Source organism: Pholcus phalangioides, unplaced genomic scaffold (genome assembly GCF_987345545.1).
Source record: "Pholcus phalangioides strain wild (caught in Gottingen) unplaced genomic scaffold, Ppha-v1.0 ptg000015l_1, whole genome shotgun sequence".
In the NCBI taxonomy this organism is placed as follows: domain Eukaryota; kingdom Metazoa; phylum Arthropoda; class Arachnida; order Araneae; family Pholcidae; genus Pholcus; species Pholcus phalangioides.
In genome coordinates, this window is record NW_028301608.1 from 51357368 (window position 1) to 51488066 (window position 130699).

Below are 130699 nucleotides of genomic sequence, written 5' to 3' on the forward strand. Positions count from 1 at the left end.
GTTGCTTCGTCTCCACTCAGCGCTTTACGATACTAAAATGCGTGTTATAAGGAATTGAAATGTGTCTCTGGTGTATTGGTTAGGGCACTTGCCCGGTATTCAAGGGTTTGATTCCCGGAGGAGACAAATCACTTTTCTTTCCAAATATTAGTTTCAGTATAACATCCATAAAATTCAATTTCTCAGTTCCTAAAATTTTTAATGCGCAATCAAAATTAAACCAATGAACAGAGCAGGGAATATCTACTAAAGATATGCGATGGAACTATGTTAAAGTATAAAAAAATATAAATGTTCAAAACAATGTCAAAACAAACTTTTATTCTTTGTCCTCACCGTCATTGTTGGCCAGTCAGATATCCCATCATAAAACTGCAAGTACTCATCTGGAATATATCGTTGAAGCTGTTTGATGTCCTCAATTTTTTTGGAGTTTATTGGGCACTTATCCGCGTAGGCCTTTTCAGTAGGAAGCTGAATAAAGTCAGGTTTGTTTTTTTAGCAAGTCTGAAAGTATGGGTTTTTACTTCGTCTATATATTCACAGACCTTTAACACACCTTTGCTGTTCTTGTCGCATTCAAGCATGTGGTACTTGGAAATATTGAGCTCTACTTTATTCCGTTTAGGAACTTTATTCCTCAAAGATTCTGCAGATAAAACTTGCATCAGACATTTAATGACAGTGTTGTTGCGATTTTGGCTACCACATGCATCCGAAAACAAACAAAGAGTTTTTGTTTTTTTCATTAAGAGATACGCATGTCGTGAATGCAGAAATTGTACACCCATAGTTGTCAACCACTTTACGATCCAGGACTTAATATTGCGTCCAAATGCCAATGGAATAAAGTCAAACAAAAGCTCTCTGTTTTCTTTCCTCTCTTCTCAACACCGAAAGGCTTCGTTGTAACCCTACGAAGTTGTTCTTACAACTTGTTGTACAGGTATATGAGGTAAAGGAAGGATTTGCATTTAGTCAAAGCAAATACAGGCAACATTGTTCTTTTGTTTTGCACATCTCGCTAAATTCCTTCATTTTGTTGTAAAACTTTTTCGCTTTGTGTTGATGCGCTAACAACTCCGCAGCAGCCCTGTGTTTTGTATTATCATTCAAAAAATAACTTTTCAGTTTTTGGCCGAGGTCCTCACATGTTGTACACACATCCTTTTTAGGCCTACCAAACGCATAGCCAAATTTTTCAGTAAAATACTTGAGGTGAAATCCATAACTATAACCTTAATATCTTGGTGTTTATGAGTTATATATTACATTATTTTTGTAGTTAGATCAGCATTTAGGTATTTAATGTTCCCATTTGTATAGCGAGCTTGCTTCACAGGATAAGATTCAATATGTTCCTGGATTTTTCCATAAATTTTTCCTGGAATAGATTTAATTTTAGAGCATTCGCTCTTATCTCTGTTTTCCGTAGAGGATTCACCTGCAGCCAACAACGATGAAAGACGTCTTACTCTTCACAAAGGTACTCCATATAAACTCAGGAATGCCTTTTTACAGACAGAATATTTGGTTTAATCAATCAAAACGCTATACAAAAAATTGAAACAACATGGAATTCTGGGATTGCCAGTATTTCACTGAATCACCACGTGTAGCGCTAGCGCGGATGTTTTGAAAAAGGAATGAGTCCGGGACTGATGCTCCTTTCAAAGCAAACACCAAATTCAGTTGCCTACTGAAGCCATGCTGAACATTGGATTAGTACCCTTTCATACAAAACGGTGTACCTAAACCTACAGAACGTAAGAATACTCATAACTCATTTTCGAAAAAAATGTGACTGTGATGCCCTTTTCAAAACAACTGATTCATTTTTATTCTCGGGGTTTAAAATCGTTTTGCCTATATCTTATGAATTAAATATGGTGATATGACTACGGTCCGGAAGTTTAGGCAAAAATACCGCGTATACGCTTTTCTTTTTTTTGCCTGTTTTGCAAACTTTTCTTTTAATTTTTCCCACCGTATAAGCCTATTTCGACATTGTTGTTTTTTTGCTTTTTTTTTTTGTGTATATCCGTAAATTTTAGGGGCCATATTTTGTAGAACTTGGATACATTTTGAGCATTCAGAACTTCAAAAGAATTTACTTTTTTGGAAACCTTCAACTCTTAGTATTATTTCTTATGATGAAATCCCAAAACCCCATCTCAAAAATTCTCTTTCTTGACGTAGATTGATGGGTGATAAGAAACTCACCTTATACCACGTGTTCTGAGGTTTCATGATTTCAAACCTCAGTACTTTGTGTGAATATTGCGCGTGACTCACGCATGTCGGTAGCGATAATCTCGCGATCTTTTCTCGCGAAAGAGTAAAGGTAATCATTTTGGAAAAACCGAAAGATAATAATTTTTTAAAGATATACATGTATTACCTACACGCAAATGATAATAAAAATCTCGCATTTGTCAGTAGATATCGTTATTTTCTGTTCGTACTACGAACGGAACGGAAAAAACTTATGGAACGCATTTTCTGATAAAAATAATCCAAACCAAGAGTTTCAAGTTCGATAATTCTTGCTGTGATTAATCAACTGTAGATAACGTCACATTGTTTCTATGCTATTAAATATACTAGTATATTCATATGTATTAACAATACAAGAGAGAGAAAGAAGTGGTGTTGTGGGACATAAATCTATTTCTCTCCAACATTATTTTTCAATGATTTTTTTTTTTTTGATCGATGAACCCACATATAAGAGTAAGTTTGGAAAAAATCATTAGTTAATTATTTTTCTCCTTTCGTTTCATCAATGCATAAAGTAAAAAGTTCAAATAAGAATACCGATTAGATTTAATAATTTATATTTTCATCCACCGAAAATAAGTTTTAAATTTATTGCGTTTGGATCATAAAGTGGCACTCGTATTGAAATTTCTAGGATTTATTAAATTTGGTCTAACAAATACAACATACTATAATCGTGAAGTGCATTGGTCTATCCAGTAATCCGGTGTTTTGTGAGACTGGTTCTGGAAAACATGTTACTGCGTGTTGAGGACCCAATTTCGATATGGGGGTACATCTAAAATCAAAGATGTTTTGTTAGTGAATGAATAAATGTTCAAAATTTGGGGCCCACAAAAACATGGGACCTGGGCAAATCCCTTATTGGCCATGAGGAGATCGAGCAGTGTACGCATCCCAGTACAGAAATTTGCGTAATTCAAATGCATTTTTTTTCCAACTGCCTTCTAATAATCGGGCGATTTCGGTAGTCCGGCATAACCCTAGTCTGATATGTGCTAATTTACTAAGAGTCTACTGTAATTAAATTTGATAATAGTATAAATTTTTATTTAAAAATTCCGTACCGTAATTTTTTTTCTTTTGTATTATAAAATTTTTTCGTCTCAGATTTTTTTTGACAAATATTTATTCTCTGAAATTGTCCTGGATATTTTTTTCAATGCCAAGTACAGTTTCAATTTTCTTTCATGAAGAAAGTTCGCTTGAAAAGTTTTCGAATTATTTAAATTCGTTTAAAAAACACTCATACTATGCTAAGTTTTGCTTGATTTTAAAACGTACGAAAAATGTGTTTTTTCTCTTTTCATAAAACCACCACCAGTTTTTACTGTATTCAGTGGAATGATCAAAAAATGATGTGATTTTTCTCATTCCAGTGTTCTATCAATAGGGATGTCAGTCAACGAAAATAATTTGAATACACCCGCAACCACCATGCAAGAATCCATTATAGACGAATCTCTTCTGATTAATGGAGAACCGTCTCTATCCAACGATGAATGCAATGTCGCAAGCATGGCCACTGATTTATCAACGAATCCACAGGCTCAAATAATTGGTTATACGTCAATGAATGAAAATAGCGTGAATTCATATTCCAAAATTTCCAACGAAACCGAAACCAACATAAAGGTACTGGAAGATGTCGAACAAGCCTCTTTATCGAGAATGCAGTGTCTTCCCCAAACATCTTTGGTATACAAAACTAGTATGTAATCATTTTTGCGCATTTTTATGTGAAAGTAATGACTTTATCATTTTCGTTACACCGTATTGTTTATATACTATACTGTGCATACTCACACGCAATATACCGAATTCTTAACAGATCAACGAATTCTTTTTGATCATGACGGAACAAAATCCTACAGCAGAGAATTTCTACTGCGATTGCAAACAGCTCCCTTGTCATTGATAAAGCCACGGAATTTACCAAATATTGATTTAATCAAAAATGAGGTGAAACATAAATTAACAGCACTTATGTATGTCCTTTATTTGTTTAAAAAGTACTGGAATTTTTTTGACAAATAAATAAATGTCTTTCTTTTTATTCTTTTGGCTTTCACTCTCTAGTATATCGCATGTTACTCACCCCGTAACATGAATGAAAGGTCGTTGATGATTGAACCTTCGTAAAACTTCTTCACTTTTTTCCCAAATAGCCTTAGAAGTAATACGGAGATGTAGTAGTAAGTGTCAAAAACCCAGAATTTCAACTGTCACTATGTCGACGAGTTATTTAATTGTTACAGAGCAAGTTTCTTACTTGGTTTTTAGCGTCAATTTCATTAATCGAAAAATTTCGATTCATTTTTCTTATAGAAAGTTTAGATATAATTATACACATCAATCGTTCTTAATATTTATCTCAAATTTTATGATAATTTTTGCTCTTAATTTTTTTCCCAATGTTTGAGCTAAAATTTGTTGCAATCAAATGAGACTTTTAATGTATTAATAGAACAGTAGTAAGTATTTAATGAGATCCACTCAGAAATATATGAAAAAAAAAAGAATTGCAACGATTTATTTCCCTAATGATTCTTGCCAGTCTTACTCAAGAAAAAAGTTAGAATTATGTCTTTTAAAATTGTCCGAAATTCGTTTTTTTTTTCTTTTAATATGGACTAAATTATATATTGAATAGTAAAGAAAGCGCAGTGCTCACTATAATTATATGTGCTGCAATTGTATTATACACTGTGCTCATATACAGAGTCTTGACACACACATGCGCGCGCGCGAGGGTGCAAAGTTCTGGGCAAAGCAGGAATTAGGGTCTCTGTGACTTGGGTCAGAAATTTTCTGATTAGCCAGTGAATACATGGTTTTTCAAATTTTGGGGCTCCCAAAAAGAGGGGGGGGGGGGTGGTTATGGTAAAATATCCACCTACCCATGTGGAAATCAAACCCTGCAGACAACGTGTCCCCGCTTAGTATCTCGTACATTTCTAGAATGTTTCTTACAACACTTGCATACTTTCTTACAGAACGTCGATGAGTCCTGATCATCAAATTATCATCCTGAAATATCCTCGCGAACAATATTTAAACGCTGAAATATATATTTAATTATAAAAATAATTCTTCTCGTTTTCCTCCCCCCGTTTTCTGTTTTCTCCATAAGAAAAGGGAAAACAAAATCACGCATAAACAATTCTGATTTCACGAAAATGTACTTTAGGGATAAACTTTTCTTCCCTTTGTTGCATACGCTCGAAAAAGGTATGCTTTCGTGCTACTCATTCAAAAAGTCATTCAAAAAAAACTATCCTTATCGTTCGGATGGGATGAGGATAGGAATGGATAGACAGTATTTCCCAACCTTTTCGATATCGCGGACTCACCCCCCTCCCATAAAATCCAAAATGTATTGTTGTTTTTTATTTGCATATCATAAAACATTGAAAAATCCTAATTTTACTGTACTCGAAAAGGTCGAAAACCCCACTGCTATAGATAATCTTTATAACTGTTTTCGACTTGACATTCTATGAACCAACAGTTCTTCACATAATAGAGTATCATTACAGAAAGTGTATTATTAAGAAACACAATGAGATCACAATATGTATATCAAATACCATTACCTAAAAAAACAATTTTCAAAAAATCAATGTTTTCTTGCTCCAAGAATATGTAGAGAATTTGATGATATTATTAGACAAGCAGCAATCATTTTATATGTTTAAAAAAACTATAAAAGATCGTATACTGGAAATAACAGATATTGAGCGGTTCGTATCATTCGATAGTTATTGAAATTGTAAATTTTAAGGTGTAAAATTTGCTTATATGTTTGTTTTAGGAAAATATATCTGTAATGTAACACGTCAGACTATAGTATAACATTTGAAAGTAATACATTTGGTGTGATTTGCCTGCAGCAATTGTAGTAAAATATACCTTTGTATGTTGCCCAGAAATTTTCTATGTAATTTATTAATACGACCCATGGAAGGTCATTTATATCCCTTTGGGCCGAAAAGTATTCGTTTATAATTTTTTTTTTGGACTGTTTTATTCATTGTGCTGTTTGTAAATTTTTTTTTGTTCAATTGTAGATTTGTATATATATATAAAACACACACACACACACACACACACAGTTTTTGAATAAAACTACTCAGAGTATGGGAACTTTAATTATAATCAACTTGTATGACGTGACGTTCACGTCAGCGGAATTAAAGGCCCAATAACGAAAGGACGTGAATGTCACATCATACGTGTTGATTGGGTAAAATATGACTGCAGTTCATATGTTCGACTGCAGTTCATTCACGTTGACAAATACTGTATACTACCATAAATGAATTTTCATTAAATTATGATGAAAAAAGATAAATTTATCATTTCGATAATTTTAAGCTGCAGTCAAATCGATTCTGGTCAATCCTATAATCCAGGGAATTCTCAAACTCTGCACCGCGGCTCTCTGTCAGGGGTGCCACGGAGTAGTGACTCTGACACAGTTTTTTAAAAGAGCTTCTTTGTTAAACAGAACTAGGGAGCTCCCCTGGCTCTCTGGCAGAGCTCGAGGATAAGCATTGAATAGGGAAAAGGGGCGCCGCGGGAGGAAAATGTTTGAGAACCCCTGCTATATCATAAGTCATATAATAAACTTTTTGTGCGCTTTCCAGATTTTCTGAAAAAAGAAATAGAATTACTTGTGGAAGAATTATTACGGAATGCTAATCTCCTGGTAAGTAATTTAATTAAATAGAATAAATTTACATAAACGTAAGCCGGTCAAAATTAAAAGTTCATTTCATTCATGATTATTTTACAGTTTTTTCTTCAAATCTTGCCAAATATTTTTTATAGAAACTGGGAATTTTCCATGATGTGGACTTTGTATTTGTACTTACATAATACTTTTATTATAGGAAGCACAATTACACATTGACAAATTAGCTCATGGGTCACCCATTCCAATAATTATTTCTGAATTGCTGGACCATCTGCTCGAAAACTCTAGATATGCTAGGACCAAGTTCGGCCAATTTCTTAGTTGGCTGATCGCTTGTAAAATGTTGACCATCGGTCAGTTGAATGAAAGGTATGTGCTTTTTAACCAAAAGTAATCGTTGTACATAGGCTTTACTTAGTTCCATTGAAGTATGGTTAGAAACCGTTGTTTTAGATAAGTGGTTCTAAACCTTTTCCACCATCCCGCACCTTCAGTGCAATATACGACTTACTTTCCCATACCCCCTTAAATAATCAGTTTTATATTCATTTTTTTCTGTAATCAATTACATTAATCATCAGTATTAATTTTTTGGCTTCTTTTTCATTAAATAAATTCAAAAATTAAACTTAAAAAAGTTTCTTTTTTTTTACATTTTTTGAAATTTAGAAGAAAGTTTGGATAAATTGTTCTTCACTCATTAATTCCAGACGTCACAACAATATACAGGGTGTCCTGTAATCCTAACTCGACTTTTATTTCATCAAGCTTTCTTCGAAGAGAAATGGTCCCAATTCAAAAAATGTTCAAGATATGTTTCATGTTATAAACATATAAGTATGTTTATATATAAAAGTTCAAAAATCACCTTATACAAGTTTTGAGATAGAAAATACAGTTTGTTATAAAATTAAACACATAAAACTTTTTATATGGACACTTTTTCTGAAAAACCAAGTTAAAAAGTTGCTGCCCTGTCTCTACCGAGGCCGAAAGTTTTCAAAAACGGCCCATATTTTTCGAGAATTTTTCGAATTTTTCCCAATTTTTCGAGAAAAATTCAAATGGAAAGTATGACGTCATATGTATATATCCGAGGATGACGGCACTCTCCGCTATCCATACAAAGGTTTTTAACAGTTGACTGATCCGAAGATATATTTTGGAAAGAGAAAATGCAACTGCCCTTGCGGGAAATCGAACCTACGTCCTTTCACTTTCTGGGTGAACGCACTAGACTACAGAGGCAACGAAAGGAAAGATTGAGGTATTCGTTGGCTCTGTAGTTTAGTGGTCTAGGGCGTTCACCCGGAAAGTGAAAGGACGTGGGTTCGATTCCGCAGGGGCAGTTGAAAATTTTCTCTTTCCAAAATATATCTTCGCATCAGCCAGCTGTTAAAAACCTTTGTATATGTATATGTGACGGCGCTGTATCAAACTACAGCTTGACGTCACTCCACGGCGCGCACGCGTCGATATGCGCGGTGGACATTTTGAACATCTTCTTATGTAAACATATGCAAATACCAATGTTCATGTTTCCAATAAAGCTTTTTTTCCTTGCACCGGATATGACGTCCTACGTTTCTTTTGCATTTTTCTCGAAAACTATGGGTCGTACAAGAACAGTTCTTTGGCTATTTTTTATGTATTCCAAGCGAGGAATCTGGCTGTACAAAGTTTTGGCGGTCTTGATAGGACACCCTGTATATTTTATCATTTAGAACGTCTTTCCTGTAAATTTTGTTTAGAAAAATTCTGTTGTTTTTTTCCTAATCTTTTCCATTTAGTTTCCGGTATGTATTGATATGCATTGAAGAGTCCAGTTCGATTGTCACCAACGTTCCAGAATACATAGGTGAAGTAATTGGGGAAATCATAAGAATTCCACCTGATATCAAGTGTTTGAAAGATCTTCTACGACCGTGTACTCCATCTCTTGCTGCTGGACGAATAATTGCCTCTGCTCTGACAGTTGTGGCTGAAAGAAGCGTAAGAATTTAAGTTACGGAAATTTTTCATCTGTCCCGGAATATTGTAACATATTTTCTTTCCATATGCGTTCTTTCTTGATGGACATTCGAAAAAAATATGTGAAAAATAGTCTGAATATAGTTAACTTTGGGAAAAAATTTGCGCTGTGTCATCGACACTACTACTAAACCGCACATTCATTGCATAAGTATTCCTTTGAAGAATTTCTAATGAAGCGGTGCATTTCGGAATGGGACGTGAATGTGTTAGGTATTTAATATGAAGTTCATTTATGAGGGATGTGTCTGTTATGTGTTTAAAAAATCCTGCCATTTGTCTTTCGAGTTTGGAAGCATAAAATGCTTCGCTTGGCCTCCTAGACATATCGCTTTAAGTATACACTGGAGAGCCAACGAGAATAGCTTACAATATAATCACATATAGTTACATAGACACCTCAACCAGAGCGTTCGACATCTCTCTCTCGTGCAACAGTCAACAACCTTGTCTCTCTTCGGCTCCATGGCCCTATCACCCGATCCGATTATTATACATCACTTCATTTCACTTCCGACACATAAAACTCGGAAGGTCATTTTGCCTGATTTCGTATTATGTGTGAATTTCAAACGTTAATGAATCATATTTGAATTTTGATCGTGATTGCTCTCGGCGGAGAGACTTTTAAATGAGAGATTGGCTCGCATTTGTGCAACAGTTGGAAAACTCCCAGTCCCATCGACTCTTCCGCAAATTTGAGCGTAAACACGTCCTTCAAACCACGTTGCGGTGCGCTACGACCTGTTTGATATGCTCGACTGAAACTAAGAAATCTTCATGCAAATGTGATATTTGTGGGGTTTGTCTCAACGTGATATATCCGTACTATACATACTTATTTTTTGAAGGTATAGCGTAAAAGGATTTCGTTGGGAAGTTTTACCGCACGTCTTGTACAAAAACCAGAAGACATGCTAACTCCAGTGAGATATTATTGCAGTTGTCTCATCAAGTTACCTTCGCAGATACTATTTTTCTAGGTGCGTCTTGCACTTTCTGAGGTATAGCGTGAAAGAATTTTGTTATGAAAGTATACTGCGACCCCGGTACGCAACCAGAACATGTAACGTACATGTTACGGTAGATGTGATAAATGCAGTTATTATACATAAAACTGGTTATTATGCATTCTTACTAAGCATTTCGGAAGTTTGATAAATTTCCTTATATTCATCACCTATGCCGGTAATTATGCATAGTACCCAAGCGTCGTTGGTAGATTAAATAAGTGCGAAAAAATTATCACTTTTACCGATGATTATGTATATTACGCAAGCGCAGGAGTGCATCTCTATGAAAGAGGGGTGCCCCCCCCCCCAAGCGAAATGCGATAATTCATGATCACAAAATTTGTTGTATTGGAGTCCGACTATATATATATTCATCACACTAATTCATTTGGAACTTTTTTCATATTCATAAATTCTCCAATTACACTTGGGTATTATGCATAATCACAGATAAAAGCAACAAATTTCAAGTATTTATGAAATTTACCAACGGTTCTTGTATTATGCATAATCACAGATAAAAGCGACAAATTTCAACTATTTATGAAATTTACCAACGGTTCTTGTATTATGCATGATCTCCGGTAAAAGTGATAACTTTTTTATTATTTAACAAACTTACCAACGACGTTTGGGTGCGATTATAGAGCACGCGGGTTTCCAGAATCGGAGACACGCGTGCACTATAATCGCACCCTTATGCATATTCACCGGTAAAAGTGATAAATTTATCAAACTTACCAAGACGATTGGTAAATATGCATAATAACCTGCTGTTATGTATGATAACCGATTTATCACATTTATCGTAACATATATACTGCAAAGTACCACTAAATTTGTCTTAACAATCTTTCCAATCTGTCTAATAACAGGTACCGTTATCTTCCTCTACCTCACAACAAAATCGTGGGCACATCAGTACCTCAACTAATTCTCAGTATATCATGACTGTTTTGCTTTCGTAAACGTTCGAGTTCGATTCCCGGGAGGCCAGAATGCTAGTCTGCTGTATAGTTATTTTTCCAAAATTTGACGTTCAACAAGAGCCGAATTTCCCCTTCAAAGATGTTACCACAACGCGACCGAATGCACAGTCTGTGACCAGACTTGGACAACTACAGCACGCGACAACGGGAAAAAAATCATCGACGCATTTGTCAGTTGCACTCTTTCGATTTGGAAGGTAGAAATATAGCAGCATCTACAGTACATCTACAATTAGACACACAAGCATGTGGTCGGTATACATCAACAAAATTTTTCGTCCATGCTTGAACTTGGTTGTAAATCCTTCAATGAAGTGCAATCCATGGACGATCCTCAGTGTTGACAACGAAGGGGTGCAAGTGCATGGGCAGAGATGCGGGTTGGGGGGCATGCCCGAAGCGTCAATGACTCAGCCGATTGATCTAATGTATTAACATATATACATGAGCTGGCATGATCATCATCCAATATTCCCCCAATATATATTACCTTCATAGTAATGTTTATGTACATTCCCAATAGTATAAAAAGAGGAATTTTTGTAATGTAAAATAATGTATGCGCGTAATTTTCAAATGTGAATGTCCAGTACTGTCAACGAAGCCTGTTTGATTATTCCGTCTCAGTGGAGGTTCTGCGTATTTTCTGCGTGTGTATATTGCATATCCTGTAAAAGGAAAAGGAAACAAAACTGCCGAACACTGTGGACGGAGGCTTTGTTTCTTCGTTTCCCGTCACAGTGGAGGTGCTGTATATATATTTTGTATACATTGTGATTAGGCCATTCTCAAATCTCTCCTACTTCAACATGCCAGCTTCTTCTTTCTTGCCCACCACAAGTCTTTTCCACATTTCTTCCAAAATCCCAGGCTGCGATCTTCGGTTCTTATGTGCCACTGAGCGCACGTGCACTTTTCCCCCCTAGTCATTGGGTTCAGCTGTTCAGCTGTCCATTTCAATCATATGTCTTCTAAGCTGCATCGAGTTGATGGCTGTTTTCATGGAGAGAACGACGCGAGTGATTCGATACTGGCGAAGCACGGGGCAAGGGGAGCCGCCACTATAAATCTTTGCTAATTTTTCCGACACAACTCTGCCTCTTTTAGGTAAGGCTAACTTTACCAAAAAAAATTACGGCATGTGCCAATTCGTTAATTCATAGAAATGTTTACGGGGTGCATGTATATATACGAGATTTGGTAGTGGTATTTATTAATTGAGCACATCAGAATTTGAATGCGTGTATTGAAAGAGGAACAAATATTCTAGGGTTTACTAACTGTTCTAATTGAGAATACTTGAATTATTCATTTATAATGACAAATATTCGATATTTTTTACAGGGTTTCTGCTTCACAGGCGATATTTGGAGGAGGTCTGGATACACTTGGGAAGATTTTTTACCAAGTGATGAAGTATCGAATTTCATAGCATCCCAGGTGAATCACCAAAGTTATTAACATATAATTTACAGCACACACTTTAATCTTTAAATTCCTATGAAAAAGCTTTCGTAACGAAAATACGAAGAAAGCCTAACTAGAAAAAAAACAAAACTGAATTTCCACTTCATTCAAATAAGGTATAACTAGGCTGACCATATTTCCTCGAGAGAAATACGGGACATTGCATTTCCAAATACGGGAAAATACGGGACATCGCCAATTTTCACCAAAAACAACGCCAAATTCAAACAAAGTTGCCAAATATTGTTGAAATTACGGAAAAATCACAATGGCGGGAAATGATGCAAATTGCAGTGAATTACAATGTATTCCACGAAAGACAAACGTTCAAGGCAAATGTGGGAGATTAATATTCTTATATATAGTTGTAATTATCGTAAAATAATTTATGAGTTGAAAAATAATGTCAATCTTTGACTTCAATAAAGAATAAAAATTCAAGTTGGCTTCGTGTAAAATACGGGAAAAACCGGGACACTTTTGCCAAAAAGTCGGGACGGCCAAAAAAATAGAAAATACCGGGACTGTCCCGGGAAATACGGGACGTATGGTCACCCTAGGTATAACGCAAACATTTATGCTTAAAAAGGGGTTCATTCATAGCTCTCATGGGCAACTTTAAGTAGTTGTAGAACATCTAAACAAATGATTTTCACTATGCAATGCATGGTCCTTAACGCTAGTGGCGAACCACTTGACAGCGTTGTCATTGAACGCATAAACGATGGTTTCGTCACTTATCGTCATTTCTATTGATATGCAATATTTATTTGCAATCAAGTTGAAAAAATATTAATAAAAAAATATTTATTTGCTGTTAAGTGAATTTCCCAATTCATTTACACATTTGATGACTTGTGTGTTCAAATTAATTCCCATGGCTATTGTTCACCAAGAACGTAGACCATTCTGAGTGATTCTCGCCTTGATACATTAAATTTTACGAACCATTTAACAATCTGTCTCATCCATTTGTACTTTCCTAACTTTTAAACCGGTTCAATGCTCAGATTAACGTTATTCGGAATTTCGTTACGTTTAGCCATTTTCACTACAAAAACTATTTTAATGGATTTATTAACAATCAGCTATTACTAGAAAATTTTCTTTTTACATGTCATATCAACCAAAATTTTTCTGCACAATTTTTTTTTTTTTGTAGTATTGCATACTTTTTCCATGTGAATTCTGTATTAAATACTGCTTTAACTCTGGCCATATCGCGATTTACTGACATTAATGTGTGTGTTAATAAATGCCAGGAGCTTGGGTAATAAGAAAGATTTTTTAGAAACTATGATAGTTGTGGAGGGCTTAGATCTTATAGCCATTACAGAATCTTGGGCAAACGATGGGGATGAATATTTCTTACACATCTCAGGACACGATACTTTTTTGAGAAATAGATCTGATAGGAAAGGGGGTGGAGTGTTGATATACGTGAAACCCTGTTTGAAGGCTAGAGAGTGTAACGTGCAGAGAAGTGATATTGAAACCATATGGGTTGAACTTGAGAACAAAAGACGTCATAAACTTATTTTTGGGGTTTGTTACAATCCACCGAATAGGGATCAAAACTACATGGCCAAAATGCATGATGAAATTTCCTACATGTGTAAGCGAAAGAGGGTTCTCATACTAGGGGATTTCAATTACCCGGGTATTGATTGGGAGAAGCTTTCATCTGGAAATCAGTATGAAAGAGACTTTCTTAAGTTGGTGCTCGAAAATTTTTTGTATCAGCATGTATCAGAAGCCACTAGGGGTACGCTACTTTGGATTTACTTCTTACTAGTTCTGAGGATCTAGTTGAACATGTTTCGGTGGGGGAAGAGTTTTCTTCCAGTGATCATCTTATCGTCAGATTTCACTGTAACTTTTCCTCGGGTAAGGTTGATAACAAAAGACTGGTTCCTTGTTTTCGGAGAACTAACTTTGATGTTTTGAGAAGAAGGTTAGCGGAAGTTTTCAAAGACCGGTTGGAATCAGTAGGGGTGGTAAGTCAATGGGAAGAATTTAGTACGAAGCTGTCCTCTGTTTTGCACGACGTCATACCCTTTGTTCGAAAAAAGCGTGTTTGTACATCGCACCCTCTATGGTTCACGGATAACGTGCGGAACCTTTATCTTGAAAAGAAAAGAGCATTCAGAGAGTATAAGAGTGGACGAGGTGACCTATCATTGTTTACTGATAAAAGAAGACTGTTGAAGAAAGCGATAAGGGATAGTAAAAAGGAAGTTGAATCTAGGTTGGCAGATAACATTGGCTCTGACCCAAAATAATTTTTTCGATACGTCAATAAGGGATGTAAGGGGACAGTTGTCCCCCTCTCGATAGGAGGCTCTAGGGTAGAGAGCAATGTAGGCATGTGTAGTGCTTTCAATCACTTTTTCGCGTCGGTTTTTAATGGAGATAATGATATTCGATATACGGGTGTTGCATGGGTAATAAAACCCTCAACGATATTCAAGTAGAAGACGTGGAGGTCCTAAATCTTCTAAGAAATGTATGTGCAAGCAAAGCACCAGGACCAGATGATATCTATCCCAGGGTCCTCAGGGAATGTACCAATGAATTGTTGGGGCCAGTCACACAGATATACAGGAGTAGTGTTGCTGAGGGTATCGTCCCAAGAGATTGGAAACTTGCTAACGTTGTTCCGATATTTAAGAAGGGTAGTAGAGAAGCGGTGTCAAATTATCGTCCAGTGAGTTTGACGAGCTCCCTCTTGAAAATTTTGGAAATTATCATCAAAAGGCAGTTTGTGAAGTGGATAGACGAGAATAATGTATTGTCGGATAATCAGCATGGGTTCAGGAAGGGGAAGTCATGTGTAACTAACCTCCTTTGCTTCTATGATCACGTGACTAAGGCTTTGGGTAAGAGCAAAAATGTCGACGTAGTTTACCTTGATTTCCAGAAGGCATTCGATCGGGTCCAACATGGCAGACTCTTGAAGCGTTTACACGAGATTGGAATAGGGGGAAACTTGGTGAATTGGATAGAATCGTGGTTAAGAGATAGGTCGCAACGAGTTATGGTGAACGGGGAATTCTCTGGTTGGACAGACGTCACAAGTAGAGTTCCTCAGGGAAGTGTCCTTGGCCCCATACTTTTTTATCGATAAACTCGATCAGGGTATCGATGGGATTACTAGCAAATTCGCAGATGATGTGAAGCTAATGGGGATAATTGGGAATGAAAGCGATAGGGAGTTGCTCCAGACCAACTTAAACAGGATTGCAGCATGGGCAAATGAATGGAGCATGATGTTTAGCGTAGATAAGTGCATGGTCGCTCATTTTGGTTCGAACAACCCACGGTTCTCTTACGAGTTGAATGGTGTCACTATCCCGGATGCAACTAGGGTCACCGATTTGGGAATTCTCATTGACGAGCGACTTAAGTTTTCTGAACATTGTTCAGCGGTGGTCAAAAAATCGAATAGAATGCTTGGTCTCATTTTCAAAAAGGTCTCTTCGCGTTCTCCTAAAGTCCTTCTTCCGCTTTTTCGAGGCTTAGTTCGTCCTGGACTGGAGTATGCTGTAAGGTTTTGGAGACCATACCTACAGAGGGACATAGACTTGGTTGAAGGGGTGCAGAGAAGAGCTACGCGTGTCCTTATTGGCACACAGGGCTTGAGTTATGAAGAGAGACTTCAATTTTTGAATATGTTTACATTGGATGAACGCAGGTGTCGAGGAGATATGATCGAAGTGTTCAAAATTTTCAATGAGATGGATAGGATGGACCATGAACTTTTAGTACACCGCCAATCGACTGCTTTTACAAGGGGACACCAGTATCGATTGGTGAGGGACAATGCAAGGTTATGGTGTGGCAGGGAATTTTTCTCTAATGGGGTTGTTAACAAATGGAATAGCTTACCTCCCGGAGGTGGTAAATTGTAACACAATTGACACGTTTAAAAAGAAATACGATAAACATGTTGGGGTAAATCGAGAAGCTATCCATGCTTAAAATAAGACAACCATAAGTATTCTTTATGGGCATTGTATAATATTTTATCATGTATATATATTGTTTATCATTTTTATTAATTATATTTTTAATTGGGTTGCTGTATTTTTGAAATATATGACATCCATATTTTTATGGGCATCTTTTTATCAGCCACCTCGTTGGGCATTTTGTCTGTTGTGGCGTTGTATTTGTATTTGTATTAATGAGATGGGTTGGAAATAGAAGGCGCTGTCTATTGGTGGTATCCTCAAGTTCGTCAGGGAAAACATCTTATTTATATCCCCCCCCCCGGGTTCGAACCCAGGACCGTGACAGCAACTTTCACGATGGTAGACGAGTATCTTACCACTCCGTCACTCGGGAAGTCAGCATTAAGTATTTTTTTCCAATGTAAAAACTTTTGTTTTTCGTCATCATTTTAAACAAGCGATATACAGGACGCATAAGTAAAATAGGGCGTATGGCATTTTACTGGCGAACCGTTGATCCTCGTTGATCCTAGAGGCATACTTCCTATTAGGAAAGTATCCAAATAACATGTAGTACTCAGATGCGCCATTCATGTTGCAAGGGGTTGTACAGTTATTAAAATAATAAAATAAACTTTTTATATACCGTCTCTTGTGTGCTCAAAAATCCAATTGGGAAGTTGGTGCTCTGTCTCTCCTGATGCCAATCAAAAAAGTTCCACGTTTTTAAGTGCAATATTCACTGAGATATTCGAATCCAAAAAACGGAGGAAACTTCGCAAAAAACAGCAATAAATGTGAGTACTAAGTGAAAGGTAAGAGTGAGATTATACAATAAAATGCAAGAAAGTATCTTGTTATTTTATTACTTACCTAATTGATTTGTAGTGTGTTCTTATCTGTATAGATGGCGCACCCTCCTCACGCTCCTGGTGATTGTAAAAAAAAGAAAAAATGTCAGTTGGAGTTGTACCACCGATTTGTATACACGTGTCATCCTTCTCGTTATGTTTCTTTCGTATATTAAATCGTTAAGTTTTCATTACGTTTTATGTCGTCACTACAAGCATCGGATCACTGGTGACCTATAGGACGCATCTGATTTTGGACATTGAAATTAATTTCTCCATCGTTTAAATTTCGTTTTCGCGCCTTGTGCTTTCCGTTCGTACGCTCTTCAAAGATGAAACTTTTCTAATCTCCTAGTCTTTTGCATATATATATATTTTTTTCAAGCCAAGTCTACTCGTTTCTACCCAATATAGAGACGTTCCTGGAAATTCAAGGTGAGGAATAAACTTTCTACTCTCGATTTGCTCGTCTTCATACTTGCATTTGTCATGGCTCAGCCTATTGCATCAGCTGAAGTTTCACGTGTTGCTTTTCGAGCCCCTCCGTTCTGGGAAGCAAATCCAGAGATTTGGTTTCTTCAAATTGAGTCACAATTCAAAACGGCAGGCATAACCGCCGATGAAACTACATTTCACGCCGTTGTAGGAGCTCTTGATTGCAAAGTTTTGAACTATGTTTCTAATATCGTTCGCGATCCTCCCCAACAGCACATGTACGAGACTCTCAAAACTCGCGTGCTGGAGCAGTTTCAACAATCAGAATCTTCCAAATTTCGAATGTTACTCCAGGAGCTTCAACTAGGCGACAAACGCCCGTCCCAGCTTTTGCCCGAAATGCAAACGTTAGCTGAGGGTAAAATGGAAAGTGACATTTTGAGAAATCTCTGGATGCAGAGATTACCTTTGCACTCCCAACAAATATTACAAGCTTCTAGTGAACCGTTAATTGGGTTAGCGAAAATAGCCGACAAAATCTGTGAAGGTTTCTCATGTGTCATCTAATACTTCAGCTGTGTCTCACACTTCAGAGTTTGATGATTTGAAAAACGAAATTGCTTCGCTACGGCAATCATTTGAAAGGCTTTCGCGATCTCCTAGACCATCTCGCGGTTATCGTAAACGATCTCAATCTCGTAGCCAAAATAAATTCGGCGATGCTTTGAAAAACGGAAGGCTTTGCTGGTACCATGAGCAGTTTGGAGAAAAAGCTCATAAATGTATTCCTCCATGTCAGTTTCAGGAAAACTAGTGGGCTCGTCTGTTTCGGCGACAGCTGACGAAAGCCTTCTCTATAGTCGCCTATTTGTCATCGACGTTAATACGGTTTTCCGATTTCTAATTTACACTGGCGCATCAATCCGTTGTTTTCCGAGTTTTCACTGCAGCAGATGTTTCACATCCCATTATTGGAGCCTTGTTGGAAAGATTTGGTTTGCTTATAGATGTTAAAAATTCTCGTTTGATCGATAACGAAACATCGCTATCAGTGAATGGTTTAGAATCCCAAAACGGCTCTTTCGATTTAACGCCGATCTCTGGTGATTCTCCATACCACCGCATATTACATATTAGCCAAATTTCCTCAGCTTACCAGCTCAGTTTTAAATGCAGTTCCAAAGAAACACTCTGTCATGCACTTCATCGAAACTACGGGACCACCGGTTTTCGCAAAAGCTAGAAGATTGTCTTCTGAAAAATTTGCAGCTGTTAAAAAACAATTCAATGAACTGTTGCAACAAGGTATAATTCGGCCCTCAAAAAGCCCTTGGTCGAGTCCCATACATCTTGTACCCAAAAAAAGCAACGAATGGAGAATTTGTGGAGACTTCCGCGGACTCAATGCAATAACCATCCCAGATAGATAGATAGATACTCGCTTCCAAATATACAGGATTTTTTACATCAACTTGTGTGTGAGTGGTAAAAAGATTTTTTTCAAAAATCGATTTAATAAAAGCATATCACCAAATACCAATTAATCCTAAAGACATTCCCAAAACCGCCATAATTACGCCCATTGGGCTATACGAATATGTTTATACGTGCTTCGGCCTGAAAAATGCAGCTCAAACGTTTCAGCGTTTTATTGACGAAGCATTTCGTGACTTAGATTGTTGTTACGCATATCTCGATGATTTGTTAATCGCTTCCATTGACGAAAAATCTCATGAAGCTGACTTAAAACGTGTTTTTCAAAGACTAAATGACTATGATATCGTGATCAATCCATCTAAATGTGTATTCGGTCAACGTCAAATTAATTTTCTGGGTTTTCTTGTTTCTCCCGATGGGATTGCACCTTTACCAGATCGAGTACAAACATTGCTCGATTATCCATTGCCATCAACAGTGACTGAATTGAAGCGTTTTTTGGCAATTGTAAATTTCTATCACAGATTCCTTAAAGGTGCCGCCAGGGTGATAGCTCCTTTGCATGAATTAGCAAAAAGCAAGATAAAAAAAGATAAAACTGAAATAGTTTGGTCTGAGGAGGCCAAATCCGCTTTTTTGTCATGCAAGCAATCAATTGAAACGCCACACTTCTGGCCCATCCTGTTCCGAATGCAAAATTGTTTTTGACTGCCGATGCTTCCGACACTTCATTGGGTGCAGTCCTTCAACAGCAAATAGGAAACAAAACCCAACCATTGCCATTTTTTTCTCGCAAGCTCAGTTCCACTGAAAAAAAGTACAGTACATATGACAGAGAGCTCTTAGCAATATATTCAGCTGTTAAGCATTTCAAGCACATTTTGGAGTGACGCAACTTCATAATTTTCAGTGATCATCGTCCTCTCACGTACGCCTTCAAACAACGTAACGATAAATGTTCTCCCTGGCAACTTAGACATCTTGAATATATTAGTCAGTTTTCGACAGATTTACGATATTTGCCTAGAGATAGTAACGTCATAGCTGATGCTTTCTCAAGAATTTGTGAAATCCACACTCCTTGTGCAATCGATTATGCAGAATTGGCACGGGCGCAGGCAGATGATGACGAATTGCATACTTTGCTTCAAAGTGAAACTGGGCTTCAGCTAAAACGCCTCGATATCTCAGGTGTCAATATCTACTGCGATGTGTCTACTGACGATATACGCCCGTATGTACCCGTTTCAATGCGACGTCTAGCGTTCGACTCTGTGCATAATCTGTCCCATCCTGGGATAAAAGCCACTCTAGGTATGGTACGCAAACGATTTATTTGGAAATCGATTGCGAGAGACTGCAAAGATTGGTGTCGTACTTGCATCGCTTGCCAGAAGTCGAAGGTTATCAAACATACCAAGTCTCCTTTAGGCTCTTTCCAGGTTCCTGATTCCCGCTTTGCACACGTTCATCTGGACATTGTCGGACCCTTGCCTCCCTCTAAAGGATACACGTATCTCTTGACATGCGTTGATCGGTACACACGATGGCCCGAAGCGGTACCAATGTCTAACCAAACCGCTGAAACTACAGCTGAGACATTCTTTTCTACCTGGGTGCGTCGGTTTGGCGTTCCTGAAAAGTTGACCACAGATCAAGGTCGTCAGTTTGAGAGTGATCTATTTCGCTGTCTTGCACGGCTGTGCGGTATCGAAAAATCCCGCACCACTGCCTACAATCCAAAGTGTAACGGCCAGGTTGAGAGATTCCACCGTGATCTCAAAGCCTCTCTGATGTGTGTCCTCAAAGGTAACGAGCACTGGACAGAGGTTCTACCTACAGTCCTGTTGGGGTTACGTTCCAGCATCAAAGAAGACCTCCAAGTATCAACCGCTGAGTTGGTATGCGGCACAGCCCTACGCCTTCCTGGTCAACTCTTCCGGCACTCGGATGAGCGAGACGTCCTACCTCGATATGACTTCTTGCAGAGACTGAGAGACCATTTCTCCCGTGTGAGACTGGTACCAACCTCTCATCACAATTCGTCTAAGCCCTTCGTCTCGACAGACTTGCTAACTTCTCCATCGGTATTCGTCCGACAAGACTGTGTACGCAAACCTCTACAACAACCATACACCGGACCATTTGAAGTTATTTCAAGAACTGATAAGTATTTTATGTTGAACATTAATGGCAACCATAAAAATGTATCCATAGATCGCCTTAAGCCATGTTTTATGTTAAATAATAATTTATGTGACACGTTCAAAAATCAGTATATTTCCAGGTCTGGCCGAAGAGTGCGATTTCGTATTGACCCTTCGAAATTAGCTATATGATTCGTAATTAAGTATGGTATATATATTGCAATTTTTTTTAATTATTTGTATGATTATTATTCAAATTTTCTTCTCTTAAATGTTTCGTCTTTGACTGGAGGGGGAGTGCTGTAGTGCGTTCTTATCTATAGATGGCGCACCCTCCTCACGCTCCTGGTGATTGTAAAAAAAAATTTATATACACGTGTTATCCTTCTAGTTATGTTTCTTTCGTATATTAAATCGTTAAGTTTTCATTACGTTTTATGTCGTCACTACAAGCATCGGATCAGATTTTACTAATGTATTCGTTTCAATGAACCACACGTGAAACGTGGGTGTTATTATTATTATTTTCCATTGAAAAATTATTATGGCTTTTTCGTCTCCAATCATCTTTTCTAATTTCTTTTCTTAGAAACTTGAATTCACACTGCCAATTTCTTATTTTCATCTCCTAAATACTCCTAAGGGGAAAAAAGTTAAAGAAGAAATGGAATGTCTCATATTATCTGCAGAAAGTCCGTGGTATATTTTTTATTTGATAAGAGTGAGTAACAAACCATTTATTATGATGAGTTTTCGTATACTTAGTGGTATACGGTTGTCAATTAATAAATTGCTTTTCATTCTTAACCTCTTTATTAATCTTTTTATGTAACAAGAAAATCCTAATTGTGAAGATCATATAAAATACTTTATATCTCTATTACACTTTTTTCCCCCAAATTAGAGAAGCATTCTCGACTATCTGAAAAACCATGATTTATTTTTCCTCTTGGTTTGCTGTTTTCTGGAGCGTATAATTTTAGGTATGTTTTCATACACACTAAGTAGAAAATTTGGCAACGAGTTTTATTGTATACAAATTCATCAGCTTTCTTTTAGGTTTAGAATAAATAGTATGTCTTATCCATCTCTTAAATAGCCTTATAAAATAATGTCAGAGTTTTTTTGGTAGACTGAATACGTTTAATCGAATAAAAAATAATTGCAGCTTCGTCGGATAGTTTGTTGCAGGGTAAATAAGGATTACCGAAAAAAAGAGCCACTGAGTAAGATAAAAATTCTGCAATAAAGAGGATGTATAGTATTGTTTATGGGATAAATGTATTCGAGATTTAGAATCATTGTATATACATTTTCTATACACTATACATACACTGTATATACACCTCTTCAGCTAGTCGATAATTTAGGCACTGGTAATTTTTTCACTTCAAAATATGGAAGGTAGATGTACCATCGGAAGAACACGAATCAATCATTATTCTGACAACATAAGTATGTTAGGGCCAAACACACACTCACAATATACGTTTCTGCATGTACCAATTCGGAAGAACGTCGTCTGCAGAGGAATGTGTGCGAGGTACATGTATAACTAAGTAGACGTAGCTAATTATTGAGGAAAACTGTATACTTGCCTGCCTGTCCTTTAATACCTGCTGGAACGTTCGTCCTTTTACTGTAGCAGGACATGATATATACAGCCTAAAACATTCATGTCGATAAATAGTTATATATTTTTTAATTATGTGGAATATAATGGTAATAATGCACATTGAATGAAACAGTTTTTTAATATAAAAGTAAGTGTAAATAGATGCTCGTTTATTATTGCTCTCCACAGTTGCGAGTGATTTTTCTCCTGAGCCTGATTATTCCCGAATGAGACCGCAACTCCTGCTATTAAAGAATTACGTAAGAAAAAATGTGTACTTGGGAGCACTAACGATTCATGCTTGTGAATTTATCGTGAAGCGATTGGATGATCCGGAAGGTAATAAATGTCGTAAGTCATGTAACATCTCTATTTAAGTCTTGGAGATGTTACACGTGTTCATTTTTCGATGATTGTTTATTTAATACTTGAAATATTTTTAGTTTTTTTTTAAATTTTGTGTTGTATTTCTCTGGACGTTCATTTACACTTTTAGAAAAATTACTTTTATGAAAACTTTAGGAAATTAATTTTTCAATCGCTATTGTGCCTCTATTGTTTCAGGACTGTTTCTAGAAATCCTTCGACTTTTTCATCGTGAAAATATTATAGATGTAGATGCTTTCAGAAGATGGAAAGGAGTATACGAACATCTAATAAATGTGCAAGGTGAACTAATAAAATATACCAGGGGTGCACAACCTCCTTCCCTCGTGTCAAACGCGATCAGCGAAAGATGTTTCTGAAAAATAGTATTAGTATACATACAAAACGTAGGTGCACCAATTTTTGGTCCACGAGAAGTATTCATATCACATTTCTAGCCCGCGGACTGAAAAAGTTGGGCACCCCTGATATATACAGTATATTTTATACATGTACATGAATAAAAATTGCCTATAAATGAAAAAAATTACTAAATAACGTAAACTATACCTTCTACTTGGTGTATATTTTCAAAAGTAAAATGTTTTGGAACATGTCAAAATTTGTTTTCTGTCCATTATTTCTTTAACAAATGAACTGCCGAGTAATTTCGTAATTTTCGAGAAATTCTACTTTAAAAAATAATTGCTAAAATTCTTTCGAAAAAGTTAATGGTCTAGAACAGGGGTGGCCAACAGCTGGTCCCCGAGTTGAACTTGTTCGCCCCCCCCCTCAAAAAAAACCATTCTGTATGTAAATCAAATTTGTGATCATTATTTGAGCCGTCATCTCCAACAGCAGACTTCCTAATTAAAAAATTACTTGCAATCATTATTTCTAGAAATGAAAATATTTTACCATTTATATGTTCTCATCATGCTACTTTTTAAAACACACAAATTGCTCATTGTTGTGGGTATTTTTTGGAAGAAACTTCTTTAGTGAGACATAGCGTTAAAATTTTGTGAGGGAAAGAACGCCGTCACACAAAAATTGTTTGATTGATCAGAACAGTATTGGTGTTGCATCTGCCATTTTTACAGACTGGTCACGATTTCATACTCCAAGTCCATATTGCCAGCCTTAAAAAATTGCTTAATATGATGCTCATAAATGATAGTTCACCGAGTCTCAAACTCTCAATTAATTTCAATTTAGCTATTGTTTCTTGCCAAAGTTTCATGGAAACATTTGAAACGTACTCTACCCATGACGTTCGTTTGCATAGATTTCATGAACTATATGAACTTTTCTAAGAACTTGATTGAGCCACGAGGCAACTTGAATTTCACTAAGCCATCATTACAGACATAAACGTTTACTTTTCATTTAGCACATTGTACAGGTTGTGTAAAGATCTGCTTCCACATGCCATTCAGGTTTACAGGGGTGCTGAAAAATATCTAAACAAAAAGTTAATAAAACTTCAAATTAATTTAAGTAACTAATGATTTGACTGAACTGATTTGAACTAATGATAATTTTGACTTATTTGAAGTGATAATTCGACAATTCTAAAATTCATAAATGATGGAATATATAAAGCAAAATTAGGGAATGAAATAATTGGAAATTAATAAAACAAGCAATTAACAAAAACAATGAGAGGAAATATTTGCAGAATTGATTGATTAAAGTTCATAATTTATGAAAATCTATAACTTCAGATCTTGTGAAACCTTATAATTTTTAGAGCCCTTTCTTTGATTTAGGACTCTGAGCTATAGAAATACAGGTGTTGTAACAATGGTGTCATATCCGGAGTTGCAGTTGGTGTGTGCTTACGCACTAGCAGTAAGCCCGAAATGTATACGTTTTCAAGCGTATTTCGGGCTTTTACCAACTCGACTTGGTAAAACCTAAGTTTTACCACTCTTCGGGCTCTTACCGTAACATATATACTTCCGACATCTCTTAATCCCAATTTGATTCGGTCTAGTTTCGATTTATAGTTGTTATGATTGTAATGTATATTTTGTAATGTATGCTTTTTTATGAATAAATTGCCAGAGGTATCCAGTCCGTGTGGACAATGAGCCGATATTGCCATATGGCGATGTGGCCTGGGTATCTTTCGGTTTGACGGTCTAGATCAGTGTCATCAAAATCATGGTTTGACTGGCATCATTTCACAATCTTGTGTTCATGAGATTTCCAGTGCAATCAAACGCTCGTTCAACCCGTATTAACGCGATGTTAGGAAACAAAAGTTTTATATTTCATTCCAGCTAGCACAAACCAACTAGTTCAATAGTTAGTTGTTATATTTAACAAACTAGAAGTTTTTCACTCTGTCGTACGAGATTTTCACGCATTTTTTCCCCTATTTTTTTGGGCAAGTTACCTGCTGTGGCTTCTACATATGTAGCTCAAAGCATGTTTGGTGTTCTGCTTACGGTGACGAAACTTTCTCGAAGTAGATACCAACTCACTATGGTGCCTCAAAACCGATTCTTTCTCTTGGCTACGCAGACCATAACAATTCCAAAGAACAAAAAATTGTCATATTTGATAGTGGGGTCGATATTGTGCCTTTGCTCAAGAGAGTCCTATACCCTGGCACGATGATTACTAGTAGCATTCTCACCGCTAAATCTCGACATGGCAGGTTGACGGACATTCAGATTTAAGAAGATAGCTAACGTAATAAGAATACTTGCATGACAAATCTGGTTACTTATAATTTTATGGAAGTGTAGAAGTATCAGATAATGTTATGCGTGTATCCTTTAACATCTATAGGTAGTCTTCTTAATCCATGAGAGGCTGGTTTTTTTCATCTGGGTATCATCACGTGTCCACCCATCTCAGACACCTTCATACCGGATGATCAATGCGATCTACGCAACTGACTTTTTCACGCCTTTTTATCATCGAAATCTATCGTATGCGAAACGGTGCTGATGTAGGAGAGGTGTCAAATCAGGGGCAAGGAAAAATATAATGGGAACAGAAACAAAATGGTTTATCTGTAAAAAAAAATATAAAAAAAATCAAACTATGAATGTATTAAACGGAATAATCAGCACAGGAAATTGTAATTTTTGATCTAGGTGAGAACGCAACTGTAGGGTTCGTTTTCAATGAATAATTGCCACACACAATCATAAGCACTCTCTGCCACTTTTATATATAATATTTGGTTTAATCATACTTTGTCATAATAAACGTTATACTATTAACACGTCCTCCTCGCTTACAGCGAGCCTTTGAAATTACCTCCTGAGTCCACAGGAGCCACTCTCTAACTAACCGAAAACACACCAAGCTTCTTTTCTCTTCGTCGAGGGCCTTTCTCCCCCACCCACGCTTTCCACTCCCATCATGCTCCTTCCCAATGGGGGAAAACCTTACATTACCCCCTTCCTAAGCGTGAAATATGCATAACATATTTTACAAGACAATCTGATTACATGCATTGATACTGATAATAGAAACAAGGATATGATCAAATAACACGATACTGATAACAATAAATATTTACATAATTTGCAATAAAACGCAAGTAAACATTAATGTTCATTATTTCAGTTCACACAATTCATTCTGTTCGTAAACGTGATATCACGTCTGCGCGTACGTTGTCTGTCCCTGGCGTGTCCGCTTCCAGGTGTTGTGATGATGGTCGGACAGTATGAGTTTTTGTTCTGCCCCTACTGATGGAGTAATTGAAGCTCTGCCTGAGACTTCGTTCTTTCCTCTCAACTGGCAAGCCTCACATGCACACACAAAATTCCTTCGTATCCTTGACAATCCCCTCCCAATAAAATGAGTACTAGATTCTGTCATTTGTTTCTTAGCACTCTTGTACATACATGTCCCTCAAAAGGAGCGGGCCCTTCGCAAAAAAAACTTTTTTTTTCTTTGGTAAAACCAACCCCTTTGTTGAAGGGCACAGCCCGCCGTATCCTCACTTACCCTTCGCTGCTGACTCCCATTATTCAGCAACCAGTGGGTCGCTTTTTCGAAATTCTTCTTGTGGGGTGAGGGTGTGCTCTGTTTATGTTTTTTCCTCTCATCCACTCCATCTCTCCCACCCTGCTTTGCCTGCATTTCGTTGTTCGTTATATCCTTCTTGTTCACAGCTGCGATCTTTTGATCCTTCACTTCCCCTTTGAGTAAGTTGATAATTTGTGGATGTAATATGGCCTCCTCACTTATGTGGGGTGTAATAGCGCACAAGATGGCTCTGTGGTGGACTACACTTGTTTTGTCCGTTACGGGAATGGCCAGATTGATGTGTCTCAAACCTGCCAAAATAGGCTTTCCGAATGCAGGTTTCAAATATGTCTTTGCTTTAGACTCTGTCTTGTGGCGAGGGACCAAATCTTCTCTTAAGACAGAAATTTGGCAACCTGAATCAATCAATGCATTCACAATTTTTCCCTCAATGCTAACTTTCATTCTCTTCAATGCGGTGATAGATTGGATATATCCGGAATCCTGTCTGATATCGTCACTGATACCGATTCCTGTTACTGAAAACGCTTCTGTATCTTGTGGTACACTTTCCGTTTCTATCTGGTTGACTCTAGTATCCAAATTACCTGCTCTTCTATTACTCATGCTGACTCTGTTCTTATTTTCAGGACAGTTTCTTTTTACATGGAATCTTGACGAACAAATGAAACAACCTTCCTCTCGAAGTGGCTTCTGATCAGAATATTTCTTTCCATGGTCACGAAAATATCTATTCTGTTGGTTATCATAACATCCCATGTCAGAAAAATTTTCTGAATGTGAACCGCTATTATTTGTCGCACTCGTGTAATTATCTACTTCTTTCGCGAGTTTGACTGCATCTAACCAACCGTCTGTTTCTTTCAACTGTATATAGGTTCTGATGTTTGGGGACAGGCTTTCTTTAATTTTATCAACGATGACCAATTGTTTCAAATCCTCAAATGTGCTAACTTCCCTCGACTTGAGGTATAAATCTACAGTTGTTTCCACCCTGACCGCATATTGACAACACGTTTCTTCCGCTTTCCTTTTCATCGTATCTAGATTCTTTTTATGTTCAATGGGAGTGATTTGAAATTCCTTCAAAATCATCTCTTTGATTCTGTTGTAATCATCAAAATCGGGTTCTGCCTGCCTCATACTTATGCATCCAGCCTTCCCCTTCAAAATGCATAGTATAATTTTCCCATGGTATTCCTCCGGGACCTCATACAACTTGAATATAGTCTCTGCTTGATGAAAGAAAAAAGGCCAATCCTCTATGTTTTCCGTCACCTCTGGTATTACACCTTTCATTAAATTCAAATACCCAATAAAATCATTATTGCCACGTGTTCCCCGTCTTTCATTATGTTTTATTCTCTCTACCTCTAATTCGTGGTTTCTTGCTTCTCGCTCTGTTCTTTCATCGATAATACTATTTACTAATTCTTTCACAAATTCTGGTTCATAATGAGGGCTTTTCATGATTAGCTCTTTCAAATCCACAACCTTTGCGTCTTTGGGGACTTCCACCCGTAACTCATCTGCTAAAATCAGCAGGTCCTCTTTTCGTCCCCTGGCAAAGACGGCCATTTTTAATATTTTTTCTTCTTTTTTTAAAAAAAAAATCAATATCGAATGAAATTACTGTACGAAATAGTTCGGTTTCGCCTAATGACAAAAAAATGTGACCGCTAACCTCGGTATAGGCGAAAGTCTTGATGCTCGTTCGTTTCTGCCGATGGTCGAGCTTTCACATGAATATTCCGATGTCTTGAGACACTGGTGACCACCCAATGTGTGATCAGCTACGCCAAGTGATCAGTCCTGATCCTTCTATTTTGTCAACCGCTTAACGATGATTTATTCCTGCGATCACCTTCGCACAAAATAGCCAGTTTCCATTCAGTATAGTTCTACTGACCGCACTGCTGACACCACTATGTAGGGTTCGTTTTCAATGAATAATTGCCACACACAATCATAAGCACTCTCTGCCACTTTTATATATAATATTTGGTTTAATCATACTTTGTCATAATAAACGTTATACTATTAACACGTCCTCCTCGCTTACAGCGAGCCTTTGAAATTACCTCCTGAGTCCACAGGAGCCACTCTCTAACTAACCGAAAACACACCAAGCTTCTTTTCTCTTCGTCGAGGGCCTTTCTCCCCCACCCACGCTTTCCACTCCCATCATGCTCCTTCCCAATGGGGGAAAACCTTACAGCAACCATCTGAAAAAGCAATAAGTGCCAGTTTATGAGAATTGGAGAAATACAAAGCCCAGAATAAGTTTAGCGACTAAAATGCCACCACAATACTTACGGCGTATCTACATCTGCGAGTTTTCTTGGGAATTTTAATGCTGCGGTTTATACACAGCAGTGGCAACCATAATGCTGCCCGCAAAGCTACAGCTGACCATTATAATACCCCTCGAACAGGAAAAAGTTGACCATACCCTTGGTTTAGACCATAGTTTCCCAACCTTTCTTGTCCCATCGCCCCCCCTTCTTCAGAAATTTTTTTCTCCCATCGCCCCCCAACGCAATCCAACCCATAGGATCCTATGCTATACCAGCAGCTTCTGCCGCCCCCTTGGAACATTCCATCTCCCCACAGGGGGCGTTAACGCCCACGTTGGGAATCACTGGTCTAGACTCTAGAATGTAAATGGGAGAAATCCTATAGTATATAGAAAATACGGTAGGATTTTTCTGCAATTCATTTTTTTGCCAATCTCATCGCTTCGTTCTGGTTGTCATGCCTCCTCTTACCTACTTTTCCTATAAATATTTGGATTGCTTCAATATGCTAGATCTTGAAAGACTTAAAATGTAGAACGAAACTAGATCTGTGAAAATTTCATAATTCTTTTATGTTGATGTGACATTTGAAGCAAATGCAGAGCGATTTTTTCATCCAATTGCAGACGTAACGGAAGCTGAAATATTTACCAACGATGTTCAGGAATGTCATGAAATTCATGTAGATGCAACTTTGCTGAATGAAATTTTGAAAGTAAGTTCTAAATCTAGCTCTCACATATTACTTTAAAAATGAAAAAAAAACATATTTACGGGACAGTAGAGCATAGTAGTCATACCTATGGAATTCCAAATTTTATGAGCTTAATTTCCAGTGAAAATTTAATATTTGGCGAGAAGAAAAGTGCTTTTCGGTTTGTATCGATTTATATATATATATATATTCATAGACTAGCTATAATACTCGGTGTTGTTCGGGTTTCTCCATGTAATGGGACCATACGAGAAGTGACAAACTATTATAAAGAAATAAACATGCCTGAAACATATTGTTTAGGAACAACGGTAGCCAAAATAAAAATTCCAAAAGCCATTATTGAGATCTATGAACCGACAGTTTTTTGTTCCAATTCAGGCATTTGTCTGGCTCTGTCAAACTTTTAAAGTATCCTATCGTTCAAGTCGGAGCCTATTTGGTATTTATGCAAAATGAAATAACGTTTCCCCATATAAACTTTGAACCCCCATATGACCCTTTTAGGGGGTAAATTAAAAAAAAAAACCCTTTTTTTAGAGCGAGTCTCTACGTATGAAATTCAACTGACCAAATTTCATATTTATAGGTTCAGGGGGTTGGTAGACGATGATGATGAATCGTCAGGCAGTTAGGATGTGTTATTTTATATATGTATACAGATAAAAAGTCATATGATTTATTTAGTAATTGATAAGCATGGTATTTCATAAATTCGATTAAATTAAGTACGATTTATCAGGTTGTCATTGATCAATAAGCATGGTACGTCTCGGAAGATGCAGGACGTCATCCTGTCTTAAGATGCTATGGTTGTGGGGAACCTGATGTTAATAAGTCCCGATGCCAAACGCGTAATCCTCCAACCGATAGACCTGGACCCAGTGTCAACGCTTTGGACTTATACAGTTTATCAACCCATCCTAATACGGAATGGAAAGATGCTGCAGAAGCAGTTATGTCCCAAGATGTTACGGGTGCGGAGAACCTGGTATCGACAAGTCCCGATGTCGAATATGCAATCCTGCCACGAATACCCTAGAAGTTAGAGTCGACGCCTTGGACTATTACAGTTTCTCAACCGAGAGACGTCAAAGAAATGCTATCGAAGTCATTCATGATTTGTCATAGGCGTGGAGCAGTGTGTGCTGACACGGGTGCCACACATTCGGTGGCAGGGGAGAAGCTGTACTGTCTCTTACAAGAACATGGTTTTCCCTTTTCCCGCAAGACTATCGTTACGAGACTAGCCGATGGATATGCTCGTAGAGCCGAAGTCCTAACAACGACTGTGGACATCAACGTCCAATGTAAAGTGATTCCCACAGAGATGATGGTGCTACCACAGGCCAGAGAAAACCGAACCCTTCTCGGTACCGACTTTCTCAGAGATGCTGGAATCGTCTTGGATGTTCAGCAAGAAAAGTGATACTTCTCTATACGTCTCTGTAGCTCCTGAGAAGCAACATCCGTTCGTTGAAAGCACATCTAAAAGCAGTGCCCTCCTGGCACTACCTGCTGGGTCATCATCGTGCCGACTTCATGAAGGTACCCACCTTATTTCTCAGCAACGAGAACTTGATTCCTTCTCAGAAGAATCCCATAGATACTCCAAGTCAGAGGGAGGAAAACCTTTCCTCGAACATCAGATCAACATGAGCGGTGGTAACAGGGTATACCGCTGTAGAGGTGGCTCTGGAGGAGGCTACGAAGCGTCGCGCATCAAATTCTTGCTCGACCTTGCGAGGAAGGAATGCTATAACTGCGGTCAATGCAGGGCCGTCTTAAGAGCATAATGGGGCCCCCGGGACAAGTGATTTTTCTGATGCCCTACTAGGCAAAGTCTTGAAAATTTCAACCAGATCTCATTTTAGCGAGGCCCTTCTCTCTTGAAGCCCTCGGGCCGTGCCCGGGTGGGCCCCATGCCTTAAGGCACTGGGTCGATGTGGACGCGTTACCCGAAGATGTTTGGATAGGATAGTGTTACCAGTGTAGAAATCGTGGTCATATTGTCCGTAACTGTCCAAACAGCCACGCTGATAAGCTATCCCGCTCGATTCAAAAAAGAGCCCAGCGGTGTGAGCTGTTGAACTTCATTGTATTAGAGAAGAATTCACGGACTTTCTCCGAGAGTCCCAACGTGGGAATGATGTTTTGGATAAGATCATCGAAAACGTTGAATCTACTCAGGAAGCTGAAGCTTTCCTAAACGGGAGAAAACTAGAACTCGTCTTGAATCCCGTAAAGCAGTACTGATTCCATAGGGAGTTGACTCCATTACGAGATGCTGAGACCACAACCGTGGTTGCCCGGACCCCAAGAAAGCGGCGTTCTTCAAAAGTGCATCCGAACCTTAGAGGGCGTCCTGAAAACCGGTGTGATTCAAGAACTGAACTTCGACCTGACACAACAGTGTCGGCAGTTGCCCGCAGCTTCCAGTTATGTCCGTCAGGAATTACTCCCAAAGGAAAGATGGCTGTTACTGGCTCCTCGCCGAGACGTCGTCGGAGCCAGAGGGGAACATTGTAACGAATCTATTTTTCCAGTATGTACATTTTTACTAACTCTCTGTGGCTTTATATCACATAATGTGTTTTTGTTTGTTTATACGTTGTTAAAATAAGGTGAGAAGAGAAATCTATCTTCTCCAAGAGAAGAGAGTGTTAGTGTGTAGTAGTGAGTGTAGTTAGAGGCTTTTGGAGCGTGCTTCGAAATAAAGGCTTCTTTAAGTTCTGTAGTTTCGCGCATTTACTGGAAACCCCCCCCCCCCTAATATCAAGTATCTAGGAATATTCCCCACCTCAAGGAAAAGCGATGCACCTCCGACACGACGTCCCTTATAAGTACGATTTATCAGGTTTGTCATTGATCAATAAGCATGGTACGTGTCACTAATTCCTAATACAGAAAAAATGGAGGAAAAATAATAAAATTCATGATGATTGATGACCATCCAAAGAGATAAATTAATTTCACCATAACATACATTACTTTTACTACGGAGGGAATGGACGCTAAGGCATAATCATGATTATGACCTTGACACATGTTTCACCTGTTTAATGAAAAAATTTTAATAATTTTCAAAAACTTTGAGAGAAAATTTTCTTCTTGATGTAATATTCGCAAATTTTCAAATTGCTACATAGATAGATAACAACTCTATGAATACGCACAAATATTCGATTCAAAAACTGAAATTTTTTTTTATTCGTGGCTCATGTTGGAAAAGACTTGGAAATAAATTTGAAGTAAAACTGCTTATTGCTCCAATTTTTTTTTTTTTTTTTTTTTTTGCTGCTAACTAGCGTCATGGTGATGGTGTGAGTAATGAAGGTCAACGTAAAGACGATAACCGACATTGAAGTCATATCATTTCCAATTTCCTTGACTCAGCCTATCAAACTACGTGAAGCGGATGATGCTTGGGAACCCACATACAAATGAGAATTGAATGAATTCTCGTGTTAAAATATTTATTTCATTAAAATTTTATGAAACCCGAATTATCCATTAATACAATAGCCATCGCTTGTATGAATTACCAATCATATGGAATCAATCCCTTATAAAAATCACTGATTGTAAGCATCAACCGCTGATAACGAAATCGGAAAAACCAAAACAAAACGATGGAAAAATCTTGGTTATAAGAATCATATTGCCACTTATGAGCATAAATTTTTCCCCAAAAGAGAAAGAAAGGACCTCGACTGGATATTTTCTGACTTAGAAAAATATGTAAACAAACTTATTCCAGAATTTTCAATCCAAGTGAATTTGAAAAAATAATTCATTAATCGTGGATAAGTGACAATGTTCTGTATCAAAAAATAAATTATGAATGTTTGAACTGATTTGATATCTCAAAAATTAAACTACTGAAAAACGAAAAAATATATAATCATATTTTAAGCAGGCTCCTCAAATTTTTGAAGAGGAAAAATGATGCAAAACATTTGAGTTATAACGGGCTCATCTCTGATCATCACACCTGGTATACGAGCAACACAGAGACAAATTTCCGGACATATCAATATAATGAACCACTTATGAGAATCTAGACCGTTGCCAGTATCATCGTGCTAATAATCCGCAAATTATGTGTTTTAAAACAATTCTTATTCCAATGTCAGAGAAAAAAAGCTGTAGGTAATTTGTAAAACAGCATATAAACCACACTAAGGAATTCACGTGCTTTTCAACAACTATCCACAGGTCATCAGCCACAAATTTCTGGTACTTTTCACACTTCTCCTCTTGATAGTCCAATATTTGGTATAAAATCCTCACGGAAAGAAAGTGGGGCCATGTGAATTGTAATGAACTGTAGAGATCTTAAGTAGTAATAATATATAAGCAGTAAGCTCTATATACAGTCGAATCTTGTCATTACGAACTTCTAGAGACCGGAGAAATCACTTCATAATGACAAAATTTCATTTTAAAGGAATTTCAGGTCTTTACATTGTTCTTATGTAAACTTATCTGGGGGATTGGAAAAGTGTTCGTTAGAATGAGAGATTTTCACTGTATTCAGTATTCGTTAAAACAGGATTCGACTGTGTATAATTTAAAATGGAACTTAGATGGGTGCTCTGAATGATTGGCATATGCATGAAATTGATATTATACCTGTTTGGCGTTTGACAATTTTTCAGCTCGTAATTGAGTTTTCTTTGATTCCTATGACTTTAGAGGCAAAAGTAACATAGCTTTATGTAAGTCATGCGACAGTGTATTTAACTGAAACATGATTGAATTTTTTTTATTGCTTTTTAATGGATTAAAAACCTGTTGATGTTACTAGGAATAATTAAGAGGGAAAGTAGAAAATAATCTGCACATTTTTTTGTCAGTTTATTTCAGGGGAAAAAAAATGTAAGAAAATGTTTGTTGTTCACATAAAATGCAGGATGCGCGCGGGATCACTGGAAAGAATTTACTTCCAACAAATCTTCTACTGATCTATGCTTGGCATTTGTGCCCGAATGCTGGCAGAGCTGTGATATTTACAATTAAACAGAAGGAAGAAAAATGATAATTTCATATTTTGATAACATGACCAAGCAGTATGCATGCATAGAAGGCAATGACAAACTTTAAAATATGTTATGCCAAAAGTACACACAATGTTTTACTTTCTTGTATAGTATGTGTTACCATCACCAATATCATTTTTTAATTTTAAAATAATCTAATGATTTGATCCTTTATCTTTAGCATGAAAATAATATTAAAATTCTAGTTGGTTAGCTTTTAAATTTTCATTTTGACAGTGCCTTGAGAGAGAGATGAACAATTTTTCCATGATAATCTTAATATTTTAAAACCTAAATTTAACAGAACCTACCTTCTGTATCCTTTTAAAAAGTTTGAAATTGCATTACCATGAAAATAGAAAATGATGAGGTGTAAAATCGAAGGTTAATTTTGTTGTGCTATTAATTTGTCTTTGTTTTTCATTTTGTTTTATTTAGCCTCATGGTAACATAAACAGGAGGAGTCAACCTGGAAAAGATAAACAAAAAAAAGTCATATCATTTTCTAGCTCCTTGACTCAGGCTGTTAAACTACATGAAGCAGATAATGCTTGGAGGCCACAATATAAACAAGACTCTGACATAGGGGAAACTACCAGGACTGAGGTAGATGGTCAATTTTGTATGCTGAAATACAGTTGCACTTGTACGTCTTGAAATTGTCTATATCAAACACCTATCATCAAACATATTTTCCTGTACTTTTCCTCTTGAGGCATTGTCTATATTCACCTTTATAATTTCCCCCTCCAAACTTTTTTTTAATCTGAATTTTTTAAGTACAAATGTTCAGTTGTGGCCATATCTTGAAAGTGATGAAATATTTTGTACACCATTAATGTTCTTGATGTCCTAAACTAGTTTTGGCCAGAACACGCGGTTTTTTAACATAGTGTCCAAAACCTTGTCAGCTTCAATTTTGACTAGGGGTCTTCAACCCGTGGTCCGCCGTCGCTATTTTGCTAGCCTGCCAAAACATTTTGATCGATTGACGCAGTATCATTCAAAAATAGGGTAAAACGAAGATTTCGACACGAAAAAGTCACCCAGCTTCATATAGACTTATAACGAAGACAAGTTGATCAGCATACAGTATTTAGCTTCTTAATAAGGCCTTTGAAGCCTTTTATCAGAAATATTTTAGTCTTTAAATGAGTGCATGATGGTGAACTGTGATAGCAAAAAAAGGAAAATTGAAAAAAAGTGAGATTTTTTTCAAAATAAAAGTGGTCATCCTTTTTTTCCGTCGAACACAAGGCTAAAGCAGTTTATCTCATTTGCAATGAGAGCGTAGCCATGATGAAAGAGTACAATATTAAGAGATACCAAGCATAGTGCGAAGTATTCTGGTTTGGAGGGACATTTTCGAAGTGAAAAAGTCAATGAACTGAAATCGAAGCTGAACTGTCAGCAGTCATTATTCCTCGGAAGAAATTAACAGTCTGAAAATTGTGTTCATGTTAGTTATATAATAGCAGAAAAAATTGCGAAACGTGGGAAGCCCTTCGTTGATGGAGAATTCGTTAAAGAATGCCTTCAGTCTGCAGTTGATGTGCTTTGCCCATCACAGACTCAAGCTGTTTCGAACATTAGTTTGTCGGATGTGACAGTAGCAAGACGCGTGGAGAATCTGTCAGCAGATGTATTCAAGACGTTCAAATCCAAATGCGAGTAATTTTTGTTTTACTTAGTAGCTATGGTGAATCGACGTATGCAACAGATACTGCACAAGCAGCCATTTTCATTCGTGGTATTGACAAAAACTTCAAAATTGTTGAGGGGTTAGCTAATGTCGTTGCACTTAAGGATATCACACGAAGTTTCGACTTATATTCAAGTTTGGCAGAAACATTGGTCGAATGCGAGTTGGACTTAAGGCTCAATTACATTGGGCGAGTTTACTAACTATTTTCCGGCGAGTAAAGTAGCTGGGGAACGAACCGGTTTGAACTAGCGCAGCGAATTTCAATACACAGGACTAGTAAAATCGCTCACTAGATGAGCGAGCAACTCTTTTTATATCCCTTCCTTTTTGCGTATTGTCATCTATTGTCGTCTTTCTCTTTTGTTGCGAGCCAAAGCGAGAGGAGGAAAAAGTATCCACGCCCATATTGCACCCGAGAGATAACAAAAACGCGCTGGCGAGTAGCGAGAAAAGTAGCCTACCCTTCCACTTTTCTCGCACTAGCAGAGCGAGCGACGATTTTACTTGCTAACGTTATTACACAGAGCGAGTAAAACCGCAAGCAAGTAGCTAGTAAACTCGCCCAATGTAATTGAGTCTTTAGGCAACATATCTGCCATAACTACAGAAACTACAGATGGTGCTCCCTCTATGACCGGTCAGAAGACAGTGGGTAATCACATTGATAAAGTTAGATGCCTAAATAAGAAGATGTCTTTCCACTGCATCATACACCAAGAAAACTTGTGCAAAAAGTTTTTCTCCACCTTTGAACATGTAATGTCTGTTGTAGTGAAAGCGGTTAACTTCATTCGATCCAAAGGATTTAACCATAAACAGTTTAAAAAATTCTTAGAGGATTTGGAATTTGGAAGCTGAGCATGGTGACGTTATTTATTGTACAGAAGTACGCTGGTTGAGGTGCTGAAGCATCTTTCCCCGGCTGTTTTCCTTGAAGGAGGAAGTTGATGAATTCATGAAATCCAAAGGAAAACTTATTGGAGAGTTACAAGATAAAAAGGGGGGGGGGGTGAGAGATTTCGCATTTCTTGTCGATATCACTAATCATCCGAATGATCTAAACTACCGCTTACTAGGAAGAGACCTACTTGTCCTTAATCTTTATGACAACGTGAAAGCATTCGAAACTAAATTAGTCCTTTGGGAATGTCAACTGCAAAACAAAAACTGCATACATTTTCCTACATTATTGGAGTTGTAAATAGATCTAGAACTTGAAAACCGGACGATTATGTAGAGTGCATTTCAAATCTGAGAATGAAATTCAGAAGCAGATTTTCCGACTTCCACGAGAACGAAATTTCTATGAAAACGATCACCATTCTCGGTCAATATCGAAAGTGTTCCACCAGAGATGCAATTAGAATTTGCAGATTTGTAATGTGACTCTACACGGTGAGACTCAGCAAGCATATGCAAAACAGTCTATTTTAGGAGCTTATCTAATCCATTTGCATGCATTAATTCAAAGAAATGAGTTGATCAAATGGTGTATGGGGATACCTATGAACCCAAGGTTATAAACATAGTGTGAAATGAAAAGATCAGCAGCTTCTTATAATCGTTTAAATTCGTTCATCTAATAGTGAAACTTTTCATTTCAGCCTTTGGTCAGTTTTTGTCTTTTTTATAGTTTTTCTTATTGTTTTATTGAAACTTTAAATTTTTTGGGCGACATCTGGAACGAATTAAACAATTTCCCATAGAAGCCTATCAAGAATTATATGTTTCGACTAACAAAGATTTAGGGTCATAAAAAATTATTCTGGTACGAATTAATAATCCTTAGCCAATATATCACTGTTATCTTTTTATTGTTCCGGGATTTTTACCCTGTTCAGTGTTAATATAAACACAGAGAGAGAGGGGGGTACAAGTCCCGAAAATTTTGTATTGCCCTCAGACTCCAATCTAGTAGCAGAAATACACATAGCATAGGTGCTAATGTTTCTGATTTACCTGGAAGCCTTCCGATTTTTCAGCCTTTTTAAAATCTTCCGGTCAGAAATCCAATTCTTCTGATTTTTTGTATCTTCATCGAAAAATCCCTAAAAGTCTTCGAATTGAGCTTTGTTTGAATGGAAAATTACTAAAGAAAATATTCTTTCAGTTCTTTTAATTTCAGGCTGACCCCGTTTCCTCATGAAAAATATGGAGAATAAGAATTTCAAGTACGAAAAATCGGTATTTGTCGCCCAATAAGATACCAAAAGCAAGAGAAGTGGCTAATTGTAGGTAAAAAAAAAATCGGGACAGCGAAAAATGTGTCCCGGAAAAATGGGAAATATTTTAAGGTACTAGCACCAATTTTTCAGTTACCATGGTAACCAGGCTCATGGGATTTGTCAAGCCTTTGAATTAAAGACCATGGCTATCGTAGGTTAGAAGTTACTCCAAAAATGTATAATAGTAGTAAGTAATACTGTAGCGTAAAAATTGCTTCAGCTACGTCCTGTGATTCTTGCATCCATTACATAAGTCACAGGCAAACTCAAAGAAACATTGGCAATTTCCAGATCAAGTCGTTTTTGTTAATGTATAAATCACAATTAAATTACGTTACAATTTGTTAATTCAATTTTTATCGTTGAGCAAGAATAGCCATGATCTCAATGTATAAGATATGAATGGACCTCACCCATTTATGTTCACGACAATCCCCACAAACTAAGAAGATCAAGATGACGTCTCTGGGGAATCAGACAGTAAATGGTGGGCAATTCAATGTGAACGATGGAAGTTCATGATCACAGTTCGGGAATCAATCAGCACATCGATGACGAAGCACACGCTGTAAGTGGAAAGATCAAGATTCCCGAGTCATCGATGACGTGGCACACATATTAGCGGGAAGATCACGATTCGAGAATCGGCACATCGACGTAGTTCACCAAGGTATCAGAAGTAAGTACAGGGGAAGACGATACACAGAAGATGATTTAATTACGCGAGGGAAGATGACGGCCATTATACTTTTCGTTGTAAGCTCCTTTGAGGATCCTGGAACGCCGTATTGCGAACATAAATCACATTACGACGATCATCGCTCACATCGAACACTTTGTCCGATTAGAAATATACGAACTCCTCGAAGAACTAGACGAGAAAAATCATCATTAGAAGATAACTACTACCCGGTAGAGTAGTTTTAATCACAGAGTAGGATTAGTCACACATCATAAGATGTTAGCAAATTATCGTGAAGAGCCTCCCTGCTCGACAATCGAAGCCGCTCCTAGCACAGCTGGATGTCTTGCCGGACTATTTATAGTGAAGGTGAACAGGTTTATTTTTGGATGAATCATCGTAAGGCAGGCATTCGGCGTAGGAAGAAATTGGTGATGTCATTCAGACGATTTGCATGTGGACATGTAACGTTATGTTCAACATTACTACGTTTTGGTGGCAACAGTCACAAGGTGGAGGACGTTGATCAAGCTCTCCCCTAATTGTTTACATAGCTATTCTATTATGAGATCATGGAACTATTAAGACGAACGGAAGTCCGCGGTTACCTCCGTCTGTGAAGAAAGGTATTTAATACTACTACATATTTTCACTATATATATTTATATGTATCTACACAATAAAATATGACATGCGTAAATAAGAAATATAAGAAAACTAATCTTGTGACTTGACCGGATCCTCTCCCGGGAGACCACTTAGTGTTAATGGAACACGCGAGCCTTTATGGTGATACAATACATGGCTGGCAGTTTTAGAATTTCAGCTCAAATAAATTACACAGCTTACATCACATTTCGTATGTTTTTTATTCTCATGTAATTTTCCAGGAACTTTACAAAAAGGTTCGGGAAATTCTGAATAAACTGACTCCTCAGAGATTTGACACGCTTGTCAAGCAAATGAAAGATTTGGATATCAACAACGAAGAAAGGCTGAGAGGTGTTACTGATTTGATTTTCGAAAAAGCTTTAGATGAACCCAATTTTAGTGCTCCTTATGCACTCATGTGTAAACAGTTGTCAATGGTAAGATATTTTATTTAAATAAATGTGAAGTCTCTGATGTGTACTTTTTCGTTATAATGCACTGTCGATCGACTGCTTTTACAAGGGGACACTAGTATCAATTGGTAAGGGACAATTGTAGATTATGGTGGTGCAGGGAACTTTTCTGTCATAGGATTGTTAATAAATGGAACGGCTTACCCCCGGGGGTAGTAAATTCTAACACGATTGGACACGTTTAAAAAGACATAAGACAACCATAAATATATTTTATGGGCATTGTATATACACACACATATATATATATACACATGTATATACACATATATACATACACACATATATACATACACACATATACACATATATACATACACACATATACACATATATACATATACACATATATATATAAATAATTGTATTTTTAAATGGGGGGGTTGCTGTATTTTAAAAATATATGACATATATATTTGTTATGAGTATCTTTTTCTCAGCCACCTCGTTGGGCATTTTGCCTGTTGTGGCGTTGTATTTGTATTACAGTGCTTGCATGTTTAGGATGTAGAGAAACGCGTTTTAAAAACATTTCTTATAGAATTTCTTAGAGAAACTTGGAATTTACAAATTGTAAAAAAAATTGAATAGTTTCAAATTAAAATAATGAATGTCGGAGAAATCTTCAATGCAAAAGCTTGCATGAACTAGAAAGCTGCCTTCTAGAAACAACAAATAAACTCTATTTAATATTTAGCAAAAAAATAACAAAAAAATCACACACAATCCAAACATGAATTCGACCGGTAAAAGATTAATCGTGATTTTCATTCATCTTTCAGTGATGATAAACAAGCTGGAATTCATCCCGGAAATTCATTTGGTTTTGTTTCAGTTCAGTAGTCATGTATGTACGGTTCGGGTCTTTCTTGGTGAATGTGGTGACGTGAGGAAATAAAAGGACTTACAAGGTGCTAAAACACCCTTTAAAAAGGTAGAGGAAGAACAAAACGGGAGACACTCGTAGGTGGATGCAGTGTTATCTGAAAAAATAATTTTAACGAGTAATTTCCCTCCTCTCTAGAACTTTAAGGGGTAATTTTGTGAAAAGAGGGGTACTTGGTTTTAATAAAAAACAGAAATATAACTCCATAAAAAAAAAATTTGAAGGAGAACAAAACTTGGAAGAGTAAAATTGAATTTTGATGCGTGCCTCACGCGCGCATCTAGATGCGTATTAGCGAACACTGGGGTGATGTAAGGTAAACTTGAAAGGTAAACTCTCAATGCAGCTTTGCTTCTCGCAGAACCCTTGATAGTTATAAGATTATTTTGCTGAATATGTGATGATAATGAGGCTGCCGTCTCAAAAGCATCGCAGTCCTATTGGCAAAATGAAAAATTGCTTAGGCATCATCTCTTGATTTACATATTTATTGTAGTAAATCATTGTGTCAGATCTTATCGTGGCAGCCCCTATTTAAATTAGGTCCCCGTGCAGTACCCGGTTGGGCTCGTGTGTCAACATGGTGCTTGGTGTTCCGTAAACTATACGTAAATTATGCAATTCAAGAATCCTCACTTCGAAAAGACATCGTTTTTACAACTGAGTAAGAAAATGACATTTATGAACTTTAGGAGCAGCTTCTTCGAAAATTCGATGTGAAAAAATGAAATGTTTTTGTTTCTAAGTTATTCAATCATCAAAGTCATCTGAATTTTCTTCCATTCAACACAACCCCGTGAAAATTCAAAATAAATAACATTTTTACGAGTATAAGTAATAAGAAAGTTTTCTTCTTTGAAAGCTCTCTAGGTTACGGGACTTTTTAAGGTTTCGTAGCGGTTGACTATGCTGAACCCCAAAATAGTTGTCACGGAATCACAGGTTTTCGTGGAACACCTGTTGGAAACCCATGATATAGTGAGACGATCTTTTCTTATACATATATTTCCATGGTTACTCCTTCGTGTATTCGTTTATTTTTATATTATAGCTACCGAAAGTAAAATTTGCATATAGTGTAAATGAAAAGTCACTGACACACTGAATTTAATCCCTTTAAGTACAAACTTTTCGCAAAAAAATTGGACAATGTACAATTGAGCTAGCATAGATAAATCTCTAAAAGCGGTGTTATTGTATAGGAAATGAAAGGAAAAAACATGAAAGGAAAACGTTTTTCCCACACAGCCACCCTTTCCCAATGTATGTAATACATTTTTTTCGTTCGTCAAACCGTAGAGAGGGACAAAAAAAGTTAATGCTCAAAAGAAAAAAAACAATTTATGTTTACCCGTGAAGAGGTTCAAGAGAAGAGATAGCGCGGATGTATTTCTTCCATATACACAGCTAATCCCCTGAATGTTAAGGGATTGATAACGAAGTTTATTTTATTTTGTTATTATTTTTTTGTACTGGCACCAAGAAAAATTTTTTGATGCCAATACAAACTTCTGTCATCCTTTTGACTTGACGCGTAGGATTTTAGAATTTGCCAAGCCCTGCGAATAGTAGTTCGACTTGTCGAGATTAACATGTTTTATTTTATTCCTATTAAGTAATATTAATCAAATGGAATATTGATCTACAATGAGTTGTTCCGCAAATTAGTTTTTGAATGAATCTTTAAGTGTGAATACAATGTTAAACAGTTCACTTTCACACCATGGTGAATGTTTTAATTTCTTTGTGAAAGCTGCTTATGCGAGGTTGCTGTTCGTTCAAAAACTTTTTCTTTGTATATCTTTCTATGTGCAGCTATTGTCATGAATTAAGAATATGTATGCTACTACTAAAGCGTCCCTTCCCCGAAATCGGCCAGTTCACGAACTGATTCGTTTCGTTAAATACAGTCGATTCCCGTTATAAGAGGCCAGAAAAATAATTTCTTTGTAACGAAATTTCGTTGTAAAGCAATTCCAGATTTTTTTCATAGTTCCTTTGTAAATTGGCGATTAGAAAAGTTTCGTTAAAACGAGATTTTCGCTATAACAGATTCGACTGTACTGTCCCGGCTAATGTCCGAATTTCGAGCTTTGACCAGCCAGTTCATGAAGTGGTGGGAAATCCTTGGCCAAAGACCGATAAAAAAGACATGATTCGGAGTCATCGCCAGGTTGTTCTAGCGCAGGCATCTTCAACCCTTTGCTCGCGAGCACCGCGGTGCTCCCGGAACCACCCAGAGTGCTCGCGACAATTCTAATAAAGCCAGTTGTACAGTGTACAACTTGGCGTGCTTTCACCTGACGTCCTTTCACCCGAAAAGTGAAAGGACGTGGGTTCGATTATCCGCAGGGGCAGTTGAATTTGCTCTCTTTCCAAAATATATCTTCGCATCAGCCATCTGTAAAAACCTTTGTATATATATATACACACGCATTTTGCAGAACATATATATATATATATAAAAGACATGGTCAAAATCATTGTGTATTTGTAGATTTGAAGTAAACGTATCCTTTTAGATAAAGGCATCTTTGACTGAAGGAAAAGATTGCGTTAATTTTAGAAAGCTGTTCCATCCTATATTTTTAAGATTTAAGTGAAATTGTGATGAACGAAATAAAACTCGCAAGTAACGAAGGATTTAATACAACATAAACAATTGTTAAGTTAAAACTACATAGTATAGACTGATCGGCCCTGCCGATGGAATGTGTCGACACATCAATAGCTTTTCGTATTTATACAAGATGATCGAGACATGCGCAATAACATATATAATTTACATACGGAATACAGTCCTGGCGTCACGGATCACAAAAATATACTATACTAGGGGGGCTCTGCCCCCCTGCCGCCTTTGGCGGCCAACCCAACCCCCCCACTTCTCTCCCGGACATATCTTGTTTATTTCGTCCCACTTCATCAGCGTGCTAAGGAAAAGGGGAAAGGGACGTGTGAAAGCACCAGCCTACTGAAGAAGCGAATTTTAATGAAAATAATAATAAAGCAACAAAAAACAAATGAGATTCATCAAGTATCCCCAGAAAACTTCCCCATGGGGGTCCCCAGATTCAATTCGCTGAATTTCAGTGGGGCCCCACACTGGATATATCTTGGGCTACCGATGTGTTGCAAATTTTACAATGTTAAACCACAAAAATCAATGAGATACATTCAGGGGCACCGAATTACAACCTGCCAACATTTCCATGAAGCCCTGACCTGCAAGCTTGTCGGACACTCCCCTGTGAGAATTTTTCATTTTTATCAATTTTACAACGAATAAAATCCAGGGCCCCACATCCAGTAGCGGGGACACAACACGCAGATTTTTAGTGGGGCCCCAGACTGGCTATATCTCGGGTTTCGGCTGTGGCAAATTCTACAACAGAAAAGAATGAGATTCATCCAGGGCCCCCAAAATCAAACCTGTAAACATGGGGCCCCCGACTTGGAAGCTTGTCGGTCATCCCCCGGTGCGAGTGCCATGAAAAATTTGCATTTGTATTCGTTTTACCAACGAATAAAATCCAGGGCCCCAAAATGAAACCTGTAAACATGGGGGCCCCCGACTTGGAAGCTTGTCGGTCATCCCCCGGTGCGAGTGCCATGAAAAATTTGCATTTGTATTCGTTTTACGAACGAATAAAATCCAGGGCCCCCAAACAATTACCCGGGACACCAATTCGCATACTTTTGGTGGGGCCCCAGACTGGCTTTATCTCGGGCTTCGGCTGTTGCAAAATCTACAACAGAAAAGAATGAGATTCATCCAGGGCCCCCAAAATGAAACCTGTAAACATAGGGCCCCCGACTTGGAAGCTTGTCGGTCATCCCCCGGAGCGAGTGCCATGAAAAATTTTCATTTGTATTCGTTTTACCAACGAATAAAATCCAGGGCCCCCAAAATGAAACCTGTTAACATGGGGGCCCCGACTTGGAAGCTTGTCGGTCATCCCCCGGAGCGAGTGCCATGAAAAATTTCCATTTGTATTCGTTTTACCAACGAATAAAATCCAGGGCCCCCAAAATGAAACCTGTAAACATGGGGCCCCCGACTTGGAAGCTTGTCGGTCATCCCCCGGAGCGAGTGCCATGAAAAATTTTCATTTGTATTCGCTTTACCAACGAATAAAATCCAGGGCCCCCAAAATGAAACCTGTAAACATGGGGCCCCCGACTTGGAAGCTTGTCGGTCATCCCCCGGAGCGAGTGCCATGAAAAATTTGCATTTGTATTCGTTTTACCAACGAATAAAATCCAGGGCCCCAAAATGAAACCTGTAAACATGGGGCCCCCGACTTGGAAGCTTGTCGGTCATCCCCCGGAGCGAGTGCCATGAAAAATTTTCATTTGTATTCGCTTTACCAACGAATAAAATCCAGGGCCCCCAAAATGAAACCTGTAAACATGGGGCCCCCGACTTGGAAGCTTGTCGGTCATTCCCCGGAGCGAGTGCCATGAAAAATTTTCATTTGTATTCGTTTTACCAACGAATAAAATCCAGGGCCCCCAAAATGAAACCTGTAAACATGGGGCCCCCGACTTGGAAGCTTGTCGGTCATCCCCCGGAGCGAGTGCCATGAAAAATTTCCATTTGTATTCGTTTTACCAACGAATAAAATCCAGGGCCCCCAACCAATTACCCGGGACACCAATTCGCATACTTTTGGTGGGGCCCCAGACTGGCTTTATCTCGGGCTTCCGCTGTTGCGAATTCTACAACAGAAAAGAATGAGATTCATCCAGGGCCCCCAAAATGAAACCTATAAACATGGGGCCCCCGACTTGGAAGCTTGTCGGCCATCCCACGGAGCGAGTACCATGAAAAATTTTCATTTGTATTCGTTTTACCAACGAATAAAATCCAGGACCCCCCAACCAATTATCCGGGACACCAATTCGCATACTTTTGGTGGGGCCCCAGACTGGATATATCTTTTGCTTCCGCTATCGAAATTTTTCAACGTTGAAGCAGCAAGAAAACAATGAGATCCATCAAGGGCCCCTGGAAATGAAAACTTTTTACTTATACGTGAAATCTTCCCCGGGTACCCCGACCCTGTGTTGGGAGCACTGCTGTTGTGTGTGTATATTATACATATATATACCTCTCGGCATGGACCTCCCCCCCCCCCCCCCACAAAGGAAGGGCTGACAGGGGCCACAACGATTCTTATCACTTTTTGATTTTTCACACTATAAATTAATCACAGAGGGGCCCCTGAAAAGCTGGTTTGGGGACTCGAAATCTAAATTCCAGCCTAAGGGCTCTGCTGTAGGATGTAGGAGCCTCTTGGTACATGCACATAACATGGTCCCGATGGGTCAAATGGGTCCCGATATGTGAATATCGACCCAATATCGATATATGATATCATATCGATATATGAATGTGAATATCGATATATGAATCGAACCCACTTCCGTAACAGAGTTTCCGTCACTCAAAAATTTCACCCACTTCCGTCACTCGGTTGCTTAGCAACAGGCCCTTTTCGAGTTTGTTTGTGATTTTATATTATAGAATAGATATAGTGCAATATATTTCCATCTATATAGCAATAACTCCTTTATCGAGTATTGTAATGTATGCATTTCAACTGTATATAAAAATGATATGCAACAGAGTCTTGTAAATTTGCAGCTTGAAAGCTTTTCAATGTTTTTTCTCTTAGGTTGAGGTTCCTTTGACTGAAGGAGAAGGTTATGTTAACTTTAGGAAGCTGTTACTTTCCAAATGTCAGAGGGAGTTTGAACAAGACAAAAGCGAAGAATTTAACAGATTTGAAAGAAAAAAACTGATTGAAGACTGCCAGACGGTATGTAATAAAACATGATATTTCTAAATGCTTCTTGTGGTGTTGTCTCTTGAACAGAGTTCTTAGCCGAATGTGTTTGTGCATACCTAACATAATTCAACTGCAAAATGCTCAGCGTAGGATTTCATAAAAAATAACGTTTTGTTGTCGAAATAAGTTATCGAGATTGGCCCAAATTCTTTTAAATTTTCTGTACCACAGTAATAGAGAAAATTTTTGGATGATGCTTACGTCATCAACCACCCTTTATGAAGATATGAAATATTCTTAGTGGCATCTTATTCGGTGCGCCAAAAACGGAAAAAAAAAACCTTTCGATAGTTATTGAGCACCTGAACTAACATTCTACCTATTGATAAGTCCCCTACAGAGCCACTTTAATGATCGCTAAATGTTTCACGGATCCTTCAAGTGTGTGTAGAAATGTTTCCGGGCCGCTTATGTGCTCTAGAACTATGCCACGCATCACTCAAGTGATCCGTAATTATGCCACGAATCACTTAAGTAATCTGGGGATACAAGATATACAGAAGACTGGATGTTGTGAAGATATTTATTATTTGAGATGTTAATTTTTTAAGGAAGGAAAAAACTCATCTCTGCCTCTACCGGGAGTCGAACCCGGATCCCTCGATTGCCGAACGAGTGCTCTCTATCTCCTCTGTAGCTTAGTGTTCAGAGCACTCGTCCGGCAATCGAGGGACCCGGGTTCGACTCCCGGTAGAGGCAGAGATGAGTTTTTTCCTTCCTTAAAAAATTAACATCTCAAATAATAAATATCTTCACAACATCCAGTCTTCTGTATATCTTGTATTAACAAGTGGAGAGCGACATTCATGTCATAATCTGGGAATGTTCCGCGGGTAACTTGAGTGTATATGAAGACATTAATTTTCATGCTTGAGAGGATATAAATAAAAAGTTGAAATATATATATATATATATATATATATATATATATATATATATATATATATATATATATATATATATATATATATATATATATATATCAATGTTATTGCATGGATATCCAACTCAAAAGAAGGTCCGGCTAATTACCTCATATTTGATTTTCTGGTCTTCGTATATCTGTAAGCGAACTCAATATTTCAAGAATCGAAAATTCAATAGAATGTTTTAAATTATTGATGCGGCAGAAATCGCCACTAAATTTCCGCATTTCTACAGTAGAATCGGCAATTTTAACACTGATTTCTATGGGGGATCATCCTTTGCCTGGCCCTCAAAGTGATGCCGATGATGATTATGGCGTCTAGTCAAAAAGCCTCATAATTACTGGGAGGAATGAAAAAGTGACAAACCGTTATAAAGGCATAAACTATTATAAATATACTGACAGCGTTAAAGGAGTGACAAACCATTGTAAAGGCATATACATGTCTGAAACTCATTGCTGGGGGAACCACGGTAACTAAAATAAACATTCCGAAAGTGATTGTTGAGGCAAAAAAACCCCCACTGTTGTCCGACAGTTTTTCGTCCATTTGGGGCATTTGCCCTGCTCTGAGAAACTTTTATAGTAGCCTATCGTTCAAGTTGGGTCCCATTTGGTATATATGCAAAATTTGCCCGCTGTATGACTCTAGGGGCGGGACAGCAATATATATATATGATTGATTGATATATGCAAAATTTGCGACGATAGATCTAAAATTGTAGATTTGTATAGAGAACATACACACAGATAGAAAATCAATTTTATATATGCAGATAGCATTTCATATAATTAATAGGGCTGGTCCGATTAATCGGTCGATTGTAAACCGCATTCAAAAAATTTAGATGTGTTAATTCACTCGCGATCTATCCAATCAAAAATAAATTAAAATTTTAGTAAAATGTTTATAATTTAACTTGATGTATATGTGTGTGACCAATCCGATTTGATATTTTAAATTATTTTAAAATATATTCCTATACATGGCATTTCAGATAAGTGACCATATTTGAAAGTATTTGGATCAATATTTTGATGAAATTTTTCGATGTGGGGAAATAAAAAGTCGAAAATTAATGATGATTTTAATTTCAAATCGTGTTTTGTGAAAGTTTTTGAAAAAGACCAAAGTTTGTCGTCTACACCATGAAGAGAATTTATCTTCTTCGCTTTCCAATTATACTGACAGGGAATGTCAGTATAATTTGAGAGCGGTTTCAAGGCAAAAAAGTAAAAGTATGAAAATTGGAATTAGTTTCGACATCCACGACTAATATTAAATAACCAATTTACAAAATAAAACCAACAAGATACAGGTTAAGAAATTCTAGGATATGACAAGCATATGTTCAGACAACCATAATACAACCTTATAAGACAACCATGAATACATTTTATGGACATTGTATAATATTTTATCATGTATATATATATATTGTTTAGAATATTTTTGATTGTGCAATTTTAATTGAGTTGCTGTATTTTAGTAATATATATGATATCCATACTTATTATTAGCATCTTTTTCTCTGCCACCTCTTTGGGTATTTTGCCTATTGTGGCCTTGTATTTGTATATATTTAATAGATTCAAGCAAGCGGTCTTGATTTCTCACATTTTTAATTCTATATTTGTTTACATCCATTCAGTAGAGAGATGCGTGAAATGAATGGAGTATATTTTTACGGCACCAATGAATATTATATAGTTACCAATAATGATACTCGATTAAAATTTTCTGATTAGCCAGTTAAAAATTTTAATCGATTCCCAGCCCTAATAATTGACTGACTTTGATTTGAGGAAAAATGAAATTGTGTGCAAAAGCTATACTACAATCTAACAGAAAATGTATAATGTCAGGAAGAAAGAAAAAAACTGCTTCAAGAAGAGTACTTGGAAGAGGAAACCAAATACAGAAGGCGGCAACTTGGCAACATTCGGTAAATAAAAGTTTCAGATTCTATGTGGATGTAAAATAAAAGAAGTAATCGCTGTGTATCAGCATGATTATATTGGATATGGGAAAAAAAAATTCAAAATGGTGCTTGCTACAAAGTACATTCACGCATTTTTCTCATATCAAAATCTGTGTTTCAGGTTTGTTGGAGAGTTGTTCAAGTTGGGAATGCTGATAGAACCTATCATGCATGAATGGGTGAAAAAGCTTTTAAGTCAAGGTGATGAAAATTCTTTGGAGTGCCTTTGTCAACTGCTTACAACCATTGGCAAAGAATTGGTTATAAAGAAGGATCGAGAAAGCAATGATGATTATGAAACAAAGAAAGAAGTTGTAAGTCATGACTCTACTTGAGAAATACCAGTATTGTCGTAATAATTTTTAAATGAAGCTGAGTTTTTTCTCCGATTGTTGTACTTTGTCATTTTAAGCGACTCAACTTAAAATCCTAATCAAATTTTTTTGTTCACTTTTGATCTTCATCCCAGAATATGTGAGACATAACTGGCATTTTAAAGTGGTAAAAGGGGGGGGGGAACTAAGGGGGTTTTAATTTCACTGGGTTCATCAGTTTATAAAAATAAACAAATATTTCCAATTGAAATGTGAATTTTTTTTCTATTTTCTTAAATAATAGATGAATAGTTACATGGCAGAGATGCAAAGGATAGTAGATAAAAGACAAACTAGCTCAAGGGTACGATTCATGCTTCAAGATGTAATAGAGTTGAAAAGGGTAAATATAAGTGTTATCCTATTTCATTTCACTGTTTTTGTTCATGGTTTGGAAGTTCTTATTTTATATTTGAGTTGGTGTTCATGATGTATATTTTAATATCTAATAACTAGCGAAACTGGGTGCCAAGAAGGGATGAGAATTATCCGAAAACAATTGATCAAATACATAAAGAGGCTGAGAAGGAAGCACAAGAGCAACAGCAGCTGCTTCAAAATATGTCTTTCCCTAAAAGAATGCCTGATGACAGGCGTAAAAGTTCCTCTACTGGTCCATATCCAGGTGAAGTATTTGATAAATTATTTGATAAATTACTTGATAAGTTATTTGATAAATTATTTGATAAATTATTTGATAAGTTATTTGATAAATTATTTGATAAATTATTTGATAAATTATTTGATAAATTATTTGATAAATTATTTGATAAATTATTTCCATATCATTTACACATTAGGTGAAAACTACTACTAAACTACTCATGCCTTCGTCCACATTCCCCTGCCAAATTTCAAACTAATTGGTAAATGTTTGAATGTCTGTGCATGTGTTGTAAACCAAATGTGACGTTTGTTAGTGTATAGTGTTTGTTATGTGTAGTGCTCCCATCTGCTATCAAATTTTCTAACTCATTGGTGAAATGCTACTGCAGACACTGCTCAATTCTCAATCAAAATAACCTCAAGTACTTAGATAATATGTATTGGTTAGTAGTGAAACAAATGTGTAGTTTTTGATGCTCCATAATATTCATTATAGAAATTTTTGCCATGTTAAATGGTTTATGCAAAAAATTTTGCTGTTCATTACATTGGTGAGGATAGCTGATGGAGGATGGTTTTCTGAATTGCAACTGGTTATGACCAATTGATGATTGATGTAGGGATGCGATGAATATTCAATGGGTGTTTCATATCCTGTCTATTCTGCCATTTTTTTGAGTATTTGGTTCTGCCAAAATTTGGTGGATATTCGGCCGAATATCGGTGTTTTAATAAATCCCTCGCATCCTGACTATAAAGTTTTTATTGTTGCTTAAAATTTTCTATGTACAATTTCTAAATTGGAAACCAAGAAGTATATAAAATTTTCTGAATTCATGTCTACCAAAGTACCAAAGGGGTCAATAAATTCCAGAAAAATAAATGTGGATATTTCTTTCCCAGGAAAAAGAAGAAATTCGTGGGGCTTTTTTTCTGATTTGTCAAGTCCTGGTTTGAGAAATAAATTACTTCTTTGTAGTCCAAATGTAGTACACTGTCCAAATGTAGTTTTTACACTGTTGTTTAAACATATCTAATTGGTCACAAGGTACTTTCTGCATAACTTAGGCCCCTTTCACATGGAGCGGACGCGGGTCCGGATCCGCATGCCCTTTCACACGAGCCCTAAAGATGCGGGCGAGTGCTTGTGACTGATTTTATATAGTTTAAAATATACTGATTTTGTTTTCACCCAGTAAGTGACATACTTGGATAGCACATTGTTTAATAAAAGTATTTAATTTTAAGTTTTATTCACGGTTTTCTCTCTCTGCGAGTCACCCAGTCCAGTGCGCTCTTAGTTTGAAATTTGTGCATAAAAACTTTTTTTTTTTGCAATTTTTGTAATTATTATTCTCCTTGACCCCCTGATTCAGTGCTCGTAGGCAACCTAGATCCATTATTTGGTGGTTTAATCTAGAGCCCAGTGGAATATGGGTATAAAGATGCCTTCATTCCGATCCTCACAAGTAGCCGATGGGAGAAAATACCTTAAAATATTTTCAGAAGATTTTGAAAAAAAAAATTCTAAGATCTATCTTTTTGAAAAATATGAAAGAAAAATTCCAAACACATACAATGATGTTCCAAAAAAAAAATTCAGGAGATATCAAAGGCTTTGCAAAGTAGAAAAAAGGGGAGGGGTGGAGACTTTCAAAATGTCTGTGCTTAGAAATATTCACGTCACAATTCTGTCTTAAGCCCGGATTTAACATTGTAGAAATGTCATAATAATTATTTTACAAATGCAACCAATTACCTGATCGGTTGCATTTGCTCGAATGCATCTCGATTATCTCGATGTGCACCCCCGACGCCCCTCGCTGCGAGAAATGGAAATCTCTACAGAAAGCGGGAAGCGCGGCCTATACGATGGAAATTGAATTTTAAAAATTTATTTGATCTCAATTTATGATTTTAGTGAGCTCCCCAACGCCCCTCACTTCGAGAAATGGAAATCCCGACAAAAAGCGGGAAGTGTGGCTTATATGGTGAAAATTAAATTTTAAAAATTTATTTATTATCTTGGTGTACGTTCCAATGTCCCTCGATGACTTCAATGAATACCTTCCTTCATTTGCTAAAAATTAAAACAGAGATGGGAAGGGGAAACATTTCTCCAGCAAATGAGAAAAATCAATTAGTTCCATCGTTTACGCCTAAAGCAACTACCCCATTTATAAAATCATAACAAACATTTGAATTTTAAAGCAATTCAAATTTGTCGCGACGAAATGAGACTGCGACAAATTTGTACCGCGATGAAATGAGTCTGTGACAAATTTGTACTGCGACGAGTTTGTAGCACGACGAATTGACGATGCCTCAAATTGAACGCGACGAATTGACCTAGACCCGATCGAAGCAGTCAAAAATGACCCTTATAAAGCGTGGTGTCAGCTTTGCGGCAAAATTCAGATAAGTTATTCAGAGCCATGTCAAGCATGTGAAATCAGAGGAGTTCAGTGAACAACCCCCAATTGCTAAACTTCTGTTCTAGCGCTTACGCAAGTGCAAGCCAACTGTAAAGAATGCAGTGGAACCAACAACGTCTTCGACTAATTGTCACAAAGAAAGCAACAACAAAGGCTTAAATCTCGTGGGCAGTGCCGTCTTAACGCATGGGCCCATCTGGACATGGGCCTCACGAAAAGAGGGGCTTCACAAAAATGGGAACTAATTGAAATTTGCGAGAAATTTTGAGAATTTTCCAGCTAGGGCCTCAGAAAAATCAATTGAGCCGGAGCCCATGATGCTCTTAAGATGGCCCTTCTTGTGGGCATTGAAATTGCAGAAAAGGGAAATCTTTCATTCCTTAATTGTGCTTCATTTTTTCATCAGGTGTATTTGAAAAGCACAAACGAGTGTGAAAAAAAAAATTACGATTATGATGTCATTATGATTTGTAATTAATTAACATTATTAATTTTATAATGTAATTATATTTTTGGGAATTTTTATTAATTTATATCAATATTTTGATTTTAAAAAAACCTGGATTTTTTGAAAATTTGGCTGGAAAACCTGGAAAAAGTCGGGGAAATTTTTTTACAAAAATGAGTATAAACCCTGAAAATATAAAAAAATCTAAATTTTTTTATGGTCCCCGTGTTCCCTAACTTCAGATTGGGAAATAGTTGCTCAGCCTTCCCTGGGGCCAACGAAAAAACATCCCTGTTTCCAAGTGTAATATTCACAGATATTTGAATTTGGAAAACAGAGGGAAGGGGGGGGGGTGAAAATGTTCTAAATGCAGAAAAACCGTTTCATCTACATCTAATGCTGTTTTTTCCCAAAAAATTTCATGTTTTTCTAATTCGAATATCTGTGTGGATATTGCACGTGGAAACATGTTTTATTTTTGTTGGCATCGGGAAAGACAGTGCAGCAACGTTCTTATCAGTTAAGTTACAGCGGGGGGGGGGGCAGTATAAAAATTTAATTGATTTTGTTACACACTGTATTTTCACCCTCAAAACTGATGCAGGGTAATTTTTGAACACCTGTTCAGCATTTTTTAAATTGGAGTCATATCTACGCTGGACGGTAGATGAGATAAATTCATTTTAACATTTACAAGACACCCTGTATATTGTGTTCACAATTCCATACAAAACAGTATTATTGCAATGTAAAATTTGAATCTTGGTGTATTGTTTAAAGGTTTTGGTTCTGATCACGATGGTGGCGGTTGGAACACAGTGAGCAAATCGAGCAAACCAAATGTCAGTGTAGATACAACTAGGCTTCAGCTCACAAGGGTGAGTAATACATTTTTAATTCATTTATATTTACCATTACAGTGGGAAACTGATTTTTTGAATTTTTTTTTACTGCACCAACAGTTAGTCTTTCTGACCAGCTTTCACAAATTTTATTTGAAAAATATTCAAAAATTATGGATAATTTACTCTTATAGAGAGCACTGAACATTGGTTTTATAATTGCTTAATGTATGAGGGGATTTTGTGTTGATATTTTGAGTAGTTGTATCCTATCCACTTTAGGATTCCAAAATTCAGTAGTGCATAATTATCTGGTTACTCTTTTTCCCCTTCGATCAGAAATTAAGGGTGAAAACCATTTTAAAATCAAATTTGGTATGTGTAGTTCTCTGACTGTGGGGTTGGGGGGGGGAAGAGTCAAACCATAGTCCATTCATGATTTCGTTTGCAGTAAAGGAAGAGGTAAAGAACATAAAATTATCGGCAGAATATATTGTCTGATATGTACTGGTGTAAAAGTAGAGCGATTTTGTTCAAAAATTTGTTCTTAAAAATTCAACTATAATTTATGGGCAGTCATATCTACAGCAAAACCGTTATTTTCGGAAGTTTTAAAGACCAGACCCATTTTAGATAGGAGTAAATATTCTCGAAGGAAAAGATTGTGAAAAGACTAAAATCATTGTAGGAGTTGGCTAATTTTATTTATACAGTAAAATTTTCTACACAAACTATTTTTTTTTTATTTGGTGATTATTTGCTCTAGTAACACTGACCATTGAGCTCCACTAAATGTTTTGTAGTTTTTTTTCTAATACGATTGGATTTTATAATTTTTTATTTTTGTTTTGTGCATTTTGTAGCCAACCGAAGTAGATAATATTCAATTGGGTCCTGGTTCTGGGAGAGGATTTTCAAATTGGGGCCGAGGCAGTGGAGGAGGTAATGTTTTACCTCCTGCAGAAAACAATCCGTCAACTGCTCATGTGAACAGGTTAGTAATATTTATTCTCGACAGCAAAGTTTTTCTTGAACGTTGATTTTCTTTTCTTTTTTTTCAGATTTCGGAATGTATCATAAATGTGAATGTTATTAATCAGAAGTCACATTTAAGTTCTTTTTATTGAAACCATTTCTTTTTCCATCTAGATTTTCTGCATTAGAGGCACTATCATATCCTTCTTATGAAGCAAGAAGAAGCTCTCAAAGGTAAGATTTTAAATGGTATTTCTATTAATAAAAGTTTTAATGAATGTGTCTAATACGGCAAACATCCTGTATAATAATAAAAACATCCTGTATAATAATAAAAACATCCTGTATAATAATAAAAACATCCTGTATAATAATAAAAACATCCTGTATAATAATAAAAACATCCTGTATAATAATAATCACCCATATAACAATATCAGTCTTCAGTTATGATAAATGTCACGTAAAGGGGATATATTGCATTTATCAAGATAAATCCTGGATATTGAAACTTTCTCCCTCAAAAGCATTGTTATGTGAAATTTTCATTTTATATAATTTCTTCTGAGGATTGAATGTTAGATTTTCACACTCGAAGAAATGCAATAGAATGTTCTTTATATGAAATAAGAGGCTGATCCCCCCCTCTTTTGGATATTCAAGATATTCAATTATTACAGACATTGTTAAAACTTCCTTGGAAATGCTTTGAAAAAAAAAAGTTCGCAAAAGTTTCTTGTGTAAATTATTTTTTGTTTAACCATTTCTTTAATGTTACTGTGTAGTCATGGTGTAACAACAAATTTTAAAGCTGTGCAACAGATTAAGACAGAACGGGAATTGAAATATTGAACTGTAAAGATAAGCGGTTGAATCGCTATATTGTTTGTCATTATGAGTGTCGTAGTGCAACTGTTTGGCCGGGAGGGAGTATTGTAATCATTACAGTATTTATTGTGAAAATATTTTTCCTTGTTATTTCTAAGAATCTAGAGCCGACTTGTTGCTAAAATCTAATCGGCCAAGTTTGGTGTTGAAAAGGCGATTCACTTTGAACTGCATGTGCGGCATGAATGCTGTGATACCTTTAAAAAATGGTGAGAGTAATTCACAGACTTCAAGTTACATTTGCTTGATCCCCAATGTTGACAGCAAATGAACAGAATTTAGATTAGTGGAGCGAAGACAAATTTTGTGTTCAACTGCAGCAGTCAAGTAGTGGGTTGGGTTTCAACTCGGCATTGATCCAAATTCTTTTTATCTGTTCTAGGTCCGCAGCATCAAGTAGAGAGTCCAGTAGAGGCCGTAGCAATCAGGAACCGCCTCCGATAAGAAAAACACCCTCAGTTTCTAAAGAAAGGGAGAACCTCCTAGAGACTGTTAATAAGTTAAGTCGTGTAGCTCAGCAAGAACTAAAATCCCTCGAACAAAAAGTTCCTGACGTACAGAATATTAATGGCAAAGATATCTCGGGTAATTGTTGAAACTTTTTTGTTTTAATTGCAAGAATTTAAAACTCAACAAAAAGTAAAATTCTACTGAGATAACCTTAATACTTCCATGTAATGATATCACCTGTGAAGATTATGGTGTAAATAACATTACTGTTTGGTCTGGGAGATAGATATCCAAAAGTAATAATGTGAGTTATGTTGGATTCATTCTACAACAATCAATCCCTTATAGCAATTTTCTCAGGTCCCTTGAAAATCCTTGTACACTATCTACCAATAAGTATTTGGACACCTGTGATAGAAAAGAAAAACTAACTTTATTCAAAATCAATAGTTGGTAGAGCCTCCACGAGAGGCAATTACAGCGTGAACCCTCCAGGGCATACTTTCCACAAGTCCTTGTGTGACGGCTAGTGGTATTTTCTTCCACTCGGCTTGGAGAAGACATGTCAGTTCCTTCACCGATGTTGGACGGGTAGGGCACCCCTTAATTCGGCGATCCAACTCGTCCCAGAGGTTCTCGATAGGGTTCAGGTCTGGGCTCTGGGCAGGCCAGTCCATTCGATGAACCCCATTGGCACCATACTAAGCCTTGGTTAACCTCGCAGTATGACAGCTGGCATTGTCGTCCTGGAAGTAACAGGGGTCCACCCCGTAAAACTGACACAACGTAGGAAGCATATTGTCATCCAAAATAGTGCAGTAGGCATCGGCGTTGAGCTTACCATGAATGGGGACCAAGGGTTCCAGTCCATACCAGGAGAAACACCCCCAGACCATAATTCCACCTCCGCCGAACTTGACTGTTGGCACAATGCATTCTGGCAGGAGACGTTCTCCAGGCAGACGCCAGACCCAGACCCTGCCATCCGAACGGTAGAGGGTGAACCTTGATTCGTCGTTCCAAAGAACCCGTTTCCACTGATCTACAGTCCAATTTCGATGTGCTTTGCACCACATTAACCGAGCAACGCGGTTGGACTTTGTGATCAAAGGCATATGGGCAGCAGCACGACCATGAAAACCAATCAGACGTGCTTCCTTACGGATGGTATTCATTGAAACAATACTCCCGGATGCCTGTTGAAACTCCTCGCGGATGAGGGCCATCGGTTGCGTGCGGTTCTTCCGAATTTCTCTGGACAGCATCCGTCGGTCTCTATCTCCCAGTTTCGTTGGTCTGCCGACTCGAGGCAAATTCCGACAATCACAGCTCACCTTCCACTTCTTAATCACATAGGCCACTGTCGATTTTGGGTACTTCAGCTCGCTAGATATGTCCCTTAAGGATCGGTCATTTTTGTGATACCCGATAATTATACCTTTCTCGAAATCAGAGAGCTCCGAACTGCGCGGCATCTTGCATGCGACTAATGCCGATGTTGTTTCCTACACGATATATACCGGCGGAGGGCGTGACGTATCTCAGGACCGCAGATATCGTCATTTGCATAGGTGTCCAAATACTTATTGGTAGATAGTGTATAAAGACTTAACTGTAAAGACTTATTTTTTGTCTTGTCAGTATTTCTGTTCTGAATATTGAGGACATAAAACTTTAGTGTCTTTTTTTCCGAATTCTACCCTCAATACTCTGCCAAGAAGGATTGCAATATTAGTATTTATTGAACACATTAAATGTATAATAAATATTCTTCAATTTTCAAACTTCGATTAGGCTTTTAGAGTATTCTTGATGGATCTATTTTGAAATATGTGGCTTATGGTTTTATGAAAAGAGATGAATTAATTTAATAGTGTCAAAAATTTCTTTCGAATGCATGGTGGCCAGCGAAAATGAAATTGCAATTCACTGTTTGCTGCTAATAAACAATGAATTGTTGTTGAATCCAAGTGATAATTGATAATATTACTAATTATCACTTGGTGACTAGCTTAAAATCTTATTTGATTTATAATTAAAAAGGCACACTTTCAAGTCTCGTTTGATTTGATAAATATCTTCCTGTTCAGAGGTGGTTTGACACTCTCCTCAGAATCTGGTGACATTTTTTTTTAAAATGAAACAGCAACAAGAGATGACGGTAGAGCTATGGCAGTAAGCCTTCCCACAACTAATCCCCATCTAATTAACCCAGACTGTTAAACAATGACGGTTAAGCAACAAAAGTTATAGTTTTCTTTTTTTTTAAATTAAGACTAAATCAAGGACATCCTGTGCTATTGAAAGTGGGGTCGTTAGAAGGTGTTTCTTCCCTTGAATTTAATATCAAGAAATTATTTTGATATTAAAATTCTGATATGTTAAAATCTATCTATCTATCTATCTATCTATATATATAAAATTATTTTCTGTGTGTGTGTCTGTGTGTGTGTATGTTCTCTATACGAATCTACAATTTTAGATCGATCGTCTCCAAATTTTGCATATATACCAAATGGGACCCGACTTGAACGATAGGCTACTTTAAAATTTCGTCAGCTCAGGGCAAATGCCCCAAATGGGCAAAAAACTGTCCGGCAACAATGGTTTTTGGGCCTCAACAATCACTTTCCGAACGTTTACTTTGGTTACCGTGGTTCCCTAGCGATGAGTTTCAGACGTGTTTATGCCTTTATAATGGTTTGCCACATTTTCAATACTCTCAGTAATGAGGCTTTTTGAATAGACGTCATAATCATTATCAGCATCGCTTTGAGGGTCAGGAAAAGGGTGATCCCCCATAGAAATCAGGGTTAAAATTGCCGATTTTACTGTAGAAATGCGGAAATTTAGTGGGGCTTTCTACTACATCAATAATTTTAAAAAAGTGTATTGAATTCTCAATTTTTGAAATATTGAGTTCGCTTAGAGATACGAAGCCCAGAAAATTAAATACGAAGTGAATAGACGGACCTACTTTTGAGTTGGATATTCATGCAATAACATTGATTTTAACTTCCCATTTATATCTTCTCAAGCATATACACAATACAATGATGCATGAAAATTAATGTTTCAATATTCAACTGCATAAATTCATATAGTTTATAGGCTGTTTTAAAATTAATTATGGGCCCGTAAAGTGCATCGAAGAAATTCCACAGCTTTAACTAATCATTTTTGGAAGCTTAAGCAGGCAGAGATGGATAACTTGAAGTTCAAAAAGGGAGGGGGGGGGGGAAATCGAACTAACTACCTAGCGCCCTTTAAAAAAGGAAAAAAATGTTTACTTCTACGTTTCTTTAAATCTAGATTTGTTTATTTCATGAGTCGCGCGGGAAGTTGCCATATTGGTTAACTTGGACACAGTTTGTATGTCCCTCAAAGAAAGAGGGTGATCCAAAAAGCCTCATTGAAGAAAACCCAGGCAACGCCGGGTAATATAGCTAGTGGTATATATTTCTTTACTTTCATGCTTTTATTTTTCTATACCTTGCAGCAACAGTTCTGAAAGGTGAAACATTATCTAGGGATGATATTGAGAAAAAGATCAAACCTATCATAGACGAATTCATTCACAATAGTGATTTTGAAGTAAGTAATGATTAATTTTTATGAGATATTTTTATTCGTGCAGTCTTACATTTTTTACAGCAGGATCCTAATTTCATGTTTTGCACACATGCTGTCCTGTTTTTATGTAATTTATTAATCACTTAGTTTGTAATTATTTTTCGTAAATATTACAGCAAAGTGTCTATTTTGGTTTATTCAATATTTCGACTCCCCCCCCCCCCCCCAAAACCCATAGCCAGTCAACCATTTTTAAAAAATAGCTACTTAGAAAAACAATTAGATTACAAAAAAAAGAAAGAAAGCAAGCTCTGACCCCTGAAATCTGAACTGCTGTATTTAGAACTCTGGGAGATATTTTCCAGATTCATTAGTAATGCTGCTGTGCATTGGATACATTAAGGGGACACAGGACTCGTGAAAGTCGAGAAATGCAGAACAATGTAGCATATGTTTAACAATTCATAAAATATTCCTTATTAAGCCAATTTTTGCTCATTTTTGAGGGTCACATATAATGCGTGTGCAATTTGATGTGCATGCGTCAAATTTGCAAAATATTTTTTTTGTTTGTTTTTGTTTTCAAGCAAAAGTTTAAATGCGTTTACACACCACCACTGCGTGCAATTTCATCTGCCCAAACTTGAATTTCTGCATAAAGAAAATTGTTTTGTGTCCCAAAATCTTTGTGGGTGGCATGCAGTTTAGACCCCTTCAGAAAGTCGTCAACTGTGGCACCTCGGAAACGTTTGTTTATTTTCGCTGTGGTTGCGTGCTTCAACTGGATTATTCTCCTTTCTCTGTCTGCTAGGGCTTCAATCCTGCTTAGTGAAATAGTATTGCCGTTTCCGGTTGTGGTGAAAACAGAGTTGATATTTTCAGTCCGCGCCGAACGAAGTTCGGCCTACAGGTGTAGTCACTGATAAAGTATTCGGAAAAGTTTTTTTTTTTGCGTACATATTACATATATACTCGAAAATATATATTTGCAATGTACATTCTATTGTGGTATTCATTAAAAAAAAAACGGAGTTGAGGCGTCATAACAAAAGCAAAATCACATCTGTGGTTTAGCTGTCGGAATTTTACTACGTTCCCTCTTACATCTTATTTGCATATTCTCATGCACCTATGTTAGCGATTGGACGAAACATTTTCTTCACTAACGCATTGTTGAACTACGTGTCATTTCACTTCCATCGTGCGTTGTTGCAGGATATTCTGCTCACAGTCGCATTTCAGCACTGATTTTTCTAAATTCTTGACGGTGTTTACATAAAGCTTCTGTTGGGCCGAGGCCTAGTAATATCAAACCCCGTGGAATTTATTTTACTGGTGATTTTAATTTCGTATTTTCCTGACTTCTTTTTTAAATTCGGGAATATGAGTTTACCACTCATTCAATTCCATGTGGGGGTTTTTTTTTTTTAAATTTATAACGTGCATTTTGGATTATTTCACTTGTATGTGCCCTAAAGATTATTTCACGTGTATGTGCCCCCAGGATTATTTCTATTATGGATTATTGCTGAGCGGTGGTGGATGGGAAAAAAAACAGGTGAGCGGTGAAAAAAAAGTTTTTTAATTTCCCTTTCTCCTTCGCGGGGTTACAGTAGACTCGGCACTGCTTGGCGTCTTAACTGCTTTTTCACCTTATTAATTTAACGACTTGATTCAGCATGGACCGAAACAACAAAGCTCAGGTCTCTTCAACCAGAACCTCCTAGAGATAGAAGGCTTCCGCACTCAGCTTGTGACATCAGTAAGCAGTCCATTTTCCCTCAGAATATTCAGGGGGGAAAAATTTCCTGCTCGTGCCAGTACCATCGTTGTGAGGAAAAGAAATGATCGGGTTCAGAATTGACGATTTCTGTGCCCCACATCCAATCACTACGCGGTATTTGTGAGCCAATCAGGAAGATTCTACGCCAAAATAAGAAGAAACGAAATAGGATGCTGTGTTTCAAAATGTGGCAAACTTGCTATCAAATCGATTCGTATTTCGGATTTGATTAAGGATGCTGAATGACGATTTGTCCATACACCATATCTGCTCATGTATAACCCTTATTAGCCTTGTTCCGACCATATTCATTGTATATAACCTTTTTTACCAACCATATATTCATTATTTATCTCATTTAATAAATGTTTTCTTATTTTCAATTGGTCGTGTTTCATTTGCGTATTGTTTTTTAAATAACCAACAAGACAATTTTTTAGACTAAACGCTTTATTTCTTGAATATTAATCGCACAGCAAAATTTTTCTTTACATATTGATAAACACCAAAATCATTCTCTTTTCTGTTTAGTTTCTCAACAATATTTTCTAAAGTTACATTTCTACTTCTCTGTATAACGAAGAACACAGCGTATTGTCCACAAACATTGGATGTAGGTGACTGTAAAGGAGTCGAATTCCATAAAATTTATTTATTTACAATAACCCCAGAAGGCATGAAATGCACTTATACTTTAGAGTAAAAATGTGTTTTTATATCTTCTTGTAAATGATTCAATTTCTTTTCCGTAAGTCTCTGGTTTCTGTTCATAAGAATCGAAAAATTCCAAGGTGTCCTTGTCAGGAATTTTGACAGCCATCCAGTGAGAACCAGGTTCCGTATGCTTATCCGTGTTCACAACTAAAGACGCTGGATAGGATTTTATATGAGCAGGTAGCTTGTCACATGGAAACAGACCTATGAAAACTACGGCGCTTCCCGCTCTAAAATTGTTTTTATTTGAGACGAATACATCTTTAGCTGCTGAAATCGTGAAGGATGTTTCGCGCCTGGTTTATCTCTATGACGTTTTCGAACTCTAGATAGGCAATGACTGAAACTGGCTGGGCAAGAGAAGCTTTAAACTTTGTTTCTAGTCGTAGATTACCATGTCCGATCAAATTGAAATAATCACCTTGGCAGAGATCAGCACTCAGATCAAAGGCATAGATCAATAGCCTTGTACCATATACCTTTGGGATACGTTACGAAGGATTCACTTCTAGAGATAACAGTCTATGTTACGGTAAAAGCCCGAAGAGTGGTAAAACCTAGGTTTTATACCAAGTCGAGTTGGTAAAAGCCCGAAATACGCTTGAAAACGTATACATTTCGGGCTTCTGACATTTAGTAACTTTCATAAAAATTTGAAATCTTGTCATTTATCAATTACAATGATCCTGATGCTAATTAGGATCATAATTAACTAATTAGGCATTCAAAAATTCATGAAAATTACTAAAAATTCCAATTTTTATAATTTTCATAAATTTGAAAGTTTTTCATTTAGAATCTCAACGGTCCTGCTGCTAATTGGTCATTCAAATTCGTGAAAATTACTAGAAATGGCAATTTCATAATTTCCGTAAATTTCATGATGCACACAATTGAAAGCTCTCTTAATGTCGAGGGAGATAACGGCTGTGAGTAAATGTTCCTTCCTCCTATTCTCAATCTGTTCCATTAGATGATGAAGAGCATTGAGCGACCCATACGAAAATCAAATTGAAGAGGATGAAGGAGGCCGTCCCGCTCAACATAGTAGGAGAATCTTTGTATAAGAAGTTTTTCGAGCACCTTTCCCAAATTGGAGGTCAGCGTAATGGGACGAAGTATTTAAATCAGCGACTGAAATCTTTAAAGTGCATTCCATAAGAACTGAGAGTAAAATTATTTATTTTTTTTGCCTATAACTGTTTGTGAACCTCTTAAAGCTTTTCCCATCTTTTCTGAATTACCCTGTATTATTCGTAAGATCTCATGTTCCTCAAATAGTGGTTATGCAAGAGGGCTGTCCAGATGGTCGTTTTGGATTGGTATGGATGTACACACTTCTGGAAAAGGGCTTGCTAGATGTTGCTCTGCTATATCTTTTGGCATGGAGCTGGACTGCACTGGAAGTTGCATCTGCGTTCACCTGGGCCGAAGTACTGCCTTATAGTGCATGCATATGCCGTAGTAGCTTGCGTGCAGAGCCTATTCCAGGAGCTTGATTTTGTTTGCGTTACTGCTCGTTTGAAAAGTGCTCGAGCCCTTCGAAAGGAGACCATAGTGTCCCGGATATCCTGTCCAGTCCTCTTCAAACGGTTTAGTTTTCTCCCGATGGCCCGTACTTGTTTGAGTACTTGCCCGTACTTTTTTGTCGTTTGAGCTCCTCCGTCCACCATTTGATACCCTTAGGGTGTGAGTGGGTTGTTTTTACAATCTAAAATAGTCTTGCACGGTTAATGTTTATTACTTCCATCAGTCTTGTAACATGCTGCTGTAGCTGGTTTTGATCGGTAATCTGTATCAGCTGCTCCTGAAATCTTTGAAGTACCGTTTGCATACTCCGTATAAAACGAATTAATCTTCTTTGTGTACTGTGAAAACTTCTATGGTGTGGTTGGTAGAGAGTAAAGCCTTTTTAATATTGAGACATATCCTTCCTAATATTCAGACGATCCTTTCTAATATTCAGACGATCCTTTCTAATATTCAGACGATCCTTTCTAATATTCAGACGATCCTTTCTAATATTCAGACGATCCTTTCTAATATTCAGACGATCCTTTCTAATATTCAGACGATCCTTTCTAATATTCAGACGATCCTTTCTAATGTTCAGACAAATACTTGTGCGTGCTCAAGACTTTTTAAAACCTTGACACTTAGACTTTTTTAAACCGAGCACACAACTCAGGTCTATCGCCATGGGCAATTTACTACCTAGCGAGTTGTGCTGGAAGCCGATCGCCGCCAAATTTTGCACATATACCAAACAGGACCGGAATTGAACCGTAGGCTACTTTAAACTTCGTTAGAGCTGGGCAGGTGCCCGAAATGGGCAAAAAAATCGTCGGGCGACAATGGTTCCTGGGCCCCAACAGTCACTTCTGGAATGTTTACGCTCACTTATGCTGTCTACTCGTTCATTTTTTCTTTCATGAGTTCTTCGGAGGCTTTAGCCAAGGAGTTTTCAACACATTGCCCACTGGCCACATGTGGCCTTCGAAGCTTTTTGCTGAGGTCCATCAGCAAAAAATATAGTTACAGAATTTATGGAGTTCCTGGAGTTCCTCAGGGAAGTGTCCTTGGCCCCATACTTTTTTCACTTTTTATCGATAAACTCGATCAGGGTATCGATGGAATTACTAGCAAATTCGCAGATGATGTGAAGCTAATGGGGGTAATCGGGAATGAAAGCGATAGGGAGTTGCTCCAGACCAACTTAAACAAGATTGCAGCATGGGCAATTGAATGGAGCATGACGTTTAGCGTAGATAAGTGCATGGTCGCTCATTTTGGTTCGAACAACCCACGGTTCTCTTACGAGTTGAATGGTGTCACTATCCCGGATGCAACTAGAGTCACCGATTTGGGAATTCTCATTGACGAGCGACTTAAGTTTCCTGAACATTGTTCAGCGGTTGTCAAAAAAGCGAATAGAATGCTTGGTCTCATTTTCAAAAAGGTCTCTTCGCGTTCTCCTAAAGTCATTCTTCCGCTTTTTCGAGGCTTAGTTCGTCCTGGACTGGAGTATGCTGTAAGGTTTTGGAGACCATACCTACAGAGGGACATAGACTTGGTTGAAGGGGTGCAGAGAAGAGCTACGCGTGTCCTTATTGGCACACAGGGCTTGAGTTATGAAGAAAGACTTCATTTTTTGAATATGTTTACATTGGATGAACGCAGGTGTCGAGGAGATATGATCGAAGTGTTCAAAATTTTCAATGGGATGGATAGGATGGACCATGAACTTTTAGTACACCGCCAATCGACTGCTTTTACAAGGGGACACCAGTATCGATTGGTGAGGGACAATGCAAGGTTATGGTGTCGCAGGGAATTTTTCTCCAATAGGGTTGTTAATAAATGGAATAGCTTACCCCCGGAGGTAGTAAATTGTAACGCAATTGACACGTTTAAAAAGAAATACGATAAACATGTTGGGGTACATCGAGAAGCTATCCATACTTAGAATAAGACAACCATAAGTATTCTTTATGGGCATTGTATAATATTTTATCATGTGTATATATTGTTTGTAATTTGTGTTAATTGCATTTTTAATTGGGTTGCTGTATTTTTGAAACATATGACAACCATATTTTTATGGGCATCTTTTTATCAGCCACCTCGTTGGGCATTTTGCCTGTTGTGGCGTTGTATTTGTATTTGTATTTGTATAAATGGTTGGGAAAAACCCTTTATGAAGGAGAGAGAGTATTCGAGAGTATTCATCGAGGGAATTCCACCCATTCCCCAATTTTATTATGACGCCTAAACTATGAATATTAATTTTTAAAAAAATGAATACTACAGTTCAATGTACATTGCAAGAGAAGACAGTATAATCCAGTAGAAGCAGGCAAGCACAGCGAAAATATGAGAATCTAACTATAACGATGTGATGATTTGTGAGTGATAGTCAGATAGCTTATGTTAAAGGTACAAAAAATATTCTGCTATAGAGAGCTAAAAATAAACTTACGTTATCACATCAACAAAATTCTTTAAAGAAAGTCAGTGATTCTTTTCCTGGAAGAACTGAACTATCACTTACCTTCGCACATGCTTTTCATAAATATTACTATGAGGTTGTGGAAACATATATATTTTCTGGATATTATGCCAAGGTGAACCGAGAAAGAAAGTTGCCTGGTATCCACTGGAAATCAAACCAAAGTCCCCATGCAAACTGAGCAAATGTGCTACCATATACACCTCTGGAGAAATGACCCTATTTTCCTTGCCCAGTTTGCCAGAGAACTTATGTTCGATTCCCAGTTTAGACTAGGTGACTTTTCTCTCTAGGATCACCTAGAAATAATATCCAGAAAATATCTATTTCCTTTTTTGTAAGGCTGGGAAAAGCAGTCTTGCTCTTATTACTGTGAGTGTGAGGTACTTCTAATATAAAAGACACTCAAGAAAAGAAAGTCACATCCCTCCCCCTCATATTTTTTTGGCTTTTCTAATATACACATGGTATATGTGACAATTTTATTCCAGTTGAGTCTCACCAAATGACTGAGAGACCATAGTCACTGCCAGGGTTTGTTTGACTTGTGCCTGCAGTTTAAAGTAATTTCAGAACAGCTGAATAAATCCTGCTAAAATGTATAAATTATTCAAGAAGATAAAACTGGCAGTGAGAATTTTATTTGTTCATGCCTTTTGAGATTATGAAATTCTATGCAAAAACTTCTTGAAGAATAAATTGTTACAAGACCAGAATTCATTCGTTAATATTAGAATTTGATCTAAAAAACTATTATATAATGCAGATATAGAAGAGATTTTCAATTTACAATAAATTTATAATTTGACAGGGGCAAAAAAATTAAATTTGCTTATTGCGAGAAGTGTTATAACAATTTTTCCCATGATTGTGAGCTCTTATAACGTACTCTTATTGAAAATAAAATTTCCTTTATTCTTTTGACATGAAAACAAAGGTTTTTATGAAAATGATAGAAAAAAAAGATTGTGTTTAATTTTTCTTGAATGTTGATTGTGTTTTTGGGAAATCTTTATGATTGCAAACCATTTCAGTCATGTCTCTGTTTCTGTGTTTTCTTTAATCTTTTCTAACAGAAATTGGATTTCACCATAATACCAGTGAAGTCTCAGCCACCGAATGAATTGTCCAGTCCTGAAGTAAAGAAGCAGATAGATTTTATGTTAAATTCAAATGAATCCAATGAAGCTCTGTATGATTGGATTGAGGTTAGTATCACTTCTGAAGCGTTTGTAATTTAATGCTGATCTGCATATGTTTAAATCTTTTTTACCTTGAAAGTGAAAAGTTTTGCTGTATCATTTATATAGGGTGATAGCCCCTTGCAGCAAATTACTGGCAACTGTTGATCCTAAAGGCATGCTTCAATTAGATAAAAGTATCCTAATGACGTGTAGACTTCATGTATGTTATTCATATTGCAGGAGGTTGTATAGTTATTAAAATAAAGAAATTAACTTATTATACAGAGACATCCAGTCTTTTAACTTCCAATTAGAAAGTTGTTGCCTTGTCTCTCCTGAGGCTACACTTATAAAAAGGCTTGAAGAGGCTTGAAATATAAAAATTCATTCTCTCTAGATTACAGAGCTTAAACATAATTATCCGCTAAAACAAATGCATGATTTAAAATGTTATATACATTGGTGTAAGAAATTAAGAGAATTTGCAGATTTGGTCGATTATCTCTAGAACTACTGTACCAATTTTAATGAAATTTGATATGTACATACATTGATACAATACAAAACAAATAACCATTCAATAATTGTGTAATACACATGCATGATCGTGCGTAACACTCGTTGGAGTCGGAAGGTATGAAACAGCGGTTGCAGAATAAACAAAAAAATGGGTTAATAGAGGGTATGGTCCCCTCTTACAGATATACAGGTCTCGCAGCGTGATTTCGTACTTGAAATAAGGCAGTTTATCATTTCCTGTGGCAATTGGTCCCACTCGTTCAGCAACGCTGTTTTCATTCCCTGGATGGTTCCCGGAGGGGGGTTGTGAATTGCAATTGCCCTCCCCAGAGCGTCCCAGACATGCTCTATAGGGTTGAGGTCTGGAGATCTGGCTGGCCAATCCATCCGGCGATTATCCTCACTTTCTAGAAAATCGTCGCGCAGAAGAGCTCTATGTGGCCTCGCGTTATCGTCCATTAAAATGAACTCAGGGCCAACTGCACTCCTGAAAAGGCGAACATAAGGCTCCAAGACCTCATCCCTATACCTCACACCAGTCACAGTGCCTCTTTCAAAGACATGGAGAGGTGTGCGGCCATCCAACATGATGCCTGCCCCCCAGACCATTAAACCTCCTCCGCCATAATGGTCGATTTCGCGGACGTTGGAGGGTAGGTAGTGGGTCCCTGGTTCTCTCCATATGAACGTACGGCGAGAATCGGTGCTTAGGCTGAACCGGGACTCATCAGTGAAGAGAACGGTCGCCCATTGATCTATCAATCTCTATTATCTCTGCGCCATGATAAACGGATTCTCCTGTCCGTAGAAGTGAGCGGGACGCAAACAGCAGGTCTTCTTGCAAACAACCCTCTCTCATGAAGTCTTTTGGAAACAGTCACCCTTGATACACGGGTTCCTGTGGCTGCATACAAGTCACGAGAGAGCTGAGAAGCTGTAGCACTCCTGTTACGCCTCGCTATAATCGACAAATGACGATCTTCTCTGGCCGTCGTGGCTCTTGGACGACCTTGCCCAGGCTTTCTCTCGATGGATCCAGTATCCTGGAACTGTCTCCATAAGTTACCATAAGTTACATACGACGCTGGGCGTTAAATTGAACTCTCTACAAATCTGGACTTGAGATTGGCCTGCTTCTAGCCTCCCCACAATTCGCCACCTCATTCCATCATCTAAACGTTGGTGGTTACTCATTTTTACTGTTACAATTTGAAATTAACCGATTGCTGCAAAATAACACCAAGAAATTTGCCAAGGTGTGCCAGCAAACGAAATGCATCTTAACTTATGCGCGCTTATAAAGCCTGTTTCTTTACTGGCTCCGCCTACACACACGTGTATGCTTACTTATTTGACGCACAAGATTTGCATTTTTGTCTAGAAGCAGTGCTTTTACATTCAGTTCAGTTCTTTTCATGAAATTCGATAAAATATGCAAATTCTCTTAATTTATTTCACCAGTGTATCATCTTTCTATATGATGAAGACACAAATATGTTACTTTGAAAATATGTGTCAATCAAAAGCCCTGGAACTGTACAAATAGTCAGAAATATCATTTTCTGTATGTACAAAAGAATTGGACTCTCATCGCGAAGACCGGGATTCGAACCCTCACCTTCACCACAGTGGTGGTCGACTCAAGTTTGTGGTTTCCTGTGGTTCCCAATTTTCAGGTATAAATGCGAGCCAATCTCCCCATTTAAAAAGTCTCACCACAAAGAACAAGGCCTACAATGGTACAATTATTCAATCATTACACTTTACTCATAGTTAGAAAATTTGATGGCAGAACTATACACAAGTATTACACAAAAACAAACTTCACGTTAAATTCTCAACACACATTCCAGCATGTACCAGTTTGTTAGAAATCCCCTAGAGCAGGAGTTTTCAAACTGTGCGCCTCCAACCTTTGTTAGGGGTACCATGGAGCTGTGAGCCTAATAAAAATTTTTCTAAAATTTTCTTTGTTAAACAACTCCGGGGAGTCAGTGGAGCTCATGGATAAGCATTGAATAGGAGAAAGGTGCGCCACAGGTGGAAAAAGTTTAAGAACCTTTGCCCTAAAGGAATGTGTATGAGGTGCATGTACTGTTAAGAAGTTCTGAGATTAGTGCACAAACTTCTCACTGTGTAGGTCTAAGTTTGAATTTTAGCTGGAGCATGGATGTTCTTGCTCAAAATACTTTAATATTCATGGTTTCATTAAATTGGGGTTTACTGAATTTCAATTTTTTTTTTCAACTACACTTTTGAGTGATTCTTATTTTCTGCTAGTTCACAAATAATTGAAGTTTGCTTGAAAATTTATTTACGGGGATTGAAATTACATGGCGAGAGTTTAATAATATCTCAGTGTTTTAACGAATGTCATTTTTTTATGAATGATAATTTTAATATTTTTTCCCTTTTTAATCTGTAGAGCAACATTGGTGAGGAAAACATGTACATGCCAACTTTTTTCCGTGCCTTGGTTACATGTGTGTTTGAACACATAATAAGTGGTATGTGTAAAGTTTTATTTACTTAATTTATAGGTGCTAATGCTTCTGATTTACCTAAAAGTCTTCAGATTTTTTAGCATTATTAAAATATTCTGATGGGGGAAACCAGATTTTTTAAATGTTTTGTATATTTATGGAAAAAAAACCCTAAAAATTTTTGCTAATTGTGGCTTCGCATAAAATGAAAAACTGAACAGAGAGAGAAAATCCTTTTGTGTGTGTGTGTCCTTGCAATGTTAGGTTGATCAAGTTGACTTAAGAGAATTGCGAGAAATTTAAATTCCAAATACAGAAATTTGATCATTTTCGCCAAATACAAAGTTGCTCAACAATGCTAAATTCGAAGAAGAATCGCTATTGGTAGGAATTGAAGCATTACTGAAAATCACAATGGATTAAAATGAATTCTACGGGAAAAAACTTTGAAATGACAAATATTTAAATGACCAATAATTTATACTAACTTATGAATTTCTAATATATATATATATATATATAATGTTTAAAATGACTAATTTTTCTCACTCTATAGCGAGAAAAATATTCATAGTTGAATTATAACATAGTAGTTTATAAGTTGGCAAAATAATTTAAACCATTAATTTCAGTTAGGAATAAAATTTTAAGAAGCGTTGAAATGCAGGACATTTTTGTTTAGTAAAAGTGGGAACGGCCAAAACTGTTGTGAAAAATGGTAATGCTCCATGAAACCAGGTCATATGATCACCAAATGTGATCAATCTCCGATTTCCCGTTTAATTTGTATGGCATTTTCTTCAGCAGCGAAATATTTTGTGACGTGACAAACTACAGATTGCATATAGAAACGTCCTCTCCACTTGTCGATACAAGATTCATCGAAAGACTGGTTATTTGTGGAGATGAAGATTACAAGGAAGAAAATTCATCACTGCCCCCACGGGGACTCGAACCCCGGTATCTCGCTTGCCGGACGAGTGCTCTACCATCTAAGCTATGGAAGCAGATAGAAAATTTTAACCTTGGAGCGTATATATACTGTATATATGTTGAAAGGCACCGTAGATGGACGGCGTCAACAATCAACTAATAGCTCGTTTAACTAATAGGACATTTCTATATGCATATGGCCATCTGGTTGGCCTTTGTCATTCACGAGGTATTAGTTGATTGTTGACGCCGTCCATGTACGGTGCCTTTCAACATATATATATATATATATACGCTCCAAAGTTGAAATATTCTATCTGCTTCCATAGCATAGATGGTAGAACACTCGTCCGGCAAGAGAGAGACCGGGATTCGAGTCCCCGTGGGGCCACTGCTGAATCTTCTTCCTTGTAATCTTCATCTCCACTAACCAGTCTCTCAATGAATCTTGTATTAAACTACAGATTCTTCAACTTTGGGAATTGGCACCTATGTTAATTGGTTCCAAACAAATCGGAGGCGTGTTTTTTTTGGGACCTTTCCCTTTTTTTAATGGTTATCCCATACAGGCTGCAGTGCTTTCAGATAGAGCAGTTATACCGACAGCTAAGGGCTTCCACATCTGGGAATGTGGTTTGCCCAGGTCAATATTTTCTATTGACACCCGGGTCACAATTTTTCATGGGTCTCTTTATTTGAAAAAAATATAATAGCCCCTGTTCAATCATGTGAAGGAACAGGGAAGGCTTGAGAGAAAATTCTCACCTGTGCAAGACATCAGTTTGGTGCCAGTGTGGCATGTAAGCCACATGAGTAAAATTATCTGGGCGAAACTCGCAGATTTATATATGCCATGAGGAATATGGTGAGACATAACATAGGCAGTTTAGTCATTAAAACTCTTATCCTGGGCTTTATATTCACTTACTTCATAAACTTACACATTTATTGTATACTATCCAGAAGTTGTTTTCCAGCTAGATGAAAGGAATCTGAAATTACAGTGGTTTCTGCAAATTATTCCATCCAATACAGTCATAGTTTTGAAATTTGCAGAAAAATTTTTGATTTTGAAGATAGATGGCAACACAAAACAAGCGCAACACTTACATGAATTATCTTTTCGTCCCTTTGAAACCAACCACGACCATAGTCTAGACAAAATAATTTTAATTAATGCTCATCTGGAAACCATTTTCCATTGAATACTAAATATGCTGGTGAATGACGTAAAAGAAAATGGTATATCAAGAGGATGAATAATGGAAAATGAATAAGAGAAAACTTGGAAATAAAACGAGAGACTGAAAATCTGTTGAAGATGCTGGGAAATAAAAAAATGGAGCAATCACTAATCAGTTAAAAATATAGGTAGTGAAAACAGATGTACTTGAATTGAATTTTTTGTGAAAATAGGATCATTCTATTTAAATTTCTAATAATTGAATCATTATTCTATAGTTTTATTTCTGTAGTTTAAATAAAAAATAATTTAATATTCTGCAGTTTAAATTACTATAGTTGAAGTTAAAAATAATTTAAGTCGAAGTTTTTAATCACTCTATTAAATTTCTGAGAATTTCAAATAAATATTCTAAGAATGACTAAGGAAAAGAAGTCATCTCAAAGTATGTTGAATCAAACTGAGATTATGTTCGAGAGTAAATGATCGAAAAGAAACACTTATCATTCTTAATATGAAATGGGTAAATTCTGGTAAAAGAAGCAAGATCAAACGTTCAAAAATCCTTGAAACTGAAAAGAACAAAAACACTACTCAGACCTGCATCAGCGGCAAAAACAAGAAAAATAATTACCTTTCCAATGAGTGCTTCAAGTATCTCCTTCAGTGATTTTTTTAATTAGTGATTACTAAGTCTACGAGCTAAAAACACTCATTTTCAAATTATTTTTGAAATCTGAAATACACCACATGTTAGCCTCTCATTTGTTGATATTGTAGAGAATATAAAAATATGTATAAATATCAAGAAGTCTGTCAAAACTTTTTTATGATTAAAAATTTAAAAAAAAAATTTATTTCTTCTAGAGGAAATCGCTATGTATTTTGTGCCTTGGGGGGGGGGGCACCCTCTTCTTCTTCTTCTTAGCTGAGATAACACTGTTTTTTGAAATAAAAAGTAATCCCGTGTACACTACCGCATATATGTATAGGCCAATGAAAACTTTATTTTATTTACTGTCAAAATTTTAGTGCTACAAAACTGATTAATACTGCTATGAAAATAATTTTTCTTGCTACAAAAATCAAATTTTCATTTTCCATCCCTGTTAATGTATCTGCAAATTTTTCCTTTATATGTTGGTGTTTCCTCTTTTCATTCTTTATGATTTCAATTAAAAAAGTAGCGATCACGGTTTTCCATGAATCAAAGGACCAGTTGCAACAAATTGGACTTGTTTTCTGAAATGAAATCATTTATTATAGCCCTCAACATTTTATTAATAGGCTATAACTGAATTTTTTTAAATTACTAGAAAAAATACAGTAAAACTGAATTCGTGATTTAGAAAACTCAATGGCAATTAAGAATTTGGTTTTATTTTTCACTCATGCATTTAGAGCAGTAGCTTCATCAGAAGTAATACTAGCTTGAAATTGCACATCTCGATTGTTACTCGACCAGTGATCATTTGCTATAACCACACAAGTATGTATAAGAGACAGCTCAAGTAGCAAGGCTAAAAATTTTGATGTTTTTCTAGAAAATAGTGGTGTTGGTATATAGGCTTCATATGAAATTATTTTTATTGAATTTTCATACATAATTTAAACTTTCAAACTAATGAACATATTTTGTGCATTATTATATTTTGTGTGTTTGCTTTCAGTCGGGTCAATGCACAATTACATTTCTTCCCTCTTAGCACTATGCCACATTAGGTTTTATCTGTACTTGTTTTTCATTTTATTTTTGTGTTGGATGTTTTCACTTTTCTTATTGATAAGGTAAGGGCACCACAATTTATGAATGCATGGCAATTTCCTGCATATAATCCGCATTGCAAATTTCTTTGGTGATTATAAAATCTTGAGGAATGGAAGGATATGGTGTTTATTTTAGGACTTTTTTTTAAAATAAAAAATAAACTTTTTTCTTTTGTTTCTGTATACCATTGAGAAATTTTTTGAAATATTAATTTTTATATTTAAAAATTTCAGGGAAAAAATATGCAGCCATACCAATTCAGACGAAAATTCTGTTTTTTTTCCCTTTAAATGAGATACAATCCATTGATTTATGTAGGAAAATATAGTTACTCAGCGTACTTAATTTTTTTAGTTTTATTTTATGGTGTATTTAAATTCATACTCCATTTTTTTATTTGTTATAGTTACAGGAGAATCCAATAACTTATATGATGTAGATGGTATAAAAGTGAAACAACGCTTCCCCCTGATCAGTCGATATGTTGAAGGAAGAGATGACCTTCAGCTACAGACACTGTATGCCGCTCAATCGGTTGCAACCAAACTGAACCAGCCAAAAGGCAAGTGTGATATTTTTTCAGTTACATAATTTTTCATTTATCAACTTTATTCTTTAGAAGAGCTCAAAGTTGATAAAAACAGCAATTGCCAATGTGCATCACTGAAATAAAAATCTCATTAGTTTTATATATTTTAATTGATGAATATGTGTTCAGTAATTGCTTCTGCATCATTTTTTCCCCCACCTGTTTTTTTTTCCAACTAAATTCTTGTGATTCTTGAATCGTCTCTTTACAACAAAGTTGCGTCATTCTATTTAAACAAAAATCATTTGTTATCTCACCTACATTTGCAAAGCCAAAAATGTAAGCATTTCAATATAAATTTTGTTTCATGATGAAATTTGTTGATTAACATCTGAAAAATAAGAAACAAAGAAAAATACCCACTTATTTGGTCATGCAAAATGTTATGCAATTTGCTATAATCAAATATGTTTACCACATAGCTGTGTCACAAAATTATACGAATACAGTGGAAATCCGGAATAACGATGCCCTCTACAATGATATTACAGGGTGTCTACCATCATGGAAAAGTCATGAAGTCCCGGAATGAGAAATAAGTCACGGAAGTCTCGAAAAAGTCACAAAATTTGAGTGAAGGACCGGATGAACAAAAAAAAGCAGTGTTCTCAGGATGGAATTATAATTCCTAGAGGAGGGAGACCACAATAGGGAGTCCTCTTGGAAACAATATTGGCTTTTGGTAGAAAGGGCCTTGCCTTCCCTCCATATCATGAAGCAGTTGGATACTTGCGGGTCTTCGAGCCAGAGTTTTCACTGGGGGAGGGGGGGGGGGCTCTGTAGTGAATTTAATATACATAAAAAACAATAATGGTGATTGTCCCGGGCCTTAGGACTGCGGTCTGTCAGCCCCAAATGTTTTATAATGGTGGTTGATGTGTCTGCTGAGATTCATTATAAATTTTTACTTTCTTCAAACACACAACGTGGGTTTAAGTTTGTCTTTTAATTGAATCTGTAGTTTTTCGTTCATATAGTGGATAAATTGAAATGTGCTCCCTCTCTCTCTATTGAATTAGAATATTTTGGCTAAATATTAATCTGCTCTAATCACTTTCACAGGTCTTCTCAAACAATTATTTGACCATTTGTACGATGAGGATGTACTAACAGAGGAGTCTTATAAGAAATGGGAAAAGAGTGAAGATCCGGCAGAGCAAGAAGGGAAAGGTGTCGCAGTAGCTTCAGTTAGCTCTTTTTTCACTTGGCTGAAAGAAGCCGAACCAGAAACCTCAAGCGAAGATGATCCTTCCTCGTGATTTGCTGCAACGATTAGTGATTGAAACTCGATGCTATTATGTTCGACTTTGATTATGAGGACATAATATTAACAGCCACTAAGTGAAAATATATAAATATTATATACATAAATTGAATGTTTTTTTTCCTTCGGTTGAATTTTATTACCTGCCAAGCAGTGATGATAGCAGGATTTGCCATATTTTGCGAGTCCTAGTGTACTTAATAAATTTTGTGCAATTATAAGTTTTATTATTCCTCCTTTGAAGCATACCATTTTTTTTTTTAAATTGGAAAACTAACGACTCAAATTCAAAAGAAGAAAAGATCTTAAATCTCGTAACACAATTACAAGAATATTTTCGCTTAATTACTGTTAGTAGTCTACGTTGAACAGGTTACACGTTTTTCGCCATTTTTTGGCACGTGTTTTGTTATTTCAATAGTGTTATTTCAAGTGTGTTATTTCAATAAGCTCTAACATGTGTATAAAAAGGAAAAAAATATATATATATACACAAATGTGTGTAATAGGGAATAAAAAAGAAAATCTCTACCCTGCTATTTAAATGTAATAGTGAAAATAATGTGTATGAGAATCGCTGTTAATTCGTGTTTGTATTCATCTACTTGCGTGATTTGAAAATGTTATATTTTTATTATATAATGAAAAAAAAATCATGCGACATATTGAGGTGCATGTTGAGCTATTTCGAATTGCGATTTCTTGTTTACCCCAGCGGCGTAGACAGGTTTTCGTCAGTGGGGAAGCGAAATGCAATAAGGCGCCTTATTTTGTACCTCATTTAGGCGCAATTAAAAAAAGTTAAGTATACACAAAGAAATTTGTTAAAATTTCAGCAAAAACTTCATTTGTTTACGTTTTGTTTTCGTGTTTATTTTTCACACAACTTTTTTCACTGAAAATAAAAATGTAAATAACAGTTTAGTGTAAATTACAAGATATTCGGAACGAAATACCCTAAAAAAATTGAACTTGTCACGACAGTGTAAAAAAATATATTTATGGGTTTCTAGTGTCAGCCCGCTGTGCTCTATCGGGCGACTGTATTATTAACTAAGTATTAACTAAGTATTTAACTAATTATTAATTATCAAGAATTCGATAAACATGTTTTCATAAATTGCGTTGTGTCTGACAAAAAACATAATTACAGTAACCCAATGATTACACGCGCGGAGGCAAGTTTCATGTATAAAAATATTTAATTTATAAATGCAATTACACAGTCATTAACATTAAGAAAGATGTCTCCTATATCCATTTAAGAGAATATATATTACAACACCCGCCACAGGTGGTTCAAGTGATTAACTTATGCATCTGAGAACATGTAACATCCTGACCCCTTACTTAACTGGACATTCAGGTAACAGGAAAAGTAGATAAGTGTACTCACCCCGGTCATCGTTGGTGATTTCCTTAACATGGAAGGTAACACACTATGTATAGCCGCTTTTTCGATCTTCACTTCTGGTTCGAACTGCCATGCAAACATTCTGTCTGCTGAGAGACGTGTAAAGAAATGTGGAGCTAGTCTATCTAGTCTGGGACTTGATTTAAAAAAAACGAGTACCTCTATGATTGAAAACGGCACCCTTTTTATGCTAAAACGTACGTCACGGATCTTAATTCGCTTTTAAGCGTTTGATTTATTTTTTAAGCAACTCAGTTCGACAAAAAATTGCCATTGTCCATCGGAAATCGACAAAACTCCGTGATCTAATTTCATAAAAAGCCTATCCATGCTGAATGGATCCATCAAAAGTGCTTGAATGACGAGTGAGCTATTTCAAATAGTCAATTAGGAAAATACCAAAAAGCTAATTTGTAAATTTTAAGTCGTTTTTTGTTTGATAATTTGATGCCCATTTTAAAATTGCTCAACTGCAGTGCAGCGGGAATGTATATCATTTGATACGAATTACGTCGATCACACCTATGTGGTTCAAGGTGCGCCATTCAGAATCTCAAACTTTTTATCGTCATTTTAAGAGTAAGGAAAAAATCAGAGAATACAAAAAAAAAAAAATTACAGTTATCAAATACTGAAATTTAGGAAACAGTTCCGAAACTGATGATCAAATTTTGAAAATTTATAGTTTTGTCCTATGCGAAATAATATTGATGATAAAATTTCACATAATTTGTAGTCATTTTACGGATCCAGGGTAGATTGATTGTATAATGTTGTTGTTTACAAAAATGTAAATTCAAATTTTGAATAATTCGAACTTTTTTTTCCAGTGACGTTGGACTTAGAACTAACCAAGTTCGACTGTTTAAGGTGGTAATTTATTATTGCACTGGATGACAGATAGATGGCGCGACTTTCCTTTTATCTTCCGAGTAGATGGTAAAAATGATAGTAAATTATGATAATATTAAAAAAGGAATAAAAAGCTATTGTGTGTGTGCGTAGTTTTGGTTTTATTCGGGAAACAGAATCTATATATAACGATTACAATTTGACGGGATCCTCCTTTTTCTTTTGATTCTTTTTGAGTGGATTGGCACACATTTATGAGAAGTAAGTTTGTGATAATTATCATTTTCCCACGATCTATTTTTTATTCTTATTTTTGCATCGTTGAAGGTAATTTTTTTTTCATGTGACGTATGTAGATTTCCCCATTGAATTTCTTGTATGAATGGAACTAATGAATGGGGGGGGGTGATAATTACTAGTGAAATTGAATGACATACGGTAATTTTCGAGATAGCATTTTTCAGGAACACAAGGTTCGTTGTAATCAGGACCGCAACTGGGGGGGGGGGGGCGCAGGTGGGTCTGGTGCCCCGGGCGCTGAAACAGAAGGGGGTGCTGAATTCACTCTTTAATTGTTTCTTCTACATTACAAGGGGCGCCAAAATGCCGGCTTGCCCCGGATGACAAAGTATCTAGTTGCGGCCCTGGTTGTAATATATTAACCCTTGGTCCCATGTATGTTCAAATATGCATAGCAAATACATGGTGAAAAAAAAATATCTATTTTTTTTCTTAAACTTTTTCCGTCTTTTAGAAAGCAAATCTTGTAGCGTAATTTTGGTAGAAAATACCGCTTACTTTTAGTACAATACTTTTTTGTTTTCTAGAAAGAGTTGATTCCTGATAAGAGTTGGTGTCGTTTTTTGAGAGCTGCTGAAATTTTACGTGTTAAGAGATTCTTAAAATTGCACCAAATTGAGGGAATTGAAAATAAAATTTCAATGCAAAAACTATGGAACTTTGTTAAGACTTTATCTGTTTACAGAGAACATTAAAATCAAGACAAACTGCAAATTTCACCCCCAAGTAACTATTTCAGCCAATTAAAAAAATGCACTCTAATCAATGAAATTGCAGTTAATGTATTGTTTTTTTTAATTAAAACTATGATAATAGCACCAATTTACTTCGGTTTTCGGAACATCCCTTGATACCCACTTCAACACAATACTGTATAGCATGTAAATTCAGAAATTTGCCACCCACTTTCACTTCAAAATATTAAAGAAAGATGGCAGCCATGACCCCCACAAAGACGGAGGGGGACTGACAGGGCTCTAGCAAAGCCTTCTGGATACTACTAGGAGGAAGTACTTCTAGGAGGCTCTAGCCCTTTGGCCCAGGACAGTTCTCATCATTTTTTGCTTTTTCACGCTATAAATTAACTACGGAAGGGGATCGTGAAAAGTCTAACCGGGGGGGGGCGCAAAAGATCTTAGCCTGGAGGCCCCGCTCCAGGATGTGGGGGCCTTCAGAGCAATGTTTACGAGGTGCATATACGGTTAAGTAATAGTAATGGTACCCCCCTAAAATACAGCAATTTGTATGTGATCTCTGAACACTTTGGTGAGTTTTCTAAAATGCAATGGCGTGCCAGTTGGTGATACATTTCCAAGCATTTGGGTGGTATGTTTAAAGATACCTCGGTATCGATAAAGAAGTGTTTTCAATCCATTGATTAATTATTTAAATTCAATTGTTAATAAAACTTGTAAACTTTGTAATAATTTGTAATAAAATAAAGTATGAACTTTGCTAGCTGAACTGTCCTATCATTAACTCTGTACCCAGCGGAAGAAATACCATACAAAAGGCCGAAACACACTACAATGACGTGAAGTGATTTCACGTCATGTCAGAGACGTTACGAATCCTGATTCTTGGAAATTCTGTGACGTGGTAATTCCCCCTCGTCAAATAAAATTTCCACGATTTTTTCCCCACAATTTTTCCTGTTTCCATATCGTGCTTTTAAAAAATGATTAAAAATGTATAATAGTTTACAATTTATCCCCCATTGTGAATGCTGACTTGCGAAGTTTGGTTATATGTTCCAGTTTGATTTCAATTGAATATGAACAGGAGGGAATTCAGTCTTAGTTGGAAATCGGTTTCCTGGTGAATTATCTACGCAGTTAGCTTTGCAATAATCTTATCATGAAAGAGTACCACCACCGAAATAAGATAGCTTATTCAGTTCGGGATATGTATTTTTGATAATGCTAATATTGTGCATGCGTGAGTACGGATATTCGATAACAGAAAGGAGAGATAAATGTGCGGTGCACAACACACATGGACGCCTACATGATATCTCTATTCCCCATGTTTATCTTAAAAAATGATTATATATTTTATATATATATTTGCACTTACTAATATTTATATTTTTAAAATTTATTGATTATGTATTATAATGGCCACACATATTGTGCTCGTGATGTGGAACATAAATCATATTATCGTGAAGATTAAGATAAACAATTAAACGAAATACAGTCGATCTCGCTGGTAACGTTTTTCAAGAAACGATGACTAAGAATGTTATAAGCGGAAAAATGTTTTAAGTGGGAAATGTCTATAACAATTATAAGACGTAGTTTCACACCGACCATAGCTTTGTATGTCCTTTTTAATTTATTAACAAACATTACGGTACATATAGAGATTTAATAAGAAGTAATTATTTGTTATAACAGTGAAACTACAACGTAGTCAGTTTCAGATGGTAGTCAAACTACAACAGTTTTCCTTTATAACAACAAGTTTCCGCAAAATCTGGATAGCATCACATGGTACATTTTCTGGCCTTCTCATAAAATATCGAAAAGTTTCCAGTCTTTAATTGCTTCTCTAAACGTTGCAACTGGTGGTGACTGTGGTTATCATCTACAAATTTAAGAATTTTTATTTTTTCGTCTAAAATTAGAGCTTTTCTTTCTAACTTGCTCTGAGACATTTTGACTCGAACTGTCGAACTTTGTTTAGCAAAATTTAACGCTTTCACTACTTCATTTGCCGAAATTTCAAAGGTCGTGAAAGCATCGTATTGGCTGTTCTGCGAAGAATTAAATTCCAAGAAATATAGTTGGGAAATCCGGTTTTTCTTACCTGAAAAAACCGCTTCTAAATGCTACCTGATGAAAATCTGTCAAATTGCTTATGTTTTGTGTCAACGTCACTCTTTTGCGGCTTGATTTTATATTAATAGATTCAGAAGTGGATAAGAAAAAGACCGCCGTTTATTCCTTTGTTATATGCAGTCGTCTATGGTACCACAATGAGAAGATTAATTTTTTGGAATCGATCTAACGTGGCAACTTTGAATAAGATCGCAAAGGAAAAAAAGTTATCCTCTTCTAAGAACTTCTTTTCTAGATCTTAACTGTTTGTCTTCCAGAGCCATAACTTCGATAGCCCTTGTGTATTTGAACAGTGGTAAGGGCAATTATGTTCTGCACACTATTGTCGGACAAAGTGAGAGAACAAGGAAAAAAGGTTCAACGCTAGCATGCACACAAAATCATCGTTTCCGTTTATTTATATGAAAGAAAGGTGGAAAAAGCACGCTGATTTCAAATGCCCGTTGTGAATTTTCCGAACGTTGTAAGCGGGAGTAGAAAAAAATTAAGCGTTGTATACAGGGAAAGTTAATATTATCAATGAAGGAAAAAAGTTAAATTCACGGAAATTAGTCGTAACAAGCGGGAAAATGTTCTATGTGGGATCAACTGCATAATCATTTTCATTTATTGTATAAATCATAAAATAAAATCATGTGAAATACCTTGACTAATATTGAGTATATGAGAGAAATATGGTCGACATTAAACATATCCTAAAAAATTTATGTAAAGTTAATCATGTGTGTGGCATAGGCGTATGAGAGTTGAGAGTGCGGTCTACAGTAAAATGATCGTCACGACTGATAATTTTATTCAAAATTAAAAAAATAATGAAAAATAGATATGTGCATAGGTATACAAGTAAAATCTCACTATAACGGACTTGTATTATTAAGTTCAATAAAATATCATGACTATTTTACTACAAACACTTAGTCCCGTATACCAATTGGTTAATTTTATATTAGTTTTCTAAAAGTGTCATGAACTTTAGGCCTATGTATACGTATTTATTTGTCTATAAATGATTGATTCATCATTCAGTTAATTCCTTTTGTCTTTTATACTATGACGTTTATTGTACATTTTCAATCTTTTATTTCTTACCTTTTTCTGACTAAATTCAGATTTTGATTAATTTTCATAATTTTTTCATTTTATATTTCCCCTTCTGATTCTTTGGTTTAGAGATATAAACCGAAAAATTCATGAGGGGGGGGGGGCATTTCTTGTATATTTATTGAACTTGCCCATGTCCATAAAAACAACATTAAAATTAAAAACGAGAAAATAAATTAGATCCCATTCGTCCTTAAAAAAAGGTGATTTAAACAATTTAATTTATGACATAAGTGCTGAAATAAATGAAATTTTTGTTTTGTCACACACACAAAAACTTGGTTATACTTATACTTCAAATATACTCATATACTTATTTTCAAAATCGACAGTATTGCACGTTTTCGAAAATTTGCTATCTTTTCTTTTATGCAAACAATTACAAAAAAAAATTATTTTTTCTTCCGTTTCATAACAGGGCAAAGTTTCACAATGAAGATGTTAAAACAATGAAAATAACTCGGATGTACCAACTACCAGCAGTAACAGAGTTTAGGAAATCATCGTTTACGAACCAATAATATTTGAAGAGATGGCTCAGCTTACAAGTGAAGGTCGATATCTAACCAGACATGCGTATGATGAAATGAACAAAGTTTTAACGTCATCAACAGATTTCGACTCCTCACCTGCGTCAACGGCTAAAAGTCTCGAAAAACCTTACAGGGTAAAATCCCCTGAACTTAAGGGCAGAAAAGAGATGGAGTTGAAATACTCTGTACAACAAAAACTGCCTGCAACATCAAGTTTCATTCAAGAGCATATCGGAATCAAATACAAAGCTAGTAATTTCCTTTGTACATGACGTCATATAAAACATTGAATAGTGTATCCACTCCCATTGTTATTCAATAGCTAATTCCTATACCGTTAGTCATGAGAAAAGTTATATTAGCATTTAAAGTAAATTATAAACAGATGAAAGTTCTATTATAGAAAGCTGTTTCAAAATTTGTCATCTATTCAATTCTAGAAGCCATTTAAGTGGAGAAAAAAATTATTTCTGCATTAAGAAATTTGAATTTTTATACGGATCCTATACGTTTTGTTAATATTTATGCACTGGCACGTGAGAAAAAAAATAGCAAAAATGGCAAACACACCGAGCTACGAAACGTTACATTTCTTGATTTTTAGGAATTTTTCTCATCTGGGAACGCATAATTCCGGCCGAACTCTGAGTCACTTAAGTATTTTACCTAATATTAACCAATACAATATAGAAAAGACTTGATTAAATGGTATCACACATTTTTAGTATATTTTTGATTTATGAATTTGAATTGCGAACAAATTTATTTGTCTATGATATAATTTTTGTGTATGAAAAACATTTTTTCAACAATTATGACTGAAAAATTCAATTTCGTAACTTTAAGAAATAATATTTTTAAAAAAAGGATAGAATAAACACAAATTTTAATTGTGTTTTTGAAAGAAATTGGGCAGCTACTCAGATGATGTCTGACAACATTTGAGACATTTTTTGTCAGTTCTGGGTCGTCCTGGTTTAAGTTGTATTTAGTCTCAACCACTTATTAAAATGATGGACTACAATGTTCTTTATCAGCCACCTCGTTGGGCATTTTGCCTGTTGTGACGTTGTATTTGTAAGACTAACGATTTATAAATTAGCTATTGGATAACGGTAAAAATTATCCTGTATAGTTGAATCTTTAATAAGGTAATTAATGTAATCGCATTGTAAAAATTTGCTGTAAATTACAGATCAGTGGAGTCCTTTCAATCCCTATGGAAAAAGAGCTTACGACAGGGATTTCTTACTTGGATTGCGGAACTCATCTTTGTCGCTAATGAAGCCTTCGAATTTGCCAAATTTGAGTATCATAAAAAACAAGGTGAAATTCAATTTAAAATGTCTGTTACATATTACTGATTGGAACACAAAATCAATAACATCGCTTATGAAACAAAATTTATTTCACTGAATATCCAAGAACGAAACCCACAAGAAACTGCTTGGTTTAACTCGCTTTTCATTCTATGCCCTGTTATTACAAAAGGCTGGGCAAAACAACGTTTCTCAAACACGAGAGTTTCATCTCGATCTATTCTTTTGTTTCAATACAAATATAACACAGTGGATCCCGCTTGTTCAAATCCCACTTGAAACGTTTTCCCGCTTAGTACAACTCATTTTTGTGGTTCCAACTATTATTAATACCCATTCAGATTTCCCGATTACAACGTTTTTCACGATGGATTTTAAAACGTTATGAGCGGGATTCACTGTATATTAGTCTGCGAATATTTTGTAGTAATTATGGTGACCTGTCGTCATTTGTCGCCACACGCAGCACAATGTCCGAGACCGCCTACCTGACTAGAAATCAATACTTACCAATTCACATGCTTAATCTCGAAATCTCTACGAGATCTCATTATCACGACCCCCCCCCCCCCCACACACACACACACTTACGGCCCATGATGTAAGCGATCTGATAATATGATTCTCTAGAGCAGCGGTTCTCAACCTTTTTTGATTCGCGGAGTCTATCCAGTTTTTATAATTCCTATGGCGGAGCCCTGTTTGACTCGAGGAGCCCTTTTTTGTACGTAATTTTTATGGCAGAACCTTTTAGACCTCTTTTATTTATTTATCTATGAAATTTATTGATTTATATTATTTTCCTCGAGTCACCGCGGAGCCCCTGGGACGTGCTGGGACTCCGCGGGGCACCGGTTGAGAACCCCTGCTCTAGAGAAGCAGGTGCACAACCTTTTCAGTCCGCGCGAAGACCAGATATGCGGTAATTCTACTCCCCACGGGTCAGAAACTTGAGGATGAGAAAGGTTGATTAGGGTGATCTGTATTTACGGAACTTATCCTCAATTTTGTCATCCCAAATTATATGACCAATATATAAAAAATATATGAAATATCCCTTTCATAATATGTTCTGTTGTTTTCCTCTTATTTTCAACGAGGCTTTCTTGAATTTTTGATCAAGAAGTAAGATTATTTTCTTGACATAAATCATTGCCTTTTGACAATTTTTTTTTTACTTTACTTGCCTTTGACACCTTTTAGGTTGATCTTTGACATATTTTAATAACCTGACATATGCCTTTGAAAATTTATTGGCTGTAATCAATTGACAATTTTAGCTTCGTTCGACAATTTTTTTTGGCTGTAATTGGCAACTACACTTATTTTTGAAATTTTCTTGGCTGTGATTGACAACTCTATTTGCCTTTGACAGTTGTTTTGGTCGTAATTGAAAATTCTACTTGCATTTGAATTGTTTTAACGCGGGCTGGAGTTTATGTGCACTCCAGCTCTGGAATAAGTGTAAAAACTGGCGTTGTGGCAACTCCAGTCAGATGTAGGGGGGGGGGGCACTGAACATCACTTGCCTGGTTCACGAGGATCTTTAGGCGACCCTGCTTTACAGACTAATGCGAAAAAAAAATTGCTTGGATACAACATCCGGTATTGGTACAGAGTTGATCGCATAGCTAAAGTTGGTGGGAAACCAAACACTGTTATATTCCACAAAAATTAAAATTCCAATACCGGCACTTCTTTTCTCTTTCGGAAGTTCTGTATAGTACATTTCCTCAATGGGGATGTAACGTGTTTGGACATGGAGAGTGTAAATGAGCTGATAAGGAAAAGAGCACTCCTAATAATAATAACATTAATTTTATTCCCAAATCATACTCGAAAATGAAGTAGTATTTCATTCGAATTGAAAAAAATAAGTATTTCACAGACAGTATAGCTCACAAGTTGAGAAATCAGTTGATATCATCAGTGTTGAGAAGGCTGTGCAAATATCTTTGAACAATGTACTTTTTTTATTTACTGTATCTTTATTTGAATGGAAAAGAAATGTAAAAATTTCAGTAAGTACTAACAAACATCCATTTCTTTCACAGCCCATGCACACTGGAGAACCACGTACATTGTCCCCAGAACTGAGTGGACATCGCATTCAACAAGAAATATTAAAAACCAAGAATTCTAAAAAAACTAAAAATGTCTCCGAAAATGGTCGTGAATCATTAGCTTCAACTGATCATCAGCAAGAGCCGAAATCAGTCGAACGAAAATTTTCTTTCCAGGAAAATAACTCAGGTACAAGCATCAGGCTGTCCCAAATTGTTTGCATATGCGCCGGTGATTTTAGAAACATACTTTCAATTGCAAAAAGTTTTCAAATGGCTTGCAGTTATTCGGAATAGCAAAATTTCTATTTTTTTCTATTCAGTCCCTGTGTGCTAAAAGATCCAATTATTATTGAAATGTAGATCCAGCTCTGAAAAGCTTTTTGCAAAAAATTGTTCATTTTTAAATGCAATATTTATAATATCGGGATATTACATATATTAAATCACTACGTTTTGGCAACTTATCGCTGTGTTAGCAAGTTTTCATTGGCACAAAAATTTTCCATTTTTAGGGACCGTGCACACAAACAGAATGAACTCAACCATTCTATTTTTTTTCCACATGTAATTAACAATTACAGAATTTTTACAACTTTGAATTTAATTGGCGTTTCGTAATTTGTGAACCACATCCTCAATCAAATATAAATACAAAAACCACTCCACAACAGGCAAAATGCCCAACGAGGTGGCTGAAAAATCAAGCCGATAAATCAAATCAAATTTTATTATCACTCATACATACAGTATTAGTAATACGCCGTCAATCGACTGCTTAACAAGGGGACACCAGTATCGATTGGTAAGGGACAATTATAGGTTGTGGTGTCACAAGGAATTTTTCTCTAATAGGGTTGTTAATAAATGGAATAGCTTACCCCCAGGGGTAGTAAATTTTAACCCGATCGACACGTTTAAAAAGAAGTGCGACAAACATGTTGGGGTAAATCGCGAGAAGCTAACGATACTTAGATAAAGACAACCATTGGCGTACGCAGGGTGAGGTTTGGGGTTCTAACCCCCCCTCAAGCCGAGATTATATTGTTATTTCGCAGGAAAAAACTTAAACCCCCCCCCCCCGAGAAAATTCTGTGTACGCCTATAAAGAAAACCATAAATATAATATTTTTTATGGACATTGTACTATATTTTGTCTTGTATATATATATATAGTTTTTATAATTGCATTTTTAATTGGTTGCTGTATTTTTGAATTGTACGACATCTATATTAAATATAGATGTCATATAATGAGAAAAAGATGCCCATTACAAATTTTGTAATGGGCATCTTTCTCTCAGCCACCTCGTTGGGCCTTCAGCCTGTTGTGGCCTTGTATTTGTATGTCATGTACATTTCAAAGAAGAAATAACATCAAGGAATCACACGATCCCCAGTGGTGATCGTAGATGAAAAAGATTCACGTGCATAATTCACACAAATATATAAATGTGTATGAGTCATATTCATCATATATAAATGAAACGGTTTCATTAATATTGTTAGAATTTAATATATATATATATATATATATATATATGAAGGTCACAATTTTTTTTTCAAAAAAATGGCATAAGATATTGATATTATCATATGGCAAACTGTGTGAAGTCAGTTTTCAATCAATCATTATAATGACGTATTAGTCATTATACGCTGTAGATTTCAAAGTGAAATATCTCTTTAAATGTTGCATTTAAAAATATTCAATTTTTTGTCACGGACTTGTCAGAGCCGCATATTCATATTTCACTTGCTGGAAGTTCAAACACACAGAATCTGCATAAAACGCTAATATATATATGGGTTTTTTTTTCTGCATTAGATAAAAAGTAACTAATGAGTGAAGTTTGCAACTGATCTCCAGTATCCTATATACCATAAGCCTTATGACTATATTGAAGCTACTGAAGTAAAAAGAAAAAACAAAGCTTAAAGCAAATAATTTAGCATAATTTAATTTAAATTTTCAAGTGGAAGTTAATTAGTTTAATTTTTTTTTTTAATTTTTGAGAATAAAGACCAATATTTCAGCTTGATTTTGATGTGTGAATGAGCTACAAATTATCATAGATCTAATCTCTCTCGTGAGTCTTATATTTTTTAATTTACCGAATGCTCTTTTTTCTCTTTATAGACCATTTAGAAGAAGAAATCGAATCACTTTTGGAGGAACTTTTGCAGAATGGCAACCTCCAGGTAAGATTTCAATCCAATTGCAGATAATTTTTGGGCAATTACGGTCATTCTATGTAATTCATGGATTTCAACTAGGCTTGTCATACCGGTGAGTAAAATAGCCTCAAGACGGTGTTAATTGCAAGCACATCAATTAAAATAATAATAATAAAAATTCATAATCATACGCTGCCTGAGCAAAATAAAAGTCGTATACACTCACTCTAGTACTTTTTTGGATCGCTTTCGAACAAAAATTAAACACGTATTCATCATCGCGTGAATTTCATAAAGTTACGGAACATCTCACCGTCTATCTCAGTGTTTACCAAAGTGGGCAATATCACCCCCAGGGGGCAATGGAAGAGTCCAGGATTTCCGCATGATGAATGGTATAACTCGTACTCTCTCTTTTACCCTAAGACTGCTCCCATCATCCACAGATGGTGAGCGTATTAGCCTGCTGCCATTATCCTGTGAGGATTTGAAATGGTTTTTAAAGAGAAAATTCTTTAAATGGCGTGCGCATGTATATATATTCCAGTTTTTTTTAAATTTGCTTATTATTTCTCTATTCTCAGACAGATTTGTTTGTACTGTATGTGGCATGGGTGTAATGCATTGCTGAGTAGCGGTAGAGCAATGTACTCTACCACTACTCAGCAATGCATGCAGTACATTGTCGAGTAGTGATAGAGCTCCTCTACCTGCCCCCCCCCCCCCATCAACAGTCAGAAAACCCGAAACTCCCTTTCCCCGTCTCAATGCTGACGTAATATGTACTTTAATTTCGCCGCGGCGCTGGACGAATCGGGTATCGAACTACTAAACCATACATGCACCTCGTCCACATTCCTTTGCGGAACTTCTAACAAATTGGTAATAATTTACTTAACTGAATTAATTTTCAATAAACGCAAGAGGTGATGAGTAGCCAACTGTTATAATTTTTAATAATTTTTGTGGTTTTAATATAATTGTATTCCATCACTATTTTTATTTTTTTATTTTTAATATGTTTCTGGATGAGATAATTGTACTTGAATTTTTTCATAATTTTTTGAGGATGATACCTTGGGACCCTTTTCTTATAAGCACAACTTATGGAATCCAAGGACTATATAGAAAATTTAATTTTATAACTTTTCAGAAACTACTTTTTTGAAATTGATAAAACGAGTTTATTTCTAATAAGTGAAAGTTTTCTCTAAGACTAAAGGGGTAGAGGCATTAAGTAGTGGACAACGATAATTGTGAAACACCCTGTACACTATATCTAATATGTTCGCACGTTTAATATGTGTGTGTATGATTTTTTAACTGTTATCCGATGCTATTTAATATGATAATACTTGATTTATACCTTATCCTGAGATTTTGAATTCACATAGGAGACAGAAATGCGAATCAATAAATTAGCTTGTGTTGCACCTATTTCTATCATCATCTCTGAAGCACTGGAGAGTGTTCTCGAAAATACAAGTGACGCTAGGGTGAAGTTCGGTAGCTTACTAAAATGGCTGATCGCCTGTGGAACATTGACTACCGGTCACTTAAATGAAGGGTATGATCCGCAATTTTTTCTCCAAAATTACAATTTTATTTGAGGGGCTTAAAGTCAGAGTGGTATAAGTCGATTAATCCTTAAAAAGAAAGTTTTACTGGAACGTCATGTTAAAAATTTTGTAATTTCACAATCTAGTTACTAACTATTGAAGCTGAGATTTTATTTATTCTCTCTTTCAATAGTTTACCACTTCTAGATTGGATTTCTGGACGGGAGTCAGAGTTGATAAAAATAGGACTTACAGCACTCTAACTTCAACTCCCTCATTTTTTTGGCAACTTATGACATATCAAAGAAAAAAAACCAAAATCCTAAAATTCCATTGGAATTTCTCATAACAGGTAACTTAGAACAAATACAGGGATAATTTTTAAAATTGAAACCATACTTCTATGACGAGCGGTCGATGAGTTCACATGGAATCAACTTATTTTAACTGTAAATGAACCATTAATCATAATTTCACCGAATTTGACTTACAGGATGGACACCCTGCATATATTACTTTCCGACTATGTCAAATATAATCACAGTTTCAAACAAATCTACAGCTTTGAACTGTACTAAACAAAACTCTCTTTTAGGACTTCAGTCTAACATGATGACTTTGACATGATAACTTTCAGATGTAGGTCGATTACCCTCGCGCGGAATCGTTCTTCAGAAAAAATGAGCCAATTTCCCTAGCCTCAATTTTAGAAAGACATTTGCACCAAGTTTTTTAACGTTATTTTAATTTGTTCAGGCTCATGAAGGCAGAAGAAACATCGTATTAATCGATATTTCACAGTATCCGATAATTTATAAATGGGCACATCTTATCAAAATGTGTATTAATATTGTAAGCATTCCCAAAATATACTCGCATCATATTGTTTAAATTTCACTAAATCCGATGTCCTTTTGCTTCGAACTGTTATACAACATGTCTTGAAATTTTTATATGTTCTTTTCTATAATTATATTGCGTAGGCTCACAATGGCGGCGAAACAATGTAATACAAATTATTTTTGGCTTCCTTTTTTGGCATTCTTTTTGGCTTCCTGGTGTCCCTTGGGCCACATAGTGTATATTCGTTACATGTATACAGGGCCGTAACTAGGCAGATGCACCCGCACAGGGCCCACTTGGGAGGGGGCCCAGAATGGGCTTAAATAGGCTTAAAAATGGGACAGAAGGGGGCCTAAATTCAAATTCTTGCACAAGGCATAGGAATGGCTAGCTGCGACCCTGTATGTATATGCTTTTTTCTTTTGCATTACTTTTTGTTTGTTATTGTCCAGTATTTGTATAACGTGTATGCGTGTGTAGTTGTTTACAGTAAAAAAATTGTGATTTCAATTCGAAGTTTAAATTCAAAGTTTAAATTTGAATAAATTCAAAGTTTCGCCGCTTCATGAAACGGCTAGATTTTGGACATTTTCCGCAAAAAAATACAGAATACATATTACAGTATTTTTCTACTATAGCTTCCGCATGACGTTGGAAAGTATAGAAGAGCATCGTTTGATTGTACCAAACGTTCCAGAATACTTGGGTGAAATAATTGGTCAAATGATAAGAGTTACGCCCGACATGATGTTGTTGAAAGATTTACTGCGGCCTTGTATTCCATCTCTTACTGCTGGACGGATAGTTGCCTCTGCTCTGAGAATTGCTGCTAAAAACTGTGATAGAAAATATGTAAGAATTGACGCCCAAAAATATTGTATTTTTCAAAATTTCTCACCATAGTTTTAAAAAAGCATAGTGAAATTTCTACGGTATTTTATTATTCATTTGAAATATTAACAAAATACGTACTCTGTCGAACTATTTTAGTACAAAAGTATAAAAAAACCCTGCGAACATTATAGTGCATTCATTAAGCACTACTCGCAAACTTTAAGATTTTTCCAATAACATAAGTTTGAATCCTTATTTGTTAGTACTGGAAGTTTTTCTCTATATAAGAAAACAAGTCATATTTACAATAGTTCGATACAATTAAATCGAATGAATAATTTTAGTTAATCTTGCTTTTATCGAACGCAATTCATATGAAAATTCTCTAATAAATAAATCAGCATTGGTCGTGACATGCGTAATTTTCTTCTATATCTTTTAGAATTTATATTTGGCGGGTGATTTGTGGAGAAAGTCTGGTTACACTTGGGAAGAATTTCTACCTGATATTGATGTGTCAGCTTTCATAACATCCCAGGTGATTACACAGAAGTTTGTAACGTAAAATGCACAGAGTAAATTTATAATTTAATGAATGAAATTGCTCATACTTTTTTACAGCTATAATAATCATAACTTTGCCATTGATTCATTTCGTCATAATTTTCCTCTCAGCTATAACTACTGTCCATGTATGATAAACGCCCAAAACTTTTTTTTTTTTAAATTATAGAAACAAATATATCACAAAACACAAACATATATACAAATACAAACATGCACATAGATAAAAACATAAAAACACGTAAATACAAACAATTTGTGACCCAAGTGACTTCAGTAAGTCCTTCCAGAAGGTCTATAAAAAGGCGTTATGGTTCAGACAAGAGCTTTTACAAAGATTTGACATTTGTTTATATATTTACGGTTCCAGTATACATTAAAATGTTTGAATACCCATTATGAGTCACATAAATATATAATTAAATTACTTATTGTGAATACCAGTACGCGGTGCATTTTTTACACACCATACATATATTTACGTACCTGTCTATACATAAATGCACCATCACAACTATATGCACCCATTTATCACTATACAATTCCTTTCTCTCCCCCTTTTTGTACTTAATGTAAAACTGTTTTATATCTGACTGCAAAGCATTCGTTATAATCATTTCATAATCAATATTTTTGATTTCTTTGATTTCGAAATATTTTTAAATCAATAATATATTTTTTATATACAGTATTTATTATTTCGATTTTTTTAAATCATTTTTTTCTTTCAGGAATCGGAAAAAACTGTAAGATAAAGTCATTCATACTAAATCATAAATTTAAAAAAATAAGCAAAGGATATGCATTTATATATCAAATAAAATATATTTTACATACCGTAATTTGGTTAAATTCATATTATATAAGAAAGAATTTATAAATGACTTTTTCTGAACGTTTTGTTTCTGTAATTTTCTCTTTTTAGGAAATTGAATTTACGCTTCCCATATCTCACTATTATCTGAAAAATGATCCAGGAATGGAAAACGTGAAACGGGACGTCGAATTTTTGATATTCTGTGGAGAAAATGAACGGGACATGCTCGATTGGATAAAAGTAGCAAAAAAAAATTCGTTCATTTTGTTCTACCACTTATAATTCTCATAAAATGAAGATGCATTTGAAAGATTTTTTGCAATGTTTTGTTTTTTTTTTCTCGTAAATTATTAATATCATTACAATGCACGTGACACTGGTGTTATAAAGATACGAGAAAAAGAGAAATGATAATTTGAATTCATTTCAATTCCAGCAAAACATTGAAGACTTTGATCACAACCACCAGTTCTTCTTTATCTTGGCAAGCTGCGTGCTAGAATATATTGTTTTCGGTAAGTTCCCTCATTCATGTAATTTTCCAAATTTATAATGATGCAATCATTTATTGTGTCAGAAAATACTCATCTATACAGCGTTGGAAGAAATTATAGAGCCAGGAGAAAAACGGCGATTATATAAAAAAGTAACAGTCAGAATTCTTCCAAAAACATTTTTCTCAAATAAGAAACTGAGAAATATTATCTTGAAAACTTATTCAAAAAATTAGCGCAATACTTTTTCAGTAAAAAATGTTTTTCTCTTATCATTCCAATGCAAAAGGAAAAAACTATAAGGCGATTCCCTACCATTCTTTTCTCGTATCACTTACATTATTTGCATATCCTTATGAGTTACTAAGCATTCTCCCTAGAAACCTGTCGGATAATCCGACGTGGTTATTTTTCGTTAAGTTCGATTCGTAAAGATGATACGAGGCAAAAGGCTATTTCTTATAGAATAAGATGAGTCCTTCGTTTTATAAAAGATTAGATTGAGTATAAAATTTGCTGTTCTTCAGGAAATTGTGAAGCAAATATCTTAGACATATTAGACATATTAATATTACATCCAATTTCTCAAGAAATTAATGTACACTTTTTTTAAAACGAGGGACTCATTTTACAAGAAATAGCTTTTCGTCTCATATCATCTTCACGAATCAAACTTGACGGAAAACAACTACGTCAAATATTTCGACGGGTTTCTAGATAGGATGCTTAACCATGAGTATATGCAAATAATGTAAGTGATACGAGAAAAGAATGGTAGTGAATGGCCTTATATATTTTTTCCATTTTCAATGTAATGATTAAGAGAAATATTTTTTTTACTGGGAAGAGTATTGATAATTGTTTTTAATAAGTTCTAAAAGTATTATTTCTCATCGCAGTCATCATCTTTAACAAATATTGAAAAAGTTCTGACAGTTACATTTTTTTAAACGCCGTTTTTTCTCCAACTCTATAGTTTCTTCCACCACTGTATAACATAAATCTAATGACTAATGTGTGCAGAATTTCCGCTTCATTTCAGAAAGAGCCAAATAATCGGCCGAAATATAGTCACATTTTTGGCCAATATTCGTCCAAAAATTTGTGAATAAATGGACAGAAAGTATTTAGTTAAATGCTCATGCTTTAAACTTCTCTCCACAGTTGCAAGTGATCCCGAGCCTGATTATTCTCAGATAAAACCGAAACTTATGTTATTGAAACTTTATTCAGCTACAAAGAAACACTTGCAAGCCGAATCAATTCATGCTTGCGAATTCATAGTGAAGAAATTGAATGAGCCAGAAGGTAATCAATTAAATTTATATTGCTCGAGTATTTACGACTTTATAGACATTTATTCATTCGTTTCTTGAGTAGGCTAATCAAATTTTCAATCCCTATGTCTCACTTTCTCTCTGAAGGTTATTAATAACGATTTTTATCAGCTGCTGTAATTTAGTGATTTTTCTGAGTGAAATTATACATATTTTATATAATTTCTATGGAATCGAATTTGTTTTTGTGATTTGTTTCACACTTGTACCTGTTTTCCTTTAGGATTGTTTTTAGAATTGCTTCGACTTCTCTATTTCAAAAATGTTAGCAAGATCAAAACATCAGAAAGTTTTAATTGGTGGAAGGTCACGTATGAACACAAAATGAAAATGGAAGGTAAAAAAATCGTTTTTAAGTACAAAATTATTCAAGAAAAACTTAAGTACTAACATTAAACTTGATGTAATTTCTAGTTCATAACGCGTGAAATGGGATTTGAAAATCTCACTCTTACAAGCATTAATATAATTTGATGTACAAATCATTTTATTATGTCTTTAATTTCAGACGTAATGGATGGCACAATCTTTAAAGGAAATATTGAAATAAGTCGCCAGGTATACGTAGACGCAGTTCTGCTGAAAGATATTACGAAAGTAAGCTCAACCACTAGACGTACACTGAGCAAATAAAGCACTGAAAAAAATCCTAATTGATTTCATTATTTATTTACAATAACATTAATTATTTGCACTGGAAAAGTAATAATAAATATGAATAAAATAATAATGATAAAAATGATCAGAAATAATAGTCAGAAGAGAAAATACTTCGCATACGGAGCCGGGTTGAAATCCCCAATAGCGGAAGCAAATCTTATGTAGGAGACGCATACAAGTTCTGATGACTGACTGTTCCATACGGCATTTGTTACCCGTGGAAAAAACAATCTCTTCTGGCCGTTGGTATTCTTATTTGGAAGTGATGTCTCCGTAGGTTAGCTGCTCGGCTGTCCATGATCTCTAAGGAAGGTTCTCCCGATGGCAGATATAGATAAATCATTTGGTGAACTAGTTTGTAGCACATTTTCAGATCTGCAGCGATTCTACGCTATTCTAGAGAGTGCAAACCCAGAAATTCACGTGTCTCGCAATATGACCAGCTACTCATGCCAGCTATTCGTTTGTTAAAGGACCTCTGTGGCTTTTCGAAGACCCTTATGTTCTTAATTTTACAAGGGCTCCATACTTGTAAACAGAACTCCAGAGTCGGGTGAACGTACACGCAGAAAGCAACGTATACTCATCCCATTTGCGGTATGCAATACATAACATGTATGAAATTCTATTAGCTTTGCAAACTATGCCATGATAATGTCCAGTAAAATCCTGGATGCAGCTCATTTCAGTACCTAAATACACGCATGTATCTAATTGCTGTAACGTTTCATTACCTATTTGATAATATTCAGGATCGCTGTGTCTGCCCAAATGCATTGATCCGCTTTTTTGATGTTGAAAAAGGGAGTTTATACTGACAACTCCACCGGAAAAGTTGTTGGCATGCAATTTTTAGGTCCCTATATTTTCTACAGGAGAGAATAACTTCAGGTCATCAGCGAACTGCAGGGATGGGTGACACAGCCTTAGTGATATCGTAAGTGTACTAGGTAAATAAGATCGGGCCTAACGCCGATCCCTGCTGGACGACTCCGCTTGGCACCTGGCGTTCCCTGGACATGACACTCTCTACGCGAACCCTGATGAAACTTCTGTGATAGCAGTACTTGAATTATCCTCACAATTTTAACAGGAACACCCACGCCAGTTAGTAGTAATATAGATTTTTATTTATTCATTTTTATACATTGGAGTAGTTTTTTTATACATTTGAGTAGTTTTTTTATTCATTGTTACTTATTTTACTATATTTTTTCATTATTTATTTAGTTTAGAATTTTTTTCCTTACTTATTTATTCTAGCTTCCCCCCCCCCCCAGCCCCTTCATTTATTTTAGTAGATATTTCTCTTATTTGGGATTTTTTACTCGTGTCTGTATTTTTTCACTAATTTATATATTTTAGCATTTTCTCCTTATTTATTCATTTCAGTACTTTTCCTTATTTAGCATTTTTTACTTATTTATTTTAGTTCATTTATTTATTTAACATTTTAGTATTGTTAATTTGTTTGTAACTGGCTGCTGTATTTGCATGTTTTTACGTACTTTGTGGGTGTGTATTTTAGTATTTTTCCTTATTTATTTGTTTCAGTTTTTTTACTTACTTATTTATTTATTTTGGTATTCTTTTGCTTATTTTTTTTATTTTACAAATTTTTACTTATTTATATTTTAGTATGTATTTTTTATTGTTTGGTATTGTTAATTTGTTTGTATTCGGACATGTTTTTCTATGTACTTTGTGTGTGGGTGTTTGTTTTTCTATGCCCGATGTGTTTGCATTCATCCCTTCTAAGGTTAGTTTTGGTATCCTACAAATTTACCTTTTTTCCGAGAATTGAAATTGAGAATTTTTTTCCGTTTTCGGTCAATTTTGCCATTTCAATTAATATCGTTAAGCATATTTACGAAAAAAAAAATTTTAAATCCATATTCAAATCAAAATTTCTCGCAATGCATTCGAAAGTTATAATTAAATTCCAACAAATTGAACAGTTCATTGTTTCTCTATGGACCAGCCATATAGTAATGAAAACATGGAAAATCATCCTGGACAAGATGGTCAAAAGAAAGTTTTATCATTTCCCAGTATTGTAAACCAACTACACTCGGGAGATAGTGATTCGAAGCTCACATGGAGAAAAAGTTCTGATGAAAATATGACGACAGGTATGCTAAATTATGTGTACTTGTTTTACTACAGTTATTATTTTAGCATTTTCCGATTTATACGTTTCCCCTAGGGTAGTGTTTCTTAAACTTTTTCCACCCGTGGGCCCTCATCTGACTATATTTTCTTTCTGTGGACACTCACATCAAGGCGCAAATACAAATACAAAGGCCGCAGCAGGCAAATTTCTCAACGAGGTTTAAAAAAAAGGTGCCCATAAAAAATATGGGTGTCAAATATAATAAAAATACAGCAACCCAATATAAAAGCGTATATGTATCATGAAAGAAGAAACTAATAATTAATACTATATAATACACTGTCCATAAAATAGATTATGGTTGCCTATCTAAGTATGAGTAGCTTCTCGGTTTATTCCACCATGTCTATCGCACTTCTTTTTAAACGTGTCAATAATGCTAGAATTCACGACCTCAGGGGGTAATCTATTCCATTTATTAATAACCCTATTAGAGATAGAATCCCTGCAACACCACAACCTGGAACTGTCCCTTACTAAGTGGTGTCCCATTTAATTGACGATGTGTTAATATTATATGTATTAACTCGTGGTTCATCCTATCGATCCAGTTGAAAATCATCGATTATATGCTCCCGACCCCTGCGTTCTTCCAATATGAACATATTCAAGACACCAAGTCTTTCATAAAGCCACATTCTACTTATTAAATAACCTAATGAATCAACACATCAATTATTCATTTCTTGCACTGGCATGGTTTTCCTTTCACTCATTCACTCCTTTTTACCCGTTGCTACAAGTTGATCAGGTTGAGAGCTATTTTGAAAGAAATCACTTTACCTATTTTTGTAACATGTTGCATTTAATAAAAATTACTTCGCTTATACGTTTATTGAAAATAATATTTAAAATGTTTCGCTATTTCAGTTCAGTTTCGTTGAAATGTTTCACAGAAAAGAAGTGATACACGTGAATATCCAACAGAAGAAGAACGAGGATGAAATTTTCGCTTAGTCTTCTATCTCTCTTCATCTCAGCTGAATGAAGCTGAACTCATATCCCTGAGCTGATCCAGAGACCTAATGCGAGGACAATTCTTCCTCGCGATAATTGGTTGTAAAATGAAAATTGTCTGTGTTAAAAAAAAAGTGCATTATAAAAGGAAAATTTCAAATATTAGTGTGGTTGTTCCTTCCCATTGCTTTCCACTTTATCTAAGTTTGACCGTATGACTCGTATTTATCGGGACATTCCTATATTTTCCCGTAATTTTGACCATCTCGACGTTTTTACAGAAGTATCCCGTACTTTCAATCAAGGCTGCTTCAATTTCTATTCTTAACTGAAATCAAAGATTAATATTATTTTCATAACTTCTAAATTACATTAGTATGGCTATTTATCACAACGAATGTATTTTATCACTTTTAACCCCCCCCCCCCCACCACCATCAAAAACATCATTATAATACCAAAAACCGCTCCTATTCATATTTTGTGACCTCTTTGTATACCGGGTCAATACTTTATACATGTATGTAATAATGCCAAAGCCCGATGTTGACAACTTCGTGAACTGGCCTGCCCAATTGACCCGGCCAATGTCAGAAAGAGGCACTCTAGCCGTTCTCTGGTCGGCTCCTACATATCCCTAAATTGATCCCAATGATCCGGGGTCATCCCCTCGTTGGCGTATTTTTTGTGTGATAATGATGTATAATTAGCCATAGCTAACCATAAATATAGTGGTTAGCTATGACAACCCTGACGATCAAAGTAATCTGAATATCGATAACTTAGTGATCCATATATAGGGATCGATATATAGGGGCCGGTGAAAGCACGAAATTCGGACATTGGCAGGATCAACTGGGCCGGCAGTTCGCGAAGCGGCCAGCTTCGGGCTTTGGTGATAGCATTTACATAATGTAAATGTTTATTAGGTGCTGTACGTTTTAAAAATTTATTATAAGAAAAAGAAAGTCCAAGAATATATAAATATTGTTATCGAAACTATGTAAATAGTTCTTATATAATTATCATTTATTATGTCACTTTTTGTCTGTAAATAGTCATTTTACCTTATGTAAAAATTAAAATTAACGCATTCCTCCGTAAATATCGCCATGGCGACAGCTCTAATGATTAGACGATGTCATGGCGCTAAGGAACTAGGCCAGATAGTAGAGATGCTGTTGTATATCTATAAACAAATAAGATCTTGCTTAAAAGTTGAATAGTTATTTCTTTGAATTTTATTTCCCAATCCCCGAATTTCGTGAGATCTTATAGATCTCTCTGAACACGTATAATTTTAGCAGCTCTCAAAAAATGACACCGAAAGAATCAACTCCTTTTAGATAAAAAAAAAAGTATCGTATTTATAATAGGCCGTATTTTGTTCAGAAATGACACTAAAAGCTACGCTTTCTAAAATATTTGCACAATAAAAAATTGAGGGAAGAAATTGGTATGATGGGGTTTTTTTCCGACCACGTGTTTGCGTGTACTGTATTCCCACCCCCCATTTACTGGCATGCCGCAAAACTAGAGGGACACCAGATTTTTGAATGTTGGCGTCTCACCGGAAAAAGCGCGGTTTAATTCGCAATATGTATTCAGCCTATTTAGTGAATTTTTTATAATGAAGATATTTATGAATTTTCTAGAATCTGTGATGCAAATTCGTTGGCATGCTGGTCTCACTCGCTGTTTCCCGGCATGCCGACTAATGTGAAGGATAGCGTATATTGTATGCATTACGGTAAATGTGATATTATATTCTAACATGTAACTATGCATAGTTCCTATGTATACTTACCAATCATCTTGGTGAGTTTCATAAGTTTATCATTATTATATGCGAATATGCAAAACATCCAAGCATCGTAGGTAAATTTGATAAAAACTTGAAATTTATCGCCTTTATCTGTGATTATGCATAATACCCTAATGTGACTGGTGAATTCGATAAATATGAAAAAAATTCCAAATGAGTCTCGTATGTGTGATGAACATGGTCGGGAGCAGATATAATGATAACAAATATTACGATCGTACTCCGATATAATGATAACAAATATTACGATCGTACTCCGATATAATGATAACAAATATTACGATCGTACTCCGATATAATGATAACAAATATTACGATCGTACTCCGATATAATGATAACAAATATTACGATCGTACTCCGATATAATGATAACAAATATTACGATCGTACTCCGATATAATGATAACAAATATTACGATCGTACTCCGATATAATGATAACAAATATTACGATCGTACTCCGATATAATGATACAATGCATGTATGAATTATCATGTAAAGTATACATATAGTACGATATCGGTTTTACCAACGACGCGACGCTTAGGTATTATGCATAATCACCGGTAAGTGATTGATTTAGGGAAATTTATGAAATTTTCCAACGACGCTTGGGTACTGTGCGTAACTGCCTTTAAAGGTGAATTCAGTGAAATTTATCAAACTTTCAAAAATTCTCGGCGATTATGCATTGTAATCGGTAATTATGTATAATAACCAAATTTATAGCATTTACACCGGATCATAAAGAGTAAATTGCACATTTTAAATAAAAAAAACTAATGCATTGTTGGTTCCTCGTTAATTTAAAAAATTTTCAGTCGTTTACTTTTCTATTAATTATTCAGTCAAGTCGCCATCCATTATTTAGTTTCCTTTAATTTCCAATAAATACTAAATTCAATTACAATTGGTGATACTAAATCTATCATAGATAACGGTAGATGCAAATAAAATGATGAAAGCAACACATCTTTAAAAATTTTCCAAAAGCAATTCTATCGCAGCTTTTCATAAGTTTTGAATACAGTTAGCATATTTATCCCTTTTTTTTTATTCTTTACAAAATTTAAAATATCCAAAAAATGCCCAAAACTTTTAAAAATTGCCATGAAAGTTTAGAAACACGAAAGAAAAAATTCAATTTCCATCAAAATCCTGGCCCCGTCATAATCCAGTGATCGATACTCGTTCGAAGGGGGGAGGGGGGATTTAGAAAGATAATGTATGGAGAATAGAGATAGTATTGAAACAGCGTGAAAAAAAATCGAGCTGACTAGACTAAAACAAAAAAAACAAGTTAATTGTTCTAGTCAGGCGTATGTCAGCCAATGAAAAAGCTGTTTATAGTTTCGGTTTCATACGTTGTTGTAAATAAGCTCATTATAGACAAGTGAAATTGTCTCACAGTGATTCTTAACCATCAACTGGCATCATGAAGGTAAGCTCAGAGAAAAGTAATGTACTCTGTTGTATTTTTACGAAGCGGTGGAGCTTTAAGCGGAATTACATTAATCAGGCATATTGTATAAAAATAACGTACTTTATTAATAATAAAAACTATTATGTAAAATGAATTAAATACGGTCATCGTCAGAGCGGTAAAACAAGAATGAAGTACAATTGTGACAAGTGTGAAGTACAATACAATGCAATAATTATTATACAGGGCTTTTGGCTACTATGATCATCCCATGTGTGGCCGGGAAATCAAAAATTAAACATCCACAGACGGATGGGACGGCATTGATCACGGTTTTTTAGTTCGTAGTTGTTTTGTAGTTTCACAACATACTCGATTCTTTTACTTATTACTAGGGCTCGGTTTTTTATGGCATGTCATATATTTTTGTGACAAGTCATATTTTGGGCATTTTTGAGCGTTCGGTCATATTTTAGGAATTTTCAAGAGATAGATAATATTTTTTTATTCCCGAAAACTTTAATCTGTGGATGTTTTTTTCAGAGAAATATAATATTATTGCGATGAAGGATAGCCCCTTTTTTGCTCTCGGAGGGGTCCTTTTGCTATGTTTTTGAATGACACATCAAGCTCTTGCGAAAGATGTTATCCATTCAGATGCTTGAAATTTTCGAGTTGAAGGCATTTTCATTAGGTCTGGGAATCGATTAAAAATTTTCTACTGGTTAATCAAAAATTTTTAATCGGTTCTTTTTCGTAACTATATAGTATTAATTGATGCTATACAAATGTAATTCGTCCGGTAATATTACTTGATGATAATAATAAGATAAGATAATAACAGTAACTGAAAAAGAAGAGACGGCAAAATAAAAGAAAATAACGGGGAAATTATTAGGCCATATTTTTGAATTTCAAGGTCAAATTTTCACGTTTCTTAGGTCATAAAAATCCGAGTTCTACTTATTATATTCATATAAATATGTAAAGTAACAGTTTTCAAGAATTTTCATAAGAATGGTATTCGCCCAATTTGAAATAAATTTTTATTTTTAGAAATTTTTCCCGTGAATTACATTTTTTTTTTAAATTTTGGATAATTTTCGGCAAGAGCTTTGCAAACTGAGGAATGGACCAAAATCATATATAAATAACATGTGAAAAATTTTTTTGTTGTTACAAGGATATATTATCTTTTTTTTGTTGTTGTTGAGACATTTTTTCATGCATTCTGAAGCTCTAGCGTTGAACCAGGCGTGTTTTTTCCCGTATAAGTTATCGTTATAAACTTTCAAGACCATGTAGAAAGTCCGAATTTGTCGTAACTAGGATTGTCGGCAAGGTAATGGCTAAAGCATGGATTTTTCACCGCCACTTCCTCCCCCCGTTATTATGAAAATCCAAATATCTGTAACATTGCTTTTGTGCATTATGTTTTGAGAAGTGAAAATCTCTTTTGTTTTCAATCTCTCTCTCTAAGATTTTCCACCTTCCTTCAAGATTGCCGACGTGGTAGTTGTCACTTTGCTCTTCCCCCTAGTTCTCTTCACCGAGTTCGGTGAGAATATTTTCACCAACGATGTTTATTTTATTTTGCAAACTATGTTAAAGTTCCAACCCAAAAGAGACTTAATGCCCAGCAACATTAAAATTTATGAAGATAAACAAAGAACCACTGAAGAAACCAGATGTCTGATTTATAGCTTCTTCAAAATATTCGCCCAAATATTCCTGGTGATTTTTTCTGAATTTTCAAAAGAACTTTGCTAAATGTTTTCTTTCCCTCAAATATTTATTTGAATAGTAGATATAGAGTGATATATAGAGTGATTCCATAATTCCCCCTTGACATTTTACTGGCAAACGGTTGATCCTACAGGCATACTTCCAATTAGAAGAAGAATCCAAGTAACATATAGAACTCATACACACCATTCATGTTTCAAGGGGGTTGTATAGTTATTATAATATTATAAATTAACTTTTTATACCGACACCCTGCCCTCAAAAACCAAATAAATCAATTTGTTCTGTCTCTTTTGAAGCCAAGGGGGGGGGGAAACATTCCACGTTTTAAGTGCAATTATCACCGAGACATTTGAATTCAAAACTGGGAGAAAAGTTGGGGAAGAAATGCATAAACGAGGGAAAGAAGCGGTCCATTAGTTTATGCTGTTCTTTGCTTTTCAACTTCCTTTTCAAACTTTTCTCCGATGTTTGAATTAAAATATCTCAGCGAATATTGCACTTGGAAACGTGAATTTTTTTAGCATCAGGAGATACAGGGTAAATACTTTCCAATTGGATTTTTAAGCACAGAGTATCATATAAAAAGTTTTTTTTTTATTTTATTACCTATACGCAGCATGAATTTGCGTATCTTAAATCTACACGTTATTTGGCTATTTTTTTTTTCTGATTGGAAATATGCCTCCAGATCAACTGTTCGCCAGTAAAATACAGATGAGGGAATCATGGGATCGCCCTGCATAGGGTAGCATTTCACTGCTACGTATTATCTTTATAGAAGATTTGTTTCTCCATTTTTCAGAAATGAGGCGAGTTGTTTCACAATAGAGATACTGTTGATTAATCTATTGGACTACTCCCCACACGGATACAACAGCCAGCAGCATTCTACAGACAATCATCGTGACTGAACAATAATATTTGAAAGAAGAAAGCGGCTATTATTTATCTTTAACCAAAGAATATCTAAAAACCGTTATCGGTTCATGATCAATTTGTAGCCATCACAAATTGATTCACAACCATTCTTGAGAGAAATTAGAATTCGCGAAATTTGTCATGATGTAATGGGATTTTTAATAAGAAAATGACGTGTAATTTTTCTAGGAAAATGAAAAGAAAAAGCTGGAAGAAGAATATGAAGAAGAGGAACATAAATCCAGAAGGCGACAACTTGGAAATATTCGGTAGAGTAAATTGATTGATAGGTCGTTTGATTATATGGAGACAGAAAACATTAAATGATGGTTGGGATGAGGTGTGCGCATTTTTCTTTTTTTGTATCACGATCAAAATCTGATGTGGTTTAAATTTCAGTTTCATTGGGGAACTCTTCAAGTTGGGAATGCTGATAAAGCCTATCATGCACCACTGTGTCAAAATACTCTTAACCAATGGTGATGAGAATTCTTTGGAGTGCCTTTGTCGATTTCTCACAACCATTGGAAAAAAACTGGATACGAAGAAGGAAACAGAAAGCAATGATGATTTTGATTTGAAAAATGAGGTTGTAAGTATCAATGACATGGTTGAATATATAATATGCCAATGTTGTACTGATGATATTTTGGATGAACTGAAATAAGATGATTTTATCTCTCTCTCTTATTTGCCTTTCTGTTTATTATTTGAACAAATTTCTCATCAGAGAATACAAAACAAAGTTTGATCCCATTTGAAAATTCAATTGCTTTGTATGTTTGGGATGATATTTTTTAATATTTTAATTTTGATGTATCTTAGTGAGGTTATGAATTCTTCCCAAATATTAGGTAGAAAACTGCATGGCTGTGATGCAGAAAATAATAGACATGAAACAGACTAGCTCAAGGATACGATTCATGCTTCAAGATGTAATAGAATTGAAAAAGGTGAACAGAAGATTATTGTTACTTTCAGTTTTGAAATTATCTTTTCTTGTATTAATTAAATTAGTAAGGCATGTATTTTATAATATTTTACCATCAGCGAAACTGGGTGCCAAGGAGGGATGAGAATAATGTAAAACCAATTGATCAAATGCATAAAGACGCTGAGGAGGAAGCCACAACAGCAGCTATTTCAAAATATGTCCTTCACAATAGTTACAGATGACAAAGACGTAAAGAGTTTCTCTACTATTTCCATATCCAGGTGATTGACGAATTATTTTAATTTAAACGTTCTTAATTTTTTATAACTTAGTTTATTTACAACATGAGATGCAACAGTTTGATTCATAAACTGGCTGGATGTTATTCAAGAGCGGCTGGAGCTTACTTATCGCCCAGGTGCAAAGATTCATATGCTGCCCCTAAAGACAACCCCGGCTAAAGGCTGACAGGGATTTAGCCAAGGGCACCCTGGATAAACTTGCTTTTTTTATTAGTATAAAGCCACACACAATAGTTGTGTGTGTAAGCGGGACGCGTGGTCACACGCTAGAGGTTTGCCTATTGGTTACATTCGAGCAATTAAATAGGCTTTAATCCAAGCATCTTCAACCCGTTGCTCGTGAGCACCACGCTGTTCGGTGCTCGTGTCCGATTTCGTGCTCAAGAACACTTGTGATCAACGTTTCAATTAAACACCTTGTACAAATTGTATTCAAGGATGGAAATCATCTTGATTTTTATTCATTCGCATGTTAAACTTGGCGTAAGGGTGCTTTTCTTTTGATGATAGGGTACAGGCAGTGCTCGCGACTAGTAAAAGGTTGAAGACCTCTGCTTTAATCAGCTGTAATCGATAGACTCATTGATTGTTTAATTCAAGTTTCGTAAAAGATCTTTTATCATACTTTTATAGTGTAATCTCGGACTTTGTTTTATGCCGGATAACTCAATCCACATTACAACTCTTATTAATGAGCTATCATCACCTACACTTATCCTGTAAAGGCAAAACAACTTTTATTAAGAAATTCATTTCAAAGGCGTTTCTGGTGCTCCGAGGACAGGACCAGTGAGAAGCCGAGCTAGGGGGGAAACGGGATGGGCCGGGACCAAAATCCTTACTTCCCTTTTGCGATAAAGTAAATTATTGTTTCAAGGTGTCAAGGTGTCCAAGGTTATGTCTGCTTCCTCAACTGTTCTCAACATCCTCGTTGTCGAGATATGGCTCAAAAGCACGATGTCATGTAAATTTTTACTACTAAAATTTTTTGAAATTTTCAGTCGAACTAAAGCCTAATCTAACGCCCCTTATAACCTGCCTTCCGGATACACCGCATATATATATATAACGTTCATCTACGTTAATGTTACAGGACTATTCACCGAACTTTATTGTCAGAGGTTGCATGTATATATAAATGCCTTTTTTTTTTGCCTTGCTTAGTTTTTTTTATTTTTTGCCTTTTCTAGTAAAAATTCCTTTTTCGAAATTTTCGTCCCATAAATGCCTATTTGAAAGTAAAACATATCATCGTAATCTAGGAAAACATTTGACGCTTATCCTACCAGTCGCTGTAATAGAATGATCGCTATAACGTGAGGTTGTTGTAACGAGCGTCAACTGTATCTACGAAAACAAGCATCGTTTCTCCTCTGAATATACAGATAGGGGATACATGCTCCTTCAGCATCGTATGATAGCATTTTTTCCCCGCGATAGCGTCGATTTAAAAAAAAAATTTTGACTTGGAAAATTTTTATGGTAACTCACGTAGTGTTTTTTTTTTTTTGAAAGAAAACAATGCATTTTTCGCGCCACCTCTTAAGATTAATTCAAGTCAATTCGAAATTGACTTATGGTATGCATATTAATAGTATTACTCAATATATGATACAATTTTATTATCAATCGTATCGCTCTCAGAATTTTTCGATTGTTTTCTTACGTTTAAAACTAGAGTAATTTCATCTGAATTTTTTCCTTCAATGTTTGAGCTGAAAGTTGAAATTCGTTGCAATCTGACGAGATGTGTTCAAAAAACAAATTCAATGAGATTCATTAAGAACTACATGTAAAAGAAAATAATAAATTGCAGTGATTTTTGTCCTGTTGATGCTTTGCTGGTTTTCTGTCAAGAAAGGAGTGGGAATCCTGCGTTTGAAATTGCAAACATTAACTGATTCGTATAAACACCTGCTTGATTTCTAGGAATCTTGATTTCTAAAGGAACTACATGTGAAAGAATACTAAAATAATCTGACGTTATATACGGGGCTCCTAAAATCTCCAAGAACCCTGGTCAACCTCCTCTTCTCTAAATAATCAATAAACAATTAATAGTCATAGCACATAATCTGAATACAGAGTTTGTATGTTTCGGTGCATAATTTCGGGCAAATTTATTGAAAAGAGTGATTTCAGAAACAAAATTGCGAATTTTAGCAATGGTCAAAATATTTCTAAAATTTTATTTCGATTTTTGCATTCGAAATGAAATTGTAAGAAAATATCGTGCAAATTACGCCATTAGAAAATTTTCTTCTAATTAAATGGAATCCCTCTCCAAAACAAGTTATTCAGTTATTATTGTTCTATTACATTATCAGTAAAAAAGAAGAGGGAAGAAAGTAGGGCGGTAGTAAAAAAGCGGGAAAAAATAACTGCGCAGTTATACCTGATGGCCCATACACACGGTCAGTTATACCTGCGCAGGCATAACTGTACAGTTATACCGAATCGAAAAACCATTCCCTTCAGGTCGCCTGTGCAGGTCAACTGACGGCCCCTACACACGCTCAGTTATGCCTGCACAGTTGGCCTGTACAGGCATAACTGCGCAGGTATAACTGAGCGTGTGTAGGGACCTTAACCTTGAACTTGGTTGTCGTTGAGGGGGAAATTCTTCCTTGGGGATGGAGTGCACATCTGTGGAATTTTCTAAAGCGGGGGAGGAAGAATACGAATAGCGTTGCCAGGCCCTTAGAATTTCTTCTGACAAACAACTTTCTACTAAGGGATATAGCCAAGCTCCATTGCTTTCAAAATCAACACCCATAGATTCTAAGGCCCGTAACTGAGCTTCTATGGTATCTACCAATTTTCCCAAGGGCAGCTTATTTTTGTTATGGCCTGAATTATCAATTATCAATTTTAATAATTCTCTTACATAGACCTCAATCAATAATTCGGTTTTACCAAACCTCTGTTTTAAAGCATTAATTGCCTTTTCATAATTTTCCGTTGTGACAGGATATGCATTGATAAATTCTCTGGCTTTGGTTCCAGATTGCATAGCCTGGCACAAATAATGAAATTTATCAATTTCGCTCAGTTCATCATTATCATGAATTTGTTTGAATTGAGCCCAAAACGGTAAATAATTGATTAACTCCCCATCAAACTTCTTAAGCTCAATTTCTAGCAATTTATACTGAGTACGTCTATTCGAACTAATGACAGATTCTGCCTTACTGCCCTGTTCTGGACTGGCATTTTGTAATGCCTCATTTACCAGACGTTTGATGGTAATAAACACATCTCTATACTCTTCCGTGGTATCATATTCTTTTGAGACATCATCATCACTAACATCTTTCAAGTCTAGAAGTGCATCTAGAACCGAACCGTCTAGATTTTCTAGTTTTTCTTTTAACTCTTCAAGCTTGGTAAATTTATCTAGAATTGCACTCTGATTCACTGGTTCATTACCTAATTCCTCTTTAAGAGAGTTTACCGTTTTTGTGAATGAACTTCTAATTGGCTTTCGTTGTCTAACTAACTTTTCCATGATAGAAATTCTTCAAATAAAATACCTTCGATTAAAATCTAAACTTATTTCACTTGGAAAATCCAAAAATTGTTTTTCAACAAAATCTAAAATTATTTCATTTAAAAACTCTTAAAATCAAAAATTCTTTATCCTGGCTGGCTCGCCACTTGTTTAGGGATCGACAAAGCGGAACCCGTCCGGGTCGATCTAAAATTTAATTTAAAATCATGTTTCTACCAAATAAAAATTAAAAACTTACCCCTCTCGCATTATGAAGAAAATGATAAATAAAATAAAACTGAGCAAGAATTAAACAACACTTAGTCGAAAAACAAAACCATTATAATCTTTTCTTTTCTTAAATCAGAGTGACAGACGTTCTACCCTTCTTTTCTCCTCAGTTACATGATGTGTACTACTGAAATATACTCACACAAAAAAGGAAAAGAAATAATAATAATAATACAGCTCGTACATATGGTACCTCTGCCTCCCTCTGTTGGGAAGCAGTGGGAGTCGCAACAGTCATGAATTGACGTTATGGCTCACACAACACAGGGGGGATTGGAGCAGGCATGCTCTAGGGGGGGGGGGGGCATGTTGTTTTGATCTTAGTTTTTGTTTTGCACCATAAATGCACTGCAAACAGCCATGGCTATTTATTAAACATGCATATTCAGTTTTCGATTAAATTGCTCAGATTCTCCCTCAGGGGTGTGTGACAGATGCGGCCACACAGGGCCCCACGTTTGAAGAAATCTCACATATGTTTTAATATAAAAATAAAAGTTAATTTTTTTTACAAAAATACAACAAGGTGGCCATGTTTCAATTATAGAAATGATGATGATTATTTCAAAAAATACAACAAATAAACCAGAATTATTCGCAACTTAAGGGAGCCCCACAGACCATTTTCTCTACCGGCTTCACTTCTGGTAATGGTAGCCCTGGAATTGGCCTAATCCTGAGAGCCTACTTACATTTGGGCTTGAAATCAATCTAACTTGGATAATAATACAGTTAACAGAAACTATAATTAAAACAATGGACAAAGTGCAATCAATTTTTAAGCTAGTTTTTGTCTTAATATCTTTGTTTTTAGCTTAATATCTTATTTTTAAGCCTTATAATATATATATTTTTTTAGTTACTTTTTTCTTTCATCCGAAAATAATAAATGCCTTTTTTTTAGTGCCTATTTTAGCCATTTTCAGTGCCTTTTTGCCTATTTCGACCATTTTTAGTGCCTGAACTTCCGGGCTCTATTGATGTCACACGTCTCTCAAAAATAGAAGATACGTCCGCCTAGGGTGTCAAGTAGTCCTACCATCAGCAACTTTCCTCACGTCATGAAAACATCGGCGTTGTCACTAAACTCGCTAAGTTCGTGGCCAACTTGGAGCGATCTACGACAAGAATGTGTTATTTCGGCCCTATAATTACCGGTTTCACATTGTGTAAACACTTACATTATTTACAAGTGAAAATTTATGTAATTAATAATAAAAGAACTATTTAGAGAAATTTTATACCAATTGTATGGTTTTATTTTTTGAATCAGTTAACAACTTTCTGATGTTGTCATCATAAAATTCTGAATGATTAAAACATGAATCATTCATGAATATCAAATATCATCTGTGATATTTACTTTGGATAAGACAAAATGATGATTTAACTTAATCTTCTCTATTGTTTAAAATGAAAAAAAAAGTTAAGGTAGTTTGATATCACTTGAAATCTAGATAAAACGTAAAACCTCGTTAAGTCGTTACCCTAATAAGTCGTCATTTCTCTTCCTTCTCGTCTAGCTTTCATAGATAAAAATTTCATTAAACATTCGTTTACTCGTCGCTAATTTCGGTTAAGGCCGTGCGTATAGTGAGGCTACCAGGAAGCACGGGAGTGCATATTAGACACTAGCGATGAAAACAATTGTATTGTTTTGTTCTACACCACACATAATTGAGCAATAAGACGAAGAAGAGAAAGAAGCCATTCAATGAGGTGCGGGAGTTTAACAATCCTGTTTGTTTTCACCTCGATCAGATGATTGGTCCGTTTCTCTCTTTTTTTTTTCTTTCCCTCTTCTGCGGCGGGATCATCATCATCGCACCCTTACATTTCAAAACCCCTCCGGCTATTTTTTCTATCCTCTTCCTCAACCGCAGCCTTATCACCGTGGAAAAGTTTAACAGAGAAGAACTGATGTATTGATACACTATGGCTCCCTCTTAAAAACAAAGCTTGATAAAAGGCATTGTTATATGATCAAAAGCGACCTTAAAAACCTTGTGTATAATAGAATGGAATAGCTCAAGTGATACTGGGGAGCTCATTTGCCGAATAAAACAACAAAATTTCAATTCTTGAGGCGTTAGGTACTGTTCAAACTGGGCATGAGTTCTGCATGGGCAAGTAGGGTATTTTCTAAGAGCCCCTCCCCCCTTCACTAATTTGGGGTCTTCAAATTTGAGCAAAATGTATTTGTTGGCACACCAGAGATTTTTCTCCAAGCCCAGAAGGTCTAATGTCAACTTTGTCCTGCCCATTGCCCCTTCACGTTAAATCAAGTCATAATCTCCTGTATTCAAGGTTGCCTTATGTTTCTACCATGAACTACTACGGAAGAATTTAGAGCGCTACAATTAAATGTGTTATAAAATTGATGTGCTGAAGATAAAAGTTAACTATTCCAACAGTTGCTCTGATTAATCAAATAAAATTCTCCCATTTATTTATTTTTTTGTCAGTCTGCAACTTATTTCTTCCATTTCCGCCGGTTCGCGAAATTTTTCAGCTACAAAGCTGGTACAAAGCTGTAAAAAGGGTGAAGACGCTTTGATTGAAGCTTTAATTGCTACGTACTGAATAATTTACACAAAATTTTGTCTCGATAGACTAACCTAGCCGAGTCCTATCAGTTATGGTCATGGCCACGTAAATATTTCTCCTGTGTAAAGAATGTTTCTTAACATACTTAAGCAGATATAATCAGTGGAGAATGTTCCTAATGAGTGGCGTTAATGCAATGCTCTATCATTGCCTTTATATCCCATAAAGGCATGTATGTAAATGCTTTTATATCCCATAAAATAATCACCTATATCAGTTTCTCAAACTTTTCATTGTATCGCCCCTTCTTCAGAAATTTTTCTCTCATCGCCCCCAACTTAATTGAACCCATCGGATCCAATGTGAAATCCGTAGCTTCTATGGCCCCCCGGCCATTCCATCGCTTATTAGGGGGCGATATTGCCCACTTTGGGAAACACTGACCTATATATCAACATTTTTTTTCTATCCTTACTTTATTGTGATTATTTTCACAGATATCGTTTTTATTTACGTTTATTCTAATTTTTTTTTATGGAAACCGATTATGATGGAGAGGGATGATGAACATGGGATTGTGATGATGAACTTCACAACCGTGCCTTAACATTTTTGCTGCCATTTTCTTGCCGAGATTTTTTTTGTATAATATCTCATGTAGCCTATATATTACACTTTATATACGGGAGTTGCCGTAATTAAAATAGAGCTGTTTACAGCCCGATTGTGAAAAATCTGTTGGACCAAAGTTATTTCCAAAGAACGTATTTTAGCAAGATAACTCAGGGACAGAAAAGCTGAACATATTTTATTCTATTTTCAGTGAAGAGTAATAGACAAAATTCTTCAAGGGCAGCCAAATGCAGACGCCACAATCCAAGCTGAGTCGCCCTTATAAACATCGAAGATGTAAATTTTGATGTAATACTATCTGAATTTAAAAGTTGGAGACTTTTCAGACCTGATTGTACAATAGACGTCCAAATGCTTACTGAATTCACAATCATCAAGTTCACTAATTACACTTTGTGAGCTAATTGGATAATTTGGTGCTTTTGCACTGGAAACGAACGTTGGACTTGTTTCACGGCTGCTACCTGAATGTAGACTTACCACACCAGACGAATGAGAGACATAATTCCAGATTTAATGAGAAATTATTTCATAACTAGTGAATGAAATAATTTCGGAATTCGTTTAAAAAATTATTCCGCAACTCAAGAAATTTGCATTATCACATGGATTTAATAAAAATGATAATTAACTCATCTACATTAAATTGATTCATTTAGTGATTTATAAAACACACCAGTGCACATCCAATTTGTAAATCAAGAAAGGCATATCACTTATTAAACTGCACACAGATTTATATCAATTCTTCCCCTTTTTTTAGAATTAATAGAAAAGAAGTAATAGAAATTGACTTTTCCTCAACAGATTATTATTACTTCATTAAACGACTAATAGATGGCGACTGCGTCTCATGAAAAGTAAGTTCGTATTATTCGGCCAATCAAAAAGCAAAGAAATTTTAAGTTGTAGTTTTAGTTTCACTCGCAAGTCACAAGTCTGCCTCTGGGTGTGTAGAAGAGATTTATCTAAATATTACTTCCTTGTCAAGTTTTATCAATTCGCGTTGCATGTGTGGGAAAGTTCAGAATTTCAGTGCCTTTTAAGGCTTGATCGAACAACCAAAAAAAAAAAAAACCTCCAAGAGAGAGAATCGAATATCGTTTGAAAGGTAACTTTTTTTTTACATTTTATTTTTAGAAAAAAAATTTAATTACAAAATTGAAGTAAACAAAGTATTGTATTTTCTGAATGTGTGGGATTTATATGAATTGCATGCGAGTCTAAATAAAAATGTCAAAATTCTTGACTATAAAAGACGATCCATGGCACGACCTCCTATATAACCTATCTAGGTTATCTAGGTGGTCGTGTCCACTGGCGGAGATACGGGGGGGGGGGGCAAAGCACATTTATAAAAAAAAAGTCCTCAGATCACGAGAAGAGTTACGGAAACGCTCCTCTCTGGAGAGGGTCCATTTCGGCGCGGGGAAAGCATAAAAGTTACCCCGGGTTGCCACACCGTAAAGGTTGTCTTGGCGCAAATCGGGCCTCTCTGTATGCGGGTATTCTTCACGCTTGTGAGCTCCGTCAGTCTTCACACTTGAGTGAGCTGAGCTTTTTGTGTTGGCGTTTGTTAAAAGATGTACTCGAAAATTGTTGTTATAAATTTTGGAAGTAAATTAAATTTTTTAATTTAAAAAATTTGAATTTTTATTGAATTTAAATTTAATATTTTGAACTAAAATATTTGATATAGAAAAAAATTCGAAGGGCGTAGTGATAATTTAGTAATAAAGGGAGTAAAATTACTTTAATAATTAAGTTACTAAAATAATAAAATAAATTAATTGTTAATTTACTTTAAATTAATAATTTAATTTAAAAGGAGTATTATTAATTTAACAATAATTTATTACTACTGTAAATTATATGGCATTTTCTTCGGTTAATTTCTATACCATAGCAAGAGAAAGCCACCTGTTAACAATTAGCCATTCTTCGTCTGTTTACCTTCTCTTATCATCATCGTCTTTTTTTTCCCCCTTTTTTACTTTCTCCACAGAAGTTACTCATATGGGCTTGTGGTGAGATTCGATTTGTATTTTATCTCACAGATGGCGGCACTTGTAAAGCCGACGCCATTGGATTGTAACGCGGGAGAAGCGATCGAACCATCAAGAGCTTAACATGTCGCTCCGTAGATTTTTTATTTCGTCTTATGTTTCGTGTTGTAAATAAATAATTATTTTAAGAAATTAATCAATTATCCTGATCCATCATTTTATTCAAATCACGCAACCTCATAACCCAAAGGCTTTTCAAATAGGTGACAAATGCAGTAGTGACAAATAAAAAGATTGAACATGCCTGCTTGTCAAGTTTGCAGTTACGTCTGTAGCCACCTTAAGGGAATATCCCCTCCAAGGGCAGGGCTGACAGGGATCCAGCCCTGGGTGATTCTAATAATTTTTTACAACTATAAATTCACTTTAGAGTGACCCGTCGAACATTCCAGCCTGAGAGTCCGGCTGCAAGATGTGGGGGGCCATGCTTAAGGGCAGGCCATTTTATAAGAAATTTGGACTGGTGGGGGCACTAGGAAAAAAGGGCACTCGAAGCGGAATAAGTTCCAGTGTGTTCGTACAAATGATATAGCAGGCAAAAATTACAAATTTTAATAAAAATATTAGGAAATTATTAATTAATAAAATATTGACTAATAAAATTATTAAACTCATTAATTAATTATTACTGTAAATTTTGCTAATGATTCAATTTTTTAAATTAATACTCTATTAATATTATTAATTAATCGAAATTATTACATTTATTTCATACTGATATCCAAAGAAACAAATAAACTATTTTCATGATTCACAATCGGTAGAAAGTAGAACAGAACAAAAACTAGGTTCAGTCACCACGGTTATATAAGCCCCATGCCACAAGGAGTGTGGCCAGTTGATTTATAAGTCCCATTGACTTGAATATTAATGATGTGATATACTAGAGAAGAAAAGGGAACAAACATTGCATAACAAGTGCAAAACAGGGAGGACGGAGATGTAAAACTTAAAAAAAATCATAGCAAATCTATCAGAAGTCTACAGAGCGAGCTGCAATCAAAAATTTTGCAAAAATTGTGCTGGCATTGATTCAAAACAATATTAAAAAAACATGAGAGGTATAAAATTATTGCATGTACATAATGAAGCAAGGTGAAATGGTATATGCAGAATATAACCATTTGCAAAAATCTATACGAAGGTACGCAAAAAATGCATTAAACAGGTAAAAAACAACAGGGTGCGCGGCCTGATCAGAGAGAATTGTCCAGTTCTGCATTGATTAAAAACTGTTTTAAAAACATATGTGAGGTAGAAAATTAATACACGCGCAAAAGAGTTGTATATATATAAACATTTGCAAAAATATATATTCTAAAGTATAGCGTATATCCAATTTGTGTTTATTTTTTTGAATTCCGTCAAACATGTATTGTTTCTTAGTAGCCATTTCAGATCTAGTTTCATTCCTCGGCATCACTCATCTCCATCTGGTTTTTGCAGCTCCTGCGATACAGTTTGAAGAGAGAACTAGAAGTAAAACAGCGGTTGATACAATTGAAACAACCGTGTTGGTTGATTGATTCTGTAGATTTTGTTCTGATGACGTAGATTTATTTTCGAAAAAAGATGAAATTTTTTCGGCATTTGGAAGCACAGTCTACAAAATCTGCAGATCGCTTTTTTTGATATCGTTCGGATGATGGCATTATTCTAGAGTCAGAGCTACCATTCTTTAATCCTGTGAAATTAAATTATGTGTTTTATTTTTCAAAAGCCCGAAATAATATGTTGTGTGTATGAGATTTATATTATCAAGAGAGGCTTATATGTGTGTATACATATTCGCCTAGAATTGGTGTGTTAAATAAGTTACGACAAATCGCAGTACCAGTAGTGACTTGTGGTCATGTTGCATAGTTGCGAAACTACTTTTTTTCTAGGAATGAAAAAAAGAATCGAAAAAAAATGGGAGTAAAAAAAATTCTCAAGCTCTTGATAATACGGTAACGGGTACTGTCTAAACAATCTTAGTTTTTTGTTTACTTGTTTCTTTGTGGATATTATTAGAGAGAGATATACAGAGAAAAATCCTTTTTGATAACATTTTGCCGAACCTGGAAGTTGTAATTGTTAAAAAGAAGAGTGATTATTATACTATTTTAATTTATTCTCCCTCAATCTGTGTCACAATTAAGGGGGGAACAGGCAATACCTTCTAGAGCTTCTGCTCTAGAAGGTATTGGAACAGGCGAGTCTAGCGTCCCGATCGCTAGCCTTGAGAGGGCACGAAATCCACCCTTTAACTACTCTTTTTTACAATACACGAGAGAAGTGCCAAAATGCGTGTTTTCCTCATCTTACAAAGTATTTAGTTGCGGAGCGCTCTCAACCTTTATTTGTGCTCTTTATTTATGCACATCCCTGTTCTATGTATATGTTACGATAAATATTATAAATCCGGTAAATATGCATAATCACAAACCATTTTGGTAAGTTCGATAAATATTGTTCATATATTGCAAGTTTAAGCATTTATATATGCCCCCAGAATGTTATAAATGTATAGACCTACGTATGGATGGATGGTATCGCGCCTTTTCGGGGAGAGAACAGTGGGACTTACCAAGAGAACCCCTAGAAACTACGAATACAGCATATCAGGGGTTCAAAGTATGGGTTGCGATCCTCTGGGGTGGAAGGGTCGTAAGATAATTTCCAGAATAAAAACATGTTTGACAAAATATTTATTTTGATCAGAAAAACTAGTAGCTGAGGTCATTTGAGGGCCCACCAACAATGGATAATGTTGGGGGGCTGCTGCTGCCCCCTCCACGATAATTTAGGAAAAAAAAACAATGCAATGTACCCCCCCCTTTGCTTACGCGATTGAGTCTCGTATATACGGGACGACCAGCAACTTTCAGCCCCCCCCCCAACCTCCCAATCTTTTCTTCACGTCGGTGCCTCTGCCCATGACGAGTGGTAAAAGTAACCACAGACAGACAGCTCAGAAGAAATAAATTTTTCAAGTAAAATATGGGTGAGGGGAAATGTGACTATTTTCAAAATACAACACAGCCCCATCTTAACCTATGGGTCCATGTGAGCATGACCCGTGGTTTCATATCCGTGAGTAGTGAGATCCCCCAAAGCAGAATGTGCCAAAATCTGCGACGTACGTCACAGAACAATTAGCGCTACTGCAGAACAATTTGGAAGAAATTTAAGAAAAAGTGCAAAAAACACTTACATGTATATAGGGGGTTTTTACCGCAGAATATTTCCAGTCAGCTGAGGGCCCGTCGTATAACAGTGCTAAACATTCTGCTTTGTGGGTGAGATCCGTACACAATGAGATCCGGGGGTACTATGATTTTTAAATGTGAGTATGTAATTTCCAATTAAGTATCGGACTCCAAAACATCACTTTGCCCGATGGTGAGACGGTCATGCATACATGCCAAAAAATGAAGCTTACTGAACTCGTTCACTGAATCACCCAGTTTTGCACAGACCTATTTTTCCGATACAATTCGGTTCTTCGGGAAGGGATGGTCACCCACCTTCTGGTACCATGCTGGACCAAGGTTCCAGAGATCGATCTTATCTGATATATCTTATCTATAAAATTTTTGTTCATTATTAATTTAGTTTTTATTAAATTCAATTCAATTAGTGCAAAGTGCCTAGCTCTCTCACTATTGGATGAGAGTTGGCAGTCCCCGGTAAGACGAGAAGGACGAGAGGAAAATATTGTCCAAAAGGCACTAAAAGAAGGATGAAAGAGGTATTTTTGCCGGGACAGTGGCAAAACTGGCAAAAACTGGTTTCATGGAAAAAGATGCAGAATTTTTTCGAGGATGGTTTCCAGAAATTTTTCCTTCTGAGGGGGTTTACTTTTTTTCCAGCAAAATAAAACTATAATCTTGGCTCAAAGAGGAAACCCCCCCCCCCCAACTTGCATACCCCAATGATTATATGTAAATTAGACATAGAAATCATTATAACAATCAATTTTATAATGTTGTATTGCGAAGCAATCTGATGGAAAATACATATACAAATAAAGACACAGTCGGTGCTCGTTATAATGACCCACACCCACAATATAGCGATCACTCCATTACAATCACCTGTAGGAAAAGTCCCCACACCCCAGCCCTGGGGCCGGGCAATTCTCATCATTTTTTGGCTTTTTCACGCAATAAATAAATTGTAGAAGGACCCATGAAAAGTTTTACCAGGGGCCCTGATCTAGGATGTGGAGACCATGACAACAATCACCGATCACAGTTCGGGATGATCATGGTCGTTATAACAATATACAATTCTTTTGCATTGATTTTTTTAATGATCCTAGACATGAATATATAAATGTGGGAAGTATCAATTTGTTTTATGCATAGCAAAAACATATTTTTATCAGGACTTTTTTACTCTACGTTGTTTTTCCTGATATGACAAAAACTTACCAACCCTACAAATGATTGTTAAACCAAAATTTGAGTTCAAACTGTCATTTTCATAATAAATAGAAAATAAATGCATATCAATGAATTGGATGCATATATGGGGGAAAAGAATCTATTTTTCCTGACAGTTTTTACCAACCCTGATACAGTGAAATTTTGATATAATGAAGCACTGTGGTGAAAAAATTATTGTTGTAGAGGGATGTATTGTTATATCGGTCATCGTTACAATGAGGTTTCACCGTACAGCAATACCCAGACTTACACTACCACTAGTTGCACAGTTTTAGAGTTATGCGATTTTTAGTGAAAAATGTTCATTTCTGAAATTCAAGAATAATCACTGGATTATTGCTGAAATAGTGCAATTAAATGATAATCAAATGATCTTCATCGAAAACAACTAGAAACCTAGCAACCAGAATTAATTTTAATCATTATTTGGAAGAAAATACGTCCAGTGACGGATTAAAGTCGGCTCCAGGTACAAAAGAAAATATTGCCCCCCCCCCCCCTAAATTAGAAAAAAGTGTTAAGTTTGGGTTTTTCGGGGTGCTTTAGGAGTCGGGGCCCCGATGCGTCCGCGTCTGCACACGTCTCGTATATTTCCCGGAACATTCCTGTATTTTCACGTGATTTAATAATAGGCTACTAGTGCACAGGAAATTTTTTGAAAAGGACTAGACAAACAACTAGCAACTAGATGGGTTTTTTACATCCAAATGGTCAAGAAAAAGGCCGGATCTAGTTGGAAAATTACTAAGTTGTCAACATTGTTCTAGCTTGAGCTGGCACTAAAGAAACACATCAAACACTTAAACTTTAGAATGGAAAATAAAAACAAGAAAATATTTTACCTTTTTTTCGATGTTAAAATGTAGATGTTGATTTCTATTCCTTTTCAATGATAACAAGACACACAACACGAGATGTAAAACAAGTAAATTCTCGACATGAAACTCCCGGTTATAATCATTTCAAATTTCATCTTACATAACGCAGATCCTCCTAAAAAGGCGTTGACATATGATACCTCAGGTCTTGATTGGTATTTTTTATGACCCGCTTGAAAGTGACCATTGGCTAGCTTCATCACAAAGGGATACCGTCACCACCACATCCCCCAAAGACAGACCCATGTCATTCTCTCCTTCCCCACCCTTCCAACTTTTACAAACATTTGAGATTCAATAGTAACAGAATCACTCTTCAAGTATTGTATATTCACATAGTGGGGTTCAGTATACACAGAAACACTCATAAAACCCACAGTACAGTGGAACACTCCTTTATACGACTCTCATTCATGCGACTTTTACTCATTCATTATACATGTTTGGCTCTCGGTCGCAATTCATTCCTATACATTTTAATGTTAAAATATTTAATTCATTAGACGCACAACATCAATTACACGGCGTTTTCATTTCGACTTGAACCCCGAGATAGAAACTCCGTAAAAACTTAATTTCTGTCAATAGAATTTCAATTTTTTTGTAAGCAGCTAAAGACGTCACTGAAATGAATATTTTTGCGAATATTATCGCCGGAAAAAGCCATAATTTTTAGTATGATTGCAAACGGATACGTAAAAATTCAGCAAGCTGATGACCCCTTCAAAGTGGGTTCTAAAATTATTTATTTATTGTAAGTTTTTGAGAACTCTGGAAACGCGCGGAGAGCCATAAACAAAATAATTTACATTTTTCAAAAGGCAACCATATTAAATGTACAGACCACACTTCTTTGCATACATGTTCCTTCCCAGTTTTTTCCATTTTTTTAGTGTTTCGTTTCCCAGCGTTATTTTTGAAGCATTTGCAACTGGTCTGCTGGTGAGAAACATGTGCAATATATTAGTTCATTTTTTTAATTTCCAGTAGAATTTCCTTTGGTTGTGGTATCTTGTATGCTAGCTGGCTACGTAGAATCAGCTGTTCTTAATTTCTGAAAAACAGGAAAGCCCCTCCCACCTTCTCTTGAACGTGAAATGAAAATTTCGACAAAAAAAATCTGGATCTATGAAAGAGTGAAACTTGTGAAGAAAGTGAATATGTCGAGTTGCTTTTGGAGACGGTTGCAAAAAAAATATAATAAAAATAACTCTGTAAATATATAAACAGTATTGTTCGCCGAAAATCTTACAAATTTGTTTTTCATTTTATTCTTTTTCCTGTCATTTGTAAAATAATCGTAAGGATCCTAAAGAGAGAGAGAGAGAAAGAGAGATTAAATAGGCAAAGTCATATTGGATTAAATTTATCAAAACATCGTCATCTCATGACCTTTCTTTGTTTTCTTCATATTCAGATTACTTTCAAGCATAATCCAAAAGTTACATAAAAATTAATTTGAGAATTTTCGAGTTACGACTAAATAAAAAAAATGCCGTGATTCAGTCTCTCGAAAGTCGTATAAATCTCTCTCTCCACTGTATTTATTTTATTTTCTTCATTCCCCCTCTCTTCGGATCTGGAGACCACCCAACGTCCGAATTTGACTGGTCTTGTGCTACTACACTGATGTTTATCTATATTGCTCTACAATAGAATGTTTGAACCCCGGCATCTGATGACAACCCGGTAACTTTAGATCTGCTTTCTACTCCAGGGTTATATAACTAAATCGTTTGACTTTGAGCGTAAAAAAAAAAAATCAGTAAATGGTCATATCCTTGGCCTCTACCATTCCCCATCTGTTCTTTGTCTGACTTTTTATGAGAGCGAAAGACCTATTCCAGAAAAGTCGGTCCCTGGAAAACGTTACTTTCCAGTTGAACTTTCCTTTTCCTTTTTGAAAAAAAAAAAAAAAAAAGAGATTAGTCATAAAACATCGATCTCACAAATGGCAGAATCTTTTTTGTGCACGTTTTTTCTTTGACTCCCTTCATATTCGTTTGAAGCTGAAGCTGCTTCAGGAAAACAAGAAAAGGGCTTTGCCCCACCAGTGGTCATTTTTTATCATTATTATTTTATCTACAGTGATTATGACAATACGTATAGGCAATAAAAGAGAAATTTTGGTATTATATCGACGCCCGATATAACGACCCCTTCGTCCCGTCGAGAATGGACGTTATATTTGGAGCAAGGTCGTAGCGAGGGGGAGACGTGGGGTTGTGGCCGGGGCCTGATTGGGACGGTCATTATATAAGTAAAACATAAAACATTTGGGACTTACCCTACCAGTCTTTGTCGCTATAACGTGAATGATCGCTATAACGTGAAGTTGTCATAACGAGCGTCGACTGTATCTTCGAATACTATCCCGGTTCGGGCATGGATGTTTACTAACACTAACAAATTCCCTGGACGGATCATGCTGATCCCTTGGGAATACGTGAGGATCACGTTATTTTAAAAAAAAAGAAAAAAAAAGCACCGTTTCTCCTCTGAATATACAGATAGGGGATACATGCTCCTTCAGCATCGTATGATAGTATTTTCTTTTCGCGATAGCGTCGATTTAAAAAAAAAAAAATTTTTTTTGACTTGAAAATTTTTACGGTAACTTACGTAGTGTTTTTCCTTGAAAGAAAACTGCATTTTCAGGCGACCTCTTACGATTAAATCAACTCAATTAGAAATTGACTTATTATTAAGCATAGTATGTATATTAATAGTATTACTCAATGATATAATTATATTATCAATCGTATATATCTCTCTCAAAGAATTTTTCGATTGTGGTTCCCAACTTCAAGGTGCAAATGCGAGCCGATCTCCCCGTTAAAAAGTCTCGCCAAAGAGAGCAACAGTCCTACAACGGTAAATCATTCAACCATAACACTTCACTCATAGTTAGAAAAACTGGGGGCAGATGACAGCACTACACATAACAAGCATTACACAGAAACAAACTTTACGTCAGGTTGCACTACACGTACACGCACATTCCCGCATGTACCGATCCATTGGGGGTTCGTTGGGGGGTTCCGCGGGGGGGGGGCATGTGTGGTGTAGCAGTAGTAGGTAGGGCCTCCAAAAAATGGCTCGGGGATCCATGATGTTCTTAAGTCAGCCACCTCGTTGGGCAATTTGCCTGTTGTGGCGTTGTATTTGTATTTTCTTACGTTTAACTAGCGTAATGTCATCTGAATTTTTTTCTTTCAATGTTTGAGCTGAAAGTTGAAATTCGTTGCAATCTGACGAGATGTGTCCAAAAAACAAATTCAATGAGATTCATTAAGAATTACATGTAAAAGAAAATAATAAATTACAGTGATTTTTGTCCTATTGATGCTTGCTGGTTTTCGGTCAAGAAAGGAGTGGGAATCCTGCGTTTGAAATTGCAAACATTAACTGACTCGTATAAACACCTGCTTGATTGAACTGAGCGTGTGTAGGGGCCGTCAGTTGACCTGCACAGGCGACCTGAAGGGAATGGTTTTTCGATCCGGTATAACTGTACAGTTATGCCTGCGCAGGTATAACTGAGCGTATGTATGGGCCATCAGGTATAACTGCGCAGTTATTTTTTCCCGCTTTCCTATATTCGCCCTACTTTCTTCCCTCTTCTTTTTTACTGATAATGTAATAGAACAATAATAACTGAATAACTTGTTTTGGAGAGGGATTCCATTTAATTAGAAGAAATTTTTCTAATGGCGTAATTTGCACGATATTTTCTTACAATTTCATATCGAACAAAAAAATCGAAATAAAATTTTAGAAATATTTTGACCATTGTTGAAATTCGCAATTTTGTTTCTGAAGTCACTCTTTTCAATAAATTTGCCCGAAATTATGCACCGAAACACACAAACTCTATATTCAAATAATGTGCTATGACTATTAATTGTTTATTAATTATTTAGAGGGGAGGTCTCTAACCAGGGTTCTTGGAGATTTTAGGGGCCCCGTGACATCAGATTATTTTAGTATTCTTTCACATGTACTTCCTTTAGAAATCAAGATTCCTAGAAATCAAGCAGGTGTTTATACGAGTTAGTTAATGTTTGCAATTTCAAACGCAGGATTCCCGCTCCTTTCTTGACCGAAAACCAGCAAGCATCAATAGGACAAAAATCACTGTAATTTATTATTTTCTTTTACATTTCATGAATCTCATTGAATTTGTTTTTTGGAAACATCTCGTCAGATTGCAACGAATTTCAAATTTCAGCTCAAACATTGAAAGAAAAAAATTCAGATGAAATTACACTAGTTAAACGTAAGAAAACAATCGAAAAATTCTTTGACAGAGATATACGACTGATAATATAATTATATCATTGAGTAATACTATTAATATACATACTATGCTTAATAATAAGTCAATTTCTAATTGAGTTGATTTAATCGTAAGAGGTCGCGTGAAAATGCAGTTTTCTTACAAGGAAAAACACTACGTAAGTTACCATAAAAATTTTCAAAGTCAAAAATTTTTTTTTTTAAATCGACGCTATCGCGAGAAAAAAAATGCTATCATACGAGCATGTATCCCCTATCTGTATATTCAGAGGAGAAACGATGCTTGTTTTCGAATATACAGTCGACGCTCGTTATGACAAATTCACGTTATAGCGATCATTCACGTTATAGCGACAAAGGCTGGTAGGGTAAGTCCCAAATGTTTTATGTTTTACTTATATAACGACCGTCCCAATCAGGCCCGACCACAACCCCAAGTCTCCCCCTCGCTACGACCTTGCTCCAAATATAACGTCCATTCTCGATGGGACGAAGGGGTCGTTATATTGGGCGTCGATATAATACCAAAATTTCTCTTTTATTGCCTATACGTATTGTCATAATCACTGTAGATATGGATAGCATTCTTGATAAGCATGAGTAGGCAATAGTGCCTTTTACTTAAGTCATGAAAATCGGTCATTATGAGAGGTTTTAGTAACATCAAAATACATTATTGTACTTATGGTGTAGATTCAACAAACGTCTTCCGTTACAATAGTCTTCCTCAAAGTGCGCGTCGCGGCTCTTCAGCGTCACCCCCTGCCCCTCCCCACCCACATCCTGCCGCAGGGCCACAGAGGCTATTCTCTTTGCCGAGCCGCCACTATAGTGAATTTTTTAACGTGGGAAAAAAGAATGATTGGAATCGTCTCGGGCTCTGAAACCAGAATCCTGATCCCAATCCCATCTTTGTGGGGGTTGGGGGGGAAATGGCTCGAATAATGACAATATTCATTAGTAAAACCAGCCCCCGGGGATGCAGGACCCCAGATGGTGTGGAGATCTGTGACAGTAGGCTTTACCGATCAATTTACATATACATCTAAAAATACATCTGGAATGTACAGCGCACATTCAAAGGGAGAAAAAAACACTTTAGCTCTGATGAAGCAAGTACGAATTTCTGTGTGCAATATTAGTTTCCTTTTCTTTTTGCCCAAGGTCCATATTTGCAAAGGCTTCCTTGGTAAAATGGTCTGAGTTTTAGAAAACTGATGTTTTCCTCTCGTCCCCCCCATCACCCCTTGTGTCCATTCATAGCCTGAATAGTCCTACTTTGGGAAACACCGATTTATATATTCTAGAAACCTTGGATTTCAACACCCCACCAGAGTTTAGTTCAGAGTTCAGTTTAGTTTTCACGACTCGAGGTTTATAATGACGAGTGATCTTCGAAACGGGCAGCGCGAATGTTTGGAGGAATTCATTGAAATGTATAGGAATAAGAAATGCTTGTGGCTGGTGAAAACTAAAGATTACCATAACAAAATTAAGAAGATGATAGTTATGAGAGATTGGTGTGGAAAATGAGAGAAATAGATCCTCTAGCGAACAGAGACAGTGTTGTTAAAAAAATAAACAGTTTGAGAAGCAATTTCCGAAAGGAATTGAAAAAAAAAAAAGCTTTGAGTAGGTATCTTGATCCATTCTGAGAAAATTATGCCAATCTTTTGGTGCAAATCTCAATTCCTGTAATAATTTAACGTGCGAATATTGTTGCCTTTTTTTAACCAATCTTTGTACCAGTTTTTGTCTCTTTTTTTTTTTTTGAGTTAATAACTTTCAGTGCCATAACCAATCCAACTACACCCAAAGCACACATCATCTGTGGAAATCATACTAGAAAATTCCGAACTTTATAGACTATGAAAAAATCCGAACTGATCAAAAGACCGCGAAGACAGAGATCGAAGAATGAAAATATCCCCACAGATTGCCTAGAACCGGTTCCAGAAGCTTCGCCTGCACAGGTATAATCTAAGACGCCTTCATATATTAAGGAGTTCTAGTATAACCAAAGCTGCATTAAGAGTCAAGCGGCTTTGGGTATAACTCAAATAAGTATAAGGAGAAACTTTCAGACTGATGGGCGTAGCACTCAGGCAGTTGTAACAGGCAGCTACCCATTTTTGACACCTGCAAAGAAAAAAAAATTGTACATGAGAAATCTATTTTTCATTAAGGAAAGTAAAAATAAATAAATCAACGAAACTGAAAACTTTTGATTACAACAGTAGGTATGAAAAAAATCATGATTTTTTTTTTTCAAACTATTATTTTGATTTGAATTAATTATTTTGTGAACTAAAAATCAACTGATTGTTTACCAAGATGATCTTGATATTTATTGAGAACTTTTATTTCCTCATCTCATTTTTCAAATTTAACTAATTAGATTTTCTTATATTATTCTCTATATATATTTAACATATCTTCTATATTTCTTTCAATTGAGAAGTTTCTGACTATCACATTCCCATATCTCCTGAAGCCAGAATCACGAATGTCCAAAATTCACCCTCTTTTTGTTATCAGAAAGATAAGTTATTTTGCTTCCTAATCACATTCATATTTCAGGCAAAACAGAAATGCAAATGTGTATACTATCGAAACACGCCACAAAAAGCATTTTAGGAAAATAAATTCTGTGGAGTAACACGAGCAGAGTGAACATTCAAATGTCATTTACCTTTTTTATCCATGCTTTGACGACAAAATTTTGCATACCATTAGGTCATTTTTACTTAAACTATTCAACACTAAATTCAGTCTACTCTGCAGAACAGTACAAGAGTAATGTGTCATTCCTTGATAGCATTTTTATGTAAGCAAGAATTTTTTTTTGAAAATTTTTTTCAGAGAAATGTAGCTTGGGTGACTAGTATTATTGCCATAGCAATTTATAGTTAACATATTTCATTAAAAAAGTTTTAGAGTTTCATAAAAATAAATGTTAATTTTAAACAATTCCAGAGAATAACTCACTTCACAAATGTGAACAATTTTTTTATAATCTGAATCGGTTATTTTCCTCTTTGATCAGACGAAAGGATTAGGAGTTAGGACACCACAGAATTTATATCAATACATCTATCAACATGAACAAAAAATTTATGTGGTCTACATATCTTTGTGATTCAGGGGCTTGACTGACAAACTATAACTATACCTATATACTCACATGAATGAAATTACCATTTTTTGAAATTAAAAAATTTCAATAAGTACCATAGTATTTTTTTAAATTTGTGTAGAAAAGAATTTCAATTTTTTATGCCTTTCCAAGCAAAACTTTTGGAAAATTTATCTTTTCTTTAGAAAAATTATCCTGTTCCAGATCTGGAACATTTTTTTCTCTGTCACATTATATATATATATATATACACATGAGCTTTCCCAGTATCATTATCACCAATTATTTTATTTAAATTAACATTAACTAGAGAGTTTATTAATTGCAAATTTACATTAATTACAAGTAAAAACGTGCTGCTCTGACATGTCTACCCCCTCAACGTCCGTGAAAATGAATTGAAATATTACAATTGTATATATGTCTATCTATATCTATCTTCAAAGCACATTATTATTACCCCTACGCCCTACCAATGTCAGGCTCTTTCCCCTTCAGTGAAATTTCGCGCAATTTTGACTGACAATAGCCCTGATAAATCAATTCTTTTATCATGTCGTAGAAAATAATATAAAATGAATGAAATTTTTCACTTACCTGTTGCTGTCTTTCGGAAATTTATACATGTGAACACCAGTCTTCGAGTTCATTTTGCAACCATCAAATCTGCAATAAAACTTCGGATACGCGGACATATTTAATAAATATAGCTACAAGGTGTGTAGAGAATTTTAGTTGGCCCTTAGAAGGACCTTTTTTTGAATTTTAAAGATTAAACTTCGCCGAAAAAAATCAAGAGCAATAGCTAACCAACCTAACCAAGCGTCTTCACGTAAGTAAAGTAAACAAAATGGCGTTGAGTGGATAAAAGACGATTCCTTCCCGACGCAAGCAGCCAATCACAGGCCAGCAGCAGGAGTTTGTCCTTCCTGAACATAGAGGGCGCTGATGTCATGTTTGGATTCCGGTTTTTCCGTAGGACTGTTCACGCTTACTCTTAATGCAGCTTTGGGTATAACTGAATGGTGTGGATGCATCGAACCGTTCAGTTATGCCTGCACAGTTATACCTGTATAGGCAAGATTTTCGGCGAACAATACTGTTTACATATTTACAGAGTTATTTTTATTATATTTTTTTTGCAGCCGTCTCCAAAAGCAACTCGACAT

The 130699-nt window shown here is 35.9% G+C and overlaps 4 protein-coding genes across 4 annotated transcripts; all 4 read left to right on the plus strand.

Annotated features, from left to right (window-relative positions):
* Nucleotides 1–7181: 7181 nt before the first annotated feature.
* LOC149076166 (eukaryotic translation initiation factor 4 gamma 1-like) lies at nt 7182–22231 on the plus strand. The gene is made up of 4 exons (XM_089243721.1): nt 7182–7348; nt 8770–8971; nt 12357–12452; nt 21892–22231. The coding sequence occupies exons 1-4, from the start codon at nt 7320–7322 to the stop codon at nt 22132–22134; spliced, it is 570 nt and encodes a 189-aa protein (XP_089099847.1). The 5' UTR covers nt 7182–7319; the 3' UTR covers nt 22135–22231.
* An 879-nt stretch (nt 22232–23110) lies between these two features.
* Nucleotides 23111–78057, plus strand: LOC149076167 (eukaryotic translation initiation factor 4 gamma 3-like). Its single transcript, XM_089243718.1, has 19 exons — nt 23111–23256; nt 23482–23586; nt 30227–30315; nt 35796–35963; nt 40860–41057; nt 47661–47804; nt 50629–50708; nt 50866–51058; nt 51363–51461; nt 51575–51743; nt 55388–55485; nt 56313–56443; nt 56599–56658; nt 57695–57897; nt 61262–61356; nt 68918–69049; nt 71970–72051; nt 76318–76473; nt 77563–78057. The coding sequence occupies exons 1-19, from the start codon at nt 23145–23147 to the stop codon at nt 77757–77759; spliced, it is 2511 nt and encodes an 836-aa protein (XP_089099844.1). The 5' UTR covers nt 23111–23144; the 3' UTR covers nt 77760–78057.
* Nucleotides 78058–80142: 2085 nt separating this feature from the next.
* Nucleotides 80143–100782, plus strand: LOC149076168 (eukaryotic translation initiation factor 4 gamma 1-like). Its single transcript, XM_089243720.1, has 15 exons — nt 80143–80291; nt 84693–85059; nt 86003–86133; nt 88181–88379; nt 90330–90391; nt 91762–91934; nt 93408–93621; nt 94046–94141; nt 95093–95224; nt 95421–95499; nt 96643–96786; nt 97039–97152; nt 97324–97412; nt 99457–99607; nt 100519–100782. The coding sequence occupies exons 2-15, from the start codon at nt 84807–84809 to the stop codon at nt 100530–100532; spliced, it is 1851 nt and encodes a 616-aa protein (XP_089099846.1). The 5' UTR covers nt 80143–80291; nt 84693–84806; the 3' UTR covers nt 100533–100782.
* A 3084-nt stretch (nt 100783–103866) lies between these two features.
* LOC149076169 (eukaryotic translation initiation factor 4 gamma 1-like) lies at nt 103867–112756 on the plus strand. Its single transcript, XM_089242192.1, has 6 exons — nt 103867–103872; nt 106711–106790; nt 106921–107113; nt 107376–107474; nt 107572–107736; nt 112443–112756. Exons 1-5 carry the CDS (start codon nt 103867–103869, stop codon nt 107695–107697), a joined length of 504 nt encoding a protein of 167 aa, XP_089098318.1. The 3' UTR covers nt 107698–107736; nt 112443–112756.
* Nucleotides 112757–130699: the final 17943 nt, after the last annotated feature.

What these genes read in the sequence shown, in the direction of transcription:
- LOC149076168 (XM_089243720.1), top strand. Translation starts at nt 84,807, where the DNA reads ATGGCTCAGCTTACAAGTGAAGGTCGATATCTAACCAGACATGCGTAT. An exon ending in TGCAGAATGGCAACCTCCAG is followed by an intron (nt 90,392 to 91,761) that starts GTAAGATTTCAA and finishes GAATTCACATAG; the next exon opens with GAGACAGAAATGCGAATCAA. An exon ending in ACCGGTCACTTAAATGAAGG is followed by an intron (nt 91,935 to 93,407) that starts GTATGATCCGCA and finishes TTTCTACTATAG; the next exon opens with CTTCCGCATGACGTTGGAAA.
- LOC149076167 (XM_089243718.1), top strand. Translation starts at nt 23,145, where the DNA reads ATGAGACCGCAACTCCTGCTATTAAAGAATTACGTAAGAAAAAATGTG. An exon ending in ATGTAATAGAGTTGAAAAGG is followed by an intron (nt 51,462 to 51,574) that starts GTAAATATAAGT and finishes TCTAATAACTAG; the next exon opens with CGAAACTGGGTGCCAAGAAG. An exon ending in CTCTACTGGTCCATATCCAG is followed by an intron (nt 51,744 to 55,387) that starts GTGAAGTATTTG and finishes TATTGTTTAAAG; the next exon opens with GTTTTGGTTCTGATCACGAT.
- LOC149076169 (XM_089242192.1), top strand. An exon ending in CGACAACTTGGAAATATTCG is followed by an intron (nt 106,791 to 106,920) that starts GTAGAGTAAATT and finishes TTTAAATTTCAG; the next exon opens with TTTCATTGGGGAACTCTTCA. An exon ending in ATGTAATAGAATTGAAAAAG is followed by an intron (nt 107,475 to 107,571) that starts GTGAACAGAAGA and finishes TTTTACCATCAG; the next exon opens with CGAAACTGGGTGCCAAGGAG.
- LOC149076166 (XM_089243721.1), top strand. Translation starts at nt 7,320, where the DNA reads ATGTTGACCATCGGTCAGTTGAATGAAAG. An exon ending in ATCGGTCAGTTGAATGAAAG is followed by an intron (nt 7,349 to 8,769) that starts GTATGTGCTTTT and finishes TTTTCCATTTAG; the next exon opens with TTTCCGGTATGTATTGATAT. An exon ending in CAGTTGTGGCTGAAAGAAGC is followed by an intron (nt 8,972 to 12,356) that starts GTAAGAATTTAA and finishes TATTTTTTACAG; the next exon opens with GGTTTCTGCTTCACAGGCGA.